Source organism: Musa acuminata, chromosome BXJ2-8 (assembly GCF_036884655.1).
Source record: "Musa acuminata AAA Group cultivar baxijiao chromosome BXJ2-8, Cavendish_Baxijiao_AAA, whole genome shotgun sequence".
In the NCBI taxonomy this organism is placed as follows: domain Eukaryota; kingdom Viridiplantae; phylum Streptophyta; class Magnoliopsida; order Zingiberales; family Musaceae; genus Musa; species Musa acuminata.
The window spans coordinates 1,827,178-1,965,148 of record NC_088345.1 but is presented as its reverse complement, the minus strand read 5'-3'; the positions used below and the strand labels follow the sequence as shown (position 1 = coordinate 1,965,148).

At 40.8% G+C, this 137,971-nt stretch overlaps 17 protein-coding genes, 1 long non-coding RNA gene and 2 pseudogenes across 51 annotated transcripts in view; 11 read left to right on the top strand and 9 right to left on the bottom strand.

Moving 5' to 3' along the window:
• Positions 1–1,970, top strand: part of LOC135618589 (uncharacterized) — a 10,087-nt gene extending 8,117 nt beyond the window's left edge. For 7 of the 19 annotated variants that reach the window (XM_065119598.1, XM_065119588.1, XM_065119590.1 and 4 more), the window contains 2 exons: positions 278–337; positions 556–1,970. In XM_065119598.1, coding sequence (XP_064975670.1) covers positions 278–337; positions 556–609 — 114 coding nt within the window. In that variant the 3' untranslated portion in view covers positions 610–1,970. The remainder of the gene's footprint in view (positions 1–277; positions 338–555) is intronic. The other 12 variants (XR_010489061.1, XR_010489060.1, XR_010489059.1 and 9 more) reach the window with 12 other exon arrangements.
• A 3,782-nt stretch (positions 1,971–5,752) lies between these two features.
• Positions 5,753–9,226, top strand: LOC103994023 (scarecrow-like protein 33). 3 transcript variants are annotated; one of them, XM_009414283.3, is made up of 3 exons: positions 5,753–5,885; positions 6,243–8,848; positions 8,958–9,226. In XM_009414283.3, the coding sequence occupies exon 2, from the start codon at positions 6,322–6,324 to the stop codon at positions 8,737–8,739; it is 2,418 nt and encodes an 805-aa protein (XP_009412558.2). In that variant the 5' UTR covers positions 5,753–5,885; positions 6,243–6,321; the 3' UTR covers positions 8,740–8,848; positions 8,958–9,226. The 3 variants fall into 3 exon arrangements, with proteins under 3 accessions (XP_009412558.2, XP_009412557.2, XP_064975658.1); XM_009414282.3 differs by having other exon boundaries at positions 5,777–5,885; positions 5,975–8,848; XM_065119586.1 differs by lacking the exon at positions 5,753–5,885 and having other exon boundaries at positions 5,898–8,848.
• Positions 9,227–11,799: 2,573 nt separating this feature from the next.
• Positions 11,800–14,479, bottom strand: LOC135619332 (L-type lectin-domain containing receptor kinase S.4-like). Its single transcript, XM_065121248.1, has one exon. The coding sequence runs from the start codon at positions 14,183–14,185 to the stop codon at positions 12,104–12,106; it is 2,082 nt and encodes a 693-aa protein (XP_064977320.1). The 5' UTR covers positions 14,186–14,479; the 3' UTR covers positions 11,800–12,103.
• A 1,847-nt stretch (positions 14,480–16,326) lies between these two features.
• LOC135619392 (transcriptional regulator SUPERMAN-like) lies at positions 16,327–16,851 on the bottom strand. The gene has a single exon (XM_065121354.1). It carries the CDS (start codon positions 16,849–16,851, stop codon positions 16,327–16,329), a length of 525 nt encoding a protein of 174 aa, XP_064977426.1.
• A 2,116-nt stretch (positions 16,852–18,967) lies between these two features.
• On the top strand, positions 18,968–22,136 carry LOC103994024 (probable mannose-1-phosphate guanylyltransferase 3). Its single transcript, XM_009414285.3, has 5 exons — positions 18,968–19,121; positions 20,020–20,154; positions 20,732–20,794; positions 20,886–21,125; positions 21,210–22,136. The coding sequence occupies exons 2-5, from the start codon at positions 20,044–20,046 to the stop codon at positions 21,876–21,878; spliced, it is 1,083 nt and encodes a 360-aa protein (XP_009412560.1). The 5' UTR covers positions 18,968–19,121; positions 20,020–20,043; the 3' UTR covers positions 21,879–22,136.
• A 799-nt stretch (positions 22,137–22,935) lies between these two features.
• On the bottom strand, positions 22,936–25,580 carry LOC135618588 (uncharacterized). Its single transcript, XR_010489055.1, has 4 exons — positions 25,238–25,580; positions 23,584–23,835; positions 23,399–23,470; positions 22,936–23,319 (listed from the first exon to the last, which is right to left on the bottom strand). It is a non-coding gene; the product is annotated as an uncharacterized LOC135618588 (long non-coding RNA).
• Positions 25,581–25,740: 160 nt separating this feature from the next.
• LOC103994027 (delta-1-pyrroline-5-carboxylate synthase) lies at positions 25,741–44,835 on the top strand. Of its 2 annotated transcripts, none has more exons than XM_009414287.3 (21): positions 25,741–25,938; positions 27,627–27,698; positions 27,825–27,928; positions 28,039–28,141; positions 28,243–28,404; positions 29,841–30,118; positions 31,063–31,213; positions 31,320–31,484; positions 31,693–31,770; positions 31,917–32,006; positions 35,257–35,343; positions 35,490–35,576; positions 35,678–35,774; positions 35,936–36,039; positions 36,910–36,985; positions 40,016–40,166; positions 40,343–40,411; positions 42,532–42,598; positions 42,681–42,751; positions 43,535–43,609; positions 44,543–44,835. In XM_009414287.3, coding segments are annotated over exons 1-21 (2,139 nt in total). In that variant the 5' UTR covers positions 25,741–25,887; the 3' UTR covers positions 44,544–44,835. The 2 variants fall into 2 exon arrangements, with proteins under 2 accessions (XP_009412562.1, XP_064975657.1); XM_065119585.1 differs by having other exon boundaries at positions 25,897–25,938; positions 27,874–27,928.
• Positions 44,836–49,364: 4,529 nt separating this feature from the next.
• LOC135618585 (putative receptor protein kinase ZmPK1) lies at positions 49,365–52,139 on the top strand. The gene has a single exon (XM_065119582.1). The coding sequence runs from the start codon at positions 49,522–49,524 to the stop codon at positions 51,976–51,978; it is 2,457 nt and encodes an 818-aa protein (XP_064975654.1). The 5' UTR covers positions 49,365–49,521; the 3' UTR covers positions 51,979–52,139.
• A 365-nt stretch (positions 52,140–52,504) lies between these two features.
• On the bottom strand, positions 52,505–58,692 carry LOC135618586 (uncharacterized). 2 transcript variants are annotated; one of them, XM_065119584.1, is made up of 8 exons: positions 58,296–58,692; positions 57,139–57,315; positions 56,908–57,057; positions 55,048–55,149; positions 54,893–54,963; positions 54,703–54,770; positions 52,985–53,122; positions 52,505–52,799 (listed from the first exon to the last, which is right to left on the bottom strand). In XM_065119584.1, the coding sequence occupies exons 1-8, from the start codon at positions 58,521–58,523 to the stop codon at positions 52,795–52,797; spliced, it is 939 nt and encodes a 312-aa protein (XP_064975656.1). In that variant the 5' UTR covers positions 58,524–58,692; the 3' UTR covers positions 52,505–52,794. The 2 variants fall into 2 exon arrangements, with proteins under 2 accessions (XP_064975656.1, XP_064975655.1); XM_065119583.1 differs by lacking the exon at positions 52,505–52,799 and having other exon boundaries at positions 52,841–53,122.
• Positions 58,693–65,256: 6,564 nt separating this feature from the next.
• On the top strand, positions 65,257–72,100 carry LOC103994380 (uncharacterized). Of its 7 annotated transcripts, none has more exons than XM_065119576.1 (10): positions 65,265–65,650; positions 65,875–65,971; positions 66,377–66,552; positions 66,637–66,706; positions 66,807–66,869; positions 68,893–68,940; positions 69,316–70,865; positions 70,933–71,170; positions 71,281–71,388; positions 71,457–71,667. In XM_065119576.1, exons 7-10 carry the CDS (start codon positions 70,614–70,616, stop codon positions 71,588–71,590), a joined length of 732 nt encoding a protein of 243 aa, XP_064975648.1. In that variant the 5' UTR covers positions 65,265–65,650; positions 65,875–65,971; positions 66,377–66,552; positions 66,637–66,706; positions 66,807–66,869; positions 68,893–68,940; positions 69,316–70,613; the 3' UTR covers positions 71,591–71,667. The 7 variants fall into 7 exon arrangements, with proteins under 7 accessions (XP_064975649.1, XP_064975648.1, XP_064975647.1 ...); XM_065119575.1 differs by lacking the exon at positions 66,807–66,869 and adding an exon at positions 71,682–72,100 and having other exon boundaries at positions 65,269–65,650; positions 71,457–71,603; XM_065119580.1 differs by lacking the exon at positions 66,807–66,869 and adding an exon at positions 71,682–72,100 and having other exon boundaries at positions 65,270–65,650; positions 71,489–71,603.
• Positions 72,101–73,190: 1,090 nt separating this feature from the next.
• LOC135584887 (serine/threonine-protein kinase BSK5-like) lies at positions 73,191–77,711 on the top strand. 2 transcript variants are annotated; one of them, XM_065119573.1, is made up of 11 exons: positions 73,191–73,209; positions 73,378–73,806; positions 73,882–74,096; positions 74,203–74,338; positions 74,816–74,949; positions 75,025–75,130; positions 75,640–75,725; positions 76,036–76,224; positions 76,377–76,541; positions 77,032–77,145; positions 77,261–77,711. In XM_065119573.1, exons 2-11 carry the CDS (start codon positions 73,725–73,727, stop codon positions 77,504–77,506), a joined length of 1,473 nt encoding a protein of 490 aa, XP_064975645.1. In that variant the 5' UTR covers positions 73,191–73,209; positions 73,378–73,724; the 3' UTR covers positions 77,507–77,711. The 2 variants fall into 2 exon arrangements, with proteins under 2 accessions (XP_064975645.1, XP_064975644.1); XM_065119572.1 differs by lacking the exon at positions 73,191–73,209 and having other exon boundaries at positions 73,282–73,806.
• A 327-nt stretch (positions 77,712–78,038) lies between these two features.
• Positions 78,039–78,899, bottom strand: LOC103994033 (17.3 kDa class I heat shock protein). The gene has a single exon (XM_009414296.3). It carries the CDS (start codon positions 78,832–78,834, stop codon positions 78,211–78,213), a length of 624 nt encoding a protein of 207 aa, XP_009412571.2. The 5' UTR covers positions 78,835–78,899; the 3' UTR covers positions 78,039–78,210.
• Positions 78,900–83,159: 4,260 nt separating this feature from the next.
• Positions 83,160–85,221, top strand: LOC108953673 (transcription factor DIVARICATA-like; annotated as a pseudogene).
• A 2,620-nt stretch (positions 85,222–87,841) lies between these two features.
• On the top strand, positions 87,842–89,059 carry LOC103994381 (transcription factor DIVARICATA). The gene is made up of 2 exons (XM_018830155.2): positions 87,842–88,401; positions 88,528–89,059. The coding sequence occupies exons 1-2, from the start codon at positions 88,028–88,030 to the stop codon at positions 88,727–88,729; spliced, it is 576 nt and encodes a 191-aa protein (XP_018685700.2). The 5' UTR covers positions 87,842–88,027; the 3' UTR covers positions 88,730–89,059.
• Positions 89,060–89,533: 474 nt separating this feature from the next.
• Positions 89,534–95,298, bottom strand: LOC135618582 (coronatine-insensitive protein homolog 1b-like; annotated as a pseudogene).
• A 150-nt stretch (positions 95,299–95,448) lies between these two features.
• LOC135618583 (large ribosomal subunit protein uL4c-like) lies at positions 95,449–98,360 on the bottom strand. Its single transcript, XM_065119571.1, has 2 exons — positions 97,417–98,360; positions 95,449–95,775 (listed from the first exon to the last, which is right to left on the bottom strand). Exons 1-2 carry the CDS (start codon positions 98,249–98,251, stop codon positions 95,765–95,767), a joined length of 846 nt encoding a protein of 281 aa, XP_064975643.1. The 5' UTR covers positions 98,252–98,360; the 3' UTR covers positions 95,449–95,764.
• A 3,422-nt stretch (positions 98,361–101,782) lies between these two features.
• Positions 101,783–110,976, bottom strand: LOC135618581 (uncharacterized). 2 transcript variants are annotated; one of them, XM_065119570.1, is made up of 5 exons: positions 110,426–110,975; positions 110,173–110,284; positions 104,684–104,798; positions 102,471–103,397; positions 101,783–102,332 (listed from the first exon to the last, which is right to left on the bottom strand). In XM_065119570.1, exons 1-5 carry the CDS (start codon positions 110,577–110,579, stop codon positions 102,072–102,074), a joined length of 1,569 nt encoding a protein of 522 aa, XP_064975642.1. In that variant the 5' UTR covers positions 110,580–110,975; the 3' UTR covers positions 101,783–102,071. The 2 variants fall into 2 exon arrangements, with proteins under 2 accessions (XP_064975642.1, XP_064975640.1); XM_065119568.1 differs by having other exon boundaries at positions 110,173–110,976.
• Positions 110,977–115,853: 4,877 nt separating this feature from the next.
• Positions 115,854–120,512, top strand: LOC135584750 (protein yippee-like). 2 transcript variants are annotated; one of them, XM_065119567.1, is made up of 6 exons: positions 115,854–116,209; positions 118,167–118,210; positions 119,528–119,636; positions 119,720–119,775; positions 119,947–120,072; positions 120,250–120,512. In XM_065119567.1, exons 1-5 carry the CDS (start codon positions 116,114–116,116, stop codon positions 120,029–120,031), a joined length of 390 nt encoding a protein of 129 aa, XP_064975639.1. In that variant the 5' UTR covers positions 115,854–116,113; the 3' UTR covers positions 120,032–120,072; positions 120,250–120,512. The 2 variants fall into 2 exon arrangements, with proteins under 2 accessions (XP_064975639.1, XP_064975638.1); XM_065119566.1 differs by lacking the exon at positions 120,250–120,512 and having other exon boundaries at positions 119,947–120,205.
• Positions 120,513–120,929: 417 nt separating this feature from the next.
• Positions 120,930–130,450, top strand: LOC135618579 (nuclear pore complex protein NUP62-like). The gene is made up of 9 exons (XM_065119562.1): positions 120,930–122,484; positions 124,113–124,203; positions 124,308–124,383; positions 124,643–124,765; positions 125,455–125,532; positions 125,724–125,827; positions 128,404–128,491; positions 128,569–128,667; positions 130,075–130,450. Exons 1-9 carry the CDS (start codon positions 120,993–120,995, stop codon positions 130,165–130,167), a joined length of 2,244 nt encoding a protein of 747 aa, XP_064975634.1. The 5' UTR covers positions 120,930–120,992; the 3' UTR covers positions 130,168–130,450.
• Positions 130,451–131,128: 678 nt separating this feature from the next.
• Positions 131,129–134,547, bottom strand: LOC135618580 (auxin transporter-like protein 4). 3 transcript variants are annotated; one of them, XM_065119564.1, is made up of 9 exons: positions 134,166–134,547; positions 133,900–134,053; positions 133,418–133,760; positions 133,151–133,336; positions 132,930–133,042; positions 132,661–132,844; positions 132,353–132,450; positions 131,722–132,187; positions 131,129–131,621 (listed from the first exon to the last, which is right to left on the bottom strand). In XM_065119564.1, exons 3-9 carry the CDS (start codon positions 133,607–133,609, stop codon positions 131,397–131,399), a joined length of 1,464 nt encoding a protein of 487 aa, XP_064975636.1. In that variant the 5' UTR covers positions 133,610–133,760; positions 133,900–134,053; positions 134,166–134,547; the 3' UTR covers positions 131,129–131,396. The 3 variants fall into 3 exon arrangements, with proteins under 3 accessions (XP_064975636.1, XP_064975635.1, XP_064975637.1); XM_065119563.1 differs by having other exon boundaries at positions 134,173–134,547; XM_065119565.1 differs by having other exon boundaries at positions 133,418–133,708; positions 134,173–134,547.
• Between the last annotated feature and the right edge of the window lie 3,424 nt (positions 134,548–137,971).

Below are 137,971 nucleotides of genomic sequence, written 5' to 3'. Positions count from 1 at the left end.
CTTTGTTAGGTGGCAACCAAGCATAAAGACAATCTATTTTGATTTGCCTCGGTCTAGAAATTCTGCTGTGTTATTCGAATGTTGGACCAAGTGCCAGCCTATAGTTCCCCAAAGACGATGATTGTTGCAGATTTTCTGTGAACCTGCAAACTCTAGATTATATTGCCTTATTTTTTGATAGCTTCTAATCGCAGTCAATTTATGCTGTTCCTTCAGGACTTTATTTTGTCAACTGTACAAACCTAATTTTCAGGGCCACCTTTCTTCTTATCTGCAGATAGCCCCGCCTGGAGATCTGATATTGCAGAGACTTGAGGAGGTTGGAAGTTCAATAAAGGTATGACTGGTATATTGTTGCTTATCTTCAGCAATCAAATGCTGATTGTTGCACCTCCACAAATGCTCACCCAATGCGGGGGGAAACATTTCCTCTCATCCTATCTGGTGAGAATTTTGGGGTAGGATCTTGAAGATAATTGAATATAACAGAAGTTAGTTTGTAATCCACTTATTTCCTAATTTGCCAATTAACTATTTATCTTGATTGTACTGCAGAAGGTGCAGACTTTAATTGAGAAGAAGCCCGAAGCATCAGAAATCATGGACTAACATCATCAAAGTCTGTGAGGTTCAAATCTTTTAGTTGCTCACTTATTTTGATCTTTCTGACAAATAAAAGCAAGTGTTGAGATTCTTGTATTTTCTTAATGTTAACCAGCTGTCCTGCTTATTCACGTGGCAATCTAGAAACTTGTTAATTGATATAGGTACATATTGAGCTTATTGTTTTCATAGATGAATAGCAGCTTCATTTACTTTCTTGGTTGTTCATGTTGTGCCTTCCATTATATTCAATTAAGTACGCTTTTGTGGTACTTTAATTTAGTTCTGTCAGGTTTTTCTGTATTTCCATACATGTATTATTAGGATTTAATTAGCATCTGTGCACATGTTAACTACTTGGTAGAAGAACTAATTCTTTCATGTTCTATTTTGTTATCTACAGCTTGGTCATCTCCTTTGGTTAAATCCATTTTTTGTTTAATGATCAAGTTTACTTTTATAATGACAAATTTACCATATGCTGGTCATCTCCTTTAAAAGATTTAGCACTTTATGATTGATCCAAGTCATCCATGGGTTGTAATACCTTTGGCTTAGTCAAAAAATATACTTTTAGCTGCTGATGACAAATGGCTCGACAATTTCTCGAGAACCCATAGTATGTTGTGACTTGTGATGGCCCTGAATGTTACAAAAACATTTCTTAGGAGTTTTTGCAAGTTGATTTTTTATAAGTTTAATCTGGTTATGATACAATATATTTACCTATCTAGTTGTAAGCTTATTAAGTCTCCTGCTTTTTGAACTTCATTTTCTAGTATTTTGTAAATTTGAAATTGTTATTTTTCTGCTTCAGGAAGATGCTTCTAAGGAGTGGTGTTTAATTGCATCAAATTGTTCGTTTGTCATTACCTTTTGAAGTTGTGCTATCTTTGTTCTCCTGAACATTTAGCATCTAAGTAGTTGTTCTCTGATGATTGAAGTCCCATAGGCCCATGATATCCTTCCCAAAGCTCCTGTTGGACATCCACTTCCTGGTGTCCTTTTCAATTGAGACAACATAGAAGATATCAACGTGTTTAGCTTTTCAAGTAGCCAGAACAGTAGATTCTTGATTTTAGGCATCACCACCCCTACGGAGCATGATGTTTTTCTCTTGTGCACTTACCGTCTTCCTTTTGGCCGTTACAGGATGATGATGGGTGTGCAATTGTGCTCTCCTGGTGCTGATGTATCCACTTCTGATCATAATAACCATCTTCACCACCCGAAGAGGTCAATCCTGCTTAACTCTTTACACTTGCATCTTGGTTGTGACCATCTTAGAATATTTTGTTCTTGCAAATGTAAGAACCTAGAAACATAAAAGATAATCCATGAAGCTATATAGAAGATATCTTTTGACTTGTTGCCCTGTTTCTTTCGAACTCCACTGTCTTGCTCTGTTAACATACTAATCAAATCCTAGCTTCCAGCTTTGGCATCTGTTGGCATCTTGAAGTTTACATGCTAACACAGTCACAAGTTTGTTGTTTCGGAATAAATCAGGTCGGGTTAGAATCTGAGAATTGGGAAATCAATATAATAGAAACATTAAATAAGTTCAATGTCTGAGTTATAGGAACAACTTGACTTGGGCTAAATAACGTGGCACATGTTCCATCCACAAGCGTTGGATGTCATGGTTCAAAGTAGAAAGAAATCTTGCAGAGGAAGTAATGGTACTGCAAGATGACGTTTTAATAGGTTGGTCTTAGACACAACATGGTTCTCAGATTTCTTGGTCAGCTATTAGGGTCATGATCAACAATACTCTTCGAGTGACTGGTGAATTCATAGTATATGAATGTGTCGCGATCTTCTTAATCCACCTTCCCAATACTTTGTTTTGAGACATGATTTTGTTTGTCTATCATTCTTTTAGATGACAAGCATTGTGGTCAGTCTACTTGAATAATCTATTCAGCGTAAGTAATTTTCTTGTCCAGCCAACCACTTTTGTTTCTTCATTGACAAGTCTTGTATGCATGACTCATTCTTTCATTTGAATAGAATCAATATACTTGACCTCATGTTTTGCTCAAGTAATCATCATCACATCATACATGTTTGAGATTTCAACTCTCGGCAACAACACGAGCTTGAATTCATATATGACATGTGACTAGGTTAAACATGCCTTTAGCCTAATCTGATTATTTTTAAACAATAGTGTGTCGTAATTGTTCATCGAGCACTTGACTAAGATGGATTATCTCGAGATAGGTGAGGTCTCTCTGATATTTAAGTTACCATTGTTAAGAAAAAGTATTGTGAGTATTCGTCTCGTACTAATGAGTGGGAGGTGATCTTTTTCATTACTCTGTTCGTTGTGTCGAAAGTATTTTTATATTTAGATTTAATGCTGAATGTGATAATTACGTTAATTGGTGTTGATGAGGTTTGGATCATTCCGAGGTGTCGTCGTGCCGTAGGGGCATGAAATGTTCCAACATATAATTTTGACTTCAATTCGAAGAGTCACATGTACCATCGTTTCGTTTCTTTTTATTTATGATGTGAATTAATCGTGATCATCGATTCTCCTTCGGCCACCACCTCAATCATTACGAGCCGTTCACGACTCCTCTCAATAGATGTCAATCATCTCCTTGACGCATTCAATTCTCTCCCACCAGCCATTTGTTTGCATCGTCCTATCAACCAGTGTTGTCTCTATCACTGCCCATGTTAGTACATTTCGCTGCCTTCCACCATCCTTCTTGACCGCATGCATGTCACATCACATCACATCCATTGATGAGCACAACCCAAAGGACACGAACGCTTCGCTTGCTGATTCCATTCACGGATGCTGCAAGTGACCAATCGATTTAGTTGCATTGTCTTACGGCAATGAACTACTGAGTTATATCAGTCATCGGTATACTTCGAAAGCTAGATTAAGATTTAAAACATCTTCGACGCGGATGTACGATGGGGACATTGGGAATCTCATGTTTGGACCAAGGAAACGCTGTCTCCTGTTCTTGGAACATAGCCAAGTTGGCGACTGGCTGCCATCCTGTCACATCTCCACGACGCCGACCACATGATTCAATCCCAGACAAAACAGGCATCCGTCGACCGACAGGATCCGCGCAAATTGATGAACGTAGATGGAAGCCAGAGTGACAAGGACATGTAAGATGCTCATCCGATACCTAAAGATCTCAAGCTCACATGCAATGCAATGCAATGCAATGCAGCTGTGTAGATTATTGTTATTGCTATCACTACTGATATTAGTAGGTATTATTTATTTTGTGGATCACGTCATCTAAGTGGACTAAACAAAATTAAATTAAATATAAAAAATGATAGAGAATATTCGGCGAGGTGAGAAATAGACATCAACAGATACAGACCGCAGTGATGATGCATACATAAGATAGGTAACTAAACCTAATTAGTGGTCCAAACCCTCCCACACCCAAACACAACATGAATACTCTTTTCCCCCATCATGTACTCTCCATCAATCATGTATCTTTTAGAAATGTTGTTGGTAAACTTGCTTTATCGTTCTTTCCTATTAGCCACAGGCCTTATGGCCTATGTTGCCGGAGTTCATGCCTCCCTCTCCCTCTCCCTCTCCCTCTCCCTCTCTCTCTCTCTCTCTCTAAGTATGGAGTTCATGTTACCCTAATAAAACGGTACTGTATACATGCATGACCTATCTTAGGATTCTGATCATCTATCTAGTCGAAGACAATTTGTTCATGTCGGGTTGGATGTTGATGTTGGAAAGAATAAAATATAAGAAGAATTATTGAATAAGCTTTATTTAAGAAGTGAAGAAGTTCTATTTAAGAAGAAGAAGCTTTTATTTGAATATATTAATATGTCCTTTTTCTATTTTTATAAATTATGAGGGAGGATTTTCCTCAACAGAGTAAGAGATTTTCTCATATAGTTGAAAAAATCTTCTATTATGCCCCCGTAAGATGGTGCTCCTGTCAAGGATACCAATCTTGATGCAAAGCAAACAGTTACGGCGACGACCTATAGTAGAGGAGAAAGCTGCAGCAATATAGAAAGCTATAACAATGCTATAACAGAGGAAGAAACCGCAGTATAGGAAGAAGTTGCAACAAAGGAGGAAGCTGCAGTAGAGGAAAAAGCTGCAGTGATGCTACAACAGTATCAAGGAGGTGAGAGGTGGGTGATTGTGGTGGCTTGAGTTTGTGCATGCAGCGACGATCCACATGGTGCTGTGCGTGGCATGATTGTACATATACACGAAGGAGAGCGCACTGGACCACCGAGTCTCGGCGTGTAGACTATTGAGAGCACATGCGTTCCCTTCGTTCTCCTCAAGTCCGTCGATTGTTGGTAGATCAATGAAGACTACCGCGGTGAGGAAGATGAGGATTGGCCGTGGAGCCTTTTAGGAATGTGGTTACAACGACGTTGGTTGTTGGCTAGAGGCAGGGGCGACTCCGAAGGTTTATTAAAGAAGAAGCTTTTACTTGAATACAATAACATGTCTCTTTTCTATTTATACAAATTCCGAGAAAGAATTTTCGGAGAAAATCTTATTTGCTATCGGTTGAACCATGCAATAGTTCGACATGTTATGTGATGATAAATATTTATTAGTGGTAACTAAGATTGAAGACATAATTGATGTGATATCGTCGAATTCGTTCATGATGGCTTGCGATCAAGTGAGGAGACATGTCGGAAATACCACCAATTAATAGCCAATTGCCACCTGGAAAACAATGCTTCGGGACACCTGAGTCGCGCCAAACACCCGAAGGCGTGAGGCCTTTAGGCGCACGACTGCCACCTGTCGCGGTCCCCACCTGCGCCGACGTGTCGACCAGCTACGCAGTCGGACCGAACAAAACCAGCCGTCGGATGGTTTTCGCCACGCGCGTAACACTCTCCGCCACGCGGTTACGGGCGATGACTTGAGGAGCAAGCTAACGAATGGGCGAGGAATTGGGTCGGACCCATCGGCCCAGAAACCGGCGGTTCAGCTGGCGCCGTCCTCGTCGCGCTCTGGCTAAACGGTGCACCCGGTGGCTGGGTGGGGGAGCCGTTTCCGCGAAGCTTCCAGTTAAGAAAGGGCGAGGGGGGCAAAGTTGAAATTTTATGCATTCCCTCTTATCCCCATAGAAACCTTCTTTTATTGTCGTCGTTAACTAATGTACATGGGGGCTTATACATTTAAAAGGGTGCGTGGCCGACCGAACCCGTCCCCGTCTCACAAGTGACGCTCGCTCTCTCTCTCTCTCTCGCGCGCGCGCGGAGCATTTGGTGCCTCGATCGAGGTAAGACCCTCCCCTTTCTTGTCGACATCCTGTCGTAGACTTCCTCTTTTGCTGATACCTGCTCTGTTGCTCTTTCCCTTGGATTCCAGCCTTCGAATTTTACGGATCTGATTGCGTGATTCGCTTGGTGTTTCCAAACACTCCTTCGTTTCAAGATTCATGGATGCTATTTCGTGTTTCTGTAGTTATACTGATCTCAACCTTTCTTTATTGTCCGTTCTTTGTACGAGACTTGTGATGGTTAATTTTCTTTCTCTTTGATCCATTGCTTTCTGCATCCTTTTGGTCGCAAGTCTTTCCTGCCTGGTCATTTGATTTGTATGTGTCTAGTGATTGTTATTTGGGGTGGTTTGGTAGTAACAAGGCTTGGAGTCGGTCAGATCGGTAGTGATTTCTGGTAGAGCCTGGTGCGTAGGGTGATGCGAGATCGGTAGCCATGGGCACTGGAATTGGGGATCTGCGGGGTGTGATCGGTGATCCGATCACTGCTGGTGGTTTCAAACTCAGAGGGCGGCCGCCGGCGATGGCCGCCTCACACCTAAATGGCGTCTTCGACGTCCAGGGCATTCCATTTCTTCATACCCCTTCCGATTCCAGTGATGCGAGTGCTCCGTCGTCGTCCGATACCGTCACGAACGGAGGATTTAGTCATGATCATCCATTCGCTGAGGAGAATGCCTTCGGCAGCTCACCGCTGGGAGGGCAACCACGCTTCTCGAATCAGAGTAGTTTGTTCGGTCTCCCGGATGTTGATCCTGGTTTTCCCCCCTCTGTTTCCACCCGAGACTCCAACCTTGCGCCATCGCTTGGCGCAGGCCCTGAGGTTGATGTCTTTGAAGACTCCGAGATCTTCTCTGATATCGTCCTCAACTATATTGACCAAATGCTCATGGAGGAGAACATTGATGAGAAATTCGATGTATACCCAGAAGACCCTGCTCTGATAGCTGCAGAGAAACCCTTCTATGAGATCTTAGGTGAGAAGTTCCCACCTTCGCCCGATCGGCCACCGTTGTGTTCCAGCCATTTTTCTGACAGCCCCGATGATAGCATCAGTAATCACCAAGGAAATTCCTGTATCAGCATTTCTGGCAGCACGGTCATCAGCAACTGCCGGCCGTATGACCCTGTCGAACATTCTTCTCGGCTGCAGACTCATCCTATACTGATCGACTGCTCTTCACATTGTTCATTCTCCTCCACAAATAGCTTTGGGAATATCACGGAAGGGGTGGAGGAGTCTCTTCTAAGCACACTTACACCTCTTGATTTACTTACTGAGAGCCAACCTGCATGGCAGTTCCAGAGGGGACTCGAGGAGGCACGCAAATTCCTTCCAAGTGAGGATAAGTTGGTGATCGACTTAGAGGCCAGTGGTTTTAACATACCTCAGGGGATGGTTGGGGTCAAACAAGAGGATGAGGACAGAGAACACCAAGTTCATCCATCAAGGGGTCGTAAAAACCCACATGACGAAGATTTAGATTTGGAGGAGGGAAGGAGTAATAAACAATCAGCGGTTTACACCGAGGAGACTATTCGCACAAAAATGTTTGATGAGGTTTTGCTATGTAACGGGGAAAATTGCTCAGAGAGTGTTGATAAACTCCGCCAGAAATTGCAGAATGAAGTAAGCAAACTTTCTCATAGTTGTCACTCTAAAGGTTCAAGTGGCGGGAAGGGTCGAGGAAAGAAGCAATCGAAGAGGGAGGTTGTGGATCTTAGAACACTCCTCATTCATTGTGCTCAAGCTGTGGCAACAGATGATCGCCGAAGTGCGAATGAATTGTTGAAACAGATCAGACAGCACTCTTCTCGTCATGGAGACGCAAATCAGAGGCTAGCCCATTGGTTTGCCGATGGCCTGCAGGCTCGCCTCGCTGGTACGGGGAGTCAGGTCTATCAATCCTTGGTGGCAAAACGAAGTCCTGTTACCGACATCCTAAAAGCTTACCAGCTTTATTTGGCTGCTTGTCCTTTCAAGAAGATCTCCCATTTCTTCTCTACCCAAACCATTCTAAATGTGGCAGAGAATGCAGCTAGTTTGCACATTATAGATTTCGGCATATACTATGGTTTCCAATGGCCATGTTTCATGCAACGGCTTTCTAATCGGCCTGGTGGGCCTCCGAAGCTTCGCATGACAGGTATAGATGTACCTGTGCATGGATTCCGCCCGACCGAACTGATTGATGAAACAGGGCATCGTCTAGCTGATTATGCATGCAGTTTCAACATCCCTTTCGAGTTTCATGCGATCGCAACCAAGTGGGAGACCATACGAGTCGAGGATCTTAACATTCGTGAAGATGAGGTGGTGGTGGTCAACTGTTTGTACCGGTTTAGGAATCTGATGGATGAGACAGTGGTGGTGGATAGTCCGAGGGATATGGTCTTGAACACTGTAAGAAAGATCAACCCAGATGTGTTCATTCATGGTGTTCTTAATGGCACGTACAATGCTCCATTCTTCGTCACACGCTTCCGAGAAGCTTTATTCCACTTCTCTTCCTTGTTTGATATGATCGGGACGAATGTGCCACATGAGGATGAACCGAGGCAGCTGATCGAAAAGGTTCTCTTTGGGCGCGAGGCTCTAAATGTCATCTCTTGTGAGGGTACAGAAAGGGTCGAGAGGCCAGAGACCTACAAGCAGTGGCACGTAAGGAACCTGAGGGCAGGGTTCACTCAGCTTCCGCTGAACCCTGATATCGTGAAGAAAGCAAAGGATAGAGTGAAGTCCTGCTACCACAAGGATTTTGATATGGATGAAGATAGCCAATGGCTGCTGCAGGGGTGGAAGGGCCGGATCATTTATGCGCTATCCACTTGGAAATCAAGTAGTTCTTGCTAGATTTGTTAATGGAAACCTAGATTGTGACTTTATATAGCATATGATGTAAGTGAAGACATTTTACACTCGACCTCTGATCCTAAAGCTGATGTTTGTGACTCATTATTAGGTGATTTTCCTGCTAGATCTGTAGTTCATCCTTCTCTATGTTCTTTATGTCACTAGAACTCCTTGTGCTAGTCGGCATATGTGTTAACCATGATTTGTTTCTTCTACAGGATCTTTATTATTCCAGTTGATCATGGCCTGACTTTAAAGCTTTACAATGGTCAAGCTCAACCACAGTTTAAGCTGGAGCAGCAGAAGCAGGTTGTAGGTATCTAATGGGTTATGGACCTCATAGTCGTCATAGATAGGTTCTCAGCTCGATTCTTATTTGGTGTATGTTTGAATGATGTAACTGGTCAGTAGCTTTGATTAGTGTAATCCTCATATGTGAATTGCCTCATTATTTTTGTTCCTTGCGAATGTAAATGTGTCATTCTTACGTTGGTGTATATCTCCAAATAATGCAGAACACGATTGACAAGCTTTGTTAGTCTTTTCACCAAACCAAAATGGCTCAATGGGATGGACGTACAATGGCTTCTTCTCTCACACATCTTTGCGGAATCCACGTCTGTTTCTCTGCAACATTTGATCAAAAGATTTGACTCCATCTTTGACATTATCTTGCTTCATCTACTCTGTACTAACACCATATCTGTACTACTCTCATTCCATTAGAAAAAGATGGGTTTCGGTGGATCGTCCACCAGAAAACAAAATGGCCGATGCAAGTGGCTGACCGAGAGACAAAGCTGCTTTACCGACGCCGACATCACGACGGCGAAAACAAAGCTGCAGAAACATGCAGTCGGACCACGAATGCCGATGCTTCAAGTCGCGTCAACGCACCTCCATCGTACACCTCATTTAACCGCGCCATTTCTGCAAAGAGTGCCGCAACATGCATTCGAGGAAGATAACAATAAACATGTCACCGTGCCCCTCGCGCAGCCATCCCACAAACCTACGCGCTTGGAATCTTGGTGTGTGTTCCGCGTTCACACGCCTCGGTTGGGTCCCACCCCTAATTTGTCTCATCTAGTCACTTACTTTTATTAATATTATTATAAGATCAATCTCATCACTTATCCTTTACTAACATATACACACATATATATATATATACAAATAATAATTTAAAATGATTATTGACTTATATATATATATATATATATATATTAGTTTTAGATATGGGTCATATGAAGGTATTGGTCATGTATGTGTGGTTTAATATTTACGTATAGGCATCAACATATATGACACATGTAAGAAATGAAAACTTGGACAGGATTATTATCCAAACAAATCGATCCAACTTGCATCTGAAACTATGCGTCACTCTTATCCGTCACACACACGATCCCAATAAATAAACCCAGTCGTATATTACGATCCAAACACTCGATAAACTTGCTCGAGTGGGCAATCGAACAGAAGTCAGCAGAGTTCTTAATCAACTTTCTGTATCCACCAGTAACCATCAGGCCTTCTTCTACTTAATCTTTAAGTTGAGAACCAGCTTACGTCTTCTTGTTCATAGCCTTATCGCTCACTCTCACCGTCGAGAAACCAAAGATTTGTCAGCATGCGTACTCAGGAGACACGTCCGACAAGGCATTCTAAGAACACTCGGGATGTTGCCATCTCTCTCTGTCATGTATTTTCCCTAAAACAACAAATCCCACGCTCATACTTGTTGACTTTTCATGGATTTTTACTGTCTCACATCGCCACGCATTGTTGTTTTCCTCGCGTGCACACTCTCTCAGCAAACTGCCACAACCATAGCCGGGCCGTGCTCTTGTTTCTACTTTCAGAGAAAGAACAGCGGCGACTATTCCTGCTCGTCACTAGCATTGTTCTCGCCTCGGTCCAGCGCCACCGAACGGGGTGGTGTTTACGGCATGTCAGCTGACGAACGGATGCCGATTCGACTTGCACGGGGAAGTCATCCAAAGCGAGATAAGATTCTACGAACCATGCGATGCAACGATGGGCTTTTGTCGAATAACGCGGTCTTTTCCCGTTGGGCTTATTCATTGGGTGGGTCATCACCAGGGCGATCTCTTCCCAGTTGGACCAACATCCAATCATTCTTCAAATCGATTCAATTTCATACCCCCTTAATTTTCATATATACATATACATATACATATACATATACATACATACATATATATATATATATATATATATATATATATATATATATATATATATATATATATATACATATATATATATATACATATGTATATATATATATACATATGTATATATACATATATACATATACATATGTATATATATATACATATACATATACATATATATATACATATATATATATATATATACATATATATATATATATATACATATATATATATATATATACATATATATATATATAGGAGAGTGCTTTTTGGGTCTTTTAAGAACAACTAAAAATGATGGATGGGTGGGTCATCACCAGGGCGATCTCTTCCCAGTTGGACCAACATCCAATCATTCTTCAAATCGATTCAATTTCATACCCCCTTAATTTTCATATATACATATACATATACATATACATATATATATATATATATATATATATATATATATATATATATATATACATATATACATATGTATATATACATATATACATATATACATATACATATGTATATATATATATATACATATACATATATATATATATACATATACATATACATATATATATATATACATATATATATATATATACATATATATATATATATATATATATATATATATATACATATATATATATATATATATATATATATATATATATATATATATATATATATATATATATATATATATATATATATATATATATATATATATATATATATATATATATATATATATATATATATATATATATATATATATATATATATATATATATATATATATAGGAGAGTGCTTTTTGGGTCTTTTAAGAACAACTAAAAATGATGGATGGGTGGTTCTAGCACGTGCTCCACGTGTGCTAAACAAGATGGCAATGAGATGCTTTCTTGGGAGGAGAGTTCGTCGTCACGCGGAAAAGCTCCGACTTTAGGAGGATGGAATCGTCTTATCGCCACCAAACAAACTGTAAAGGACCGCAAACACATGGAGAATAAACTGTCAGTAGCATTCCATGACAGAAAGATGTTGCCGTCGAAACATTCGATGATGACATGCAGAGTTTGGGAGCTGAAACCAATGACGAGAAATATTCTCTCATGTTCGCATCCCATGATGTCTTTCTCTCATCATCTTGATGATATTACGGAGGGCGGCAATGATCCAAACCTTGTTCTGGCATGGGATCATGCGAATGAAGGGAGAGAGATGAGTGGGCGGACCCCACTGCCTCTTCTCCGAGAGAAGTCGACCCCGTGGAGACCTTCTCGGCGGAGGAAGGGTAGAACGGTGCTAAGCCGTCGAGACCGCCGTTACTCTCCGGAGGTCTGGGCAACGGCGGCAACTCCGCCACGTCACCGCCGTCGAGGTACCGCACCACCTCCCTCATGCCCGGCCTCGCCGCCGCCGAGGGGTGGGAGCACCAAAGTCCCAACTTTATGGCCACCGCCGCTTCCTCGCGTTCGTACTCGCCGTCCAGCCGGGGATCCACCACGTCCGCCCACCGCCCCGCGCTCCACCGCTCCCTCACCCAGTCCAGCAGCACCAGCTCCTCCGGTGACGCCTTGGGCTCGATGGGCCGCCGCCCGCACACCACCTCGAGCACCAGAGCGCCGAAGGCGAACACGTCGGAGCTGGTGGAGGCCCTGCCGGTACGGGTGAGCTCGGGGGCGAGGTAACCCACGGTACCCACCAAGCGGGTGGTGCTCGGGTTGGTGCCGTGGTCGTGGAGCTTGGCCATCCCGAAGTCGCCGAGGCGGCCGTTGAACTCGGCGTCGAGGAGGACGTTGCTGGCCTTCACGTCCCGGTGGATCACCACCTGCTCCCACCCCTCGTGGAGGTAGAGGAGGGCGGAGGCGACGCCACGGAGGATTCTGAAGCGCTGCGGCCACGAAAGGAGCGGTGGCGGCTGGCCGCAGGGATCGTCGCAGAACAGGAGCTTGTCGAGGCTGCCGTTGGGCATGTAGTCGTATACCAAGAGGAGGTCTCCACGGCGGCGGCACCAGCCCTGGAGCTGGACCAGGTTCCGGTGGCGGAGCCGCCCAATGCTGGCGATCTCCGCCACAAATTCGCGGATCCCCTGCCTCGACTCGTGGGAGACCCGCTTCACCGCCACCTCCGCCCGAGAGCCCGGAAGGGTTCCCCTGTATACCTTGCCGAACCCGCCCAAGCCCAGCAGCTCTCTGTCTCGAAACCCGTGGGTGGCGCGCTTCAGCTCCTCGTAGGAGAAGCGATGGGGGCCGCAGCTGAACTCCCACTGCTCGATTACGTCGGCATTCTTGATCTTACAGAAGATGAAGGCGGCGGCGGCGATTGCGGTGATGAGCAGAACAAAGGCCGTGATAGAGGCGGCGATCGCCAAGGTGATATTTTTCTTCTTCGGCAGAGGAAGCGACGGCAGGGAGGAGAGATCCAGGGACCGAGAGACGCATTTCATCTTAAAGCTCCAGCCAAAGAGGTAATGGGAGCTCGCGAGCAGTCCAGTGGACGCGGAGAAGCCCACGAACATGTCGTCCAGGAGGACTGGGGACAAATCCACCCGAAACGACAGCAACGGCGTACTCGGCTTCGAGGAGAAAGGCGAAATGGTGACGTTGAGAACCTTCTCGCCTCCGTCGTAGTCGATCCAAGCCTGGATCGTGAACCCGCCCTTGAGATTGAGGTCCTTCTTGGCGCCGTCGCCGCCATAGTAGGCGGCGGAGGCGGACGAGTTGGAGACCAAGCCGTATATGTCGACACCGACGTGGTTGTCGTTGATATCGCCGAACTCGAAGTCCTGGACGGTGTCGAACTCCACGGCGAAGACGTGGTTGGTGGGGTTGCCGACGTCGGAGGCGTTCACGAGGCCGAGGTACTGGCTGGGCAGGGCCCCCGGCAGCTCCTTGGTGGGCGCAATGGTGAAGGCGAGACCGTGGCCGCCGAGCTTGGGGTACTCGGGAACGATGGCAAACGCGAAGGCGGTGGAGAAGGAGAAGGCGGCGCCGCTGGTGGCGTTCCGGAACCGGAGGGCCGCAGGGTAGAAGGCGTGGCCAATCAGCCGGCTCGTCTCGTTGGTCAGCCGCAGGATCCCGCTGTCGTCGACCTCCGCAACCCCATTCAAGCTGATGTTGCTTCCACCGCCATTTGCGCCGCCGGAGAAGCCTATGTAGGTGAACTCGTCTTGCTGGGCGGCGGAAGAGAGCGAGAGAGAGAAGAGGATGGTGAAAAGTATCGAACGTTTAGACATCGGAAGAACGAACGAGAGATCGAGTGCCGACCTCCACAGCTCCGTCGCGGCGCTTTTGTAGCGGCGGCGTTCTCTGGATCCGGAAACTTATCAACCGTTGGATCATCACAGGGCATAAAACAACGGCCGTGATCACAGGAAAACGAGGTTTACTACTTGCCTCACTTTCCATGGAGATAAGTCCGTAACAAAGTCAAAGTCAGAGCGACCGACAACGCCCGCCCAAGAACATCGAACCACACCAAAGAAGGAAACAAAAGACCTCTGGCGAAAGTCAATCATCCAAATATGGCTTGACTACACAGTGCGACCTTGTTAGGCCACACCATGTCGCCATGAATCCTCCCCATTCCAAACACTCGAGTCAACATCACATCCTCACAGTGCCGATAATAGTATTTGATAGGAACCGAACCCAAGCTTTCTCTTCTCAAGATTCCACCGACTTGTCCACAGATCCTTGGATCGCTACAATCTGTTCTTAAGCGAAGCGAACAAGAAGAAGAAGGTAAGCCAAGGTCAATATCCTGCATCCCATTTCATTCGGTAGCAATGGAAAAGAGGAAGCCTTGTCGCACACATAAGTCAGAAGTCTTGTTCAGATCATTCTGTCAAACAAAAAGCTTTTGGTATTACAAGAGGAAATTTCCCTAGAAATGACCCATGTCTGTCTCCCAAGAACAGTGGGGGATGGATGCATCTGTCTGCAATGCTGGCATGTTTCAGTTTCTCCATTAAAGGAAGAGAGAACAGTTAGCAAACATGTTTGGCAGTGATGTGAGGTCGACAAAGTGTGAACTTAGGTTTTTTCTGCAGCAAAAATTGGTGGATGTCATGCAGTTCGAACACACGACTGAGGGCAGCTGAGCTTGAGTTCTTCAATCAAACCTTGTCAAGAGACCAAGAACAGTTGATGGGTTTTGCATTTTGCTTAGAATCTACCAGCCGAAAGTAACCACATCAGATGAATAGGTTATTCGTTTTGGAATCAAGTCAAGAAAAGGGATGATGAACTGATGTAATGACTGGCATTGACAGACTGCTTTGATGAGTGAGTTTGTACAGATAAGAAACAAAAGAACATTTCTTTTCATGATATTTCTTTCGGTAAAGATTCAGTCTTTTCTCGTGAAACATAAACAATAACGAAACTCATCATTGTTTATCTGTCTTTCTATATATAGAATTTAAGATTTCAGAATACTTGTGATAGGACATATTTTGGTATTGTGCATGTGGATCCGGATAAACAGATATGACAATGCAGGCGTGGAACTTCAAGTATGATGTGGTGCATAATACATACGTGGCGGGCAATCGCTTGCCGTGCCCTCTGTACGAACGACATCACTACGGTACATCCATCCCCGAAAGCTTTGGGTGGTGCCGCGCGGCGCCGATCCGTGCTGGTCGGTCGACGCTTATACAGAAGTTAAAGTCAGTCACTCGAGGAGCCGGTCGTAGTTAATTGACCTTGTATGATCAATTCATCCTCGCATGTATAAAAGCTAACTTTCCTTAATCAGGAAGGAGGTGACTTCGAACACTCAACTCTATCTCATTTTACCAAAAGCTAACTTAAGCTTCGGAGGGGTTGAGTCGGAAAATCCCCCTCCCGACCTCAACCTATGTGCAGGAGTCTAACGGTGGAGAAGTAGGCCACTCGCCAAGAAAGAAGACTGCGCTCGAGGGACGAAGCTCGAACCCGACTCGACGCTCGTCCTCACCACCCGAGCATCCACTCGAGCAACCTTGTACATCCGGGACTGGACCAAATCGTGCTGACACCTTAGCTACGGTGTAAAGGTTCACTTACAACTTGCAATGAACATTGTGTATTTGTTACTTCATAAAACTGCTTAAAGCTTCTTTTGTCGATAGATTAATTGCATCACATAACATCTAAATTTCTTATAAGAATAAGATGCAAAGAGAAACTATGATAAAATAGATTGCAACTCTCTGCATCGGAAGTTCGCACTCTTAATCGTCAACCAATAGACCCCAACTATGTTCATGAAACTTCTCAGGTATCAACCGATTCATTTATCTTTTGGATATACTTCAGCTTCCAGTCGATCACGAAGAAACAACATGAAATACTAATGATTATGAGCTATCAAAATGCGAAAGAAAACTGTTCAGAGAATCCTCTCCGTGAAAGAAGCACCCTGCTGAGTCTTGTCCTCAGAACGTAAGTAGTTCACCGATCGACCCAGCCGGAGCTCCAGATCTATGTCTGCCTCGACCACGCCGTGCCTCATCTGATGCATCTCCACCACCTCGCCACTTCTCGATCCGTGACCATTTGCTCGAGATGACAAAGTCGACCGGCGAGCGGAATCCACGAGACTACCGAATCTGTAGCAGCTGTCGCCTTCTGCACCTGGGAGGCTCCATCGCCATGTGGAGATGCACGCGCTTTCATGGCTCGGAGGGGACGTGTAGCCACCGACGATCGGAAGAGACGAGGGCACGGCGTTCCTGGAAGGGAATGGATTACCGCAGCGAGAGGGATGCTTGAGCTTGGCCTTGTCCTTCCTGTGCATGTTCATGTGGCCTCCTAAAGCTTGGGCGTTAGAGAACCCTCTCTTACAGAAGCTACAATCAAAAGAGCGTGCGCCGGTAGCCCGATCGCCGTTCTCTTCAAGCTTGGTCGCTTCCATCGCCCGCTAGGGTTGCATGAACGGAACGGCAGGGCGAAGGAAAGGAGAACCAAACCTCAAAGCCAACCAAACCTTACTCATATAAAGTCTTCATCTAAAATCTATATATGTAGAGACTTTACACCTCCTTCCTTGTGTCAAAACACTGCCGAGTCAACACGAAGTTACGCAAGAAGAAGGAAGCATTCCTCTAGAAGCCCTTTCTCTACAAAATATTGTTGCATGACATTAAGCTCCATCGACCGAGAGTGATGTTTCCTCACCACCTAAACCCTTTCTCGAACTGAAACGGAACAGGAAAATAAGATGGAGCAATGCGAGAAGCCACTTGCTCTTCTTCTTCTTCCTCCTCGAGGCTACTACTGCTCTGCATGGAGTTAGCCTTCCGCTGCACAGCTTCAACAGTCGAACCCGACACCGAAGCCAATTGCAGAGTCCAGATACTCGTCTTCCATCTGGTCCTAATCGATGGGCAGCGGATACGCGTATTATAATCTTGAGACCGGGTCAGAGTGCCGGCCTTTGCTCATTATATTTTTCGCTCGACAATAAAGAAAATGGAGTGCCGGCCTTTGATCCTTATAATAAAAAAAAAAAGGCTTAAAATAAGAAGAAAAATAAAAAGAAAAAGCGTGCCGGCCTTTACAGTGTTCATCAGGATTATTAATCTAGGAAACTGATTCATCTCGGTCCATTGGATATATGCAGGCCCATGTAACGTATATCTATCTATCTATACATATTATTGTCATTGTCAGTTTCGGCTACCAACCAAAGGATGGAAAGTCGAACATAGTTTGGTCGATCTATGGCATTGTTGTGCTATGATGCCAACTTCAAACCAGGGAAGGGGATGGAAGCCAAGCACAAGAAAAAGGGTTTGGCGTGTGAATGCAAAAGAGAGTGACCAGCTTGATGACCTCTTGCGTTCCCAAGAGACTTGCGCTAAAAACGCTCGCATATCACATGGTATGCATGCCATGCACATGTTTTACGCACCGTCATGCAGTTTGTTCTTTCCGGCGAATTATTTGCGGATATGATGAGAAGAGTAGCGACACGAGCGTCATGAAATGCGTGCACAATTATTTCACTTGATAATGATAATAATTATAATGCGGCAGTTATTTCTACGGACAAGAGAGGCGTTAGGCGTCTCCATCAGAGGGGGACAGTCTGTGTTGGCTGGATCGCTTGGATCTGTCTCACTCCATTTGAAGCCACAATAATGGAGCAATGACATGCACGCAGCATAATTGCGTGATATTATACGTCTTGCATTTAAGCTGTTTCTTTAATGAATGTAATGTTTTAGTATTTGGCGCACGCACTACGGTGACGTGTATCGAAATACGATCTGGCTGGTATCCTATGATTACACGTGGATAAATTGCGAGGATGATGAGATCCAATGAAGCCCTGCGAAGTGGCAAAAATGTGAGATTCGGTGAAGATCGAGTCGGATCTGAAGGCCGCCAGCTAAGTCGATCTTGGGAATCAGCTATTTCAGATCTCGTGGATCTAACGATTTGATCACATTGCTTCATCTACATGTCAGGTAAGATGGGAGTCGACCTTTGGAAAGAATGACGGCTTTACGAGCCGCGGTGTGTTGGATCCCGAGCCACGGTTGACCGTATATTTTACATCGAAATTCGTGTTTGAATAGGCAGTATATCATGATTTGGTTCTTTTACGACGGTCAAAATCTGCGTGTTGGAACGAATATTTCCAACGTCAGCTCTCTTCTGCACATTAATTACGTGCGGCCAAATGACAGGCTAGCTTGAGGCAATCATATGCACTGCAGGTTTTCCTGTTAATTCATTTTGTACGGTGAATTCTGTGTTTTTTTAGTTCCATATATCTATCAAATTTACTGGTAGTATGATATGAAAATTAGGTCGATGTCAATTAGGGTTCTTATTGCTCATCTACCCAACCCATCAGGAGAAGACAGAGATAGGTGGGCGTACTCTTTATTACATGGGGTTCAAACACATGCAACACTTCACCTAAATAGTTGTCGTATTTATACGGAGAAGAAAAGGCTTAAAATGAAGGGATTTTTAATTTCTTTTTAGAAAAGGAATTAAGCGTGGATTTACGATCCGGCGGGGGCTATAAAAGGGGGGCAAAGGTGGTGAGCTTGCGGGAAGTCCATCGTCTTGCTTCTTTTCGTCGCGAGCAGGGAAGGAGAGAGGGATCGGCTCTTCGTCGCCTTGATTCGCGTCCTCCTGCCGGGATCCCGACCCAAGATCTCTATTTTGGTGAGATTCCGATTCCTCCTCCGTCCGGGTCTCGTTTGGTTTCCCCCCTTTTTGTTCGCAGCTAGTTATTCGCTCGGATCCCGCGGGTTCTCGATCTCTCGGTCGATGTGAGTCGGGAATCGAGACGCGCGGGAGCAGTAGGTTCGTCATCGCGTTTCTTTTCGAGGTGACGACGGGCTTATGATGTGATCTTCGTGCTCGTGCAGCTCGATTAGGGTCTTTTTCACGCTTGGTAGGGTGCTTATAGTGTTGAATTTGATGGTTTTGACTAATAACGTTCATTTTTGGGGGGAGATCAGATTCTCTGCCTTTTTCCCCTACGGTTTTTGGTCTTACTGATTTCATTTCCTTTTCTGACGAGGTACTAGGAAAGTTGTTCTTGTCGATTTGAAAGTCTTAGAGGCTTGATCTCATTGAATAATCTAGTTCTCTGATCAATTTTCCCCAGTATCTGCGAGATTCTTGGTCCAATCGCTCTCTTCTTTCTCTTGTAATCAGTAGGGAATTAAGTGCTGTTCATAAATAGAGAAAAAAAAGTTTGTGGAAAAGGAAATTACGTGTGCTTTACCTGGAATCCGTAGTTCTGAGCCAGCTAGAGCATAGCAACGATTAGATCCTCAAGCTCACCACTTTTTACGCCTCGAATGCCACCCGCATAACCTTCCGAGTTCTTTCCACATCTTTAATTCTTTTCGCTTTTTTCCATATCCTCGTGCATCATCTTTAGCATTTGAGGGTTTTTCTGCCATGTATTATCGACACCAGTCTGCAGTTTTAAGCTTATGAGTTCTTCATGCAAAACTGGTCATTCTTATTGTACAAATGTTGTAATAGAGTTGCATATAGGTAGGGATTCTTTTATTTGGCTTACTCTATGATCTTGATATCTTATCAACAGGGGAAAAAAAGGAAGGTATACACCATGAAGGCGCTCATTCTTGTTGGAGGATTTGGCACCCGCCTCCGACCTTTGACACTCAGTTTCCCAAAGCCACTCGTTGATTTCGCTAACAAACCGATGATCCTTCATCAGGTAAGTGCTCTCTGGATTTCTGCAATATTTACTACTTCAAAGAAATGAGGAAATATGAATATCATGTTTGAGTGGCTTGTTTTGATGATTGTTGGCTTCAGCACTTGATTAACTTTTGCACTCTGTTCTATGTTTGAAGATAAGTAAAGTGGTTACTTTGAAGAAGATAAGGGAAACTTTTGCACAAGATGACTACACCGGGAAACTTGTCTACTAAACTGATGCACTTTTGGCCCATTGCAACTATTTTACATTTGATTCTATTTTTTTGTTCATTTTAATAATTGCATTGTCCTTTTAAGATTGAGATTACATGAGATTTCATTTAAAAAAAAAGACATATACTTTGCAACCATTATAGTTGAAAAGAATCGAGTAAAATTGTTTATGTCTACCAATTATTGTAAATCCAGTAATACTCTTGTAGAGTGCTGCCTCTTTGCCAGAAATCCTTCTTGGAACTTTTTTGGGTTTTCTCTGTGTCAGGTTTAGTCTCAATATGCTGGTGGTAGGTCTCTTGTGCATGAGATTTTAATCAAGTTTATTTGTTTAACCTATAGTTTACTTTTTTGGCCAGATTGAAGCTCTGAAAGATGTTGGAGTGACTGAAGTTGTTTTGGCCATCAATTATCGACCAGAGGTACAATAAACAAAGATGTTCATACTTTAATGTTTTGACCATTTTTATTTCTGCTGCACATATTATTTATCTTGGTCACCTCTTTTTTCAGGTAATGCTTAATTTTCTGAAAGACTTTGAGGATAAGCTTGGCATCAAAATCACCTGCTCCCAAGAGACTGAGCCACTAGGAACAGCTGGTCCCCTGGCTTTGGCCAGAGACAGGCTCATGGATGGTTCCGGGGAGCCATTCTTTGTCCTTAACAGTGATGTCATAAGTGAATACCCATTTGCTGAACTGATACAGTTCCACAAATCCCATGGTGGGGAGGCGACAATAATGGTGACCAAGGTACAAAACTCTAGCTTTGCTCATCGATAGGTTAATAGAGTTTTTTACCTCGTACCTGGAACCCATCCTTTTTCTATTCGATAGGTCGATGAGCCATCCAAATATGGTGTCGTCGTCATGGATGAGAGTGGAAAGGTTGATAGATTTGTGGAGAAGCCGAAAGTGTTTGTAGGCAACAAGATCAATGCTGGGATTTACTTGTTGAATCCATCGGTCTTGGACCGTATCGAGCTGAGGCCAACTTCGATCGAGAAGGAAGTTTTCCCAAAGATTGCAGCAGACCAGAAACTCCATGCCATGGTCCTACCGGGTTTCTGGATGGACATTGGACAGCCGAAGGACTACATCACAGGCCTACGGCTCTATTTAGAGTCTCTGCGGAAGAAGGCCTCATCTAAACTAGCCACTGGCTCACACATCGTGGGGAATGTCTTGGTTCATGAGAATGCTGTGATAGGGGAGGGATGCCTCATCGGACCAGATGTTGCCATCGGTCCTGGATGTGTGATCGAGTCTGGAGTTAGGCTGTCAAGGTGCACAGTGATGCGAGGTGTCCGCATCAAGAAGCATGCGTGCATCTCCAGCAGCATCATCGGGTGGCACTCGACGGTGGGGCAGTGGGCACGGATTGAGAACATGACGATCCTGGGGGAGGACGTGCATGTTTCCGACGAAATATACAGCAACGGAGGTGTTGTTCTCCCGCATAAAGAGATCAAATCGAGCATCTTGAAGCCTGAGATAGTCATGTGAGCAGGCGAGACCTGCACGCCAGTGCTCTCGCAGCTATAGTTGTCAGTTTGTGTCGGTTGTATGTGAGAAATGTCAGCCTGCGATTCTTTTCGTTGTTGTGCCTGCAGATACAAGTTTGTCGGGGGTGCAAAGCAGGGACTAATGTTATTTTCTTTCCGGACAAACTTGTCAGATGTGTATTTGTCTTTTCACCTCTGCTTACCCGTGTAATAAAACATGCAAGGGATGATGAAATAAAGTGAATTTTCTCTTGCGGCATCAACTCTTTTACAGTATATTAAGCTATGGTTGTTTGTTCTTTGGTAGATCTTGAACCACAATCTTTTAAGTTACTGTAAGCACACCTATGGTTAGCAAAATCGCAACCACCACGGCTCATTTTCCGCCACAAATCAAGGATAGGTAGCAGTGACATGGTCAACAACATTTCCTGAATCCAGTCATCCCTATAGCTGACTCAACTGCAAGTTTCCTACACATGGCTGCCGTATGTTTCTGCTAAGAGCTTGAAGATTTGAATTAATATGCATTGTTTGTTGAATTAGGTTAAGTTGCTCTCTTGTAGCTTTCTACATGGGAATTGGATTCGGATGATTCTCTAGTTATTTCCTATGATCACTTGAGGAAGACCAATGAAACATGATTTAGCAAACGGGTTTACTACCCAAGAAAGTTTCATCAAAAGCAGCGAACTACCATGGCAGGGTTGTTTATCCATCCTATTCCTTTTGGGCTAAAATTGCCAAACTATTGTGTTCTAACTTAGTTTTGTTGTTGATGCAGATAAATAAATCAGTTATATAGTCAGCAAAGAAAACGAGAGTCAGTTAGTTACTTTGACCTATTCCTTTGGGGACGTCAGTTTATCCCTGGTTTTCCGGGGATCTATGAAGTACTATGTTAATGTTAAACGTAGATCGGAAGCTTTGTTCTATGACCACCACAATAAAAAAGAACTCCACAAGGATTTTAGATAAAGATTTTGTCAAGATTATTAGGAAGGGAAAGAGACAAAATCAAATTGATTTCTTCTACCACTAAAACCCTCAACCCATAATTCCTCCGTAACTAAGCATACAAAACTCTTAAAGAATACATGTCAAACAACCTACAGATATGGTAAATGTTTTCTACATATATTAATGCATACCAAAAGAAAAAAAAACATCAAGCATCTTCATAGTAGATTAGAGAGAGAAAAGATGATGAAATGCTAAAGAAACACGGAAGAGTTTTTGGCTACTCTACTTCCGGCAGTATCTCATTCTAAATAATATGCACAGAAGAGAATAGAACATCAAACTTTTGAAGAACTTACTCCTTATCGACCTCTGTGGTTGTAACACACTATAGTTGCGCCATATTGCACCAAGTTCCTCACATCATGTGTTAAGCCATGCCTTCAGGTTAGGCATTTGGAAGGTTGCGTTAAGTGTAGTTGCTACACAAAACAATCAGTCACCATAGGATGCCATCAAAATGACTATGCCTCATAGTACATAGTGTAAATAAAGTAGTACCAAGCAGTCCGTCGACGAGTGCCCAAAGCACAGCAACCAGATTGGAGGTGGTCAACCAGAGGATGCAACTAGCTGTAATGAGAATTAAGTCAATGAGTTTTTATAATGTTATCTATCAATAAAGGGTTTGTCGATCCTATATTACTAAGTTAACGGAGTTAGAAGCTGAGACTTTTAAGATTTACCAGCTGAGAAAATCAAGACAAACATCCATCAAGGCTGTCCACAAATACGGATTGCTCTTATTGTAGACGGTCGCCCACGAAGAACAGGTCTATGTATATATGTTCCATTAGCTAGTTGACACCCACAATACAGATAAATAGTGTCAAAGCCAGACTGAGAGCTCCCGCTATTGGTGGCCTCAACTTTGCAGCTAATGAGGAGAAAAGCGTTTGACAGTCCTTTTCATTTTCTCATCAAAAGTAACTGCAAAGCTGTGTAAATCACACATCAGAATCTGTAACATGGCAGAATACTTTAGATCACTATAATTAAATACATTAAATCTGTAAATAATACTAAAGAAATGATGGCTACATCCAAGAATGACACATTTTTCATGAAAATGCAACAACATTTGACCATTTCATTAAACTACTAACACAAACTCCCTTCTAAATCAATCATTTTTGCTGTCACCATTTTGTCTCAGTAGTTAGATCTAATATCTAAGATTTTGATTCCTATTTAACTTTCTAAAGTTTGCACCAATTTTGCAACCTGAGATAGACGCACTGTGCATGGATGTGAAGTAGAAGCAATACACATGCCATGTTCAACAATATCTTCTGCATGTTCTGCGTCTTTATCGGTCTTGGGCTCCTGCTTGTCATAAACCTATTGCTCTAAATAGCTAGATGCATGAGATGCTATCATCCGCTCTACGCCTACAACTAACTCTAAATCAGCATATGAGCCACCTTTTTCTTTTCCTTTTCTTAAGGAATGTGTTTGTGTGGGGATGTATGAGAAAATATAATGTCAAAAACCTACGGTCTCTTAGCAGTTAAAACATCATCAGAGACTTGCCAAACATTCAGGAATGGGATAGCACAAGGATCTAAAGAAAACCCACTGCTGCATTAAAGTTGAAAGGATAAAAGTGTTCCTGCACCAAGATAAACCAAAATCAGGAATATAGCAGAAACTATAGTCTTAGTTGTTTTCTTACGGAGGATGAATGTGATCAGAATGAAATAATTTGTCCTGTAGCTGCAGAAAACTCTCATGGAAGAGAGAATTCAGTATGGTATCCTTCAAAATTGACAAGAGACTCCAGGAATCCAAAATATCATAAATCAGATAAGTCGAAACCATAAATTAATTCTGAAATATAAGGCCACCAAAAGCCTATACCGACTATAGTCTTAGTTGTTTTCTTACGGAGGATGAATGTGATCAGAATGAAATAATTTGTCCTGTAGCTGCAGAAAACTCGCATGGAAGAGAGAATTCAGTAGGGTATCCATCAAAGTTGACAAGAGACTCCAGGCATTGAAAATATTATGAATCAGATGCGTCGAAACCATAAATTAATTCTGAAATATAAGGCCACCAAAAGCCTATACCGACATGAAATGCTAAATCCTACCAAAGAAATGGTTCTTTTTGCAAATACCACATACATCAAAGTGATGTAACCAATACTTCCACAAAGATCCACTGGGAAAAACCATCTTTTACGAGATAACTCTGGGAATTTACTTCATTAACACATGAATTGTCGCTGCATTATATCCAGGAACTTATGAACGACAAAATCTTCACAGGAATTCACCACAAAATAGCAGAAATAATAATAATAAAAGAAAATTAAGTCGGGTCCAGTTATCTTACTAGTAGAGATTGCACTTGATTGGGCTGCTCCATTTGGCGTAAGATCTGGGGAAGGTGAATCGGGAGAAGAATTCCGAATGGGGCGCGGGGAAGAGTACGGGTCCACTTCCCTGAGGGCGTCGATCGGGTCCTCCACCTTCACGTCGCCCCCAATCCATGCCGGTCTCCTCTGATCCCACTAGTCGAAGCCCTAGAAACCGGGCCGGAACCTGAAATCAATTAGTCGAAGGCGACGAGGGGAAGAATCGGGGAAATAAAGAAGGAAATGAGAGGCGGAAGAGAAAGGACAGGGGTTGTTTTTGTTGCGGAACGGGATTTTTTCTTTTGTTGTTGCCGCTGTGGAAGGAAGTGTTTCTGTTTTACTTTTATGAGAAGATGGATGGAATGGATCACGCAATTACTTAATAACCCCTGGCCTTGTCAGATATTTGCTTGTTCGTCCTCGTTCTGTTATCCATTTTATCTTATTTAATTTAGGCAAAGAGAATCGATGAAAAATCTTATCCTAGAGGAGGGCACAAAGGTGATGACCGAGGCCGATGGGTCGATATAAAGCGTAGCAACAGCATTAACAAGAGGAGGTTGTCACGTACATCTCGTCTCCGACTCCAGTGCTAGCCGACCTGGTCTACTCGCCGCACGCAGCCGCCATGGATCCAACTCGAGATTTCATCAAGGGAGTGAAGCGCCTCGTCATAAAGGTGCTTCTCTTTCCTGCTTCTGTATCTCCTTCGATCTCTTCTTCCTCCTTCCTTGCGCGTCGCGGTCTGGAGCTCTTACGTTCCTGGGTTTAGCAAAACCCTAGCTCGGAATGGGTTCTTTAGTGTTGTGTGAATTGGTCCTATTTATCTCAGTATGACAGCAAATGGGGAATCGTTTTTGCCTAAAATAATCTGGTGCATATGGGGATAGAATCTACTGGTGGATCTCGGTCTTCGATTTGATAGATCCCATTTTCGGAGCTTCTGCTCTTGGGTGTAGTCAATCTCTAGTCGGTTGTCTAAATCGGTTCTTGATGTGTTCTCTGATCATTTTTATCTCAATGGAACAGTAAATGGGGTATCGGTTTTGCCTCTGAAGTGGTACGTGGGGATGAGTGGTTCATTTGATAGATCCCCTCTTCATCCTTCTCCGGTCTGGGGGCTCTTCCATTCTTGGGTTTGGTAAAACCGTATTCCGGTCTCGAAATCGGTTCTTATATGTGATTTGATTCTTTCTTCTCAAGAAAATGGCAGACAGAATATCACTTTTGTTTATTAAGTACGGCATATATAGGGATTGAATATATTTAACATTATCTTGGTGTTTGATCCGGTAGGTCCCCTCACTAGGGTCTAGTAAAACTCTTGTCTAATCTTGAAATGGATTCTTTACTTGTGATTTGATTTTTCTCATGATAAAATGATAATTTATAATTGTTTTTTGTTTTGACATGTGATGTACGTGGGGATAGAATCTATTGGGTGCACTTTGGTCTTTAATTTCGTAGATCCCCTTCTTGTCCTTGCGTGCTTTGATCCTTTTCCCAAAAGCTTGAATCATTTGTCTCCAAAATGTGGTGTATATGGTGATAGAATCTAGTAATATTTTGATTTGTCAATTTTGTGGGAATTAACTGGTGTTGCCCTTTTGTTTCTAAAAGCGATCACGTCTAAATCATCTTAAGAAAAGGCTCAAGATTTTTGTTTATACTCTCTCTATGTTACTTGTTCTTGTAGGGGGAAGGTTCCAATATGGTGCCTGCAAAATGGCATATTCTTTATTTTCTTCTTTGGATAACTATGATTTTCAATCATCCAGAAAAGTGTGCTGATATCTGCTACACTTAAAGAAAGCTGATAATTATAAAAAAAATAGCACTATAAAAGAGAGAAAAATTGAATTACTCAACACATACAGATCGTAATATATAAATTTACGCCAACAACAAACCAATGAGCAAGCAACTCCAAACTGAATCCCATTTTTTGACACAATATTACACTGATATAGCCTTTTACAAGACCTGGGAAAGGTGTAGTATCTTGAACAGACTGATATCCCCTTCTTGTACTTCTGTCCTTCTATATGTAATTATGAAGGCTGACCAAGCTATTCAGAGTGTAACATGCATGAAAAGTATGACATATAAGGTATCTTAAACAATCCGACAGTAGCCTTCTTCTATTTCTCTCCATCCATATGTGTTGTATGAAGGCTGACCAAACTATTCAGATGATGACATGCGTAAAAGATGTCATATATGGAAGCTTTAGTCCAACAAAACTCTGAATACAAATGTCAAATATTTCATCAAATGCCACGAGTCTGAGGACATAGCTCCAAATATCTTTAGAGTAGCTGCCTGGAAAAGTTGGATGCGTGCTTACTTTCTTTTTATATATGTTAGGTGGGGACTGCAGTTGTCACAAGGACAGAAGGGAGATTGGCTCTTGGAAGACTGGGGGCCCTTTGTGAGCAGGTGTTGATATACTGAAACTTTTTTGTTTTCATTTACAAGAGTGCTTCATCAATCGTATTACATTATATTTGCATATAAGAATTTAAACATTATGCCTTCTTACCAATTGAAATGAGATATGTGCAGATTAAAGAACTTAATTCTAGTGGTTTTGAAGTAATCATGGTCACTTCAGGTGCAGTTGGTGTTGGCCGGCAAAGGCTTAGATACAGGAAACTGGTCAATAGCAGGTACAAGATTATTCTGGTTTTCATCAAAACCATCTTATTTAGAGAACTGATGCGTCAACATATAAATCCTGGTTATTATTATCCCAATCATATTAACTCCATTTTTGCAGCTTTGCTGATCTCCAGAAACCACAAGTAGAGCTAGATGGGAAAGCCTGTGCTTCTGTTGGTCAAAGTGGCCTAATGGCTTTATATGATACCTTATTTAGTCAGGCATGGTTTCTGGCTTGTTTCTTGCTGCACATACTTCTAGTTGATTCATTAGACAGTAAAACCTGTATTATTTTATCACAGTAATATAATTTGTAATGCAGCTGGATGTGACATCATCTCAGCTTCTTGTCACTGATAGTGATTTTAAAGACCCAGATTTCCGGATGCAACTCTCTCAGACAGTGAATACATTGTTAGCTTTAAGAGTTATCCCTGTTTTCAATGAAAATGATGCAATAAGTACGAGGAAAGCTCCGTATGAGGTATGTCAAATGTGATAATTATTATTAGCTAAACATGTCATTTTGTAATTGGATCTATCTTGTTTGGTGGCTGCCACTACGAGAAGTTGCCATTCTCTATCAGGTTCTGCTGCCTGATGCCATGCCATACTTAAACTTGAAGATAATTGTTGGTACCTTATCATCTTTTGACTTCTATTCTAGTTGTAACAAGCATGGTGTAGTATCTCAGATACTAGACCTATACCAGTTACTAGTTGGATTGGTATGGGTCTAGTTCATATTGGTGTATTGACATGCAGTACGTTGTATGTTGTCATGGTAATGATGAAGAGATGGAGGCAGGGAGGAAGAGGAGAAGAAGAAAAGGAGAGGAGGAGGAGAAGGATAAGAAAGTGAAGACAAAGGAGGAGGAGGAAGAGGAGGAGGATCTGGGTCAGTGACGATTGGCGACGATGAGCATCACAAGGGGTCACAAAGGATAGATGATCCAAATCGAACTTCTCTGAAACCCCAACATTTTGTCCCATGAAGTTTGACTACATAACTGTTTTAAGTATTTATGGAATTTTAGCATACCAACATAATATTAAATCTTTTGCTATTTCCTATTAGGATAAGGAGAAATTAGATTTTAGTTATTTTCAATGAGAACATAAACTTTTTTAGGTTTTGATTTAGATATATTAGCAACAGCTCGAACAGAGCAGCCAATTTCTTCAATTTTTGCTTCTAATAACGACTTCTTAAACTTCTTGAAATTTATAATGTTTACTTAGGAGTATCTGATGCCAGAAGGCCCAGAACCATTTTCTTTTATATAATTTTTTTACAAATTTCTATATCATAATTTATGTAGAAAATGACATGCAATTCATCACAACAAATTGGGTTTTAATGTACAGGGGAAATTAGATTTTTGTTATTTGCAATGACAATTTTTTTAGGTTTGATGTGTATATATTAACAACAGCTGGAACAAATTCCAGCCAAGTTCTTCAACTTTTGCTTCTTCTACCAATGACTTCTTAAGCTTCTTGAATTTAGAATGTTTACTTTAGAGTATGTGATGCCAGACATTTCATTTTATTTAATTTACAAACTTCTATATCATATTTTGTGTGTAAAATGACATGTGATTCATCACAAACAAATTGGGTTTTATGTGTATAAAACATCTCTTCTTGGCTTTTGCTATTGATTATCATATTATTGAAAGTTTGATGTATGCCCATTTATATATTTGCCACTTTGTCTATGATCCTTTTGTAGCTAAAGTTTTTCACTGAACCAAATATAACAGGATTTTTCTACTGTTTAAAAATCTCAAAATTAACTTGTTATATTGTTGTGAGCCTAATTATTATAAATTGATGATCTGTTTAGTTCTTCTTGTTTTGTTCAGACCATGTCATTCATTATTTGGCTCTTATCCTAATAGTTAATAATATTTGCAGGACTCTTTTGGCATCTTTTGGGACAATGACAGTCTAGCAGCTTTGTTGGCTTTGGAATTAAAAGCTGATCTTCTTGTTCTGCTAAGTGATGTTGAAGGTCTATATAGTGGTCCCCCTGGAGAACCACATTCAAAATTAATACATACATATGTGAAAGAGAGGCATCAGAGCGAGATAACTTTTGGAGACAAGTCCAGGGTAGGAAGAGGAGGTATGACTGCTAAAGTGAAGGCTGCAGTCTATGCTGCTTATGCAGGCATCCCTGTTGTGATCACCAGGTATTCATTGTCTTGCTGCCTTCTTTTTCTAATGTCAAGCCCTGAATAATCAATGCTGCAACAATGTGCAGTTTCTTTTTGAACTTTTGTTATTATCTGCAACTGAGTTGTCTGATTACACATCAGTCCTCTAAAGTTTGATACAGGAAGACAATTTATTTGGGTTTCACATGTTTGTTTCTTATCTGTTGCAATTAATTCTAAAGCATCCTTGCATGTCAGCCATCCTTGTATGACTTGAATAGAGTTTAAAAGAGCTGCTCCATGATCCTGTTCACATGGCCAATCTGATTTTCATAAGAACTTTATCAGGATTTGGTGTTGTGGAGTCCAATGGATGTGGATGAAGGCCTAGGTTTCAATAGCTTCTGTGGCATGCCTTGACCTTTCTATGGTTATTTATGATGCTTTTAGCAAGTTCATGAAATCTTATGCACCATATATTTTAGTTTATAGGTGGACTATCTTCATGCTTCTTCCAGTGGAGTTTGCTGACATGCAGATACTTGTCTAAAGTCCTTGCTGAGGAGGATGAGTCCACTGGTACTTCTCAATTGCTCAAACCCTTGATGTCCTAATACTTAAAAGGGTCTTAACTGGTGTGGGCTTTAAATCAAAACTTGAGACTTTAGACTAGGTGAGTCAGTTAAAAACTGCACCTATTTGATCTTGAAAACTCGGGGCAAGATAAAAAAGGTTCTGATCCTGTAACAGAACTTATAAGGCAGAACCCTGGTAGCAAGTGAAGGTGGAAGCATTGCCTGCCATTATGCAGGCAGTTGAACATTGTTGTTTTGTTGATTCATGTGGCTGTTTAAGAGATTCAATCTTTACAAGAAGTTGATTCTTCTTTTTATCCAACTAGCTTCATCCAAAAGTTTGGTGACATACATATATATATTTATATATATTAAATTCTGATACTCTTTTTTTTGTCTTTGAAGTGGTTTCACTACTGATAGCATTACAAAGGTACTTAAAGGTGAGAGAGTTGGTACCCTCTTTCATCAGGATGCAAGTAAGTGGATGCTGCTTGGAGAAGATGGTGCACACAACATGGCAGTTTCAGCAAGGGAATGTTCCAGGCGACTTCAGGTAATGTACATGATAGGGATACCGTAGAAAGAATACATGAATTGCTGGTCCTTTTTTGTACCATTTTAATAAATTTCAACTCATTCCTATTTGGGTTTATCACCAGACTGTCTCATCAGAGGCCCGCAAGAAGATTTTGTTGGACATTGCCGATGCTTTAGAGGCAAATGAGGAATTAATTAGAACTGAAAATGAGGCTGATGTTGCAGCTGCGCAACAGGCTGAATATGAAAAATCATTGATTTCTAGATTGACTCTGAAGCCAGGCAAGGCAAGGAATTACAAGTTTATGTTATTTTCCTTGTTGCAAGATTATATTTATGAATTATAGCCTTACATTGATTTCTAGCTCGAGGTACTATTTGTTTTGTATTCAAATTCTTATTATGTACTATGAAATGTAGTAGCATTATGTTATATTAATGTTTTCCTTGTGGTCACTCATCTTATTTGCATTAGACATATTCACTTTTTGACAGATATCTAGCCTTGCAAATTCCATTCGTATACTTGCAGATATGGAAGATCCAATATATCGTGTCTTGAAAAGAACAGAGGTAAGTACTTGCAGATATCATGTATCCTGCATGTTTATGATGGTAGTTAGAATTTGGTGCAAATGCAATGCCTGCAAGTAAAATTATTCATCGTGGTGGTAAATTGTTTCAGAATTCTGAAAATCTGATGTATACTATTTATTCAGCTTGCAGAAGGAATAATCTTGGAAAAGACATCTTGCCCCTTGGGCGTTCTCCTCATTGTGTTTGAGTCCAGGCCTGATGCCTTAGTTCAGGTATACCATAACACTTAAAGATATAGCCCTTTTCTCTTGTGGCTTATGAGCAAGTTAGGCCACTGGCCACTGGATTTTTGACACCATGATGTTTACCTACTTTATGCTTCACAAATTAGCTTTTGCCAATCAGCAACACACATTTGTGCAGCTTATTTTAGTAACGAAAACATAACACCTTTCTGATAATCAACCATTATGTATATGGTGTTATTTTCTGAGGCTACAATGATATGGCATCTTTTATCTCCATGGTAATATGCCTCATCTCATTCGTTAAAGCTTAATCAATTAAATAATCAATTCTGGACACTTCAGTCTAAGAAATATGAAGAAATAGCATATTATTAGAGATAATTCTTGGGGAAAGTTTGGTTTTCAGCTTTTCAATAATTAAAAAACTATAATTAAGCAAGTGCTATTAAAGTAGCAAAAGGTTATATTGTGGCTTTTATTATGACATTATGCCTTTTCCATACTCTTCGTCTTATGTGATAGCTGTTCTCTGGACAAATATTTGAGGTGATTCTTTATGAGAATCTGTTGACAATGTAGAGTAAGGATTTGGTTATCATATGGCTTGTTTTCAAGTGTTGTTGGGTTGCAAAAAACACTATGGAATCATTGGTGCAGGTGATCTAGAAGTAGAAAATGGCATGTTTGATCTTTGCAAATGTAATGATTATACATCCAACTGATTGAATGCTCATAACAATGTAGATTATAACTAATAGACCTTTATTTGTGTAGAATAATAGCTACTTATTTGAAAATTGTCTCTGAATTGATCCGAGATTTTGGATTTTCATTGTCAAGATTTCTCTCCCCCTCTTAGTCTGTAGCCAAGTTCTTGAGCTTATCTCTGCTAAGGTCATGGATAGACAGAAGTATCAGCTTTAGTTGCTTGTTTGGTAGTTCTTTAACCTCTGGTTACTCAGGTATCTACAGACTAATTGTTTCTTTCCTGTTCATGACTAAACAAACTGAATATTTCAGAAACAGTTATCTTGAGGCATGTATTTATATGAAAATAATGATATTTATTGCATTTTGGTCTTATTTGAATGTGCACATTGAGCTTTTTCTATGACATGTTACATCAAGTTAATTTATACATGTTATATGTTTATTCTGCTTTGTGTTTATATTCTGAACTTTTCTTATGGCATGTCAGTCAAGTTAATATATAGACATTATGAATGATTGATTGGCTTGGGTAAGCTTTTAATGCCACTTTGTTTATATTCTGAGCCTATCTTCTGATCTTGTTTAGCTTGCTTGTTGTATGGTTGTCATGCCTCTCAGTCATTTATTATTTGTTTAATTCTTGTTCTTGTTTTCATATTTATTCAATCAGTGATAATAGCAAGGGACATATTTACTTGCTAAAAAAGTTCCAATTTTCCAAAAAGAATTTCAAGAATACAAAAAAAAACATTTTCTTTGATTAAAGATGGAAACCAATTTTCCTGGAAAACTGGTTTTTCAGTTTTCTGACTCTGTATAGACCTCAGAAAATTAGAAGTTTCTGAACTCTATAAGACTCTTCTGTACTAAATTAATTGGATCATTGTTGCTGCCACATTAGACACCATTCCCATCAAGCCATCATTGGCAGTTTGTCACTATCATCGTTAGCACCATTACCCCAATGCTGTCACCTCCACTATCATTGCTATCATCACATTTACTACTGTGGCCACCATCACTATGGCACACACTGCCATTGTCCCTGCTGCCACAATCATTGTTATGCATGGTATAACTCACCGTTCTATTGCCACCAACATTACTACTATCATCACCACCATCACCATTACTACCATTGCCATTGTTATTGTCATTTACATTAATATAGCAACACTACCCACCACCACCACTCCAACCATTTCAGCATCACTACTAGAAATTAAAAGATGAAAAGAGGGAAAAAGATGAGAGAAAATTTTGAAATCTGACTAGGTAAGTGTGAATCCTTTATTTTTATAGATTGATTGGAAAATAGGGATGAAAAATGGAGATGATACCTGGATACTTGTTTTTGAATGTTGGCATGCCCTTAAGTCTTCTTTTTTCTTTATTATGTCTGGTTACAATCAAGCAACAAAATTGGCATGGATAGGAGCAAAAGAGCTTTATGTTATGATTAAGACAAATATCTTAATGAAAGTAACATAATAGATAACTTCAAAGATAAGAGGGAGATGTATATTTCTTAGTATCCCTTTGTTTTCAGTCACCATCATTTTTCCTTTATTACAGCTTCATTGACCACCCATTCAAACTTTGAAAATTTAATAGTTTGCCTCTTCAATCCCCTGATATTCATACCAAACATTTAAAATATACAATAAGGATCATGGTTGGGATTTTTTTAGCTAAATTATGTGTTTGTATACCTTCACCAAACAATAAATGGTTTGGGGATGATTGAAAACGTGAGGATTAAAAAGGCCAACATTTTCTTTTTTTATGTTCTCTAATTTGGAGGCAGTGACACTTTGATGAAGAAAGAGGTAGTTGAGACTTTAAACATTTCATTCTCTTTATGGAGTATCTTCAGAATGTTTTTTTCTTCTATAGTTGCACTAAGGTTTCTAGGAATAATGTACAGATAAGAAAGCTTGAACGACTACCTTGCAAATTCAGATTTTAAGGAATAGAAAATAATAATAATAATAATAATAATAATAATAATAATAGTACGCGTGCTGACATTTATGTATGGATGTACCTAAGTATGCAAATCTTTATAACTTTTCTTCATAAAAGGTAAGTTGTGAAGCGGTAAACTGTCTACCACCTCAGCCATAAGCCAGCCACTACGAAGATGCCATCTCAGCATGCCTCGTGGATCCACACAGACAATGTTCAGCTATGCGTACCAGAATAGTTTACTCCTGTCCCCATTAACCACATCACAGCGTTCTCGCTTGGATTCTGCACACAAAATATTGGGCTTGTCATTTTACTGAACATCTACATTCTTTTGCTAGGGATTTTGTTTGAAAAGATTTGTTACTAAAAAGTTGGGAACTTTTGTCCTTCAATCGTGATACACTTAACCAATATGTATATAAGTATGGTTGTATTTCCTGTTTATGTGTTTAGTGTCCTCTTATATTTCAGGACATTCAAGCTTTCAAAGTGCTTCATTATATCATGCATTTTACTTGAAATTAGTACTATTTGTGATATAAAAACATGTTTTATGTCCCTTCTTTTTATGATGGTGATTCTTCTTTTGTAGATTGCTTCTTTAGCTATTCGAAGTGGGAATGGCCTTCTTCTGAAAGGGGGCAAAGAAGCCATGAGATCTAATGCAATCTTGCATAAGGTTTGTTTCTTTATGCAAATTCTGCTTCAAGAATGTGCATCCTACAAACAGTTGTTTCATCTATATATATACACACAAATTTGATGTTAAATAGTTCTTTTCCATTAGGTACAAAATCACTTTTCGAAGCTTTCATATTTTGTTAGGTCATTACGGGAGCAATTCCAGATTTTATAGGCCAAAAGCTTATTGGGCTTGTTACATCTAGAGATGAGATTCCAGATTTGCTAAAGGTGAGCTTGCATTAGAGTAATAATCTTCCGATTTTTAACTTTCTTGAGGATACATTACTCATGAGATCCATAATTGTCACTCCTTATGACAACCTTTCCAGCTTGATGATGTAATTGATCTTGTTATCCCAAGAGGTAGTAATAAACTCGTTGATCAAATCAAGGAATCCACCAAGATTCCAGTTCTAGGTCATGCAGGTATTGCAAACAATAGTGCTATATTTACTTGTTGATTATTTTCTTTTAAAATTATGGTCATATTTATGATGCATTATTCTCTACATCTGTCATGGTAGAGACTTATGAGGTCTCAATGTTTACGAAGTCCTATTTATGAGGTCTCAATGTTTACCTTCCAGATGGCATCTGTCATGTATATGTTGACAAATCTGCTGACATGGAAATGGCAAAGCATATCGTGTTAGATGCTAAGATTGACTATCCAGCAGCTTGTAATGCTATGGTATTTCTTCATCTTATTGAAATCAATTCTATTATGATTATGTCATTGGTTTTGTATCTATCATAAGTATTGAAACATTTGAGAGTGGTTGTATCTATCGCCAGTACAGATTCTACTATGTTAGAGATTGGTTTTGTATCTATTACTGGTACAGATTCACATTTGCAACACAATATAGATCAATACTGCTTGGACCAGAGAGAGTAGGAGAGAAGTGGATAGGACACAATTTGGTATCGGTCTGCTTACATGATATGTTCACCACTCGAAGCATGTAAACAACCCGGCAAGTCCGTTGCTGTGAGCTTACCGGGTTATACAGCTCATACTAAACTGAATTGAAAATAGCCGTCTGCATCTTTGTTGGCTGTTGAAGTGATGTTATAAACTTTGCTTGTTACTTAGTTTGTGCTTTCGTCTTTTGCCATTGAATAAAAGGAGTATCATCTTTGCCACATTGGTCCTTTTTTGGGCTCATGTCTTCAATAGTTTTGAACTAAATAAGCATTGGTACCTTTGACCCTTCTGGACTTCATTGGCTGGAGTCTAGTGCATTAGTCTGTTTTTTTGCACTTCTACCCAAGTTGTGTGTTGACGATCGAAAAAAATTCAAGTGCTTGATACTTCATCCAAGATGTTGTTCTATTAATTTTCTTAATCAAATCAAGAGAAACATCAAGAAATCACTATTGACTCTGCTGTTTTTCTACTACTGAAAAATTATCCTCTAGGGATTCCTATGCAATTCCATTTTCCTTCAAATTAAACATACATTATCTAGTCAAATGTATCTGTTATTAATCACTTCGTTGTCTCTAAACTATGTGATGATAATTTATTTAATTTAAAATTGATCTCTGTTTCTTGCAGGAAACACTTCTTATACACAAGGATCTCTTGAAGACTGAGGGGCTTAATGATTTAATAGTGGAGCTCAAAAGTGAAGGTCTGATCATTATCATCAAGTTACAGACTTTTCTTCAGCTAAAGTGTAACCATTGTGCAAATTTGGTTGATTGCAGAATTATATAGTGCAAAGCTTATTAGGAGCACTAATGCATTCAAGTAAAGAAAAAGTTCATGTCTCATTATTATTTTTTGTTAAACTTTGCTATAACAACGTATAAAATTTCTTGTTGCTGCATGCAGTTTGCATTATAAGCATTTTGTTGATGAAAAAGAGTCATGAATATGTGCATTGCAGAAACCCAAACAACTCTGTTGCAATGGTAAATATTCATAAGCTGTGTAGCCTGAGAACAAGCACGTGAAAGTTCAATTGAGTTGTTGAAAGGACAGTTGTTCCTGCAGAACATAAGCAAGAAATCAACATTGTATTCCTCATGTTTTATGCTTTTTCCAGGGTTATTTTCTGATGATTCCATTTCTTTTAGGTTCTACTAGATTCTATCTGAGTCCTTGCTATGTGCTTATGTGATGCAAGAGCTACTTTATTTTATTTTAATCCACATAATATTTTATAGGGATTTTTTGTATAATATCACAACATAATCCTTTAAACTTCCAAAATTATCAAAGAAGAAGAAACATTAAATCAAAATGTAAAAAGTATGTAATTGAAGATCCTATTCAAGAAAGTTTATTTTAGTTGAGATTCATGTAAATAAGGAATATTATTCTTAAACAAATTTTGAAGTAGATGTACTTTGGAAATAAAGGTTGGGTGTGAGATTGGCCTTGACTCCAGAACATAGAATTTTCTAAAATGTTCTGAAGCTTTTCTTTTTCTTCTTGCACTAGAGGATTCTATTAAAAGTGGAGGGTGGTAAGTATTAAATGATTATTTTGTTGAAGTTTAGATGATTAAAAAGAATGTTCTTTCTCAATAGGGTAATTTCGACATTCACATGTGAGATGTAAATCTAAATTCTTCCTTCTATGATTGAATAAGTCTGTTTGGTGTTTATATGTTTCTTTAATTGCTCTTTAGGTCAGCTTTTTATTTTTCTTTTCATACTAGTCCCAGTCGAGTCATATCTTTCTAACACAATCAAATTTAAGTACTTTTTTTATTCCCAAGGCAGATAAATGTTTTAATCTTCTTTGGCTTCTGTTCTATGTCTCTGTCTTGCATCTCTAGTTCTTTGTATTAGAAAATATGACATGGTTAATTGTGGCATACTATTCTTTCTTTCCATGGATTCCATTTTCCAGGTAGAACTATTTTAATGCTAGTACACGTCCCTGTTCCTCTCAGCATGTACCATGTCTGGTTTTCTGGTTTGCTGCTGCTAGGCAAAAACTTCATTTGAGGATGCATAAGATTTTGAGCTTCTTAGGGATGTAAGAATCATGATGGTGATTTTGATTGGAGAGAAGATTAATGTGGTTTAGCACAAGAATGATATATCGAGTGGTCTTAAGCTACTTCTCTAAAGGTGGACATGATTAGGATTATCAAGTCATGGCCAAGTGGTATTACACTATTACAATTGATTGAGCATTGAAAGTCTTATTATGATAGAGAGCAGTTTAGGATAGGAAATACCAAGGTATACAGTTTCGAATAATATACGTACTGGTCCGACAGTATACCGGTACGCGGACCGCCTGCTACCGGGCGGAACGTTTAACATCGCCCCGTATCGGATGACACAGGGTTATATCGGGCAGTAACGGTTGAAAGTTTGACCGTTATCGGCCAGCACAACTTGGTAACGGTCGATTTCGACTGTTACCGCTCGGTAACAGTGCTCCAATGATCAGCCCTTTCTCATAGGTTTTAAAACTCTTCTTTTCCCCTATTTCACTCCATTTCATTCTTATTCTTTCTTAAACTATCTCAAACTCTTTTTTTTTCTCATATTTGTGCTCTCCTAAACTTTACAAAACAACGATTTGTGAATTGAATCGAGGCTAATTTGGGAAGATTAAGAGGAAGAATTTTCTAATCAAGAAGTATGTTTTCTCTTTCTTTAATTAGAGGTATGTATTCTTTTTTTTTTTCCAGGTATTTTCGGATGATTTTACACCTAAATTAGGTGTACCGCTCAGTACATGATACCATACCATATTGAGCCAAGCTTGAAACAGCGATATGGTACGGTATTTCAATCCTTGAAAAATACTATAAATAGACTATAAGACTTGCCATTAAGTCCATCCAATCTTTCCTTAGTGTGGGTGTTTGAAGGTGCTGTGAATCAATATTTACTATCATGTAATGTACAATCAAGGTTGGGCATCCGTAGCCTTGAAATTTTTTTGTCAGTTTTATTGAATGCATGATGTGTGTTCTTATAATCTGGGAGGTAGGCTAAGTTTTATGGTGTACAAAGAATTATTGCAGCAGAAGATTTGGCCAGTCGGCAAAAGGCTGGCAGGTCAACATTGATGATTGTTAACCAGGTTCATTTGTTTGCAGTAGTCTTGTGATTCAACAAGGTTGATTTCCATCTTATAAATGATTTCCAGATATAATATGATTACTTCCCACTGACAGTTAATTTCCTCAGCTGTATAGGTTTACAATAGAAGCTACAGCTTAAGATATTGTGTTGCAGGTAGGGCTAGTCACAATGGTTCACATGGCATGACAAAAGACACTGGTGAAATGAAGTCTTTGTGTTCTTTTGATTACTGACATTGAAAATATAGGCTTGCATTTGTACATTTGATGATTGACTCCTCGATTCTTGGTCTTAAGCATTTTAAGCTATATGGCAAGGCTCATATATATAAAGTTTTTTAAGATCGCAGATTACTTGGATCATTACTTTTTTGGTGGTCCTAATGTCATTCTAAGTTATAAGGATCATTGTTAAAATCTCATTAGTGTGCTTTGGTTAGTGCTAATTTAGTGGAATATTGGTGCAATTAATGTGCAAAAAACCTATAAAATGAATCTTCACAAAATTAAGCATCTCATTTGTCCTGTTGAAGTTCTTTCTATTTTCTATACATTAATGGTTGTTTTAAAATGCCAACAGAATTTTATTTCCATTTTCAATCACAGGAGTTGCCTTATTTGGTGGACCTAGAGCAAGTCTTGAGTTTGACATTCCTGAAGCACCGTTGCTTCATCATGAATACAACTCAATGGCTTGTACAGTTGAAGTTGTTGATGATATACATGCTGCTATTGACCACATACATCATCATGGAAGGTATATTTTAGTTTCTACTGACCTTGAATTTTCCAATTTAAGTTTTATTGGCTGGCACCTATCATCATGGCTGCTATTTTTAGTTTCTCTGTTATCAATGAGAAAGAATGCCATCGTTGAGAAAGAATGGTTAAAATTAACTTTATTAAAAGTGAATGTTTGCTTTCGTTTTTCAGTGCGCATACTGACTGCATTATTGCCAAGGATCTTGAAGCTGCAGAGATCTTCCTCCATCAAGTTGACAGGTATCTGTCTGCTGTTTTAAATGGTGTAATATGTACAAGGCAGGCTGCCTCTTTGTTCTTGTTTGTTGTGTTGTGTGCATCATGCATTTTTTTGTTTCTGTAATTAGTATTATTTATTATAATATTCTTGCAGCTATTTTACAAAGTTGCACTTAGTTAATAGGAACAAAATTTTCTATTACTGCAAACTTTGATCGCTCTCTTGGTTCTTTTGATTTGTCGTCAAGGATCACATTTAAAAGTAAAGCAACTTTAAAATGAGACATTAATTTGTTAGAATAAGCTTCAAGATTTAAGTTTTATGTTAAGGTCAGATTAAGGTGATGAAAGATAACATCTTACATTAGTTTCAAAATGTTACTATAATGGTTTTTTGATTTTACATTAGTTCTCCACTTTCTGCTGATTTTGATTAGTACTTGCATGATAAAATTCAAATAACATGATAAAATTGCAATAAAAATTATTATTCAACATCATGCAAATGTAAGGAAAATCAAATAATAATAATTCAATAACCTAAAATAATTCACTTTAACATCAAGCATGTATTTTTTTTCTTTTATATATAATTCAAAACTTTTAAATCAATAAAGATCATGAATCATGACATTGAAATCTGAAAATAATCTGACTACAGATCTGAAAATATGTATGGAGTGGATATTTGAATTACATAGGAGCACATGATGATGCTGAAATTTGATGTTTCCTTGTCAAATAACGGGAAGTAGGTCTGGGCCTTTCTTGTGAATTACTGAGATGTGACAAAGATAATAATCGTCATTGAATAGTTAAGCAAAGAAAGAAACAATTGTTTGTATAGCCGGTTTATATGGATTTTAACTGTTCTATTGCAGTTCTAAACTTGTTGCCAACTGACCATGTTTCATAGTTCATACTTCATAGTTCATATCATGGTATGCAATTTCGAATGATACCGCCCGGTATGAACGGTATGTACCGGTCCGACGGCATACTGGTACGCGGACTGCTCGCTATCGGATGGACCGTGCTATAGTGCTACAGTAATACACTGTAGCTATGCTACAGTAATACACTGTAGCTACGCTATAGTGCTACAGTAAGAGGAAATTGCTCGGTAAGCCCTGGTGTACCGCTCGATACACCGGTACCATACCGTACTGAGCCAACCTCGAAACACCGGTATGGTACGGTATTGCATACCTTGGTTCATACTACTTCCAAGCTTGATGAAAGACTCATTTGAAGTTTGTAATTTTGTATGATCCATTTTTGGATCACTTTGCTGGACTTGGTGTTTATTGCTGGCACAGGCCTGAGGCTTAGGCAAGTTTTCATAGCATGGATAAAGTAAATTGCCTAAGCCTCAGGGAATCAAGGTATACAGTTTCGAATAATAACGCCCGGTACATACCGGTCCGACAGTAAACTGGTATGCGGACTGCTTGCTACCGAGCGGTATTTTTTTATTTATAAATAAATAATAAATAAATTATATATATATAAAGGCGACGTCGCACATTTTTTAAAAACTTTTATATATAAATATAAATATATATATATATATATATATTTATATATATAGAGGCGACATCGTCGAAATTTTTTTTTTACTTATATATATATATATGTATGTATATATATATATATGTATATATATATATGTATATATATATATATATATATACCGAGCGGTATACAGTACCATACCGTACCGAGAGAATATCGAAACTTCGGTACGGTACAATATATCAATCCTTGTGGGGAATATCTATGCATATTGAGGATCAAATAATCAACCCCTTGATTTGTGTTGAACGAACCTTCTAGTTGAAATAAAGTCGGTTAGTTGCTCTACAAGATAATGTTTCTCTAACTAACTTGTTTATAAGGTTGCATGTTTGCTATTTTAGCTAGATTAAGTCAATAAATTTTTTGTTGGTTCTGTTGAATTATATATCAAAATCTCATGTGTAAGTTTGCTTGTTCAGATAACTATGTACCAAAACAGTAATGTTTTGTTGTGTACTGCAGTTGTTCTGTACTTTCCTATAGTCATCTTTCTTAGATAGCTCAATTATATGTGTACATTGAATATCGGAAGACAAGAGCTTGATGTTTTTTTCCTTATTTAGTGCTGCAGTGTTTTACAATGCAAGCACACGCTTTTGTGATGGAGCCCGTTTTGGACTTGGTGCAGAGGTAATTCTTCTAAAATTATTTTTATTTTGATATATTATTATTGTCAAATTTTTTTGGCATAATTTGTTTATGGCTTGAGAAGGTGGGTATAAGTACAAGTAGGATTCATGCTCGGGGACCTGTTGGTGTCGAAGGATTACTAACCACCCGATGGTAAGTTTCACATTAAATTACTTTGCCTAGTCCTGCTAATGTTTATTTCCCTGTTTATTGGTTTTTTAGTTTCTTGAAACACTTGAAAATTTGGTGTTTATCAAGCTATCATTACACTATTGATCACAAACAGCAAGTTTTTATGCAAAAGTAAACTGAATGTTTTTTGCAGGAACAAACTTTACATGGTTATATACTTAAAAGTAGCCAGGATCCCTTTCATGATAATAATTATTACAGTATGAAAGTAATGGTAACTCCAGAAAAAATATAATGATGATTATATATGCATGTACTTTATCATCATCATCATCATCAACATCTTTGATATGTTCGGTATTCATGAATAGTTTATACAGTTAGAAAGGTGATGCAACAGTTCTAAGGATTCAAAGTTCGAAATGAGCCTGAATAGACCAAATATCAACTTTTGATATTTCCAAAAATGAAGAAAATCAATGCAAAGCAAAGCCAAGACTTGACCGAACGGTATTCACACCTTGCTTTCAATATCACAAAGATTTCCTAAAGCTAGCAAAAACATACCCATTGATCACAAAGCATCATTTATTTCTCATTGATGTGCAAGAATGCAATATTCATATATTGTGCTATTACTTCTATAACTTATCGTTCACTAGAGCACTGCACTTTCATTCATTTGATTGTGAAGCTTTGCCTATCATGACTCCTTGCATGTAATACCTGTATAAATTGTTTCTGTTCATCAAGTATATGAAATCCTTGTGTATTGTGTGATTTTTTTTTGTGTGTTTCATCTAGGATTTTGAAAGGTAATGGACAAATTGTCGATGGTGATAAAGGGGTAGTGTACACCCACCGGAATCTTCCAGTGTAGTAAGTTTCAGAATTTAGCGCTGATCTTCTCTTCTTATCTGTGTAAAGTGTAATATGTTGATTGTTGAGATTTAACTATTTCTACGTAAGATTTTATTGACTTTACACCACATCTGAACTTAGAAGCTGGAGAAGGTGAAGATGAATACCGTAAGACACTAGGAGTGAGCTTAGGGCAAGGGTAAGAGAAGTGTATGAGTTTGATTGCTGTAGGGGTTTGGTCCTGCCGATCTGTCAATTCGAGTGGTCCGGCCAGCTAATATAACTTGTTTGGTTGTGTTGCTTTTTTGAATCCAGATCGAACTATTCATCTAATTCCCACTGGTCAATTCTGTCTCTTTCTGTATTAATAATCTATAACATGATAATGGTGAAATTATCCTGACTCTCATTATCTACCAGTGCACTATCATCAGTTACCTTTTAAGACTCCTTCAGTTCAGTACCATTGAGTCAACCATCAAAGTTTTCTGGAGATAAAACTATAGGAAGTCCATTAGTTGTATTTTTTACCAGGTTGGCATTTTATAGTGGAGCTTATAACTTTGATCAAATTCTGCCTACCTTCCATATAAAAGGTCAAATTAGATGTAGAAGGCTAATTGAGCTTAAAATGAACTGCAGGCTTAATTTTTAGTTCATTTAAACTTGACTCATAGATAAACGATATCCGACCTGGCTTCCTTCTTGTTGAAGCAATGTCAGCTTCAAGCTTGAGATTTGGGACCTTGGACCTGCTCTAGGTATGGAAAATTTTCAACCCTAAATACAGTCGAAACTTTCTAGTATCCTGTAAACTGCATGAATTTTATGCACTAGAAGGGTTTTCATGAATACTTGGTTTTGGTCTTCCGGAAAAGAACTTACTAGTGTTTCTATCTATTGCGTCTTGTAGCTGTTTACAAACTTTTCCCTCTTGAATTTTCGTTACAGGCAAATGAATATATCCAGCCACGAAGTAATGAGGATTTGGTTATTAGTTGATGCAAGAGTCAGTTCTAGCTAGTACTTGCAAAGGATTTGCATTTTCTTCTTCAGTGTAGGACTTGTTGTTTTAGGTTTGTAGGAACAGTTGATCCTCGTAAGCAAGCTCGTTGCTGAATAAGGTCATTTCTCCACTGTAAGTGGTTGATGATGTATCAAATGTTGGTTGCATCGTCTATTCATTATTTTAAATACTGTGCAATCTTTGCTAGAGCGTTCAAATGATATTTTCTTTGCTACAACTTTCAAAAGATATTTTCTGGTTGTGTAAATGTCAAGTGCCATGCATCATTTCATAATTTCTGGTTGTCCCCGTCTTACCCTGTAGTCAGCTGCTGATATGAGGTGCGTCACCTGCATATTGCCATGATTTAGATTGCGAATCATCAAATTTACAGTCTGGTGAAGCTCTAGTTTTCTTTGGGAAAGTGCTTCAGTAGAGAGAATTATCGTCTGGTTCTTTTATCTCTCTCTCTCTCTCTCTCCCTCTCCTTGTTTCCTTCTTAAAAAGCTTTGCCAAGCGTCAACCCTTCCAATTATTTCCAGTATTTACCACTGTTAGTCCACAGTGCCGACAGATGTCATGAAGGGGGAGGATGGGAACGGTGTTTCCCTCTCCGACGAGTGCGGTTTTTCTTGGAATTGTTCGTTAAGAGATCATGATATTTCCTTTCCCTTTCCCTCTCCGACGATTGCGGTGTTTCCCTTTCCCTCTCCGACAAATGTCCTTCGAGGCCAAATGCGTGATATTTCCTTTCTTAGCTAACCTGATCGAAGAATCGATATTTTTCGTTTGCATCATTCTATAGAATTCGCAATTGCTCGTTCCTCGCTGCTGCTTTTCTTGTGATTTGAATTTCTTTTCCTGCATCCATCATGCCACAACAAAAGGAGACAATGGTGAACGATTATCGTGAATTTAGGGTGTAAAAGATTTTGTAGGTATTATCGATAAGCGATGATTTTGAGCACATTTCTTTTCTTTTCCCTCGCTAGGGCATAACATCCCTTCTTTTCTTTTATCTTTCTTATTCTTTCATTCAACACCCTTCTCTGCTCAAAGTACCAAAATTATGTCACCTTAAATAAAATACCAAAATTATGTCACCTTAAATAAAGTACCAAAATTATGTCACCTAATCAATATATATCCGCTAATTTCTATTAAACCTTTTAATAAGTATAATATTGATGACTCAATACCCCCCCTACTCCTAACAGCTTGTCTATTTCATCACTGCTTGTTTGTGGATAATTTATTAGGCTTTTGTTTTGTGCCTCGAGAGAAACGATTAAGTAATGCTAGGCTATATTTGGATCAATTTTTTTGTATATCTCTTGGTGACCATAAGAACACCTTAGTGTTCCACATAAGGAAGTTGATGAGCTGCACTTGTTCCTCCCCGGACAATATCGTTTCGACCTTAACAACTTGATCGGGACCGGGCTTGTCAAGGGGTGTTTTTTTTTTTTTTTTTTTTGGTATGGAGACTATCGTAAGGTAACACTAGCACGACTCCCTCAAGTTGCTTCTCAACTCTCTAATGTCAGTTTTCGTTAGAAACTTCATTAATATGTGGTAGGTCGACATCACTGATCTTAGTTTATTCAGTATGGGCCATCATATGATTATGTTGTATGCTAAGGGGATATCATCCACGATGAATCTGGTCAACACCATTTTAGAGGATGGCTCATCCCTAAAGATAATGTGCAGTTTCATGATCCCAAGAGAAGAGATTGAGTTGCTAGTGAACCTTATCAATGAAAAAGTCATAGGGGTGAGGCTATTAATCGAGAGTCTGAGTTTTTGGAAAGCATCAAAATAAAGGATATCAACAGAGCTACATATATCGATTATGACCCTCTTCACTTAAGCATTGATCATACTTAACAGAGACTACCAAGGCATTATCATGGTTCGAGTCAAGATACTTCATCTCTTCCTCCTTGAAGGTTATCTTTAAGTTGTCTCCCGTCTTCAAGCACTTTTTGATAGTAACTCAGGTATAAGCTTTACGACCCGATGAGCTATCTCCTCCTACGATGGGTCCACCAATGATGATGTTAATTTGTCTCTCTATCAACCGCTAAGGTCGAGGTGAAGATTCTTAGTGCCTTTGGATGAATCACCCAAGGTGTCCCCGACGTAGGAGCTCTTCAATATGCTCTTTCAAGTCACAACAATCCTTCATGTCATAGTTGTAATCATAGTGGAAGTTTAATATTTGGATCTATTTCTTTTCGCTAACATGGTCTTTTATTTGTAAAAAAACTTCAATTCTAGTCATATTCAGATATGTTAGCTCAAACCTTGGGTGAGGCAACTCGGGTTGTTCATTTCTCCTTCACTATGGTGATCTTAAGGTCGGGACGACTTCTAGTCGCTCTTGTCTCATCCTTTTGCATGACACCTCATACTTATCTGAGACTATTATCTCGATGGTGATGTATTGATTGACCCTCTAAACTATCTCTAATAGCATCGTTGGTGGCCTCTCTACCGATGACTAGAAAAGATAAGAAGTTAAATCACATCATGAAGGCCTATTTTACGAGCGATGGATGGGCATCTTCCATGTCTTGGATTTTGTTAGTGAACCGAGCGATAAAGTCTGAGAGCATTACCTCCTCCCCTTGTCTAAGTCTGAGGAGCATTACCATTGATAGCCTCGGGCACATATTCCTAAGGAAGTGAAGCTCAAACTCTCTTATGTGTTGTACAAAAGAATTGATAGAGAGCAACTTTAGACAAGTGTCTCAATTCTCGTATCGTGTCTCTTAACGTGGTTAGGAAGACGCAACACATTAGGGCGTTTAAAGTGTTGTACAATGACATTTGAGTGCGAAAAGTGACAATATGCTCCATCAGGTTGGTACTTCCATCAAATACCTCCAACGACGGGAGGCAAAATTTCATCATGATTGGTTTCTCTTAAATTTTCTAGGTGAATGAGGACCGACCTAAGGTGGGGTTGATTAGTGCTTCCCTTTTGGATTGTTAAAACTCTCATCTTATCTCCTCCAAGTATCGATATATCTATCATAGTTAGATTCGAAGGGAATCATCCATCGAATCTGCCCAATTGTGCCTTGGATTCAAGTAAGGTAGAGTGGTGGTGTGGTCTACTAAACTCCATGGTTGAGAGTGAAGTGTCTCTTTTGGCTGGTGGTTTGGTGGGTCTTGAGCATTATTAGGATGTCAACACTATGTCAGGTGTGGGAACCTTGATGGGCACCCATGCCGACGGTGGTTGAGCTGTTGACTACAATTAAACTAGTGGCATTGCCTATTGGATTAGCTAGGTCAAAAGTAGAGTGATGGCTTGTATTGTGCTCGTTAGCGTATGCACTTGTTAGATGAGGTTTAAGAATAGTTCAATAGGGATGAATAGGTGGCTCGGGGTCGTCCATAAGAGTGAGAAACCTAGGTTATTAAATAGGTGCTAGTATTACATCGATATTTACATCGAGGTGGATGCGTCCATATAAGTCAAGGGTGGCTATTGCCTCCTTGAGTGAAAGTACATGGGTCGGGGGCAGAGCCTCCTCACTTGAACGTTCGTTGAGAAGGTTGGCGGACGATCATTCCTACGACACTGAGCCCTCCTTCTAATGCCAAAATAATGAGGGAAGAAGTTGTTGACATCTTGGTCAGCTCGACGTAGTCCGAACCTATATGCGTAGGGTTGTCTGAGGTGCCTCTAAAGTGAAAACGTCGAGCTCCCAATGTGCCACCTATACGAAGACCGAGGTTGAGAGAAGTTTCCTGACTCGATCTCTATGACGCCCAAGTAAGTAATCCGATATGTTTTAGTATGGACACGAGTAGTTCAAAGAAGTCTATTCCTCGTTATCGTAACGAAGATGAGCTTTTATAGCTAATCCCAACGGGATAGACTATTTCATAAAATATTTTATAGGAAGATTATTTTTAATCGTTCCAATAGTTCTTTTTTGGTCTCTTATCTACGTGGATAATAAGAGTGCCTTGAACTACTTGTCCTGAAATTGCTTTTGGACTCTTATCTACATGTGCATGCGAGTAAAAAGTGACTTGAACTTTTACTCCTATCGAGGACTTTACGTAGCGATTACGTCGGATGATGATTAACTGACATGAATTATAAAACTTGGATTAGGTTTATTGATTAGACCAAAGAAACCACATCATTTGCTTTGTCGATTGAAGATAATTTCTGAGTGAATGTGTTGTTCTTCTTCCAGCGAATCAAACTTTAGCAGCTTGTGAATCTTAAATCGAATGACGGCTGTTATTCTATGGTGGCTCCAACTTACGAATAGAGAATTTTAAATTGAGAGACAATTCTGAACTAAACTTGTCATCATTTAGTTATGGATCGATTCAATATCTGTGACAATACGAGACTAAATCATCTTTTCCTATCCTTATTTTATACATGAACATCTTCTTAACATTTCTTTTTTCTTTTACAGTCAATAACTCTCCCCTTCCTTATTCTTGTGAGGCTCATCTCCCTTTTATTAGTAATAAATGATCATAAGATCTATTATTATCACTTAGACTTGATCTGATATCAATCTGATATGTTGGAAGTCGGTCTTATAAACCTTCACAACGGGGGATTGATTATTCTTAGCCCCCATTTTGGACCTCATATATTTTATCGGCTGACGTGCAAGTCGGCAATACTAGCAAAGGGTCAAGTCCAAGTCAACTCACGTTCTGCAGTCTTTATGGCTGACGTTTAGTGCTCATCGATCGTCATCTAAACTTGATGTTTTCCAAACGATCGTCGGTTTATCACATCAGAAGACGACGTATATGATGAGACTCGAATCTAATCAATCCGAGCGTCTCAACATACACCATAAAAGAAACTCTTGATGGAAGGGAGGAAAACGAAAGGGAAACTTAGGGAAGGCAAATCTTCGACTTGTGCAGTATGAAGAGACTCTCTCGTCCCTGCATCCTCGCTGCTCTTTTGGTCGTCGTCTCCACGCTTCCTCCCTTTTGTTCGGCCCTTCGCCGGGATTCTCTCACCAGAGGATCATCGCTCTCCGTGGAGGACGACACCGACATCCTCGTCTCGCAGGACGAGTCCTTCGCCTGCGGCTTCTACAAGGCTGGCTCCAACGCCTACGCCTTCTCCATCTGGTTCGCCAACTCCGCCAACGCCACCGTCGCCTGGACTGCGAACCGCGACCAGCTCGTGAACGGGCGCGGCTCGAGGATCACGTTGCGCAGGAGCGGGCGCCTGGCGCTGACGGACTTCGACGGCACGCTGGTGTGGAGCAGCAACACCAGCTCCGGCTCCGCTGACCGAGCGCTGCTGCTGAACACCGGCAATCTTGTGGTGGTCGATGCCGACAACACAACTCTGTGGCAAAGCTTTGATTCCCCCACCGACACTCTCCTCCCCATGCAACCCATCACCAAGAGCACGCCGCTGGTCTCCGCGTCCGCTTCGGGTTTGCTTTCGTCTGGCTACTACAGGTTCTACTTCGACACGGACAACGTCCTCCGCCTCATCTACGACGGGCCCGACATTTCCAGCATCTACTGGCCTAATCCCTTCAATAAGGTGTGGGAGAACGGTCGAACCAGCTACAACAGCACCAGGAATGGTGTTCTTGATGAGATGGGGTATTTCTACGCCAGCGATCAACTGGAGTTCATTGCCTCTGACTACGGCCATGGGATCACAAGGAGGCTAACTCTGGACTACGACGGCAACCTTCGACTCTACAGCCTAAGCAAGCAAACCAGGACTTGGTCGGTGTCATGGCAGGCGGTTCTGCAGCCCTGCGACGTGCACGGCACCTGCGGCCGAAACGGGCTCTGCGTCTACTCCGCCAGGGTGGGATGTACCTGCCCACCCGGTTTCGAGGTGAACGACCCAAGCGACTGGAGCAAAGGTTGCAAGCGCAAGCACAACATCAGTTGCCATCCTCACCAGAATCGGTTCTTGAGGCTTCCCTATACGGATTTCTGGGGGTTCGATCTCAACTACACCAGGGGTCTTTCGTTCGAAGAGTGCAGGAAGATCTGCAGCGAGGACTGCTCATGTGAAGCTTTCGGGTATAGGCAGGGATCAGGACAGTGCTATCCCAAGACCACCCTCTTCAATGGCAGATCATCTCAGAGTACCAATAACACCATCTACATGAAATTCCCGAGAAACGTAGGAGAACACTCGCAATACCCAGTGATACCAGCGGCGGCTGAGGAACTTGTTTGCAATGACGCCAAGGTGCAACCTTTGGCGGGTCAATCCGAGTTGCGTCGTAAAGCAGGAGGAAAGACCAAGTGGGAGTACTTCTACGGGTTCGTCACGGCGTTCTTCGCGGTAGAGGCTCTCTTCATCGCATCTGGTTGGTGGTTCATCTTCAGGAGGGAGAAGAAGCGGAGCTCGACGGACGAGGGATACCAGGCGATATCGAGCCAGTTCCGGAGGTTCACGTACGCAGAGCTGAAAAGAGCCACGAGGGACTTCAAGGATGTTGTCGGAAGGGGAGGTTCCGGAGCCGTCTACAAGGCGGCCTTGGACGACGAGCGGGTGGTAGCGGTGAAGAAGTTGGAGAACGTGATTGAAGGAGAGGAGGAGTTCAATGCCGAGCTGAATCTGATCGGGAGGATATACCACAAGAACTTGGTCAGGATGTTCGGCTTCTGCTCCGAACGCTCGCACAGGCTCTTGGTCTCCGAGTTCGTCGAGAATGGTTCCCTGGACAAGGCTTTGTTCGGCGGTGGCGCCGCCGGTAGACTACTACGGTGGAGCGAGAGGTACCAGATCGGAGTGGGCGTGGCCAAAGGATTGGCGTATCTGCACCACGAGTGCCTCGAGTGGGTCATCCACTGCGACGTGAAGCCGGAGAACATCCTGTTGGACCAGGACTGGGAACCAAAGATCGCAGACTTCGGGCTGGCGAAGCTGTTGAACAGAGGCGGAGCAGGTTCCAACCCATCGAGGATTCGAGGGACGAGGGGGTACATCGCGCCGGAGTGGGCGTCGAGCCTTCCGATCAACGGGAAGGTGGATGTGTACAGCTACGGGGTGGTGCTCCTGGAGCTGGTGAAGGGGGAGAGAGTCTCCGAGTGGGTGGCGGACGGGGTGGAAGAGGTGGGCATGGTGCTGCGGAGGACAGTAATGATGCTCAAGGCGGCGCTGGAGAGCGGAGAAGAGGCATGGATCGGTGAGTTCGTAGATCACAGACTGGAGGGGGAGGTAAATTGGAGGCAGGCCATGGTGACGATGGAAATCGCGTTCGCTTGCTTGGAAGAGGAGAGGAATCGAAGGCCAACCATGGATTCGGTGGTGCGGATGCTTCTCTCATGTGATGATGAGATCCCGGCAGGTGGCCGAGACAAGAAGCAAGTCATAATCAGTAACGGACCTTAAAACGAGTCCCTAAATAGATGATAGATGATGATGATGATGATTATTATTATTATTATTATTATTATGTAGGTTTAAGAGCATCGAAAACACATGTATGCTGGTATGAAGAGCTGCTGCTAATACGAGCTACCTTAGGAAGAAAGAATGTTTGAATCCCTTAATCTAGAGAATGTACGTTTGAACTAGAAATATTTATTAGCAAACAAATATCATGGAACTAGAAATATTTATTATCAAACAAACAATCATGGCACTCGCTATCAGACTGCTCCGAGGAGAGAGATCAAAGAACCGTGGGCCACTAACACCGACGACCCTCCTGCTTACGACGAAAGCATTCACCTCCGTTTCACGAAGCAACCCACAGCGACAGGCCAACAAATAGAAACCATTATGGCGACAAGCCATCCCCGTCTTTGTCTACCGCCGTGGCCGGCGGGGTTTGTGATGGTGACTGACTCGACTCCATTGAAACGTCACATTCGAGATTCCACTCCACAATAAATGACCCAATGAGAACTGAATACCGATTTAAAGTTTGCCCCCGGATTCCTTCACCAATAAACATTACTAGATCTGCTATCCATCGTTAGCAAACAAACAACAGGGGTAAAAAAAAATAATCTCAAAGCCTTAAATGATGATGGTCAAAGCAAACTCTCACCAATATCAAAATGATGGCTGATGAATTAGTCTAAACGAGTAACCAGTTGCATCCACAAAAAGCCTTTTCATCTATACAAAAATTAAAGAATTTTCATGGCAGCAACAGCAAAACTCGCCACCATGGGGGAGTCCTGAAAGATGCATACTTTTCTAACCTGTATCATCAAACAAAGTCAAAAAATGTGCCCATGGCAGATGTCAAAGACCGAGGAATGCTAATAATGGAGTTGTGAGCATTAATCATCTGCTGATATGCTTGAAAAGATTGATTTTAGAGTCTCGTAGGTCATGAAAACAATGCCCACACTGGGGACAACTTTGAGGTATTCAGGCAAGATACCTCGGTATAAGCCTCGAAATCCTTCGGTCCTAATTATATGCTTAAACGTCCCAAAGACGCCTGACTTATAGACACAAGCCCTTCCAGCTGCCCCTTCCAACTGCATTCTTCGCCTCACGAGATCCAACGGGAATGTCACTGCAAAATCATACTGCAGATGTAAGCAATATAGATTCCTATACAGTGGACCAAAAAAGACACTCAAGTATGACTAACATAGGAAAGTTGCAGTTCCTCAAAAATTCATCCTGCATGCTAGTCTATACAAAAGTCAGTCCACAAAAAGTACTTTCAAGTTTAGAACTATATTAAGATCTTAATCTATGCAAAAGTCAGTCCTAGGATGGAAAAAAAAAAAGAAAAAGATATTTATTGATTTTTTTATTAATAAATGTTAGTTCTTTCAATCCAACATCTATTTTTTTTTCCCCCATATGCTCCTCTCTCTCCTACCTATCTTGTGAATTATACTTGATTTTACTTATTGCAGGTAACCATTACTAAAAGACATCTGCCATAATCAGGAAACTAATAGATCCCATTTGATTTCGTTTGATTCCACAGCTATCTTCATGAAACAGCAATGCTGTCGTCTTGTCATTTTCAGCAGCATCATTCTGGCTACTTCTGACATAAGCCTTCTGTTCTGACAGCACACCCTTCTGTTTATAACAAAGCTTCTCTCTGCCAACAATTCAGCCATGACCGGAAGGAAAGTGTACCCAAATTCAACCATGCATAAATGCATATTCCGATTTGATCAACCCAGTTACTATATCACATTTGACTAGACATATCTTTATAAAGACTTTTTTTTCCTGCATCAACTATAGGCACATCTAAGATTTGCTATTCGTTAAATAGGCCCTCAGAAATAACCAAATACAACGCAAAATCCGAAGAATATGAATCTGAATTAAATGATGATGGGACCTGTCATATGGATGAACCAACAAATTTTCTAGATTAAAAGGTCATTATCTTCTGCCGACAACAGATAAGTAACATGAATGGCATACCTACCATATATGAACTTCATTTGGCATGCTTTATCACTTATACCATGACTCCAACAGCAAATTCAATTTATTACATTTGACATTTATACTTAGCTATAAGTTAAACATGGTCTAGAGAATGACAAGTGATTAGTCATACCGTATAACCATATGAATTAGTCATACCGTATAACCATATGAATTAGCCATTATGTAACACAAGTGGATAGAATACACCCGAAGCTAAGTTTGCAAGGCCATAAATGAAAAATGTGCATATTTGAATCTCAATAAGAACAAGCATGACAAGCATTCCCAGCTTTACAAGGTGGATTAAAACAATTAGTAAGAAACTTCATCCTTACAAGGTAGATTAAAACAACTAATAAGAAACTTCATCCAAAAATACATTCTTATGTATGAATCAACAATAAAATATGCTTGAAGTCATAAACTTCCACAATGTAATAATCTCATTTGATCTTAATGGAAACTTGAGATGCATCGTAACTTAATATGCAGACCTAGCTTCAATTTGTTTCAAATGCTAATATGCCCAAATAGACCACACAACTGTAGTTTTCTAAGTTTTCAGACTTGTGCATCTAGGTTCTAGCTTTTCACATTCAGGCATCAATTGGTTTTTCATTCATATGAATAACAGCTTAAAATGATGTGATCTAACCTCTACTGTACATTATAAGTTTGTTGGCAATGTACCTGTTGATGATGAAATACCAGAAAGACTTCCACAAGCCAAACTAACCAATACAGGAGAATCATATGGCCTAGTATCAAAAAAAGAAAAAAAAAGTCAAAAAATCACATGTTATACTTATCATTGGATGGAAAGAAACCTCCAACTCAGATTAAAGTTTGCAGCTTATCAATAGGACAGAAATCCAATCACCTCTCAACTTGCCAACGAGATCTCAAAGTTTCATACACAGAAAAGCTGATTGCTATGCTGGGTCCAACACCCTGCAGTTTAACAATGGTCAACACCAACTAAAAACAATTAAAGACCATCACCAGAATCAAAATTAGTTCAATGATTAAGTTTACCATCAATGTTGGTCCAAGTCCCTTGTATAATCCTCTCATACCCTCATCTCTGCAGATAGCATACACAGCATGTGAAATGCCCCTGTAATACATAGTATTCGTCTGCACATTTAAGAGATGAAATAGTCATACATTTGAAGATACTGCAACCCACAAGTCTAAAACTCATATTGTAGCAACCAGAAGGCATTGAATGGGCCGTGAAGGAAGGTAACACCAAGTTGGTGATCGAGTAAAATGCAGAGCTGGTGGTCAACAGTTTATTAACCTTTCTGAATACCCTATCATGCATGTTTATATAGTGGGGAACAAATGTGCCTATTGGTTGGCCAATTTTGCAAAGGTTAAAAGGATTTCTTGTTTTTGGAAGAGGAAGTGACCGGTTGGTTTGGAATTCTTGCTACTTTTTTATCAGCATGGTGCTGGTCATTATCGCTTTTTGAAATATATATATATATATATATATATATATATATAAGTAATCAGAATATTCATGACTTCAAATCAGTTCAAGTACTACTATGGTAAATGACTAGATTGCCAATAGACCCACTGACCAAAACCTAAAAGGAGATTAGAGATATACTATATTAGTGCCACAGCAAAATTTGAAAATACTGAGGACTGTAACCCCATTATTGGTAAATCATGAACTAAGATGATATTTATTATTAACTTTTGCATAAGTGAGTGTTAACTTAAAAATGATACACATGTTTCATTCTCATCCACAAAGTGCAGGTAATCAATTTTATATGCATTGATGAAGGACACAATTGACTTACTTTTTAAACTCAACAAACCTTTAATTTCAAAAATTATCAAGTCCAAACATTAAAATTAATGGGTTGAGCATTATCAAACAAAATAAACGGTAAATTTTCAAAACAAAAGCAAGGAGTATGTTATACATGAATGAAAAAGAATAACAAACAGAAAGGAAAAAAGCAACCATGTGATTGCTTTGCTCATTGGCAAATGAAAAAACCACAACAAATAATAAGACTTGTGCTACTCAAAGCAAAAGCTCTTTTATGTTAATACCCAGCAGCCAACATCTCATAAAAAAGCAGAAATAAGATAAAGCAGTAGGAGAGCTGATAATTATTGCAATCAAACTAGCGCTCTCAGGTGCAAAGTGACTTCTTTTGTTGACATAGGGAATCATGTCGCTACATGTTGAACCTGAAAAAGTCCAAATTAAATTCCACTGAGGCTGGCCAGCTCATCCGCAACATCAGCAATAAATCTAGATGGTGAATATTCTCTCAACTGTCTGGATAAGGGGAATCTTCTACAACTATAAAGTAGTCTAAGCACTATAAAAAGAGGGCTCCTGCAGGTACAGACAGGAGCTATCTTGCCACAGAGAATAAACAATTTCCTCACTAACTTGTCATAGCTTGAACATGAGCATTAGAGGAGCTGGGACAGCACAACTTCAGGACATCCACCTCGGAACTAGCTGCTTCAGCCGGACCTCACTGTGGCCCCACAATCTACTTCAACCCATATTACTTGAGAAAAGTGGGTTAGGTCATTCACACTTAGCACTTCAGGTTGAAGATATGACCTTATGTTGTAACTAGAAAATAAAAATTATACCCACATACAAAACAAAACCATAGAAACAGAAACAAATTATAAATGCACATTCAAGTGAAATAACACTTGAGCTTCTGCATACCACAACCATTATCAATTTGCCAAAAGATTAAATCAAATAAATGTGTTTGATATGGATTCCAGAAAGGCAAATATGGCAAGAACTTTTTGTTGGATCAAAAAGTATGAGATTCACTATTAATGTAAGACTAACAGACTGAATCCGGCTAATTGACAGACAAAGGAAGCAACTACCTGAGCTGCAAGACGTGTTCTAACAAGATCCAGCGGATATGTGACAGATGCAGCTGTAATTCCAGCCAGACCTCCACCAAACAACCGCACGCAGACATCTGCACTCACACTATCTCTATGCTTATCTAGCCCAGGAATCAATTGCAGTAGCTGCATTAGATTATAAATTTAAAACAGAAATCAGTGGTGTTGTCAAACATAAGATTTATTTCAGTACTGAACTTCACTTACATTCTTGTATCGCTCATAAGCATAAAAACTTATAGAAGAATAAGGTAAGCGATGAGCAATTGTCACCAAATTTCCTTTCCAAAATGCTCTAAAACCTTCTTCATGTACAATACGAGAAGCTTCATGCCATATGCTAGCTTTCCTTAGAGTTGCAACATCAGAGTGCATTCCTTGCACCTAAATTTGGGATGCCATAAAATACAACCATGAGACTCATATATGAAAAGGACAAATAATGAATCTTTGACTACCTGGAATAAAAAGGTTGAATACTGGACACAAAAATAGCTTAAAACCTACAGGAAACTAGATAAAGAATTGAAAGACGAAATCCTTTGATAGCACCATAAAAACAAGAAAAGATTTTAGCCCTATAACAGATTTTCTTCAAGGGATATTGTAGACAATAAAATGTTCAATGAATTTTAAGCAGATTTAGCAATCATGAGAAGATGGGAATTAAAACCATTTGAGTCACTTAGAGCCTTAAAAAACTGTATGAGAAATGAAATCAAAGAAGTCTGATGAGTCCTTAATAGACGCCACATTTTATGTTTTTAAGCCTCATAGTTGTATATTCATTTATAAGGCCATCAACTCTGGTGAAAGCATGACTAGCTTCCCTTCATTAGCAATCTTCATAGCATTATTGTATGATGTCCAACATCATAACTTACACAACCAGCATACAGCAAAATGCAACAACTACGTGTCGGGGACAAGCTACCATTTCATGCCATGAGATTGCCTAAGGGTGGAAGCCCAAAGAAATCTTAATCCAAACTAGGATGCTGAGTTTTTTAACATCTGATATCCGTCGTAACTGTACTGATCTACAAGTGCAGAAATGATAAGGCTTGGGCTCCATTTGTGCCAAACCATTTAGAGATTATCTGGAAGCCATAGGCCAAGAAAAAGTCCATGATACGAAATACTGTGACTATTGAATCAGCAAATCAACGAGAGTGCGGCCAAGAACGCTCAGCTCGCCTTTTCCTCAAACATAATTTAGGTGCAACAAGATGTAGCCAGAAATAATATTCAAATAAAATCGAGGTATATGTATATACTTGTAGATTTATGGAGCACAAGAACACAGGGAAGAGCAAAAAGTTCGTCTTCCCGGTCGCCAAAGAGAAGGAAGAGCGAGAAGTTACCTGGAAGAGGATGGTAAGGCGAGCAAGAGGAGCCGTGCACGTCTTGCTGACCGCCCCGGCGACTCCTCCGGCAATAAGGTGCGCAACCGTCCCGATCTGCGGCTGATGTTGCAACTGCTGACGCTGCTGCTGGTCGTGCGCGGAGTACCTCCTTGCCCCGCCGTCTACAGCGCCTCCGCCATTGCCGTGGCCAGAGGAAAGAGCTCCCACCCGCGCCTCCGTCTGCATCTCCGGCCGCTGCTTCTCCTCCTCCTCCGCTCACCCCTAATCGCTTCACGCAGAACCTAGATTGGTGCCGGAGCAGCTCCGGCGTTCATCTGCAGCCTCGCCCGAATCGAACCGAAACCCTAGAAAAGAAACCCTCGCTGATAGCCTGCCCTTTGTCTCTTGGGAGAGCAAATTGGGTAATATTTCCTTTTAATTCTTCGGTTTTAAAATTGGGCCACACCCACCGACCCAGATAATGTGTGGACCAGGTGAGATTCAGCTGCGGGGCCTCCCGTTTCTGCCAATACGAACGTCGGTAACAAATCGAACAGGTGAGATTATTTATTCGTTTTTTCTAGAACACGAAATAATCGCGATGTGGTGGAATCGGACGGTCAGGATGCGTCCGACAGGTTAAATCAGAAGCAACCGACCTTGGGAAGATAATGGCACGTGAGAGAATATGCTGTGGTGCCAAAGCACTAACTCCAGTTGGGGGATTCTTGGAATATCCCCCGTGTTGCTTCGATCCTACGCGACGAGCATACATACATACTTCCGTATAAAAATCTGATGCAGTATGTTATCCCTGTAATGGACTCCATCAAAATGATCCAACACGAGGCTTGTTGTGCAGGCAGTGCTTTGAGATCAGGTCACGTGTGATTAGGTTCGAGTTAGTTTGTGGACTGTGTCAATTTTGTATAAGGTTTGATCGAATCCAACCCAACCTGAAGGGTTCGATTCAAATGGTCAAGCCCATTAAGGCCCATAAAGTGGTGCCCGATTGTTACGTTAGTGTGGCCCACGTGACTCGCCGTCCGGCTCGGCTATATTACTTTGTGTTGGCTGTCTTTACTATTAAGGCGATTACTCTTAAGGAATGAGCCAAATTATTATTAAGGCGATCCATGGAATGAGCCAAATCAGTATTAAGGCGATTGCCATGAAAAAGCTCCTTTTCTATTTTTTTTTTTTTTCCGGAAGGCATATCTGTTTTCTTTTTTTTTTTCCTATGATATCTCTATTTCTTATAAATAATAAATGTCTCTTATTGTCATCTATCATCTACTATCTTCACCTCATTATTGCCTTTAGTCACGATAGTAGTTGAGCCCTTTCATGCATCGTGATCATCGACCTCGATAAAAGATAGCTAGTCACGATGAGACTTTCCCTCTATCCTCTTTCGTATGGTCCATTTTGCTAGGTGTCATTCATGTGAACCCACTTATCACTTCACTACCTTAAGCGCTAGCATCTCTCTCCCATGGTTGTCACAAGTGTGACTCTTGTTTTTTATGGATCCTACCTTCGTCGTCACTCGAAGACCCATCTACTTAGCCCATCCAATGTCTTGTAACACCCCTCTTGTTGATCCCTCACCTCGCGACTTCTCGCTCAACCCTATACCCTTGCTTGCAACACCATGCTTCCCTCATCCTCGTACTTACCACCAACTTTCTTGGTAAGGATGTATCAGGCTACTCCTCCTATGCGTTGTTTATGTCCAAGTATGCTAAGGTCAATCGTGAGTAAACGAATGTCCATAGAGTCTAAGAAGAAGAAGATCATCATCATCTCCCTCGCTGATCGACAACTAATTCACAATCCCATATCATAACATCATTTCAAAATTACGAACCCTGTTTTCAGAATGTATATAAGATAATGATTTCTTTCATTTGGATTTAGCAGTCACTTCTGGTTCCTGAAATCCTAATTCCATGGCGTGTTCAGGTGATGCAATAAGCCCTGCTGCAACCCAGCTTAACAATGAGAGATGTCGAGTTGTTCTACAAGTTGCACCGATGCTAGTTTCAATTGTCAGCATATATATCTCGATTCTTCACACTTGGTAGCATGATCGAGTGCAGATGGATTTTGCTTGCACATCAAGTAGATACCTTTCGGTTCATGCATGGTTTCTTTATACCTGATCGAAGTTGCATTACACAAAATACAAGCTTTTGGTTGATAAGATTAATTATAATAATTAGTATTAGGTGAAACAAAATATAATGATTTAGATTAAGATAAATAGATAAGGATAAGAGGATTTATTGGGGTATGATTGATTTTTTGATTATTTAAAAAGATTGATAATCTATTTTTTGTAGTTTTTGGATAATGGATATAGTGATTATATGAGAGAGAATAAAATTTTATTTCAAATGCTTGATGATTCAATCAGGTCTATAATTCATATGGCAAATGACAATAAGGTTAAAATAGAAGAGAAAATAACAATTGCTATAAACACTAAATTTGGTAAAAAAAAATATTAATGATATGATATTTATTATTAGTTTAAAATAAAATCTCAAATATGGCTCACTATCATGAGATTGTGACCCTTTATCCCGACCATTGTAGTAGGTGCTTTTCATGAGAAAAGACCAATTGAAGGGGAGGGTTTCTTCAAAGATAAATTCACGAGCAAGTGGTATCTTTTTACGATCAACTCTAGCATCGAGAAATTTGTTAAGATATTATACTATTTTTTATGATGAAAAATTTTGATTTATGATAAAAAAAAATTTAAATTGATAGCAACTATGAGAATGATAAAAACAAAAAAAATTATTTTTAATTTTTTTCTTACATTATTGATAAATCAACATTATGATATAAAAGATATGATCATATGAATTATGATACATTAGAATTATTAAATCAAAGAATATAATAGTTGGTTTGTCTAACATTAAGAATAAAGATACTATTGATGAATCTTATATTTTTTAAAAATAATATAAAAATTCCTTACAAACATGTTATTCTTAGAGAGCCAAACAAATATTTAGCTTTATGTAAACTATCTCACATGGTGAAAGTAAATATTTTTTTATTATTTATATATGTATGCACAAAGATGATGTGAGTATATTTTCTAAAAGAAAAAACTGAAATCTTCTCTATTTTCAAAAATCTGAAACCGTATGTTGTAGTGTTTGAGTTTCACATACTTTGAATTATAACTAGTATGCCGATAGAAACATAAATAATTTGTATATGTTACCCATATTTAGTAACATGATTTATGATGTCTATGTTTTATAAAAATAATAAATGATATGCTCATGTTTTTGACTTTTAAAATTGAAGTATAAGCTTTCTAAAAATATTATTTTCAGTGTTATACGAAATATTAGTTAAGCATGCATAAGTATTAATGTTTACGTTAAATATAGCATAACGATTAAAAGTGACAGTTGAATTTTAATCGACCTTGAGTGACTATCAATGCCTGAATAAGTTTGACCATGATTAATGTAAGGAAGTTTGAGTTTTAAACAATATATATTTAGAAGATCATAGGCATGAGTGGAATAATAAAAAATTAAATAGAGATGCAAATCAAAGATGAATGTTTACTAAATATTGAGATATATAAGTAAGACTGAAAGATAAGTTTAGATAAAAAAAATATCATCTTTGTCAAGTCAAATTAAACTCAATTGAAGTTGCTAACAATATTATAATTATTTTAGTAAAATAAAAAATAAAAAATTAAATAGTGAAGTAAATAAAAAAGGAGTGTTATACTAAATATTAAGATACATAAGTGAGATTGAATGATGCACATTCAGATAAAAAAATATCATCTTTGTCAAACCAAATTAAACTCAATTGAAATTACTATAATATTAAAATTATATTAGTAAAAAATAAAAATAAAAATAAAATAAAAATAAAAATAAAAATAAAAATAAAATATTTAAATGAGGCCTAATGGGATTAAACCCTATACCTCAAGGTAACATCTTAAGCACTTTTATCTTATTTTGACCTTATATTCTTTACCAACTTAATAACCCATGATCCTTTTCTCTTTTTTTTAATCATTTTCTCATGAAAGCTAGGAAACCCTAGCTCTAAGAAATATCAAGGTAAGAAAAACCTAATTTTTCTTTTGCTATACCTAAGGTTTCAATTTTATATATTATAAGCTAATTTTTTTTAGCTACTTTTATATAATTTAGACTTTAGATTTATCTTTAATTTTTGGATATATTTTGAATGATTCTCTTACTATTCTAAAGCCTCCAACCTTAATTTTGAATTTCTTTTTTTTTTCTGGGAAAGGGTTCTATTTAAGCTGAATTAGCCCTCTTAGGAATATGATTAGATTTTATCCTTTTGACATATTTTAAAAGGTTCCCATAAGGTTATGTGAGATTTATAATTGAGTGAATACTAACTTTGTATACCATGATATGAGGTATATAAATTCATGTAATCCCAACCCAGTTTCAACATAATAGAGTAGGCATTGATAGTTGAGTTATGAGAATAATTTAGCTTCCAAATGATTCTATTTTAAGCTAAAATTTGGTGTATATTTAGTTCTACATATTTCATAGTCTTCTATAAAATTTCATGCTAATTCAAGATCTTTTGGTTAGCTAGAATAATGAAGCAAAATATTTTCATAAAATTATGCTATGGTTTGATTTATACTAATTAGTTCATTTATTTATAGAGTAAATTTTAAAAAAAATGATGGTGAAATTTAGATGAATTTTTAGGTTGAGTATAATCTATTTTATAAAGGATTTTATTAATTTTTTCTATGAATTATTTAAAAGGGTTTCATATGACAACTCGTAAGTTAGTGAATACTCCAATTAATACCAATGATAAACTTATGTTAAATAATAGAGTTAAAAAAAGATAAAAAAAAAATAATATAGAAGTTTAATTAGATAGTTAATCTATCTCATACATTCAAAGTCCGACATTATATTTATAATTAGTTTGTCATTCAAATTCATGCATAGCCCTAACGAGCATCACTTTGGAGCAACTAAAAGAGTTCTTAGATATGCAGAAGGAACTCTTAATTATAGCATCTGTTATGAGCATGCAAAAAGATTTTAAGTTGTATTCTTATACTAATAGTGATTAGCTAGATGATAGAAAAAATATTTTAGGATTTGTATTCAATCTTGGCTCAAGAGTGATTTCATTGATAACAAAAAAGTAAGAATGTATTACTCTCTTCTGAGGTAGAATATGTTGCGACTACAAGTATGATAAGTCAAACAATATTACTTTGAAGAATTCTAGTACGATGAAAAATCCAATCTTTTACGAATGCACCAGATACATCAAAGTTCGACATCATTTCATTCGTGAACTGATTAATAAAAGAAAATTTCAAATTGACTATTGCAATAGTAAAGACTAGCTTGTCGACACCTTTACAAAAGCTTTGGCAAAAAAAAATTTTATTTTTATTTTCAAGATAAATTTAAGTTATAATTATTTTTTAAAATTAAGGGGATATGATAACATTAATTCAAATAGCTAGGATTAAGCATAACAAAAAATAAGAATTTAAATTAAGATAAATAGATGATGATGAAGAAATTTATTAAACTATGATTGATTTCCTCATGATTTAAAAAAACTTATACACTATTTTTAACTAATACAAATAAATATTTTTGAATAAATTCAGAGTACCACAGAAACATATCTTTTCTCTCTTATACTTGGGAGTTCTGCAGAAAGCCAACCTTCTGCCCTGCACAAGTCTTCTTGTCTTGTGGGGTGTACAGGCTATTCGACTGCCTTTAATTGTCGTAATGCCTGTGTTTCCGAGCTTACAAGTATTAAGTTGCACTCGTGTGGACGCCGACCGACGATGATTGATCGCAACTTCTTGTTACCAGATGCACGTAGCAAGAAAGGACGTTTACCATATCCTACAGCATCATCTCGGTACTAGGTTTGAATCTTTCTTCTCGGGCATCTCCTCCTTTCCCACCACCATGGCATCCAATGAGCAGTTCGAAGATAAGAAAGGCACCACTCCTCCTCCTCCATGGCTGGGCTGGACTGGTTTCGAGCAATCGAGAATATCCACATTCCCAGGAGACGACACGTGAAGCGCCACCGAAGGATTCGAGGGCTGCACAGGTGTCGTTCGACGTACAGTCACCCACCCCCCAGCCCCATCGACCATCCTTGATCGCTTTGCCTCTCCAATCCAATCCATCATCTCCTCGTGTCTTCTAGTGCCAAACATTATCATATCCTTGCAGTCCCACGTCTCGATGCTTTGATTCCTTTTGGCCCCCCATGGCCGATGTGGACGAGACGATAAGGATGATGGCGAGCTTGCAGAATGATTCTTTTGTTGTGGAGTCCCACAACAATTGAGCCCTTAGGAATCGCCATCACTGGAAGTGGCTTCTTGCAGATAGAGGGGGTCACTGCTTCCAACAGAAAAGAAGGAACGACTCGTTATAACAGAGATTTATCGTATGCTTTCTCATTGATTTGAAGTCATTGGACATCATCATTGGAGGCTCATCGTCACCGTGTTTCAAGTTTAGTCCTCTTCATCTGATGGTGACGGAGACGGCAGAGAGGGCGGTGCTTCCTACTTGGTTCACCAATGGTGGCGAAACGGCGTGGCTTCTGCTGTCATCTAGCGACGACTCGTACTAATTATCCCACGTAACATCAAAGGTGTGTGACCGGGACTCGATGCGGAGAGGCACGTGGCCGCTCGCTTCTTATCCGGTTGCACGTGTGGGACCCACGTTCACTCGTACGAATAAGATGGGCTATCGTTTACGCTCTTATCCACTCATAACATAAATAATAATGCAGTTTATATTTAATATATTTCTTATTTACGTATTTTTTAAATAATATTTAATTTGTCTAAAATAGAGAATAGACTCGTAACGATGATACCAAACAGCGAGCGAGGTGTTTCATGGGAGCACATGGAGTGAACTCGGGGACGACACGACACGTCACATGAGCAGTGGCGTCGCCGACTGTGCTCGCTTTATGCCTTGTCGCCTGTCACGTGTCACTCCCCCTACTTCCTCTCGCCCTATTTATACCTCCTCTTCTGGGGCGATGAGCCATAGAACAACGCAAAGTGGTCGTGGTGAGTGGTAGTGTTGTCTGCAGTGAGAGAGAGAGAGAGACAGAGAGAGAGAGAGAGGGGGGGGAAGGGTCGAATGGAAGGAGAAAAGAAGCCATCGTCATCTTCGATTGCCGATGAACTGTTAGACATCAGGAAGAGTGCGGGGACGCCCGCCGATTCCTCCTTTTCCTCTTCTTCTTCTTCAGCCTTGTCGCCCGGCTACTTCAGCAGTGTCTTCCCCACTGATTCCACGGTATGCACGGTTGGCTCTTCTCAATGGGTGATCGATGATGGGTTTCACGACTTGTAGTGGAATTCGTCTGTGGATTATTTGTTTGAAGGACTAGGATTATAGTAGGGTTTCGGATTTTAAGGCAAATTGATTACTGCCTAATTGTTTTGGCATCTCCTCTTAATTTACTACGTAATGATTAGAACCGGTCCTAAATGAATGTGTTCTGTTCTACGACGTTGTAGGAGATGTCTAAGGATTCAGCAGAGAGTGACTTGTTCTGGACCTCCAGCGAGCGAAGGACAGATGATCTGATCGGGAACGCTCAGGCCGCTGCAGCAGGTCCTTGATCATGAACCAACTCATGGTTGATTTCGACTAGGTTTTCTATTCATTGTTTCTGCTAAATTAGGCCGTCCCCCATTTTTACTTTCTTGCAGTTTAATCAAGTTCTTATAATCCATTAGATACATGTAGTCCTCAATAAAGTAAACCATGAACATCATAAGCACCCACCGAGTGTCCATTGTTTCTTTTGCTATGCAACAACAAGAAGAAGAAGCTGAAGCTGCAATGTCACAACTATTTGGGTCTGGGTATATGGAGATCTTCTCCCACTATTGAGTTTTAAGTGTTCTATTTTGATGTAAAATCTCGAAGCAATGCTGTTAGGTTTTCTTGTTCTTGTTTTTGTCTTTTGTTTAAACAATTAGAAGTTGACCAGAAGGGCTAAATCTCCCTGCGCAGATGGGAAATCTCAGGGAAGTCCCAGCAGAAGGCAAACTACGTGGACCAAGGATGGTAAACCAGTCGATCCCAATCAATCAGAAGAATCGACCTACTTGTGCTCATCTGTGCACTATGGTGGTCGAGATTTCTATGTCAGCTCTCCTTCCAACCAAGTCTCTGGAGCTCCAAAAAGTGTAAGGGAATCAAAAAATTACATAACTAAAAGGAAACCAACATGTCCCACTGTTGTAACCAACCTTACTTTCTAATGCTACCAGGATAAAAAAGCTGATGAAGGGGATGATTCAGGTGACGCTAACATTGCTAACAGAGGTGAATGGTGGCAAGGTATGGCATAGGTCTATGTGCTTTATCTAAATACCTTGAGTTCAAGAGTAGCAATTCAATAAATTTATTTGTTTGTTTCCCTAATTTATTAATTAATCAGGTTCCCTGTACTACTGAAGACACTGATTAGATCAGTATGTTCTTCTTTTAATAGAGGAGGAAGGTAGTTTGAAGCCTTGGGCTCTATTTTCACATATTTCCATTGCGTAAATTTTACTGATATTTGTTTTATTGTTTCAAGCTATTCCTTAATTAGTATTCTTTCACTTCATGAGACTAGTGATCTTATTAAGTTCCTACACATGATAGATGCTCAAGTAAGTTTGTCCTGATGTTTCATGATGTTACAACTTTTGAACCTAGAAGTGCTTGCCTCTTATCTGTGTCCGGGTTTAGCATATTCTTTGATAGGTCATGAAGTTATGTATGGCTTTGGTAGATTCTTTAACAATAGAACATTACCATCATAATGGAACTTTCTTGTTCAAAATATTCATTTATTGCTGTTTTGGGTCATTTCTTTTCTTACACCTATGCAAACATCCGTTTGGACTGTGTTATCTACTATAGGCTTTATTGGATGTCCAATTATTTTTGTATACTGAAATATAAAAAGCATGTCATTTCCTCAAATCGACACCATTTTGAAGCATTGTGCCGCTTTTTGGCCGTAACAAATTGTTAGTATATGGCAGATGAACATTTATTTAAGAAAGATTGTCAAAATTATGAAAATCATGGTTGGCCTGTATTTATTACTTCTCAAGTAATTGGATGGCCTTTGATGACCTATTCTTATTGCATCATCCTAAAGAGTCAATAGGATTGCAAATTTTTGGATGAAGCTTCAGCAGATGACTGGCGCTAAGAATGTTTAGGTTGCTGCTGCTTTTCAGTCAAGTAACCTTTGAAGATTTAACATACTTTGGAGTATGTCGCCTTCTGTTACCCCTCCCAAATCGTGTTTTACTGTACAGTATTTTAAAAACCATTTGGTGCGATGGAATGTTCCTTCATGTCTATTTTTTTATGACCATATTTCACAAGGTCAATTCAGTTCCTAAATTTGCTCAAACAATCTTTTGTTTGGCCTCTCTAACCATAATAGCTAGTGAGCTGCTTGCATATACAAGCTTAACCCACCACTCAGCATGACTTGTATCTTTCGTGAGCTCCTCAAATTGCAAATTGATTAGATCTTTACTCGAATACTCTTCTTCTCTCAACTGACCCCTTTTAGAGTGGTAGGTTCTCTGACTGATATGGCATAATTGCTTAAACATCTACCTTTGGTTTTATTAGAACAATGATAGATAGATTATCTGAATGTGCTTGATTTAAGTGAATATATAGTCATATATGGTGCTCAGTCATGGGAGAAGATTCATGTAGTCGCCCCTCAACTGTGAGGGTTGTTGTTGTTGAATTTGAAAGGTTGGTTTGTCATGCATCCAATTGTGACTCTTTCATCGATGATCTTTCCTTCTTAAACTGACTCGCGTACTTATGTGCATCGACCCTAACAGTGTTTTGAAATGCTATATTGCAACCGTCAACATTGCTTTGCACCACTCTGCTTGACCCAAATGGCCTGCTTTGCGCCACTCGCTCTGTGCACTTTTCACTCACTTCTCTTACACTTAAACACTTGGGTGACTAGTTGAAGTTGACCTGGATCTTTTTTCCAGGTCTGCATATTTTGCGTATTTTGCAGAGCAGGCAGGACTTGTCTTTATTTTTTGTCAGCTGGCTCGAGCTCGGTTTCCTATAGCTCTTGATAGAGAAGCTCGTTTTGTCAATTTTGTAGATTATTTCCAGCTTCCTCTTCTCATTACATAAAACTCGGAATTTTTTTTCTCTTCAGTGTGTGTATTAGTTTTGGATGGAGTGGAGAGGAGAAATAGCAAAGCTCTGTTGGCCCATAAGCTTCGGTCTAATTTGGAGCACTAAATTTTACATGTGGAGCACCAGCATTATGCATTTCTTTTTTTGTCCATAGCATTGACCATAGTTTGACTAAAATTAATAATGAGAGGGTTATTAGTGTCTTTTAGCTCAATGTTAATGATTTCTTATTCTTTTATCTTCCATAGCATTGACCATAGTTTGACTAAAATTAGTAATGAGAAGGTTATTATTGTCTTTTAGCTCAATGTTAATAATTTCTTCTTTTTTTTTAATCTCAGATGTTATTATTGAAGTGATGAACAGGGGAGGCAACATGAGATTAAAAGGTAATATGCCTTTAGAGATTGATTAATTGATTGAAAGTAAGCGACATGAGATTGATTACCTTTATTTAGCATAATTCAAAAAGCTAATAATGCCATTTGAAGAAGTCACCTTTTCTTGATATAGTATCTCCTAAGAATTGGGTTTTGATTTACGCAGAAGAACAAAAATAACTCATATTCCCATTATTTACTAATCCGAGGACCACACCATATTCTAATGGTAATCTGTGACAGCAGCACATGCTGTTCTGGTCTCACTGGTTTAATCTTTTGTGTATTTGTATCTTCACGGTATCAGAATTCTTTAGTGTGATACTCTTCTTTCAAAAGCTTTACTTCTTCAGCTAATCTAATGTTCACTGTTTGGATTCCTAGTTGGTGTTTAGAGAGCTACTGCTGTCTCGGTGTGCTAGCTACTTACAGGAGTCAGCATAACCACCATATGAAGTGTCACTTCCCAGTTCTTTCTCGGGGTCTTCGATTCGCACGTCGTAAGATACTACTGTCTATGTACGAAGTAATTGTCTTTGTACGTAATTTCAGGTTTGGGCAGCAGAGAAGCTGTTTCGAGTCGTCGCCTCCAGTTTTTACCGCAGTGTGGCTGTCAGGTTGCTCACAAATGTATATTTTAATGCACATGATAAGCTTTTATTAGTGGTTTGTTTGGATGAGGAGCTTCCAAAAATGAGTGGGCAGTGGAAACAATCTCCACCGACTCCCCCATATAAGAATTATCTTTGAGTTATACTTAAATCAATATGATTATGGGCCACAATGATCCCTTTTTTTTATTAAAACAAAAATGTAACACGTTAACTCCAAAATATCTACTAAACTCCATGGGATTTGCTTATCCCATCTAATCAGTTTCTCACTTTTTCTAAAATATCATATTGTAATCAATAAATTCTGAAAGCATTCCTCCTCGACACGTTTAGAGCATAAAAAATATTATTTTTATTTCTAATAATACACCCTAGAGATGAAAGAGAGGATATAGGGTGAAATGGGTCATCACGTTCAAGCGAGGGGGGCTTAAATGTTAAGCAAGACAAAGTGGCGGGTTGGTCGGGTGGGTGCACGACAACTAATGAGTCCAATGTAAACTAGGGTTTCCTCTTCACCTCGTCGTCCGTCCTCCAGTTTACTAATCCCACAAAAGGAAACCCTATATTCCACGCCCTCTACGTCTCCACTTTCCTCTTCCAACCATGTTCTGATAAAGCCATCTCTTCCATAAGAGAAGAGAAAGGGCAGGCCAAAACCTAAACCCACCCTTCTCCTCCTTGATCGCTCAGTCTCCCTCCTCCTTTTAACTACCCGCTTCCGAGGAAGCGCTCGTCGAGTTGCTTGTTTGGTTGTTGGCCATTATTGTTGTGGTTGTGTTTGATGGCGAACGCGTGCGAGGACGGAGCGCTTTGGCCGCCTTCGGAGTTCCTCCGCGGCGACTGCATCCGCCAGGGAGGAGCCAACGCGGGCTTCGCAGGGTCTCGCTTTCCCTGTGAGTCCCGCGTAGGTTGTGATCCCGTTACAGAGAGCGACTACATGGCCAGGCTCTCCCATCAGATGGCTCGCTGCTTTCCCCAGGACGACGATGACGTAAAGAAGCCGTAACTTCTCATTAGCGACGAAGCCATGAGGGGCCTCGAGTCCGCTGACATGGGTGGTAGGGCATGGGGCGCTTGCTGCAGTCCGCGCTCTGCCTGCGGTCCGCGTCGACCAAGAGGAGCCCCGATAGCCCCTCGTTGGTCTCGTCGTCTCCGCTGGAGCAGCGGCACAAGGACGAGCCCTGCGACCTGCTCCGCGATCTCGGTCGCTGCCAGAGCCTTTACGACCACGGGATGCTTGGCCAGCCGAAGAGCACCACCGGAGGATACTACGCCTCAGGCCCGGTTCTCACCCGTCATCGACTACAAGCAGCTTATGTGAGCGTCTGATTCTTCGTACCGCGTTATCCACCTCCGATCTTTGACCTCTGGTGTTCTTTGCTAGTTCTATCACCTGAAGCGGCAGCAAATGATGAAACAGCAGCTCTGCGCGGCCTGGGAAAGGCAGAGCAAACCCGGGTGGCCACTGGACCTATCTTCCTCCGCGTGGCCGCCTTCGCTGCCGGCCTCTGGGATGCATGCCGTCTTCCTCAACAACTCCAGGGCCCGGAAAGAGTCCGCCGGCACCGGCGTCTTCCTGCCCCGGACTGCCGACAACATGCTCGAGCGACGGAAAAGGGCCGGTAAGCGTGCCACATAGTGCGGAATCTAGCAGATTCTCTTGTCGTCCAGACTAGTTTGTCTTGTTTCTCTTTGTTCTCGGTGGCTTCCCATGTCTTCCTCCATGGTATAGCCTGTTCGACCGTTCTGGTTCCTGATCGAGTGGTGCAAGCATTGAACCTGAGGCTGGATGAGTTCGCAGCGCAGCAACGCTTCCCCGGTGGCTTCGTTCTGAGTCGTGGTAAGTAGACGCGTTTGTTTCAGCTCCGCGGGTGCTGTCTTCCTAAGCCAAGGAAATGTGTTCGACAGAGGCTCTCATCGGTCGAAGTGGGGTGGTGCAGGCACAGTCACATCAGAGAAAGAAACATCACCTCACCCCGCCCAGCGGACTCCCGCAGCAGCCAGCACATGAGATGGGGCTCCCCCAGCAGTGGACATACTGACATCACCTTCCTCGTATGTCGATGATGTGAAGGAGCTGTTGGAAAATACTTGTCTTAATGTAATCAGCATTAACTCCCTCGTTCTCTTTAGCGTGTCGTTTGTAGCCCATCACGCGAGAGGGCACGTCGCGATGTGAGCTTTGCCTCAGCTCTGGTGATGCTGGGCGTGTGATGGGTTGCCATGAATGCGCTGTGTACGCACGGAGGAGGCGGGCGCATCGGACGGCATTGGTTCGGTGCGTGCCAGCGCAAATGTCGAGGCTACAAGGGCCTTTGCCCACCCACGTTGTCCGAGCCACTCGGTGCGGGAGTGTTGGACCAACAGCCACGGTCTTTTAGCATTACGATCGTGATTATGATATCACGTCGACTCCATTGCTGCCTTCACAAGTGTATTCGGACTGCAATGCTTTGATGATCGTATAAGTAGATACTTATTGGGTCAGATTGTATACGGATGAACTCATCAAAAAAATTAAAATAATATTCTGAAGTGAAGAAAGATTAAGATCGATTATTATTATTAATTTTAATTTTAATATTTTGAATATTGAGCTTATCCGAATTAACGAGTGTAGTGTATTGGCCTGGGGAGATATCAAATTGCATCATTAGGATATAACGTGTCATGACATCTCACTCATGATATGCTAACAACATGTATGCATTAAGCAAAATTTCACTATTGGAAACCATAAAGCCTCACTCCAAAGCATGCTTTTTAGTACACTCGACAACCAGACATGCAGTATGGGCCGGCCTGGCGCCGAAGAAGCCACGCGCACCGATGCAGGCCATTCATGGCGTACGCATAGAGACTCCTCGTCGCATTGCATTGATGCAATTGCATTTGGCATTCCTACTGGCTTCCTGTGCAGTCGTTACCATTCGTATTCATCTTGATGCCGGTGCAGGAAAAGAATCATGTTGCTGGTTCACCCATGTCTACTTGTCCCACGGCCATAAGCCGCAGGGCCATGAGGTTTGGCCTCATCCACCACCGCCTGCGTGATAGCATATGATCGAGCAGTCCCTTTTCTGGACCTTTTGATGGCAATGCATGTTATGCTGCATCATGGACTCAGCAGCTGCCATCATTCCTGTCACAAGGAGAGGGCATTGCATGTCTGCTGCGCCCAAAAGGCTTTACACACCATGTGTTGCAGAATCTGCTCCATCTCACCCTTTCTTCTCGTAGTAAATCCAGTGGGAGGAGGTTGTATTCGCCTGGGACAAAGCTCAGCATTTGGTCCCTCCCTGCTTTGCTGGGGCGAGCCACGGCGGTCTCCTCTCTCTCCTGCACCAATCTAAAGCAAAAGAAGAGAGGCTCTTCGGTGTCTATCATGACACCATGCAGGCTTACACGATGGTCCCTCGCATTCATGTCCTTTTGGGAGGAAAGATTGCTCTGTTCCAGGCTGTGAGGTGGGAAGGGGATATGTTATTTCCGCTACCGGACGTGATGCCGATCGACTCGAAGGCCCTGCAACAAAGAGATTTCACAGCTCATCGCTGTTGCTTGCCTCCCGATTCTTCTCGATCATCACATAAATTAAGTAAATTGCCCACATCCGAGAGTCCATGAGGGAGAAAGGAAGGGCCACAGCAAAAGCATGGAGGTAATAAAGCCACAGCATCCATGCAGTGCAGCTTCGTATTGAATGATGCATACATCGCACCACTGGCTGTTTCCTGTGACTTGCCTTTATGAACCTCACGAGGAGTTTGCACGTACATGTATCGGACACTAACCACTGTGCCTTCTTGGTCTTCATTACCTACTGCAGCACTCTGTAACAACGACGCTGCGGCACGGGATGGCTGGGAGACTTGGGAGGCAGCAGGAGGAATGAACGAGGTACGAATCAAACATATATATTAAGAGCATCAGCGGATGCGAGGAAGGCTTTGTCGCAAACATCGCTGGTAGATACAGTACTACAGAAGCGCATTGCAGAGAGACAAGTTTGGTGGGCTTGGACGTCAACAAGAATGACACCGAATCCATCCTGAGATCCACTTCCCAAGTTTACTGTTCCCTTGCTGCTGTTTCTTTTGCCGCCGCCTCCTTTATGCTGGGGTTCGTAGTGTAGCGGAAGCAAGAGCTTAGCTTTTCTGAGAGAGTGGCGCAAGAATGGGAGTTCGATGCTCCACATTGTCCCTGTGCTGGTGGCCGACCCACTTCAAGTCCTCTGTGCTCGAGCCGGATGATCTCGGTACCGTGTAGGAGTAGGACTGCTTTCCACTTTGGTTTATGTGATGGTCCTTGATTTGGTGTTGATGGAGTGCAGAGAACGGGGGAGGCGACGGCGACGGCATGTTCACGGAGTACAGCTTGGAGGAGCTGCGGGCCGCCACGGACGGCTTCTCGCCCGAACACATCGTCTCGGAGCACGGGCAGAAGGCCCCCAATGTCGTCTACAGGGGCCGCCTCTTCCCCGGCGACCGCGCCGTCGCCATCAAGCGCTTCAACAAGTTCGCTTGGCCCGACGCCCGCCAATTCCTCGTCGGTCACATCCGCCCCTCGCTTGCTCTTCGTCCTCTTCTCCCTCTCCCCCCCACCCCCTTCTCTTTTGGCGATCTCTGATCTGGGGATGGTTGTGGTGGCGCAGGAGGAGGCGAGGGCGGTGGGGCAGCTCCGAAGCGAGCGGCTGGCCAATCTCATCGGTTGCTGCTGCGAGGGCGACGAGCGGCTGCTGGTGGCGGAGTTCATGCCCCATGAGACCCTGGCCAAGCACCTCTTCCACTGTATGTGAACAAGCAAAACCCTCACTTTGGCTAATTTATGGAATCATTTGGGGAAGAAAAACATATGATATTACTACTTCTCACTTCAACCATCATTTATCCAACCAAATACATTTTTCTTGATCACAGTAAACCCTATCTTTTCCCCTTCTCTTTCCAAGACCAATGTCTGTCTCTCCCAGTCATCTATTCCATCACGGATGATGCAATGGACGGAACCAATTTGGTAGATTCTAGGGTTCTGATCATGAATGGATGAGTAGTAGATATTGTTCTTGAATCCCATTTCTAGCTGAAGTGCCTATGATGTTTTCTGGATCGACCATCTTGAATGGTGGTAATTGTTATGCTTCATTTTCATGTTTCTCTTGATCTATATCTTTTAGAATTGATGATTATGAGAGAGGAACTTCTTGCCAATTGTATATAGCTATGAATTACCATATGATGGCCAAGTTCCATAACTCAATATGGCAGGGGATACACAGCCTTTGAGTTGGACGATGAGGATAAGGGTGGCATTGTACCTTGCACAGGCATTAGAATACTGCAGCAGCAGAGGGCGTGCACTGTATCATGATCTCAACGCGTATAGAGTTCTCTTCGATCAGGTGATATTATTTCTTTCTGCCAGCTTCGTTAGGTGCTCACATTGCAATCACTCGCTAAACATTGACATATGACAGGATGGTAATCCCAGGCTGTCCTGTTTCGGACTCATGAAGAATAGTAGAGATGGGAAGAGCTACAGCACAAACTTGGCCTTCACACCTCCAGAGTACCTCAGGACAGGTATACGATTCTAAAAGAGAGCTTTGGATTTGGATGTTCCTGATTTGGCTTCCTGATAACTTGGACTTGCTTGAATCCGGTTGTGTATGCTGTGGCTGCAGAATACCCTTTTTTTCTCAGATTTGTAATAGCATAATTCCATAGAGATCTTGTGTGTTTGTAGAAGATGATTTCCAAATGCATCACCGCAAAACATTGGCAAATAAATTTTGTTGGCATGTCCATCCTATGAATTACATATGCAAGTCGATTAAATCCTTGGTATATTGTCGATAGTTGACAGATTTTTTTAAGATTAGATGCAGAATGCTCTACTTATTTTGTTGGTCTACCTCAGATCTTTCGATAAAATACTAGATTCTACCTGAATCTTATTTCACCTATCTTTCCCTTTTAAAATTTATCTCTTGAACATTATATACCACTTAATTAACAATGTAAGGAAGGCTTTCATTTTCTTCTTTGATTGTGACAAGTACTACAATTTTCTTCTTTGATTGCTTTGGCAGGGAGAGTGATACCAGAGAGTGTAGTGTACAGCTTCGGAACACTTCTGCTCGACCTTCTTAGCGGAAAGCATATTCCTCCAAGTCATGTAGGTTCTTTCCTTCCCATGCTTCTCATAATTCAAACGACATACAATATCCATATACTCCTTATATGCTTTCATAAAGAAAACATCTTTTTTTTTTTTATATAATCGAGATTCTAGCTTTTGTCTTTTTGGTCGATTTAACTCCATAGAATCTGTTGCTAAATCTTGATGGTTTTCTTAATAGCAATCGAGGTATCATTGCATTTCCTTGTTTTTTATCTTGCTTTCTTCTATACGGGGATTCAACTATGCAATTGCACTACTGCTTTTCCTTCTTTCAATAATTTTAGATTTGAAATTATGTTCCCAGGCACTTGACCTGATCCGAAGTAAGAACTTCCGGACACTGATGGACTCTTGTTTGGAGGGGCATTTCTCAAATGCTGATGGGACTGAGTTGGTTCGATTAGCTTCTCGTTGTTTGCAATATGAACCTCGCGAGAGGCCAAATGTAAAATCACTAGTTACTTCTTTGGGATCGCTTGAAAAGGATGCAGAGGTAAGGCATTCGATACACATTCTTTCTTGGAACTGAGGTCTCATTGCTGAAAAGCTGATTGTGAAAAAGGCAATTTCTTTAATTGATTAGAGAGGTTTCTAAAGTTTACTTCCAACATTCCTGATCCAAATATAAGAAACTCAATGTCGCAGGTGCCTTCATACACACTGATGGGCATTCTGAATGGTCCTGTGACTTCGAAGCAAATGATTAAACTATCACCACTTGGCGAAGCTTGTGCAAGATTGGACTTGGTAGGTATATATGAAATACTAGAGAAGGTTGGATACAAGGACGAGGAGGGCTTAGCGAATGACGTAAGCAAACAATTATCGTTTGCCTTTCTTCTTTTCAAAGATCTTTTTTTCTGTTAACATAGAACCTGTTGTTGGTCTTTCAGTTAAAGCTGTCCATTGTTCTGCATGCATGTCATGAATCTTAATGATAAATTATCCATGTTTTTTTCATTGTATCGTTAAAGTTGGGTTAAAAATTATGTTCTTGCATGTCAGATATCTGCTTGTTGTTTAAAGTCGTACAAAGAAATCATTATAATTGCTCAACTGAGCACTTTTTTTTTTTTTTCTCGCGAAACCAAGTATAAGTCATATGAAAGTTCTACTAACTGGTTGTGATTTCCCTATCATAATCATGATGATAGTTTCTTTACAAAGTTGTGTGGTTTTTTTTATCTGTTTAATGTGAAATGGCACTACCTTTTTCCAGTTTGCCATTTAACTGATCATTTGCCAGTTGTTTCTCTGATAAATTCTTTTCTGATACATGTGACTACTTCTCCTTCTGCAGCTGTCTTTCCAAGCCTGGACCAGCCAAATCCAGGAGACTTTGAACTTTAAGAAGCATGGGGACAATGCTTTTCTAGCTAAAGATTTTGAAACCGCAATCGATTGTTACACACAGGTAGCAGTCAACGAGTTTAACTATTACACTATTTTGCGGAAGGATTCTTCTATGGTTTATATTTCCTCCTTCAGTTAGATATTACAAATTTCAACGTTGTTTCGGGATTTTGTAGTTCATTGACGGCGGAACAATGACTTCCCCGACCGTGTTGGCACGTCGATGCGTATCGTACCTCATGAACAATATGCTGCAAGAAGCTCTGGGAGATGCTATGCAAGCACAGGAAGCATCACCAGAGTGGCCTACCGCTTACTATCTTCAAGCTGCTGTCCTTCTCAGCCTTGGAATGGACAGCGATGCCGAAGAAACGATCAAACATGGTGCCAAGCTTGAAGCCAAGCGGAAAACCAGAACCTGATATATAAATTATCATGTGATTTATTGTCATATCTTTTTTCTCAATTTTTTTTTACAATTAGGTATGTTTGTCTACTTTTTCTCGCTTGTCGGGATGTGAAAGCTGATTTTCTTTGTATTATGTTCGGAAAATCGAGTTGTATTTAAGAAATAGAGTTGCTGCCATTGATGTGTTTGTTCAAGAGAAAAGAGCTAAATATCGATAATTAGCAGGTAATTAACTATTATAATATGCCACAAGAGTAAACAATATAGATTTATTATAGTACACTTAATTAAAAAAATATATAATATTCAGTTGATGTTCATATGGTCCAATTGATTGTGCTTCCACATATAAGTAATTATCATGAATGAATATTTTCCTATCAGCTACAAGAGATTGAGTTGTAGTTAGTTAAAATTATTAAGTAATTATCATCACCCCTATATTATCATAGAGACAAAGAAAGAAAACGACCACAGCAACATGTATGTGGAAGAACAAAAGTCAACGCTAGCAATATGTACGTGGAAGAACAACGCTAGCAATGTCTGTGGAAGAACAAAAGTCAACGCTAGTCCATATTTTATTCACACAATATCATAGTCCATTCTCGAAACAAAACGCATGACAACCTGCGATCGCACGACACGATAGTCAAAGTCGCGATTGGAGGGACACACACTCACGACCCCTTATTCACGCTAACACACAGCAAACATTCAACCGGAGATCTCGATGGACTTGACATTGGGCTTCTTGACCCCCTCCTTGGGCACGGTGACGGTGAGCACGCCGTCCTCCATGGCCGCCTTCACCTGCTCCACCTTGGCGTTCTCGGGGAGCCGGAACCTCCGGAGGAACCTGCCGCTGCTCCGCTCGACGCGGTGCCAGGTGTCGGTCTTCTCCTCGTGCTCGCGGCTCCGCTCGCCGCTGATCTGGAGGACGCGGCCGTCCTCCACCTCCACCTTGACCTCCTCTTTCCTCAGCCCCGGAAGGTCGGCCTTGAACACGTGCGCCTCCGGAGTCTCCTTCCAGTCGATGCGAGTGTCAGCGGCGAAAGCCGAGGCTGCGCCGGCGTAGGAGGAGGTGGGGAAGGGGATCCGGGGGAACGAGAGGTTGGAATCGAAGGGGAAGCCTTCGAAGGGGTCCCAGAGGTCGAGGGAAAAGGGATCGAAGATGTTGCTCTGCCGAGGGCCGAATCCGAAGGGGGTGAGCGACATCTTTGGTCCGATCGATCGCAAGAAGAAGGCCGGTGAATGGGGACAGGGACTACCGATGGCGGAATTCTGAAGCTTCTGGGTGGGATTGAAAGGGGCGGCGGACGCAGGGTTAAACGTGAGCATGAGAATGGCTTCTGGAGAATTCCTCGGCCTTCTGGTGAGTTGGCCCAGTCGTCGGAGCGACACTGGACGAGGAACCCTCGACAGGAATCCAGATTGTTCCTCTTGCGCACCGCTTGATGGGCTGGGCCGTCATATTGACCCAAATCAGGCCCACATCAAATGGACGTCACAATTGGTGAGATTTAAACTCTCTTTAAGTCGAACAAATTAAATGACATTTTTGGTGCTTCATTTGTTCCTCGGATGTCCTCTTCCTTTTATTATCATTTCCTTTATATTTACTGTACTAATATTAGCATCCATTTATCTTTCTACTGTGTTCCATTCCATCTTCGTTCGAGTCTCTCTTCCATCTTTCTATCAGTTCCCTTATACTTCTCTTCTGAGACTTTTGCTGACTCTTAACATTTTGTCTGTTCTCAGAGCCAGGAGAGAATATCTTCGTATTAATCAAATGCTGACATATTAATATCTACTTGCTTGAGGAAGGAGCTCAATATCTTCCAAACTGGTACGATGAATAATTTAGGTGGGACCATCTCAATATAGCTATGTTAGCTTGAACTACAATATGCATTCTACTTGAAACGAGACATACATAAATAGGGAAGCTATGACACCTTAGAAAAATATTCTTACTTATCTCATTTATATTTAAAGTTTAACTAAATAATAAAAAGGATATTGTCAATTCAACATTATCTGACATGGCGTTCAAACTGAAAAAAGAAAACAAAAGCTATCCCTCAAACAAAGGATATGGGCATGGGTCCAAAACAGATAGTTATGGGTTTTATTTGTTCTTGTCATCTATGTAGATGATTAAAAATTATAATCCAAAAATATTTCACATAATATATTATCTTTTCACTATTAAGTATAAGAGCTCACTTTTAACATAGTCAAGAGGTCACTTTTTTATCATTAGTGATCATATACATCTACCTCAAATTACTAACTTGATCGTCGAAAGAATTAATTTTTTTTTTCTAACCTCGATCTTTATGTAGGTGACACATAAGACAATCCCTCGGGAGCTTCGCGTTTCTACTTTGGAGGTATCTTGAATAATCTTCTCAAGAGCTCAACATTTTCATCTCGAATGTATTTCAAATAATCCTACACACATAGGTTTGAACCATGTCGAGCTGACCCGACCGTCAATGATAGATTTTCCAACTCGACCCCTCCAAAGCTCAAGCCAAGAGTAGAGTAGAATAAAGAAGAGTTTCATGGAATCCAAGCGAGTTCCTTGGCGTCGACTAGGTGGTGGGCTTTATACCTGCACATGGGGGTCGATCGTACTTGATTCATTAATGGTCGTCGATCCCTTAAGCAGCCAACCCATATCTTCTATGTGGACGTCGGTCGACTCGTATGGAACGACGCCGAGCAACGCCATCCTGAGCTTTCTAGGGTGGTTTCATATCCGACGATACCATCCCGAGTTTTTCGGGGCAGCTTCATACCCGACAACGTCGATAATTTTTCGAGACGACTTCGTACCCGATAACGTACCTTGCATTGTCCCCGCACGGGAGGATGGCTGAGTTCGAGGCGTTGTGTCGACGTGGTCTATCACATCGACTTTTAAATTCCACGTCGGTGCTGTCGTGGCTGTGGACTACTGCCAAAGGGCGTATTACCAAAATGTGCTCTATCATGTATGATTAGCAATTTTCGTCTCAACAAGGACTCCACACACATGAATTGCTGTCGCAATTGGGGTATAGATCATGATACTATTGCACCTCGGCAAAAATCGAGCTTTTATCTATCGTGTTCATCCCCTCAACATATGAATAAACCACTATGCTAGTTTAGTATATGGTGACAAAAGAAATTAATTCTCTCATTGTAGGTTCACTCTGTCATCACAATCAACTAAATAGAAATAATATACTTTATATCATAGTAGGAGACATCCTCTAGCAGATGATATTCTTTAATAGCATACTATTACTCATTCTTTGTATAGCAAATTATAGTAAGAAAGGGGACTAAGACTCTCATCTACTGGACCGGACATGAAAGAAAAAAAAATATTTGGAGCTATTTCTAATCCTTTCTTCTTTGTTCTTTGTTCTTTGTTCTTACTTAATAGAGTTCGAAAAGTTCTATCCTATGTAATCAAACGATTTCTGACTATAAAATTTTGATGTTTGGGTGTTCTAGGCTATGCAATATGTATTCTAATCCAAATGAGCTATCGGTAAATCACCTTGGTAAAATCCGAGTTCAATCTCCATACGTAGATAAATCACTATACTAATTTGGTATATGATAATTAAATAATAATAATATTTTAGTAATAGTGATAAGATCATTTAGTCCCATATTAGTTGAGGAGTATGAGAATCAATGACTCATAAGTCTGTTACGTCTCTTTTAAAGCTTACATGCTTCAAAAGGATAAAATCGTATAAATTGATGTTAGGAGAGCCATTTAGTCCATTAATTGAAGAGTATGGGAATGTCCTCCGATGACATTGTGTTCAACTAAGACTCTCGAGAAACACTTAGAACACTTTCTCTACCCTAGTACAATAGGGAACGTCACATAAGATATAGATGATATTTTTTAGCAGCAAACTATAATTCTTCATCATGACAATAAAAGAAATAAAAATGATTCTTTAGTCGTAGATTTACTTCACTAAAGTGAAATAATATGCTTTATATTATAGAAGATACAGATAATATCATTTAATAGCAAACTATTATTCTTCTCGCTTTATGAAGATTTGTGTCTATATAAGTGAGAGAAGACGGAAAGAAAAAGACTTGTTTCAATCACATGTGATTTGACTTATTGGGATAAGCTACTCGATGTTGTCGTCGACGGAGACGTCTCATAGTGCAGATTCCATAACTCTTGCCGGAGGAGAACAATAAGTGGATGGGTTCCTCCTCACTGTTGCCTACTGAGAAGTGTAGGAAGTTCGATCACAAACGAACCAGCTTTTAATTATTATTATTATTATTATTATTATTATTATTATTATTATTATTATTATTATGTTTGAACAAGCATTATTTATCTATAAGGTTGATTGAATATAGCATGCCATGAAAATTTTAAATAAATAAATAAAACCTTCTTTAGTAGTGCAAAATAAAAATATTTCTTAATCTGTATAGATTTATTTTGAATTAATATTAAGAATATACTAATATCAGATCTTTCTGTTTCATTTCAAATGAGATGTGTGATACGAAGAATTAATTCTTATATTAAAATAAATTATAAAAGTTTTTATTTATTCAAGAAATATATATTTTTATCGAACTATATTAGAAGTACATGTAGATCTATCCATCCATAAAATATAGAATACTTGTTATGATATCGTTTAGGTGTTGGATAATTCAATTCGAATAATTTTCTATCTGACTTGAGCCGATCGATCGATCGAAAATTATCCTAATTTTTATTCAGGACTCACATCGGAGAAGAGAAAAAAAAGACAAATAAGATGAGAATGTGCTCTTTATTATTCATGTTGGGATGGATGCTAAAAGTTGACATCTATTTTGATACACGTCTAATGTATGTAAAGGATATTATGTGACGATTGGAATGTTTGTGAGTTCCGTATCATACTAATTTTAATGTTGTTAACGAACAAATGTACGATGAGTCAGCACGGCTTGGTTCACGGGTCGATGTCGGGAGTCTTCTGTTTGCTGAGCTGGATGCCGAGGTCGATCGAGCCTCGCGACGGGATGCTAATCAGCGTTCCTTGGTGTGCTAATCTGGGCGCTGTGTATGCCGAGCTGCGTCTCTCCTTCTCCGAGGTGGTTGACAGCTCGTCTTCATAAGGTGGCTGAGTTTTTCTACGAAAATGATCCTCGTCGGGATCACCCAACGAGGCCCCTTCGACGAGCAAGTCAGTCGAGTGATCGATTTATTTTTTTCCTCCTCTTCTGGCCAGATGCTGGCCATGGGTCTTTATATTACTGTACGTGGGTCAATCGTATGCAGGTTGGCATGGTGGACATGCCGAGCAGTGCCTTAGTATGGATTCTGACTTGGGGTGTCTTGGGGACAACGCTGTCTCGGGGCTCCCGAGGCCGAGCAATGCCTTAGTACATATTCTTACTTAGCGTGTCTTGGGGGCGGCGCTGTCTCGGGGCTTCCCAGGCCGAATAATATCTTAGTACGGATTCTGAGCTGATATGTCTTGGGGGGTAAAATATATCATATCAAATATAATTTTTTTTTAGACAAAAAAAGGAAGAAAGAATATTATTGACGATGTCATAAATAGCTTTAATATATATTCTCCTCGTTTTGTTTATAAAGGAATGGGGGGAAAAGGGAGAGCGGCCACAGACTCCACCAACAGCCTATCACAGCCCCCCGACGTGTCTTCTCTTCTTTACTTCGCATTTAGATCTCACCACCATTGGCAACGGAATATATCGGAGGAGAAGGAGACGAAGGAGCCAATCGGCTTGTAGATCCACTACTTCCTCTTTCTCTTCTCTTCTTTCTTTCTTTCCTCGGTCCGTATACGCATCCCAACAGAGGGCTTCCGAGTTCAGCCAACGAGAAGAAAGGTCACGTCTTTGCGTCTCCTTCTTCTTCTTTGTGTGTCTTGTGGGTACTCGTGATCTTTCGAGCTGCTTCAATTTTTCTCTTGTTTTGCTCCTTTGGATTCTCTGTGTTGGCCTCCTCTTGCTCAGTTTCTTACTCGATTGACCTGCAGAACAACGTTCCAAGGGCCTTGGAAAACCTCACCTCGAATTCTCTTGAACCCTCTGTCCATCTATTTGCGGTTTGTTTTCTTCAATTTCAAGTTGTCAAGACCTTTTCTTTTTCCTCTTATTCAAATAGTTTGGGCTTCTTGGTGTGTGGTCTCGACTCCGTTTCTCTTGAATTTGCCTCCGGTTGCTTCTTTCTGCAGTGGAATCTAAGCTCGAGTTTCAATCTTGAGCTCGGGGGAAAGGAGGGCAACATCTGCGACATGACGACAAGGTCGTGGATGGAAGTCCTTCCTCCGGCGACGGTGCCGTGTTACCCCAGCTCAAGTTGGTTCATTGGCGAGAAAATGAGTGGGGGCGGCATCGGAGCCGGAAACTGGACCCCGGAAGAGAATAAGCGATTCGAGTATGCCCTGGCGAAGTTCGACAAGGACACCCCTGACCGCTGGGAACAGGTGGCGGCGTCTATCCCCGGTAAGACCGCGTGGGACGTGGAGAGCCACTACCGGGATTTGTTGGACGATGTGAGCGATATAGAAGCCGGGCGGATCCCATGTCCTGGCTACGACTCTTCGTCTTTTACACTGGACTGGGAGACCAATTACGGCTTCGAAGCGTCCACGCAACCTTACTGCATTGGTGGGAAGAGGTCAGCAGCGCGAGCATCGGATCAAGAGAGGAAGAAAGGAGTTCCCTGGACCGAAGATGAGCACAAGTAAGTCGCTCATAATCTATTCGATCTAATGCTCCTTTTGCCAACTTTGTCTTATGATGCCTGATTTATCCTGCTATATAGTTTTGATACTGGTGGTGCTCCTACCGTACCTTAGCCTGTTCTTTGAGATTGTAGAAGGTGTCAGGTAACGATTGTGTTGCTTTTGCAGGCGCTTTCTGTTTGGTCTCAAGAAATATGGAAAAGGGGATTGGAGAAATATATCTCGGAATTTTGTGATCACTAGAACCCCTACCCAAGTCGCTAGTCATGCACAAAAGTACTTCCTCAGACTTAATTCAGGTGGCAAAGATAAGAGGAGGTCCAGCATACATGACATTACTACTGCCAATTTGCCTGATAACAGACCTCCTTCTCCATCTCAGTCATCTGATCCTGCCACTCAGACAAGCTTGGCTTCTACACCGATACCGTCAGCCCCATTCTCATCGATCCTTGATTCGAGTCATCCCAATGAAGCAACTACAATTTTAACTTCTTCGGTGCAGGGGAGTACAATTCGTGCAACCAAATTATGGAGCGACACCTTATGGTCTGCAACTAGAAGATCATGCACCTCGGAGTGGCACACTCGATGCTATCGTGGTTCAGGACCATGATTTGCTATTTGAGATGCGATCGATCGAGTCATCGTCGCTGCCATGGATGATTAGTTATAGTCCAACTATCCGCTAAACAAATCATCTATGGATGTTTGTTGAGAAGAAAGGATGTGATAAACAATCCTACAGAGAATCACAAGATTCAGAGAAAAATCTGAAATGCATCCAGGCTCGGAGAAGGTGAATGAGGGTTGGTGATCCTACTGTCCGAAGAGAGTTCAAGGATACAAAATTGGAGCTCATTCCTTGTTTTCTTCTTCTTCTTCTTTTCTTTCTATAGTATGTATCATGGTTATTATACACTACAGAAATAATACTTGTACCTGCATCAAGGCAGTATCCTCACTCTTACTGTTTGTGATGTGCTTTAATTTTATAAGCTCTGCGCAGCAAGAAGCAAACGTGAATCCTTTCTTCCTATTCCCTGCTTAAATTTCAAATTTGACCATCAAAAAATCGAATCGAAGATCTGCACTACACCTTCAAGTTGATTGGCCATCGCATGTTCTGAACTGTCACACTGAAGCTCTTACCAGGGAATGACTGAATGCATGTTTTCTTTGTAGCTGGAGGTTTCCTGGTCACTGTGTGCTTCCTTTTATCAAATCAGACATGAGCTTGTATGAGAACTGATTCTGTTGGTTCAGTCTGTGTATCATGCAAAGCCAATGCCAAAGATTCAACCATACATCTCTCAATAGAGTGTGGCTGAGTCACACTGCACTTCTTTTAACATTGCAACTTTGCTGATGGCCATGAATGGTGATACTGATTCTGTAGCCATTTTCTTTAACTTATTGAAAGTCCCCTATTGCTTTGTTTGTCTCATCTTTACCACTTGACTAAGGTTGGGGCTAAGTCTGGACTCCACTAGCTTGGCATCTCATGCTTCCCATCCATATCCTCTTCTTTTCTTGAGGTTCTATTCCTTTTCCTTTTGAACGTTTCCTGGCGTATATAGTCTTAACTGTGGATCCCTGAGTACTGCAGGTTGGTAAGTGGGTGCTGATTAGCAGATGCAGCCAAAGTTGTCTTTGTCATCACATGCTAATTTTTCTGGGAAGCTTGAGATAATCTGAGGAACTCTCCTCAATTTGAAGTTGATATTTCCAGCATCAACCTAAACACCCAATGCATGCACATCAGAAAGTTCTCAGCATTTCTGAATACTTATGCTTCTGCTAGAATTCAAGTTCTATTTTCATGATACCAGTTTGCACTCTCAATTTCTTCTTCCCAAATGAGAAGTCACTGAGAGTTACTGGTCAGCTGGTGCTTGAGAAGCTACATGACTGTTCCACACAAAAAAGTATCCGAGGTACCTACCCCAAGCAACAGGGATTCAGGATGCATATTTTTGAAGTTATCGATGAGTATCTCTGCCACAGGCTTGACATTGTTCTCATGGAACAAGCACAACCCAGCAGCACTACTATGTGGTCTGGAATCCTCCATTGGACATGTTCCACTTCTTTATGGAGGTGGAGTTCATCTGAAGATTCCAAGATAACCTAACTCGACATGTAAAAGAAGCATGTAGAACAGGGATGGTTGGCCCACAGAACAGGGATTTCTCTGACCAGAAATCCAACATTACACCACCGAGTCTACTATTAATCAGTAGATCCGAGTCATGTACCTGTTGTAGCTGCCACTGCTGCTGTGGCTGAAACCCTGCAACCATGGGCGACGAAGTTGTCGTCTGCGCGCAAGTCACCTGCAGTGGCTCAGACGATACGAGGCATTGGCACTCCACTTTGTATCGACAGGATGCTGCCGACCTTTGCCTGCAACTTGTATTTTAGTGTTTGATGTGCGTGCCCGTAGGTTGATGGTGACCGCCATGCATGCATGAGCTTTATGCTTGTGTACATCTTGTCCTTTCCGTATCTATAAAGGAATTTTCCATTGGTAATCTATTTTATAACCTTTAATATTCCTAACTTAATTTATCATTTAATTCTAATAAAAAACTTTGGATATTTTTTTTTATTTATTTCTTTTCCTTTTTTCTCTTTGAATATGTTTGGCACTATGTCAACAACTAAGATTCCAAAAATAATTGAAGGATACATATATAGTTAAGGTTTTTTTGTCGACGCAAATAATAGTAATCGAGGGGGTATAAGAAAATAATGATATGATCGATAATTGAGATATTATATTTAATAAATTATATGAAGTAAATTATTGCCAATAGCAATCTCTATTATAAATAAAAAAATATTATTGATATTATAAATAAGGTTATAAATAAATGGGGGACGATAGAGTTGATAGAAGATAAGGAAACATGTTAATATATTCAAGCTAAAGCTATTTCATTTCTACAATAAAGCTTCTTCAATTATTATTCTTATCTTCTATTATTTCTATCATGGTATTAGAACAGTGAGAAAAGCGAAGCTTCGCTCTTGCCTTTGGCCAGCGACCAACGCCGCTGAGAAAAGTGAAGCTTCGCCCTTGCCTTCGGCCAGCTACGTTGGTCGCTGTAGTCACATTCCTGAGAGACCAACGCCGCTGAGAAAAGTGAAGCTTCGCCCTTGCCTTCGACCAGTGACCAACGTCGCTATAGTCACGTTCCTGAGAGGCTCCTCATCTTCCTCACCGCGGTAGTCTTCGTTGATCTACCAACAGTCGGCGGACTTAAGGAGAACGAAGGGTGGACGTAAGGAGAATGAAGGGAACGCTTGTGCCCTTACAGCAACAGCAATCGCAGCAACAACAACGATATGCTCTTGCCCTACTCACGAAGCCTCTCGCTTTAAACCATTCTTTGCATCAATCTAAGATTGATATTCTTATCAGGAGCACAATCTTACGGGGGCATGATAGAAGATAAGGGAACATGTTAATATATTCAAGCTAAAGCTATTTCATTTCTACAGTAAAGCTTCTTCAATTATTATTCTTATATGCTATTATTTCTATCAAGAGTGGCCACAGCAGAAGCCACCGAGGACCGATCACAGCCCACCTTAGTTGGTTTCTTACGTTGCCTTCACATCTCACGACGGTGGAAACGCACTATATCAGATAGAGGAACAGAGATCGAAGTACAGCCCATCCAGACCGAAGGTGTCATCATTCTTGCTTCTTTCTCAGCTAGAATCTAGCTCGAGTTTCGATCTTTAGCTCGGGGGAGAGAGAGATGGGCAACATCTGCGGGATGATGGCGAGTTGGTTCCTGGGCGAGAAAGGGGGCGCGGACGGCATCGGAACCGGGAACTGGACCCAAGAAGAGAACAAGCTATTCGAGCATGCCGTGGCGAAAAGGAGGTTCGACAAGGACACCCCTGACCGCTGGGAAAAGGTGGCGGCGTATATCCCCGGGAAGGCCGTGAGGGACGTCGTGAGCCATTACCGGGACTCGTTGGACTACGTGAGCGAGATAGAAGCCGGTTGGGTCCCGTGTCCTGGCCACGACTCTTCTTTGTCGATGCAGCCTCCATGCGTCGGCGGGAAAAGAGCAGCATCGGATCAAGAGAGGAAGAAAAGAGTTCCCTGGACGCACGAGGAGCACTGGTAAGGCACTCGTAATGTGTTTGAGTTAATGCTGCTCATATTGCTGGTGCTTGAAGTGTATCAGAGTTTGTTCTTTGGGATGGTGGAAGGTATCGGGTAACAATTGAAACTGTGTTGCCTTCGCAGGCGATTTCTGCTTGGTCTCAAAAAATATGGGAAGGGGGATTGGAGAAATATTTCTCGGAATTTTGTGACCAGCAGAACCCCTACTCAGGTGGCTTCTCATGCCCAAAAGTACTTCAGCAGACTGGAAGATAAGAGGAGCTCCGGCATACATGACAGTAGTACTGCCAAATTGCTGGATAACAGGCCTCCTTCTCCATCATAATCATCTAGCTAAGTTCATCGGCGCAGGGGAGGCAATTCGTGCAACCAAATGATGGAGTGACACCTTATGGTATGATGCTGGAAGATCATGCACGTCAGAGTGGCACTTCTCCTTTATATTTGAGATGCAATAGAGTCATCATTCCCACCATGGATGAGATACTATTTCTCGCTGGCCTCTAAATAACTCACCTTGTGCTATCTATATCATGGCATTGTACGCTATAGAAATAAAAGTTGTACCTGCATCAAGACAATATCGTCAGCCTTGCTGTGTCTGATGTGCTTTAAATTTATAAGATGCACACAGCACAGATGAGTCCTTTCTTCAGTTGCACTGCTTAAATTTCAAGTTAATGACAATCAAAATATCGCAAAGGTTATTTAAACATATGGAGATCCAAACTATACATGTTCTCAATTTCGATATATATCATTCGGTACGAGTGTTACATATCAATATGAGAGGATATCGGTATGTGGATCGTCCTCTACTATCAGTGTTTTGATTCGTATTGGATGATATAGGATCTATACTAAGTGGTAATGAGCAAAATCTAATTGTTACTGAGGTATACTAATCGGTACATCCTGAATTTCGATCATTACCCAGGTATATTGGTCGATACACCTTGAATTTTGATCATTATTGAGACGTTCTAGTCGGTATATCTTGATATTTTTAAACAGTTACCTTCACACATCATTAGAGATTTTTTAGCTTTTTTTTCTATGTACTATCAGTATATTTTGGTATATAATTCGATACATATCATACCGAGTAGGACTCGATATATCGATATGAATTGAAATTGAAAACCTTGCTATATCTTTGTACAAGTAGTAGCAATATATCCTCCATTGGATAAATTCCCCTTCTTTATGGATATGGAGTTGATCTGAAGAATCTAAGATAACCAATTTAACACGCAGAAGAAGCATGTAGAACAGGGATGGCTGGCCCACAGGATTAAGTGTTTTACCAAGTCCATCCCCTCTGACCAGAAATCCAACATTACACCACAGAGTCTACTCTTCAAAGCTCAGCATATTAGATCGCAAAGTCATGTACGTGCTGTAGATGACACTGTTGCTGTTCTTCAAACCGATGGTGATGCTTTGGCCGCAAGCCTGCAACCATAGGCGAGAGATTCGTTTGAAGAAGTCAGCTGTAGTGGCTTATATATATATATATACACCCACAGACGACATGCAGCCTTGCTCGTCACTCTGGAACTCATATAAACTATCAATCCGAATACAGAGGCATCACCGACTGTGGGCAATCTGTTCTTCTGCCAGCGAGGGAGTCGTAAGCAAGTACTGAGCCTGACATTCGACATTGCACCTGTCTTCAGTTTCATTGTCAGCAACATCCTGTCTTGGAGGAACAAATTCTATGTTCCAGAACGGACGGGCCATTGCCAAAAGGTCACTATCACCTGGGGTTGCCCTATGCCCCTGCACCCACAAGTATCTCAAAGATGGTAGCTGCCGTAGCCAACGCACGCTCACTAAAACAATAACTCAGCTCAAGCTTTTGCAGCGGCGGGCAACCTCTTGAAAACACCAGAATTCCAGCATCAGATTCCCCAACATTACCCCATCAGTATCCACCGGACATTGCAACCATACTCACCGATGTAACCAAGACCTACATCTGAAAGACCTCCTAGCCTCAGATAAAGTGCAAACCTCCTAAGCTTTGTGCAACCTCTCAGCAGAGCACGAAGACCATTGTCAAGGGATAATTCTGTTATCCTCTCTTCTCGGTCAAGCAAAACAAGCCGGAAATCACAGAGGATTTTGCGGAAATTGCCAAGAGATTCCAAAGCCACATTTGATATATCTGAGGCATATACTGCCAAGTATTCTAGTTCTGGACATCCCTGAGCTAGAGTCAATAACCCTACTTGTGTAACTCGACCTTGTTCATCCCCCAGGCCTTGGTCTTCATCCCCTCGCTCTATTCTGAGCCTTTGCAGTTTCTTGCATGTCTGAGCAACAACCTCTAGTCCTCTGTCTCCAATCACATTCGTCACCTGACAAGAATTAAGAGCTGGAATCAAGCTTCTCCAAAGTAAATACTTACATGATGAACTGTAACAAAATTTGATACTTAAAATAAAAAAAAATTGATGCTTAGGAGAACCTCTAGATTTGGACACCATCGGAGCAGCTGACAGTGATCCTCGGTGCTGAGAAACATGTATTGCAAGTCCAACTTCTTGAGTGAAGCAGCAAGTGGAAATAACAAGTGCATCTCGTTTGTACCCAAATAGATGAGGCCAACACAGCATAGCCTCTGAGGAAACTGAACTGTGTTGTACCTGTTGACCTCTCCAACCTGATCATTAAATGAGCCCCCACCAAACTCTTCCAGCGAAGTTACTCACTGAGAAAACCCAACTAGATCAGAGATGTCATCTTCAGCGAAACCAAGGATTTGCAGTTCCTGGCAAGTAGCTCAAGATCCTGTGGTGTGACTTTAAGCTCTGTCATGTAGAAATTCAACATCTCCAACACAGAATTGTTGACAGCAATCTCATGAACCCATCCATCGTCATTCTCAGCAATTGAGCTTTCTTCCAAGAACAGTGTTGTGAGGTTTCTGCAAATCAGAACTGAAAATCAGTAACATTTGGACATGTATGCTCAAAGAGTAGATATTATGATAGGATATTAAGAAAAGCAGTGATCAATTGGGAAGATGCTGAGTAAAGCAAAATGCCAAATGATCAGTCACAAAAAAATATAAATTTTCATTTATGACTTTGATACAATTGTTATTAGGTCTCAGGTTGGCGTAATAAATGAATGAAAAATTAACAAAAGTCATCCATCTTCCAAAATTTTGCATTTTCAGTTTCCTCCATCATTACTTCCTCATGGTCCACAGCTATACATTTTTCAGATCCAGAAGTTTCCAGTCCACTGAGAAGGATCTTTTGTCTCCTAGCTGACACTGCATGTCTCCAGAAAGCCCCGCTGGTCCTCTTGTCACATCTGTTCTATCCTGTAGAAGACTAAAAGGAAGCAACCTTGCCAGAGGTTTATGAATGTATGGATAAAGGAACCTAAGTTTTCAAGTATCGATCTTCGACCAGACCTTAAGTTAGTGCTCCTCCAAGAGACTCGAATTTTCTCATGTTCATTGCACATATTCTATTATTTTATACAAATTATGCTTCCTTAAATCTTTTCATGTTTTTTGACATTTCTTTTAAATATCCATGAAAGTTGTCAATTGTATCCAACAGAAAGCCATGTATGCACTCCATCCACCTTGCTTAATGCCTAGAGAGTAACTACTAGACATACAATCTCCTAACTGGTACAGTTGTAAATGTACTTCACATATCATCATAAATCATGGAAACAATAGATTTTTTTTGCAAAAAGCTATTCATATAACAAATATGGCATGGCACTCTAATGCAACAGAGAAGTGCTAATAGAAAATAACCAGCTGACTACAAAATTTCAAACTGATCGTGATGTCTTGACGATAGACAAGTCCATATGGGAGCTTGAGAATTGCAGCTGGCACATCACAGAAGAAAAACATATCACAACCTGAACTATTCCTTTTTAAAACTGAAACCTAAGCTACAATGCCTTTGTGGACATCAACAGGAAATGATCATTCAGGACGATATAACTTCGTGAATAAAGATATTTACTAGGCAGTTCAGCTTATTTATCTGAAGATTGTGTACATTTCTTTCAGAATTCATCTTGGTAAAGAATCAACATGAAGTTTAACTAGTGAGACGCCACCAACAGCACCTAGATTACCCAGCCTAGTGATAAGTCAAAGTGGCTCCCAAACAAAAAAAAAGTAGTAGATAGATAAAATTACTTCTCACTTATATGGTGCTTCTGTCCAAGTTTTTTCCTTGGCATTGCTGCCCTTTTCAGGGTCTTCCAACTTTAATCGGCTAAAGTTACCAAATCATATAGCTGGTAAAGATGGGAGTACTTAATGTACCCAAACCACATTGACTATAGTAATAAAAGCCTCAATTCTCAAAGTGGGATACATTAAAATGAATTTGTGTTACCAAAGTGGAACCGCTTGCAACTGCAGAAGGTTCAGCACAAAAGAATTGTTAATTTGTTTAGTTATCTTTAAAGAATAGAGCATGATTTTGCACATGTCAAGCAGATAAGATCAGCTTAATCAACTTCAGCTTGTTCATTTAAATAATCAAAACCAACAGGCACATCAAGACAAATTGACTTTTCAAGTGCATCACAGATAAACAAGCAATCAACTTATCAAGGGCCTTGAACTGCGAATGTGGATACGCAAGGTATTTGTACACATATCCTCCAGTATAATGACAAATTAAGGATATAAGAAAAATCAAAGGAGCTTCTGGCTAATCATTCAAGTATTCGGTAGAAGATAAGTTGATTATTTGGTGAGAAGATGTTGCAGCAGCCATTAAGATACAGGACAATGATAATGGACAAGCTTTATGAAACAATTTGAACGTTGTATATAGTTTTCCTTAACAACAAGAAAAGAAAACTATTTCGGTGTGACGAAGAACAATCAAGCATCAAAATCAACATTAATATACAATTCATCATGATATAACAAGTCAAAAGCCAAATTCTTGCTGATCACTCCCACACTTTAAAAGGACTTGCCATTCCAGTTGCTTATATTTATCTACACTAGTTGATTTAACTCTAAATGATTGGATTCAACAGTCCCTAATCACATCACACTTGAGAGCAACATATATAGAAAGATAGGCCTTAGATACAAACCACATTGACAGGTGAGCTATCACCAAGTTTTGTTACCAATTTAGGATATCAAACATCAAATTAAGCAATAAAAAGATTAAACAAGTATGCAATCAAGAACTAAAGAGCACTAGATTTTCTGCTGGGCACAAGAGTTCAAATCTGGAGGTTAGCCAAGACCCAAAATGCTGTCTACAAGAATCAGGTGAGTGTACAAGCAATCTCCCGCTACAAGGGCGAGAATATACAATCCATTGCATTCCACAGGGCACAAGATAAGGCATAAATGACGGCACCATGCACTATTAACGTGATAAATAAGACAGAGATTAAATGAAATGAGAAGATAAGGCAATAACAAACGTGATGTCATAAGCCAAGAAAGACCAGAAGGTTAAAGAAGCAAACAAGAATAGTTCGTTCCAACGGAGGGCGTACTTACTTGCAAGAACGGGCGACCAGTTAGAGACTATCCATGGAGAACTCGGAGCACTTGTCGAGCTTAAGCGACTTGAGCTTGTCGCCCCTGGCCCTAACGAGCACGCCAATGTCGTCGTCCCTAACAATCATGCGGCGGAAGTAGATGGTCTTGAGGCAACTGAGGGCCTCAGCGATTCCGTGGACCCAGGGGCCGGCGTAGCCACCCCAGTCCTCGAGGGGATGAGGTTGAACATGGAGGCACGGGGCTTGCCGTTGAGCTTGAGGGACTCCAGGTTGGGAAACCTGCGGCGGACCCGGTCGGGGCTTGTGGAGTAGCAGATGGTGATGGTGACGTGCTTCCGCGAGAGGGCGTCGACGTGGTACCACCTTCGGCACACCAGCGAGATGGCCTCCCGGTCGCGAGGGTCCTCTATGTACCCCATCACCCGCTCCAACGCCGTGTCCGGTATCACGAAGCTCCCCACCTTGCTCCGCTGCTCCATCCTTCTTCCCCACGCCCGTCAACCCACACAACCCAGCACCCAACCAACAAAGGATTCACCGACCAGATCCGCTGCGAAAATGCAAGTATCTACGAAGGAGGCGGCAGACTCCAGCACCAGATTCCCGTTCAAACCTCTCCGATCTCTACGACAGCAGCAGACGACGGCAATGAGAAACAAACAACTAAACAGAAGCTAGTAATCCAACCACGAATCCTAGCTCGATCACGAGGCAAACCAAGCGAATCCGGGCGAGAGGCAGCGGCGGCAGCATCCGACGATCGCGACGGGGCGACCTCGTCATCGAGCCCTAAATTTCAGGGCATTTCACCCTCTTTTTTCCTCCTCACATTGGATGAACGAAACGAAAGAAGCAGAGGAGAGGAGGGAGGAAACAAGAAAACAAGCAGTGGAAAGAGGAGATGAGATTATTATGATGACCCCTTTTGCTTCTTCATCATCGTCACCAATAATGTAGTCGTGGGAAACATAGTTTATTATGATCACTCTCGAGCTCACACGCGCATTGCACGCGTGGTGTGTAGTGGCGGCAGACTAAAATTATATGTAAATAAGAAAATTAGATATTGATCTCCGTAGTGTCACAGCTCACAGTGCAGTGCAGGTAATCCCCTGCCATTCCGCCACGCAAACGCTTGCAGAGAATTTTACGTCATCTCCGTTTTCGATCGTCGACTCAGCGTGTGTTTTGTGGGTGGACTTCATAAATAGGAAGGACGAGATTAGAAGATTCTTGTGGGTGGACTTCAGCTAATCAATTTTGAAGAAAGACATGAAGAACAAGAAACCAATAAGCACTTGAAGAAAAGAACAATAGATCTTCACTATAACTCAAACAGTGTGTTTTGATGGGGGATCTGCTACCTGAGATCGACATGATAATATCTATGTTATCATGCATTATCAGAGGGATAAGGTTGAGAAAAGAGTTCTAATAATAAATCGATTGGCAACTAGAAATTAATGACAAGTTAAGATCGCACCTTGTTAAGCCAACAGCAAGCAAACCTCAGGATTCGACACAAACTAGATACCAATTAACTCGTAATGTTCAAAATACACAAGATATTAACATGTCTGCGAGAAACCAATTGGACAATAAATTTCCATGGAGTTAAAAACCTCATGAGAATGTGAAGCTGGAAACAATGAAACCTACATCAGTTACAGCTTATAACTATGACAAACTGCAAGAAGCAACCATCCAACCTGCTTCATGATGATGTGAGATTCTGATGCCCCCTAAAACAAGCTGAAAACTTGATTTGTATCAAAATAGGACAAAAGTCTTTGGACTCCGGCACATGATAATGAACGTGATTTGTATGATCTTAGTTGTCTCCTGAAAGCCAACAAAGAAAGAGTTCCCATCAGATCGACATTGCGCAATCAAATACTATATTCTAAGATCAATGTTTGGTATAAAGATTCAATGGGGATTTTCTTCAACCAAACATCCTCCTATCCACCCCTGGAATTGGACAGCTTAGAAATTCCAATTAACTGTCTGAACCATGGGGATTCGAATTCCTAAGGCAACACCCCAGGGACAGAGCTTGGTAGTTCCGAGATAAACATAAAATCCCCCAATCAAACACAAAAGAAAAACAGGTTGGAATTAAAAAGATATAGCCAAACATGAAAAGATGTTTCTAACAAAACTTGGATCAACACTTGCATTATTTAAAGAAATCCTAGAGTGTCTAGCCCCCGTAACAAATAGGGCCTAAGGGCTTATATATATATTAGCACTTCTGTATACCAGAACTGAAACTCCTATAGACCATGCATCACGTAGTTATGTTGCTATGATTTTATTTGCGATATTTATACGGTTTAACTGAAAGGGAAAAAAAAAAAACATTCCAGGGAAAACATGTAGAAAAAGAAAGAAAGAAAGCGAACTAGCCTATGAGTTCAATATAAACCTGCAACTCTAGTACTCTAATTCTAAATGATGGCATTATGTGATGAGTTTGGGGATATTAAATAATCATGTATTGAAAACTAGAGTATATCCGACTAACATGCAGCCATGACAAGAAGGATCCAAGGAAAAGAAATAATCGACTCTATCAATTTATTTTATGGTTAGGTCTAAGCAAACATCATATCACCAAAAGGAACTTCAATATTATAATGAAGATTATTTGACAATTTCAAAATGTATGTTTAGAAAGATAACTGACTTATAAATAAGAATATCATATCTATTTTCTGATAGGCTTGTCGGAAAGTTGGTTTTCATCTGGACCATTCAAACCGTATCGCAAGTTGCTACCTTTCTAGTTTTTCTATTAACATAGCTTCAATTAATCCTAGACAAGTATTTAATATAGTTCGACAATAAAGCTATAGAATGCAAACTAGACTACTAGTTCAACACAATTATGTGCTGAAGGCATTAAGAAACTGCAATTCTAATGTCCAATGATGGTTACATATATCATGAGTATTTAAACATCAAGTAGTCATATATTCGATCAGAAAATTTCTAACCATGTCCAAGTGCATCCTAGTGAGTAAAATGTATATCTAATTAGCACCTATCCACGACTAAAGGATTAGAAGAAAATAAAATTTCACTTATCACTGTGTTGCTATGTCTAAATGCCACCATTTATAAACATCTTACTTCCAAAGGGAAGATTCCATGTTATACTTAAAGAGACCATTTGACAAGCTGAAGAGAAGAATTTAGAAAGATCATCCTACTGTCTATGTTGTTTCCTTGTCCGATCAAAAGTGATGATAAGGGCTTATTCTGTCTTGTAAAACAAATAACTTTCAGATAGTTGCTGTTTCGGTAAACTTCTTCCACAATTCATTTGAAGATCCCTGCTCTGTTAGCTATATAAAGCTTTAAATTTCATTTAAGAGAAAAGAAGGGTTCATAACTCGCATTAACAATCTAGAGCCAAAAATATGATTCACTGAACTAGTAGAGACAAAACGATTAGAGGTTCTGATGTACTAAACTAACCTGCAAGAACAATCTCTTCCTCCTCTTCTTCTCCATCCCCCTCCTCTTCCGCATTTTCCCCATACATTGAATTGAGATACTCCACAGCCGATTTGGTGAATACCAATTTCTCTGAGTCGAGAATGTCAAACAGGTTGAGCGTTCTGGGGGTTAGCAGCTTGATGGTCCCAATGTTCCTGCAGGAGAGCAGGACGTTATCCGACACCTCCGTCAACAGGAACATGGCCTTCCGCTTGGGGTCGAGCCCCCACCTCCGCATGGCCGCCACGAACTCCTTGGTCTTGGGCCCGGCCTCGAACTCCTCGCCGAAGTCCTCCACCACAAGGGCGTCGGCGGCCGCGGCGGCGCTGGCGAGGGCAGTGGACAGAGCGAGGCGCTTCTCCTTGCGGTTGATCTTGACGCTCCAGTCGCGCGGCTTGGGGCCGAAGACGACGCCACCGCCGGGGCGAAGCGGGGTGCGCTGGGATCCGCGGCGGGCGCCGCCGGTCTTCTTCTGGGGGTAGGGCTTCTTCCCTCCACCGCGGACCTCGCCGCGGGTGAGGGTGGAAGCGGTGCCGCGGCGCTGGTTCTGCTGCTCGGCGACAAGGCCGCGGTGGACGACGGCACGGGCAGTGTCGGAGGGGGCGGACTTGAGGTCGAGGGGGACGTCACCCACCTTCTCCCCGGAGAAGGAGATCACGGGGATGGCGGCGAGCTCGCAGCGGACACGGAGGCGGACGGCCGACGGGGCCTTGGCGAGGGACACGTTAGCAAAAGAATGGGAATTGGGTGCGAAGAGCGGAGAAGCGACGAAGGAGGAGGAGAGGGAAGGAGTTGTCGCACAAGAGATCCGCATCTTTGCCCTACCCTTTCTCCTCTTATCTTTGCTTCGCTTCGACCTGGCTTCGCTACTGGGTTGTGGCGGAAGAAGGCTATCCCTTTATCCAACCCATTCCAATACCTTCGTCGTAATTACCCGGAAATTTTCGCATATATAGATAATAGATAATATTAACACGAATTTTTATAGCACGTGAACGACACGTGCGTAGGTACACGTACCGTAGATATACGCACGGCCTTTTCTATAATAATGGATTTCTTTTCTTTTTTCATCTTGCATTCAGTACACATCATATATAAATATGCAACATAAATGTTTCATAGAAAAAAATAGAAAACAGCCATGTATTGTGATCATCATTCTACAATTAAAAAGTTAAAATTAAGAGTTTGATAGAGATTACATCTTCAATCAATTATCATCCGACATGTGACCAATCACATGACTTATCTACCCACGTGGCGAATGATCTAAGGTGAGCAATTATACGTTAACCCCTTATTGTCCGGATGAATAAAAGGTCAATGGAGATTGTTGATGACGATTAGAGATTACCTTTCTAAAATATTTCATATAATATTGTGTCTCTTAATGATCAAGTATAAAAACTTATCTTTAATACAATAAAAGAGTGATCGTCTTTTTGACCACTCATGTATACTTATATATCTTACGTTATTAACTTGGGTATCGAATGGATCAAATTGGGAAACCTCTTTTGACATTGGTCTTCGTGTAGGTGATACCTTGGGAGCTCGATATTTTCACCTCAAACGCACATCGGACAATCCTATACATACATATATAGACCACATCAGGCTGACCAGGGTGTCAACCCTCTTAATGAACGCTCGAGCGATGAGGCTTTGCCCTCGACCTAGAGTATTTTCACCCAAGGGGGTAGTACCCACCCTTTCTACATATTGACGCATCCACATCAATGCAAACGTTGATGTAATACTAGCATCTATTCAACGACATAGATTTCTCACCTCTAGGGATGACCCTGACCCACTTACTCATCCCAGCCAAGTTATTCTTGAATCTCACTCAACAAATGCAAATATTAACGGACATGATATATGTCATCGCTCCACTTTTACCCTAGTTAGCCCAACAAGCAATACCACCAGCTCAATCACGATCAACGGCTCAACCTCCACCAGCATCAACGCCCATCAAGGTTCACCCATCCAACGTGGTGCCAACATCCCAAGAGCGTCGAAGACCCGTCGAACCACTAGTTGAGGGGGCACTTTAGTCTCAAATCGTATAATTTAATGGATCGTACCACCACTCTACCCTAGTTGAATCCGAGACACAATCGATGGATCTGACGAAGGATTCCTTATAGATCCAACTACGACAGATGGACTAACGTTTAGAAGAGATGCGATAAGAGTTCCAACAATCAAAATGAGAAGTTCTAGCCCAAAGTCGACAAGCATAGCCAACCTGCATGGACGCTATTCATGGATGGTTTTGCCACCTCAGATGGAGGCAATACCATACTCATCCTAAAAGGTATGAGCAAGCTCTTTGGTTTGGGTTCAAAATCTCCAACAATGAAGACGAGTATGAAACACTTCTCTCGGGGCTTCAGCTCGCCCGAAAGCTTCAAGTCTAGGACCTGACAATGTTCAACAACTCATAGCTAATCATGAACCAAGTGAAAAAGAACTAGAAGGCTCGAGCTGTAAACATGGCAAAGTACCTTGTCAAGGTGCAGAAATTAACCCACAGTTTCTCCCAGCTTAATGTGTTATGGGTCCTTGGAGAAAAAAATGCACACGCTAATGCACTTGCTATATTAGGATTGATTTGAGCACCGAAGGATAGTTGGTCATTGGTCGAGCATTGCCAGCCCAAACCATTAAGAAGCACGACGTGACTATAGAAGAGCCAAGCTTGACGGATAAGATATTGCAGTACAAAAAAGACGAAACATTCCCGACAAACCCCACATCGGTTAGAAGAGTCAAGTATCATCAAGCATAGTATTGTATAATTAATGATTCCCTATATCGTAGGTCTTTTTGTCGATCATTCCTCGTTTACCTAACACCCCAAAAGGTCGAGAGGGATCCAAAGTACAACATCTAGTTCATTCGGCACGTCAAACTTATATCTCTTCAATCCATTGCCGATTTGGTGCCATGTCGTTCAACATGTCTAGTTCATCATGCTCGAGTGTTGCTAGTGGCAATCCATCGTCGACATGCTGCTCATATCGTTAATGGATCCACCTTAGTCAGATAGGGTTAGGTTTCCCGACCTCCTCGTCTCTTCCCAATCTGGTCAGGTTTGTTGATTGCTACAACTCGAGTAGAGAAGGGGGTCAAGTTTCCCGACCTCCCCGCTCAAGCGAAGGCAGGGGTTGGGTTTCCCGACCTCCACACCTCAAGCATAGGCGACGGTCAGGTTTCCTGATCTCCACGCCTCGACGATGACTACAAGCGAAGGGGGAGGTGTTCAGTCATCGCTAAGGCATAGAGGTCAAAAAACCCAATCCCCACCTTCGCCCGAGGGACTTCAAGGACGTCGGAAAACTTGATCCTCACCTTCATTGAGGCGGGGAGGTTGGGAAACCCAACCCCCACCTTTGCCCAAGGCATAAAGATCAGGAAACCCTACCCCCTCCTCTGCCTAAGCCATGGCAGTCAACTAACTCGACCAAGTCGGGAAGATACGAGGAGGTTAGGAAACCCAATCTCGTCCGACCAAGGTGCATCCCTCGATGATATGAGGGGCTCAAGCACAATGAACTAGACATGTCGAACAAACTAGATGTGCTACCAAATCGACGATGGATCAAAAATTTATAAACTTGACGTGTCAAATGAACTAGATGCCACATTTTGGATCCCTTTCGCGAGAGCTCCGAAGCAAGCTTTGGGGAAGGGGACCAATGATAAGGAGTACGTTGTTATGGAAGGAGAAAATGAAATTGTTATGGAAGGAGAAAATGAAATCCATCCTCCACCTATCTGCTCACATAGGCAAGGAAGATCCGTAGTTATGGGTTGCCCCTCCCTTGTTGCCCACATGGATAAAAGATCAAAGGAGACTGTTGGTGGCGATTAAAAACTTCCTTCCGACTATGTATAAAAACTCATTTTCAATACAATGAAAAAGAGGATCCGACTATATATAAAAACTCATTTTCAATACAATGAAAAAGAGGATCATCATCTTTTTTGACTACTGTCATCCATGCTCACATATCTCCGGTTACTAATTTAAGTATCAAAGACATACTCACATATCTCCGATTACTAATTTAAGTATCAAAGAAATCAAATTAAGAAACTTCTCTCGTGCTCAGTTGATTAAATTTGAAGTTGGATGATAGCCAAAAGAAAAAGCACGTCCAAATCCAAAGACTTCCACCTTATTATATTGTACCTAATCTTACCTTTGTTTGACACAAAGGTTTAACCCAATGTCAATATTACACTCCCATCTGTCATCAGGGTGTTCCTACTGTAAATATACTCAGTATTACCTAAAATATACATTATCAGCTTTGCAAAATGGCAGAGCTAATAGGAAGCTTAGCAATCTGCATTGGTCTTGGAAATGTGTGGTAACAGATCATACAATTCATTGAATACCTACTTCCACATGTAGAAGAGACTCAGATGATTAATACATTTGTACCATAATGCCACCAACAAGCAATCCGGACAGATCAAATTGGAAGTACTAATATTATCAGGTCGGGCCAAAAAATAGGCATTCCTCGGCTACTCCAGTAACAATTCATAGGAGAGACTAAAAGCACTCACCTTAGATTCCACATAATTAGTCAGAATGTAACTTTTCCGTTTAGTCATCTGGTGTTGGGGACAGCAGGAGGGCACCTGCCCCTTTTATCACTAGTAATCTCATCTTCGATTTCACTTCCATCGAGACCAAGCATGTTATTATTGACACTTTGTTCAGAACTGACTGTGCTGCTTGTGGCCAGAGGAGAGTCCGAAACACTGACTGTTCTGCTTCTGGTGGCTCCTGACCTCACACTATAGACGGATGATGCTGGAATGTTTGCCATCAATGGCCTCAAACTGTTAGGAACACTCCGCCTGATATCCTGAGTTTGCAAAGATATCCAGTCAAGGTTGCATCATAATTCAGAAATTTGACCATTAAAGATGGATAACAATCTTGGAAAAGCAGGATGTTGTGGCTAAGTGTAGAGCAAAAGATATGAAAGATGATATATAAATACCATGTGCCTCAACGCCATGTCCAGTGATTTCTTTGACAGAGTCCTCCCAAAACCAGCACCATCTGGTGAAAGAGAAGACTTGCCAGAGAAGTTATTATGGCTTGATCGTTGTTCATCTTGCTTCGGAGGTGCAAGTCTTCTCATGTTCACTATGCGTTCAACCATCTTATTTCCAATTATAACAGGGTTCACATTGTCACTGCCACTTGCTTGTGGTCTGCTTGATGGTGGAATGGAACTGCCTTTATGAACATTACCGTTGGGAACCCTCCCTCTGGATGGAGAGCAAGACTGTCTCCTTGGACGGATGTTTGGCCCAGGCTCAACAGAAGATGATCGACTGCTGGGAGCTCCAGGTCTACCCCGAGAAGCTGAGGAGGGTCTCTCAGGCAATGTTGTCCTTAAATTTGGGGGTGCATCCAGAGAAAAACCAGGGATGTCTGTGGGTTTCAATGGTCTAGGTTTTATGGTTGGAGAGCTTCCATGTGGCGGCACTGAACTTTTAGATATTGTTGGACCTGACTTCGTGACAGAAGATGATCTACTTGATGGAGCAGAACTGGATGATACAGTAGATGGCACAGAAGGTCGTCTTGTAGGGGTAGCTGACCTTGATGAAGGCTTGCTGACTACCGGCACTGATGGCCTAGATGTCGGCGTGGAAGATCTAACAGGTGTTGACGATCGTGGTGGAGCCAATGACTTTGACGGCAAAGTAGTTCGAGAAGGGGGAGTGGAAGGTCTTGTTGGTTTTGAAGCAGCAGGTAACGTTGGACGTCCGGTTGGAGTTGCAGGTCTAGATGAACTATGAGTAGGACCACCAGATGATGATGGTCTGCGGGTTCCAATCGCAGAGTTCAAGCCAGATGATGATGCTGGTTGCCTTGGTGCCAGTGTGCTCCTTGAAGGATCTGGAGAATTTGCTAACTGAAAACACAACATTATAGTGCATAGAAGTAACATCAGAATAAAGCAATGCACCAAAGAATTCATTGTAGAAATGTATTTGCATAAAGATTTGCATACATAAACATTGTTTCCATAATCAAAATTGTCCAACTGTGATGGAAGAATAATTCCACCGGCAAATTGGTTGGATATGACAAGCAAAAATGGACAACTTGTTTGGAGTGAATAAAGAAATTTTGACCATAACTATAATTCAGCACTTAAAACAAATTGACATGTATGGCCAACAAAGAAATTCTCTAATCATGGCATTTAATGTCAAAATGTTAGTGAAACTGATTTTCAGTCAGATCAACAGGGAGTTTGAGGAAAGAAACATTAGATAAAAGCCAGTTCTGTAAGCTATTTGTTTATCAAAATGGAATGCAAAGAGAGAGAGAGAGAGAGAGAGAGAGAGAGAGAGAGGGATGTGATTATCAAGATTTGTAAATCTTTTTAAGATATAATTAACCATGAAGCTATAGGAGTACTGGTTAGGAACATCCTGATTGATCTTTATATGGTTAGATGACTTCCAAGGCCTCAGGTATAAGCTAAGAGAACAATTTAGTTAGTGAATTAAGCAAGAACTTGGATATGCAACAGATGATTCTTGCACAGCCCTTGCTTCTGATTGAATGTGTAGACACTGGATTACCTAGAATTTGTACAGATGATTTCATGAATTCATGGCACATCCAAAATTGAGAAGCCTGATAAATAATAGTTATATAAGTAGAGTTAGCAGTTTCTAGGACATGGAGGAATCGTAAAGAAATGTTCAATGCTCTATCATGAAAGCTGTAGAAGGAACTATGCGAAAATGGACAATGATTTAGATCTCTTCCACCCATAACCTACCAAGTTCACACATTGATGCAACTGCTTGAGGATTGAGTCCTAGATTTTAATTACCTAACCTTTTAGGTTTTAATGGAGAAGCAGTTTTCTTCTAACTTTAAATGAAAGTTAAAAGTTATACTGACAAGATACTAATTATTGAAGTGGGGCTCAATTATTTTTCTTTGCCATTCTTTTCCATAGAGTTGAGCACCTCAACCCAGCATAAACAAAGAGAGAAATTGTAGATGGTTTACTGGTGCAACATATATCCAGAAAGCCTATTGTAGTTATACAAATGTAAAAGTAATACTAGAATATGCATCAAACAAATCCATGGTTTCTTGTGGGTCCAAATTCACATTAACATAGGCATGGAATCTGCTATGTGCAAGCTTAAGGAGATACATAGTTAGACAGCTCACCCTAGATTTCAGCACCGTGGGGCGAGCTTTTGGAGTCCCAGTGCTGCCAACAGGAGATCTTTTAGATTCAGTATCTAGAGATGGAAAAAGTGGAGTACCTGGTGGCGTAAGAAGCCTACAAAAAGAAAAAAAAAATCACATCATAAAAGTTAAACAAGTAGTAACTACCCAATTAGATTATTCTGAACTTGGCTACTTCTTCATTGTATTGTATTCTCATCATTTTGTGTTTATCAAATTTGCATATTAAGAAGATCATGCTATCATATAAAATCATAAAATCTGACATCAGAAGTTAACAATGTCATAGTGCATTCAAGCTTACAAAGCAAATAAAAATTTGTTCAGGGCAAAAAATATATTAATTTCAGTATTGTGCAATACTAAACATGAAATTAATATACACCTACATATCTACAATATATGACCAATGTACAAATTCTTATAAATAACATTAACTGATATTTTGATAACTATCTTCATCATTAACTTAATATAACTCCATACAAGCAAACTATTATCTTCCATCCATTCATCTGAATAGGCTGCCAACAGGACTGGACACATACCTATATCAGAAGCATGGATCTTCAGGGTTATGGGTTAACAAGTCATATGTAGATTGGGAATCGAGGTCAGGTTCTAATTTCAGGCCTGCGATACTTTACTAATTATTAGTGACTCGCCATGTTAGAATATAAATGATATTTATCTATTAGCTTAAGGTGGTAATATGCTATTGGACCAGGAAGTCCTCAGTCTTAAGCTTTTAGATCAGTTGGTACTCAGTTAAAAATCTAAAATGACACTTAAGCTACTTTGCTTTCTCAGATGCGTGGGGAAGTATTAGAAGATAAATGACAAAGATCTATATCATCAAGCAGGTAAGCTTTTAGATGTGTTGGCAATGGTTAAAGCTTTGACACGCATGCTTTTGTGTCAATCCTCCAGCCCAACTTTTAACATGGAATTGGTGGTGGTTTGAAGTTTAGGGGAAGATATGAAAACAGTCGCTATGGTTCAAATATTTAATTGCTTATCATGAAGATACATATACAACACAGAAGAGACATGAAGTGCAAATATAATTTACAAATAAATAAGCCTCAAAATTAGTTTAGGTTAACAACATATATATATTAAGAAATTAGTTCTTCAGAATAATAATTTAGGATACACAACGTTGTATCGTCATGGACTTAACTGGTTTTGCCTAAATCGTGCGGCACCCTTCTATCGAACTTTTGAAATGCAAAAAGTTTTGCCCTAAAAAATTAAAATTTCGTCCTGACTTAGAGCAAGTCTTCAATAGTTTTGGTCACCTTTGGGATTGTACCATCTTCCCTATCATTTTTGTCGCCTACTCCTCTGAGTAGAAAAGGTACAGCATCGCATATTGCCTACTCCGTTCCTTAGTCGAGTACTTTTACAATGACCCGAAGTCCCTCACTTTCGGCTATCTTGATGAGAAGCCCGTCGACACGGGTCTTCCAAAGTTTCCTGGCCTCTGCCTTTGATCTTGTCTCGATACTTGGAGTTTGTCTCTGCATTCTTCACCTCCTCAGCCCCTTTCAGGACCAAGCACTCTCCCTTCATGAGAGCAAGGGATCAATGACTCCATAAAAGTCCTACTTAGACGGTACCATGGCATTGCCATGCCCATGGCCCTACTATCTATCGTCTCGCATCTACATCCCTTTCTTCGCGATCGGTTGATCCACCTCGGTATCACTATGGCACACCTTTGAGTCCACCTCCATTTTTACCAACGCTTGGTTTTAGATAACTAAGTCCCTCTGGGCTCTTCATCGCTTCCTCGCCCCTTTCAACCATTTACTTTAATACCTTTGTGTTCTCCGAGCAATTCCTTTTGGTCGATGGACAAACAGACTACAACTCCTATGAATGGCCTCCGCCATCATGTTACAGGGCTCGCGCCAATTCTATTCTCCTTTGCGTCCTTGGTAGCAACTTTTACTCACTCGGCCTTGTCTTTCGACTTGTCGGGCTCCCTTAAGCGAATATAAACTTTAGAGCAATCACTCTGATTATACCTCTATATGATCAAGTCTCTCTCATGGGACTCATTGGTACTTGCACTCGAAATTCTCCCTTGACAGTACATAACACCCGTATACTAATGATCATGACTTTTATCTTATGCAAAATTCGATGCACGCATGAAAGACCTATCTTTGCGATATCATGGCATTTACTCCTTAAATTCATAGCTCTTCTAGTTGTTGTGTTATTCACCGAAGTGGAGCTCCCAATAGCTCCTGATCATGCCTCTGTATGATCAAGTCCCTCATGAGACTTCTCTCGTGTGTGTCACATTGCTTCGAATTGTTCCACCATGATCCGCTACATCATGTCGTCTTCTAGTGGCATCTTCATTACATTTTGATCTTTATGTGATAAACTCGAACTACAATCTCTACCTGTGTGGCCTTTGCCAACACATCGTAGGGCCTCTATCACCTCCAATTGTGTTTGCTCATTTGGCAATCGACCTTCGTCCACTCGCTTTCGGGTCACACCCGGACGAAGCACAGCTCTAGGACAATCCGTCACCTACTAGCTCTCGAAGTCTACCAACTTCACTGAAATTAGTGCATTATTGTCTAAATTCTGGGCTCCTACCCCCAGCACAATCTCCACTGTGTACCGCTTCCTTTGTGGCAATTTAAATGGCAGCACTACAATATATTCTTCAAGAGTATCTGCTTACGCATCCTCTTGCCCCGTATCAAAGCCTTCTAACCCCATCTTTGCCTCTGTAAGTTGAGTCGTCTTAGTTTCTTCGTTAAATGCTTCGCCAAGATAAGGTGCATATGCCTCGAAACTCCCTTTGACTTTGGCACTATACAAGATGAGTCCGCTCCATTAGAACAAGGGACCCATGGAATGACATGATCTCGCTCTTGTCTCTGCAAGAGTTCATGTCCTTGACCTCTGTCCAAGAAGAGCTTTGTGTCTTCTCTCCATGTTCCGTCTTCTATGTCGACTCCCTTCATGCGGCTTAGGCACTTCACCAAGTTCCACCCAAGTTACTCTGCTCCTTAGTTTGTTTTGAGTTAATGGTGGCCCTCGCACCCATCATTTCACGGCTAAGTCCTGCATTGAGTTCAATCTCCACATCGACTCTAAGTGTGCATTCGTTTGATGTTATCTTGGGTCGATACCCCACTTAGATCTTGCAATGCGTCCACCAATGCATTACCTTGTGTAAGATCATGCGATGACTCCTCATCGTTCACTCGGTCTGTTAAGCTTTTTGAAGTTGTTGTCTTGAGTCTGCTCTCCACCTTGACTCTAAGTGTATCTTCATTTGGTGTTACCTTGGGTTGATACCCCAGTTGATCTCATAATGCATCCACCAACGCATTACCTCGTGTGACATCATGCGACGACTCCACACTGTTCGCTTGGTCCGTTGAGCTTTTTGGAGCTATTAGCTTAAGGTATCCCTTCTCAACATGAGCAATCAATCCATTACATATTATTCTCCCTTTGGAGAACCAAAACTTATCCCTCTTGGATATGTCCCGTTGGAGTAACTTTTCTCTTCGCATCCTTCCCTCTAGAAGTTTTGGATACCACCATCCCTTTGGACTATTCCGCCTTGTTGAACAAACTATGCACTATTCCACCTCCCAAATGCTCTTGCCAGATTGCGACTCTTCACTAATACAGCCCTCGCTGCACCCCTAAAGGCCTAACAACATGCTGAACTTATTGCACACTTCAACCTTCTACGAATGTATTCTTCCCATGCTGGAGAGAAAGTTTCAATGCTTCATGGCGTCAAGTTTCGATCGCCTCAGGATGGACACAGATAGCCCATCATCCGCATACAAGCCCTTGCACGAGAACTGAATCCTTCGAGTTAACAATTCTCCTCACCTCTGTGAGCTTTGCACAACTCTTTTGGTCACTGAGCAACCCATCCCTCCTTGTACGATCTCATCCCTTGCCAAGCACCCTGCTTGCCTTAAGCACTATCGAGTTTGGTTGCCAACATCAAGTCGTAGCTAGAACTCAGGCATCCCAACCTTTGTCCACTACGTATTCTTCTCAGCTCGCTTGTCCTCGTTGTGTCTCTCGCGCGAAGAGTTAGTCATTCCTCTGAATGGCAATCTCGGATGTCTGCTCCTCTGAGTGGCTCTTTTCCCTACATCTCAACACCTATTTCCCTCAAACAATCGTGCGAGCTAGCTGCCCTCAACACAGCCTCGCTAAGTCCCCCACGTCTACATACCAAGCGTTTTTAAATGTGCTTGTCTCACTCTAATACTATATGTCACGGACTTAACTGGTTTTGCTTAAGTCGTGCAGCACCTTTGCATGTCCGTCCGCAAAGAATCGACCTTCCCTAAACCTCTTATAGTCCCTTAAGGACCTAGAAAAGAGAAGACGGGTTAAAGAAAACATTTAACTCGGGATCACACAACCAGTCATTTAAGCAAACACTTGATAGATAATACAAATTACAAACATAGATTTCGCAAGCTCTGAACGGCCACGCGACAAATTGTTCAAGGTGGTCTGCCACGGCCAAAAGTCTCCATAAGTGCCAACATGGCACTATTGCGGAACAAGGCAGCGAACCAACCCTAGGCACTACTCCAAAGGCCTATTCAACCGTGTCCAACTCAGGTAGCTCCTTGGTGTTGTGCTAGCTGACAGTCCACACCACTCAACAGAGCTAGAAAACCCTCAAAATGATTAGTTTGTTTCTGGGTTGTTTTGTCTCTACGTGACGATTACACACAACCTGTGTTTATAAGCCTGAAACGGCTACAAAAGCCAACCAAAATAAGGTTGTCAAGCCTACTACAAGTCCTTTACATGCTATACAAAGCATCAACAAAACCAAAAGATATGAACATATACATGCATTACATTGAACACCGTATTTACAATTTTGTCTATGACAATATGATACTAAACAATTTGAATCTTTGAAATTGTTATTGAGTAGTCGGCTAGCACAAGGAACTAAGAATCGTGGAATGAACACTAAATGGTGAGAAGAACCACATTTATTGGAGTATCCTAGAGTTCCTTGAGCTGAGTAACAAAATGCAAACAAAGGTTTTCCGTTTTTGGATTCTAAGATTCATAAATCTAAACCAACATTGGTCACATTTAAACGAACCCACCACTGGCATGTTTTGACAATGTCCAAAAGGCGCCACTGTTTTTAATACCGTATATGCCACAATCGAGCTTCCAGATCGTTTCCTTCAAACATATTAGTATGCAGACATAAAAATTATGGTCATCCAAAACTTTTAAGACAAAAGCATTTTGCCTCCTTTACAAGACGTGCCTTATGAAGAAAGCATTTCACAATATATTAGCATAGTGATCCTAACACCTCAAGATTAATAGTGATGGCATTGGCAAAAGGAAAACATTTCACGGAGAACACGATGAATAGCCAGAGAAAGGTGCGAACAGAAAGAAAAATATTGCGAGGGTACCAGTCATAGTCATTCTTTTCACTGTCCGAATTCAGAAAGTCATCGATTCCAGCCTTGCGCGCCGGTGCTGATGAGGCGATCTTGAATATGGGAGCAGTCCCAGGTTTAGCCCCTACAATGCAGGAAACATAGAAAAGAGCGGCCAAAGTAAACGTATTGCTAGCAAGGAATCTGCAGCTGACGGCCGAGAGAGGGTAAAAGGAACAAAAACTGGTCATTTCTTCAAGAAAGGAAAACCTAATGACGACATTACCCAGAGGCGGATCGAGCTCGCCGGCGCCGTGCAGGAGAAGGTTGTTCCGCTCCTTCTCCAGCTTGCGCATCTCGAGAAAGAGGGCGAGCTCCTCGTCCGCCTCTTTCGTCACCGTTCTCCCTGTCGCTGCTCCTGCCCTAAAGCTCCGATTCATTTTTCCTCCCACCAGGAAGCAACCTCGTCCAAGGTGGAATCGCCAAACTTAGAAAGAAGAGGGCAGATCGCCACACCAAGCTCGCAAATGGGAAGAATGCAAACGGTGGACACGGAGCAGCACAAGAATGCGACGACGGGAGCAGCAAAGAAGAGAAAAGGGACGCAGTGACTGCGGAAACCTAGCTCCCTTGACCGCGCCCCCGCAATGGTGAGGACGCCATAGGACTAGGGGTCGAGGTCGGCGAGCTAGCTCGGATCTGGCAGATGGTGACGGAGAGGAGGAGGCGCAGGGGGCACAGCGTCGCTGCGTTGTCCGAGTGAGGAGAGGGGCTAGACGAGGGTGTGCTTTCAGCTCGGGAGTCGGGAGGCGGCCCGTCTAACTTTTATGTTGGTTTGGAGTGTCTCATCTCGTGCTTTGTTTCGAGCCGAGACGATGTGGTTTCAGTTGTGGTCGTGATACGCGGGCGAACCACACCCCACCACGCCACCCACCCGGTGGCCGTCGCAGCTCGCCGTCTCGTTAAGACTACGCTTCGCTTGCTGGACCACGTGGACACTTCAACTCCCCCTTCCCCATTTCGTCTCGAACACGTAGGCGTCTCCTCGAACTTACCTACTCGTCTACCTCTGTTTTGAAACCGTGCGGGCTCCACGATTTTATTCAATCACAAAGCAGGTAACGCTAAGTGTTTTTTCATCTTCTTAACGTTGTATATCATACGTGTCTTGCTTACCTTCATCGTGATTGGGAGGGACACTGGCCCCACAGTACGTGGGAGATGTTCTTCGATGGGTGGTAATCGCGCTTGATGTTTTCTTATATTAATTTTTTAGCAAATTACTCCAGAAAAAAAAAAACTTTCATTTTTTTTTACTTTATTTTCACAAAACCTTCTTAATTTCTAAAAAAAATTATAAACTTTCGTCTCTATCTCACCTCACACGTACGCCCTTCTCCTACTCACCTTCTTATAGGGCATGAGTGTAAAGCTGACATTAGGAACAAAAGACGAAAGAGTCGTAATAGGGTATTCGAGCATGTACTTTATAACGAGAGGTCTTACGAATGAGAAGAGATAATGACAAGATATGACAGGGGCAAAGATGACGAGAATTAGATAAGGAAGTACTTTAAGAGGGGGGGGGTAGCGAGACTCGTGCCCGAGGCATGAGGATAACAACAAGAATCTTATAGCATCAAAGGTGACTCGTAGCATAGCACAATAAGATAAAGACGATGAATAATGACAAGAGGTGAAGGCAATCACGATTATGTAAATGCGATGACCGTTGGGGTGAAGCCGATGATAATCTTACTTTTTTAAAACTAAAAAGTACTATACGAGAAAAAAATAAAAAGTAACCATCATAAACAAAAACTAAAAATTGAAAGACTTTTTTTAAAAGAATTTACCCTATAATAAATATATTTTGGATCGAACACGCTCAAAATGTTACTTGATCCAACCAAAGATGAAGATGATACTCGCATGGGAATTGGATGACGCTATCTGAAACTATATTTAGAGAGGATCCACAACTTCCGATTTTGGGATGGGTGGAGCCTACTTACTAAAAGCGAACTGAACTGATCGATCTATAATGAATTTTAGTAAACTGACATTAGCTTTTAATTTCACATGTTGATAGTTCTTTGGGATGGATTTATTTCCCCACATTCAAAATCAGCACTGAGATGATTTCACTATTCGTACCTTTTTTCATTATGAATATTAATAATATCATATTGATTAACTAATAATTAAAAACTTAATAAAAAGCTTTCTCTTTTCGTCGATCTTTAAAGAACAAAATCATATTGATAGGACATATGCTTATATCACCTCCGCAATAACAATTAACTAACATGGAGCTTTAGGGATGACATGGTGTACTACATTAATGCGACATCTCGGACTCGGATAGGATAATCGCCTACTCTCATGTTGTTCGAGGTCATACGAGATCAAGCCGCATAGTACAAAGTTGCTATGGAAAAGCTTAGGACGGCATCGTATGGTGCGAATACGTATAAGTCAATCGATGCTTGCACAGAAGGTACAAATTGATCGTTCGAGGAGCTAACAATCATTAACAGACCATGTACAAACGATCTTCGTTCATAGTTATAAAAGTCAATCTCCTAACTAGCATTGAGGATCGAACTTCGAATACTCAAACTTCCTAACATCGCCTAATATTTACTTAAGTTTCGGACAGATTAAGTCGGAAAATCTTCGATCGATACTTTTAGCCTATCCTAAAAGACCAAAATCATATAAAATTCATCGTATAATTCCTAGTGATTAAAGAGAGCCAAAATAATGATTTACTCGTTATAACGAAGCTGAAGAGACATCGACGCTCTCGTATACACTAATAATGACTAACATGAAATTTATTATATGGTTAAATAATTATAATAATAATGATAATTTTTTTGTTAGGGATGGCAATTATACTGTACTGCTAATAATAATAATAATGATGATGATGAAAATAAAATAGTATATAAAATTCTGAATGTAATATTAAAGCCTTTACAATAAACTATAAAAAATAAACAAATCAAACAGTATAGCTTATCAAGAAAATAGTTCTCGTATTTAAACAAAAAAGTATCGATACTCAAATCATAGAAAAATATTAACTTGACACTAGTTTCCATTATCTTATTTTTCTCCCTCATAATCTTTACCACATTTTATATATTTCATGATCCTTGATGGTCTTATCGAGACAGACTCAAAGTTATTCGGCTATAAAAAACATGTACCCACTTGTTTTAGTTGTACAATGATGGACGAAATAAATAGTGTTAGTGAATAAAAGTACTATGGCTGATGAGTCAGCACAGTTAGGTCTGCGAGCTGATATCAGAAACTTCTGGTGGATTGAATAGGATGATGAGGTGGTTGCGTGTCTTGAACGTCTCAAGAGAGAGTTGAACCAGCGGGGTCGGTTGGGCCCTCGCAAGTGGATGTGGGTCGCATCTTTCCGTTCCTGGGGTGGTTGACAGCTCGTCTTCACGACGTGGCCGCGTCCTCGGGAAGGGGTGCTAGTTGGCATTGGCCGGGATCCGGGACAACGGGCTGCCCTCCTTCTACGCACCAAATAGCAATTCCCAGGTGGAGACACTCGCTGCTTGGGGGTGACCACTTCCCTACAAAATGGCCTTTGTCGGGTGCTTCCCGACTTTGGCCTCTCCGACAAGTAAGTCAGTCGAGTGTTATTTTTTTCCTCTCTTTTCTCACCCTTTGGCCGAGTGTCGGACATGGGTTTTTATACCATCGTGCGAGGATTGGTTCTGCCTTCATTCGGCGTGGCCGTTGACTTTTGTAGGGGTGGAGCGACTTCTCTGACGAGTTGGAGTTTTTAGGGGTGCCTGAGCGGCGTCAGACGGCACCACCCCAAGCTCTCAGGGTAATCATGTCGTACGATGTATCGGTACGGAACCCGACGTGGCGTGCATCTCGGGGTTCTAGTGTCGTATGGCATCGGATTTGTGGCTGGTCGCATATGGCGTCGATGGTGATTCATCCAGAGCTATGCGCTATCAAATAGTAACCAAAATTAGAAAATATCTTTTGTGTTACCCTCTAAAATCCACTGTTAGAAAAATATGTAATGACAAATAATATATTTAGGATTTTGTAACATTCATTTCACAAATAAAACACCTATTTAGAAACGTCTGCTATTCACGTTACTCATATCGGGAAGGGTTATGATGCATCATCACGTTCTTTCTCATCGTTAAGTTTAACCACGAGAAAGATAGATAGCATATGATGCTAAAAAAAAGGTAACATTTCATTATCATTCGTAAACATGCTCTCTCTCATAATGACTTTAGAGAATCGAGTTGATATGACCCACACAGAGTCGAGAGATGTTACGTGTATCGCAAGAGACAAATCATCTTCTCTGATGGCACGTCGTTGTCATCTCTGCAGTATAAATATTTATCCATGCATGATGATAAAGAGAAAGACATGGACATGCATATACACAGGAGAAGTACGTAATCACAGGAACAGCTTGCCGTCCGTCGTCGTCCTCCTCCTCTAACACGAGTATATGAGGAGAGCATCCCTTTGGATAGAACCAAGTAATCGCTTAAACAAGTGTTTACAAGTGGATCTTGTAAAGTCCGATATGGTTATCTCAACCAGAGATGGATGATCAAATTTTAGATTTCTTTTTCATGTAATATATAGTAAAATAATTATATTTTTCATTAAATTAATTTTTTATTTTCTCTTTCGACCATAAAATGTTATGGCTAGCAAAAAGAATAAAAAAATAACTATTTATGTGCATATTTTAAGGTCGAAAATGATGATATGATTAAATATCATTTGGATGACACATAGTCAATACATCGATAGTCCACTTTCCTCAACACGTGATCAATATGCTAGCGATAATTTAACACAACACGTAGTTGATATCTAAATATCGTGAATAGATCGAAATAACCATGATGGATTCGACACATCATAATATAATAATTATAATTTTCTATTCATAATCGTTAACAATCTCAGGAGTAATGATCTTTAGAGCTCACCCATCGTCACGTCCCATATTGACATCACAAATAAACTTAAGAATAATATATAATCACTCTTATAATTATTAATAATCTCAAAAGTAATCATCATAACAAAATGATTATCTAGATTCGAGATTCTTATTATTATTATTTTTTGAATCATTCGAACATCTAACTTAGGAATCAAAAGAAATTTTATTGGAAATACTTTCGATGTAGTTTTTTTAGGTTCAATGTTTTCAGAATCGGATGAATTTACATAAGTTAAAGGAAAATTAATTGACTCTGAATAGGCTTCCAACTCAAATAACTAAGATCCAAATTATCCGTACGTGTATATGACTGGATGCATGAATGATGATAAGATACGAGAGACGCATCTGATGTATCCATGTATGTGTGTGTCATCCATGCATGCACATGCATGAATGGGTGGGATTGGCTCTAATCAAAATCTGAATTATTCACCGATGCGTCTATAATTATCCATATGTCTGCATGCATGAGTGATATTGGTGTATGTGCAGGGACACGGATGACATTTGACCTTTTTGTCTTGGGGGAACACGGAACACCGCTCGACTTCGATGGCGAGAAAGCCATTGCCGAGCGTGCCTTGACACGCCACCTGTCCTGACTCCATCGTGGGTTCCTTGCGTACCGTGTTTGCCGTTTCCTACACGCTTTCCTTAGCTTCTTGCTCTTGTTGCGAGGTGATCGATCGATGGGGTATATCCTCTCTCTTCTTCGCCTGCCTTCTCCACTTCCCGACCTTCCGCCCTCGACTACCCATCTTCCTCTCTCCTAATCCTTGCGGCGATCGGCCCACCGATCTCTCTTCGCGCAGAGGGAAGAGTGTGCGACGGGCGTTCTCCGTCGTCATCGGCATTATTGGGGCCGACGAGGTGGAATTGGAGGAGCTTAGCGATCGGTGCTGACGAGGAGGGACGTCATCGGAGGTGGGAAAGAGAGAGATGGGGCGGTTGTTTCTGGTTAGCCTCGAAGGCAAGATCTATAGCTGCAAGCACTGTCAGGCTCATCTCGCCCTCGTCGACGACATCGTCTCCAGGGTTCGTTAAATCTCCCATCCCGTGTCGCCCTTCTGACTCCGACGCTTACTTTCGTGATTCTTTCTGTTTGGCTGGGTGATCTGTCGAGGGATTTCGTTCCCGATCGTCCTTTTGTGTTCGATCTTTTGATCTGGAACATCACTATGGTTCCATTCACAATCGCAAGATGAGATGGACCACGAGATATTGCGATCATAGCGTTTCCTATGATCGGGTTCGCCGATATTCAACAATTGTTCGAGGTTGAGAAGGTTAGGATCTAAAAAGGTCTCGATTGAAGATAACGAGTCAACCATAGGTTCCTTGGTCCAAGAGCAACATAACAGATAATTTAAGGGCTTATTTGCTGTATTGGCCCTACAAAGCTCATGGTGACGAGGCTTCCAATTTTCAGTGACTGAACCAAGTTTATTAAATATTTCCTCTTGAAAAATAATTTTCCCAATTTTCTTCTTCTTTAATGGATTAGACGAGGTTAAAGTTGTTTCTAACTAGAGTAGTAATGACAATTAATGGATTAGAGTGACTTAGGGCATTGAAATAGGTAATCATCTTCAAAAAGTGAGAAAATTTCCCCAATCCATGTGTTGGAGAAGGAATGGGTGCATTGGCATAGGTTATCATCTTTGAAGAGGGAGGATTCTTCCCTAATCCATGTGTTCTCGATCTTCAGAAGTCTGTTGGGTTTCCAAGCATTCTTCAATCAGCATCATTTTTCGCCACCCACTTGTCTCTCATAGTCACTCTTGTACACCTTTTGATCAGCTCACATACATACTTGTTCATCAATGAGTGAACATTTTGTTGTATCAATCAAGTATTTTCTATAGTAGGTGAGTTTTTTTATTCCTTTTGGTTCCTCTCATGTTTTCATGACAATCCAATGAGAGAACTAACTCATTAACTTATTATCAATAAGTTTAAGCCAAGTTAATGGTAGTTGATCCATCTAGCTCTATATACAATCACATCATTCTCCCATTTGTTATGTGGGATGAAGGTGGGATCTCATGTACATATGCAGTCAGCTAAGGCCATTTTAGCAGCCATTCTTCTCTTAGTTATATAAGATGATCTTGAGGTCCTTGAGCACAGCATCATTCTTTCTTTATGTGTAAATGATATAACATTTTGATTATTGCTTTAGCAAGCAAAGCAACATGCACGATACATGGACAATTAACTGGAGATTAGTAATGGATGGATGGTCTGGTGGCTAAAGGCAGCTGAGCCACTAGGCAAGGGTCATAGGAGACCATCATTGTTAAAGATGGGAAGAGAAATGGAAAGGGGAAGGGTGAGAGAGAGTTGGACAAAAGGGGGAGGGGAATTGTGGTCATGAATTCTCTGGGGGAAAAAAGCATCTCCAACCATGCCATGTTTTGGTCTGTGCTTTGCAGTTGGATGCAAAACCGCCATCCTGAAACTGGACTTTGCTAATTGTTCATTTCATTGTTACCTTGATGCATCCTGTGCTAGCTCCTGATGAATTTGTCCAACAACCGAAAGAGGGTATTGTGATGATGTAACAAATATATTCATGCGAAAATTGCTTTAAAAAACCACTTTTATGCTCAAGAAATAGCAGTTTTTTCTATTTTTTATTCCTCTATTTAACGGAATAAGGTTGGTTGTATATTTAAAATAAATATTGCTTGAGCTATGGATATATATTGTCATTTTTGTTGACTCATGTAATTGTATCTTAATATCATCCTGTCCATCAACAATTGCTCCTTGGCTGCCACTAGATTCAAGTAAAACCCAAGAAAAGTAAAACCCAAGACATTTAGCTTGGAGTTGCTAAATAAAGAAGGGAAGAATGCGTGAAATTTTACAGATTTATTTCTTGACCTTTCCCTCCATGTACATAGTTTTCTTGATAGAGTGATAGTATGTAGCATCCAAAAAGTAGTTCACCTTGTTGATGACTATTTTTTTCTCCTTTTGCGTACAGTCCTTCCATTGCAGGCACGGGAAAGCTTATCTCTTCAATAAGGTGTAAGTAGCATGGTTATTTAGTCATTGTTCAAGCTTCCAATTTCAATTCTTAAATAATATTTATCCTATTAAGGAAAGTCAATTACTTCTGTTCTATTATTATCCGACTCATTTGCCATGTTTCTTTCACACTTGCTTTCTCTTTCGATCACCCACTAACATTTAGTAAACAATGTTATGGTCTGAACTATCTATTGTTTTGCATGTTCTTATTTTTATTAACATGAATTCATTTCTTTTGTAAGTACTTGATTGAATACTTCCTTTTTCTTTTTGAGAAGGGAGGTTATGAGTTGAATCTTGAAGGTGAAGTTAGACTTTTGATTGCACATCAAATATTTGTAGGAAGAGCTGGGTGGTAATGTTTTTAACAGGTGTTTTCTTGTGTCAGGCTTCTCAGCCAATGTACTTTTCACTTTAAGTACTATTGTTCATGATATGCACCAATTGAATCTAAAAGCAAATATAAAGTTAGTCAGGTCTAACCGTATGTCTTACTTAAAACATAAAAGCCCTTTGAATCACACCTATCCTGCCCGTTACTGCAAGCATTGCTTTGCCAACAATCATAAGGCGGTGAATATTAGTTCTCACCAGACATAGACATGATAGCTATTTACCAAAACAATAGCCAAAATGGATTGTATTTAAGAAGCTCAAAGCACCCCATGGACAGTGGTGGTTGAGCAAACAACGAACAAGCTTGTTTGTTTCCATTGTGCTGGCAGCAACCCGTTTGGGGTATTCTTCACCAAAATGGTGTTACCTTGTTCTCATTAAATATCATAGGTTGCGTAATAAAGTGGTGGCATATGAGTGATGTCTGTTTTGAGAACATGATAAGAAAAACGGTTACATATGACTAAATATTAATCTCGGACCTTGGTGCTTTGATACACATGATTGCTATTATACATGTCTGTTCTTCAGAGATTGGACTATCTCATGCGCCTTGTATGCTGTTCCAGAAGTTCCAGTCTGTCCAAACGCTAATAAGCAAACTTAGTTAATCAGGAAAACATTAGAAAACTTTTGAACTTTGTTCTGTTTTATACATTGTGATACAGAAGCCTAACATCTGATCTCACATTGACCTAAACTGATGTCCCATGTCCCAAGCTTGTCGAAGTTTGTGAAAAGGCTCTCTGGTGCTTCGGGACGCTTCAATGTAGACTGAATTGCATGCCCAGTTTAATTCATATAGAACTCAGAGTTCAATAAAAAAATAATAATAATGATTATTATTGGAAACATCAAATACTCTGTGCTTTTCCATCAGCTAATTGGATGCTATTTATTCATTTTTCTTTGTTGTAGTGTGAATGTGACGGCTGGAATTAAAGAGGATCGGATGATGATGACAGGGTTGCATACTGTTTCTGATATTTTCTGTGTTGGTTGTGGGGCAATTGTTGGATGGAAATATGTAAGAATAATTTCAAGCTTTCTTTTGGGCTAATCGTTCTATATGCATGTCAACTACTGTTGATCCAAAACTTTTTATTTCAGGAGGCTGCTCATGAAAAGGCCCAGAAGTACAAGGAAGGAAAAATTGTTCTTGAAAGGTGCTGCTAAGCTGTTTTATATTCATTAGTTACCTCCGAGTAAATAGAAATATTCAACAATATTTAACACCATAAACAACAGATGACAGTAGTAAGCTACAGTTAATGACGTAGTGTAATATCCTTGCTGGGATCTTCAACTTACTAAGTTCAACTCTTTTCTTGGGACAGGTTTAAGTTGACAGGGCCTGATGGAAGTCGGTACTGGGTAACCCATGATGCTCATATGGGTGGCAGTGATGCTGACGACGCATGATTTGTATCTAAACTTGAAGGGAAGCACGAAGTCATCTGAATGTAAATTCTTCTTCCCATCATTGTTCTCGTTTTAGACTCATGTGGATTCGAGCAATTATTGCTGTCTCCATGATCTTTGGCAGCTGAACTGATGCCAAATAATATAGTTCTCGTGCTTCCTCGTTTGCCATTAGCTTTGTTGATCACATTCGATTAGCCTAATTTGTTCCATCGCAGGCAGCGGTCTCTGCATGCAATCTCGCTTCTGTTAATAACAGAGGCTACTACAACAAGTGATAATGAATGTTAAGAGGTCTTCGTGCCACAGCCACAATGGCATGGAGCCGTCGTACCCATGGGTCTCGCTCATCATTTGAACTCGTGCTGAGCGGGGGTTACGTCACTAGTAAAAATGGACATGGGAATAATTACTAGCCAAATTTAGAGCTTTGGGCCGTTTCTAATTTTGTGTATCTAGTAAAATTTTCCTAGTTATATCATATCATCTTGTTGCAGTGCTAATTGGCTCTCAATTGGTGTATCCACGCATCTGCGTTGGCTAATGCCCCATACATTATTTGCCAGTAGAAATCCATCTCTGCATCGAGTCCGCAGCCTTAATTGACGTAGTTATTCTTTGGTGTCGACGATGAAAAAAGTAGAAGTTTGATCCAAGAATTAAGTTACCTTTTTAGCGAATGCCTTCTCAGCTTATCTGAATAATTTTTTTTATTTAGTTGAATTAGGAATCAAATATTAATAATGTTATATAATCCAGAACCAAAGAAGGAAAACTCGAGTCCAATTTCAAGTTCAATTATCCACAGGCCGTTGTTAATGGACCGGCTTATGGGCTTAGGCTTTCGGAGTTCGGTTCGTTGCAAACGTTCCGATCTGAAGTGAAAACCCCTAACTATACTTGAACAGAAACGCGGAGGCAGCCTTGGCTGGCCGGGGGACAGGAGCGGCGGTCGAAAACCATGGCCTTCTCCTTCAACCCTCCTTCCTCCTCCTCCTCCTCCTCGTCCTCCTCCTCGCCGTCGTTTTCCTTCCCTTCTGCCACTCCTTCGCAATCCCAAGGCTTTTCTTTCCAGTCCCAAACCCCTTCAGCGTCCTCCACATCTCCGTTCTCCTTCTCTTTCTCCACAACCCCTTCCCTTTTATTCTCTTCCTCCTCCTCCACCACCACCGCCGCCTCCTCCTCCCCCGCCTTCTCTGGCTTCGGCTTCACTTCCGCCGCCTCATCGCCTGCAACCGGTTTCTCTCTTGGAACCCCTTCTTCCTCCGCCTCCTCCCCGTCTCTATTCGGCTTCTCAACCCTTGGCTCCTCAGCGGCTTCATCTGCCGCGACCACGGCTAACCTTTTCTCAGCATCAACCTCCGCTGCCTCCTCTTCCTCGTCGTCCGCCGCGCCTCCCTCTTCCCCGAGCCCTCTTTTCGCTTCAGATTTCGGCACCTCGACCTTGTCCTCCGCGACGTTTTCTTCTTCCTCAGCAGCTTCTCCTTTTTCCACTGCGAGCCCTAGTTTCGGTTTCGGATCCGGTACATCGTCTCCTCTATTCGGCTTCGGGTCTTCTTCTTCCGCGTCCTCCCCGCTACATGGAACCTCGTCTTCTGCTTCTTCTGCCGCAGCCTTGTCGTTCTCCTCCGCTTCGCCAGTGCTCGCTTCTTCAGTGGCTACTCTCGGAACTAGCGCTGCCCCTTCTTTCGCTTCCTTTGCCTCATCCTCGACCCCTTTGACTGCAGGAGTGGCCGCGACGGCGACGGTGACGACGACATCAACTCCATCCTTCTCATCCTTGTTCTCCTCCTCGTCCTCTGCATCTCCCCTGTCTTCATCGTCTTCTTCGTTTACTACTGCTTCGACTGTTGCGTTCTCTTTTGGAACCGGTGGATCCTTACCTCATAACTCCTTCATTGCTTCGTCATCAGCTGCTGGTACCTCTTTATCACTGCCTGTTGCGGCCACAACCTCCCCGTCATCTTCCTCAGCATCTGGCTTTTCATTTGGGTCTGCAAAATCGGCTGCTTCCCAGCCTTCCTTCGGGTTCGGCAATGCAGTTTCGCCAGCTGCTGCAACTGCCTCTGCGGCACCTGTCTTCGCCGGTGCTGCAGCTGCTGCGAAGCCTCTCACCCTGTCATTTGGGTCTTCCACACCACCCATATCAACCATGGCACCGGCATTGACAACTGCAAGCACTATAACTTCTGTGCCAGCTATAACACCCCCTGCTACAGCTTCCTCTTTGTTTGCCTCGGCAGCTGCATCTTCTCTGTCGTTTTCAGTTTCTTCATCAACGTCAGCAGCTGCAGCATCCACCACTGCATCATCTTCTTTGACATCAACAACTACTGCTGCAGCTACTGGTGCTTTCCCAAGCTTTGGCATGTCAGCGTCTTCAGCAACCTCCGCAACACCATCAACAATGTCATCATCTCCACTTCAATCCACACCAGCAGTTTTGTTGTTTGGTACTCCTTTTGTTCTAAATGAATCCAGGCTTGTTTTTATCTCTTAAATTTTTGGTATCTGGTATAATGCTTTTACACAGTGATATATTATATTTTCTGTCACTGCATCTGTTTGTGTAGACTTGGTCTAGATTTCTTTGATAGTGATAATCAAGGAGAGTTGTTCTTATGCTTCTAGTTGGGTATTTCCCTTATTTGATTGGATGATCAGTGATTTGTATTTAAGAGAATAGTTAGTGGTATCTTATCACAAAGATGTCATGTAAAGGTTGAAAAATAAAATGTAGTACACCTACAACACTTATTTCTTTATACAAGTGTAGTCCTTCGAGATTCTGATCCATGTACATTTTGTACTACATATGCTCCATTTTCTGTATATGCATCATTTGATGTATTTGATAGTTCAAAGCTTAAGGTAGTAAAGAATAAGAAAATAATGATAACATAAATGCATGTTCTTGTTGACTGATTGTTACTTTTGGTCTCCTTTATTATTTATAAAAAAAGTCTGCTTTATTACAGATTAGGACTCTTTGCATCAACTTATATAGATGTTATGCATCTTATTAGCATACGTTTCAGGCTTTCAAATAAGGAAATAGTAGGTAGAAAAAAGTGTGGTCCGGTGCATGAGACTCCTGTCTTGCAGTGTCAGAAGAGAGTGAATGTATATAGTCAGTTTTCATAATGAGAAGCCCAATCATCCGAGTGACTAAGTGACTTCACCTTAGAGCCAAAGCTCATCCCGAACTATGAAAAGAATGAACAACTAAGATGCAATGAAAAAGGATGACCATATCTTCCCTGAGATTGCTTGGAAGCTTTTATCTCTGTTCTTTTCATATTTTATTATCATATTCTAGATGTTGTCTTCCAACTGTTACCTGATGAAGCTGGCTGCACTTGTTGGATATGCCACCTGATTAATGACCAATGTATGCCTGCTTCTTCACATCAAGCTCTAAAATGGCTTGCTTACAGTGGTACTTGATGACCCGTATGCTTCTTGCTTTAGAATCAAGCTCCGAAATGTGGTGCTTTTGGGTCCTCATTGATGAGCAACATTTGTCCATCTAACTTTTAGTAGACAAATTGTGGTCTTGTTCATCTCTGCTTCTCTTGTTGCTTACATACCCATTTAAGTGCAATAGATGCCAACAAAGCTATTTACTCAATGTTCAGATTTTGGTAGAAAAATGGATCAGATTTCTGGTTATCATTGATTTGTGGGAAGACTAGGCTGTCAGACACTTATGTTTATCTTGTTAAACATGTTCATCTTTTGTAATTGTTTTTAGCTTGGAAATCTACAAGATGTCAGATGTTTGTAACCTCCTGGCTGCATGAGGTTTCTGTGGTTAAAATAGTCTTTTGTTTGGTAGCCACATGCTGTGCTCTGCGTACTCTGCAGAATATATCTCATTCCTTTTTTTTTAAGAAAACCAATTTGAACCTTCTGTTCCTTATGTTCTGGATTTTGTTACCTTGGTTCAGTAGCTAAATATGCGAACTTCTCTTCATTCTTTTTTGCTTGCTTGAACATGAAAAAAACCAGTTTTTCATTTTGGCATAATCAGTGGAACATTGTATTAGATACCAATCTAAGAAAAGAAGTTCCTCCTCAGGTTCCTCTACTTCAGCATCTGCTAGTGTGGCAAGTTCCAGTGCTGCCACAAGTCAACCTTTAACGCCATCAGTTCAAGCTAGTAGTGGCGGGTTTGTGTACTTTCTTGTGTTTGTTTTTTGTATTCTAAGAGATGACTACATTTATATGATCTATTGTTTTATATTTTCATGCTCTCTTTTTCTTTACGATATAGACTTATTACAACCACTTCAGCCACAACCCAGGCACCAAAATTACCTTCAGAAATTGTTGGGAAAACTGTTGAGGAGGTATTGTTCTTTGATTTGCTTCTGACCTTCTGTGTAATGGAACATTCAGATATTACTCTAAGAGCAACCTGCTGAAATCTTGCATATATAAGAGCTACATGGAAATGTTTATCTGTTGTTTTATTATGCCAGAATAACAGCAGAAGTGACACAAATATTCGTGATGGTTATATTTTGTCTTCCATATGCTGATAAAGAGTATCTAGGTATTTCTGTCACCATTCTTTTTCTAGTTAACTAGTTGGCCTTATCTAACCAGATAATTAAGGACTGGAATGCTGAGCTACAGGAGCGTACTTCAAAGTTCCGAAAGCAGGCTACAGCAATAGCTGAATGGGACAGGAGGATTCTACAAAACCGAAATATTCTCATTAGGCTGGAGGTATGCAATGGATGCAGTACATTGTTGTTCATCAGTTAGCTGTTCCTTTAAGCATTTTGTGTGCTTTACTAAATTCAGTGGTTCTGAATTCTTTTGTTATTTATCCATATGAAGTGGATTTTATCTCTTTATCTCATGTCATGTTGGGTAGTGAAAAACTTCTGAATTGTTTTGCCTGGCTGGTGGGAAAAGATCGATGTTGATCAAATGTTATATGCTGTTGTTTTATGTTATGATCTAAAAAAGGAAAAGCAGTTGATAAAATATAGAAATTTTATTAAAGCATTTGTAACAAATATCTTTATGATCATGATGAGTGTGTAGTGTTTAATCTTTCATTGTATGACTTTATGATACAAACCATCTTCCAGAATGACTGCTAAATATGTCAATTATCTCATATTTTGCTCATTCCCAAAAAATGCTCTTCTGCTCTTGGTCACCTCACTTAACTATTCCTGGAGAACATGCAAGTTGATGTAATCCTGGTTATCAGTTCTCTGAAAAGTTACCTGTTTCTGTGTTTCCACTAATCTTAGATGATTTCTATTTTTCAATTACAGTAAGGCAGGTTTCATTTTTATGCAACATTCTTATGTTATAGTCAATTTAAACTGAATTATAAAATTGTAAATTTCCATCTCAGTAGCCTAACTGCCTAATTACTAGTATTTTTGGTTGATTTGTAGGCTGAAGTGGCAAAAGTTGTGGAGACTCAAACTAACTTAGTACGACAACTTGAATTAATTGAAACTCATCAACAAGAGGTTTGTTGCAACTAATTCCTTGATTTATACTAAATTTGACTTGCTTTTGGTGTTTCTGGTCATGCTCCTATCTTTTCTGGTCCACTTCTGCTCCTTTACTAATACTTGTTCCTATATTGTGCATTCTCCACTTCTAATTAGTTTCATTATACTGCAATAATAATTTTTTTCCCCTCTCTTTGGGTTTCAAGATTGATAAGGCTCTGGAGAGCATGGAAGAAGAAGCTGAGCGTATATATAAGGATGAACGGGCATTGCTTTTGGAAGATGAGGCCACTTCTGTGAGAGATTCAATGTTAGTTGTTATCTAACCTTTTCTCCTGCTTTAATATTGTTTAGTCTCTGAATGCTGATTGAAGCATGTTAAAACATATTCTTTATATTATTATAGTTACAGATAATAATTATTTAACTGATGTGACATTGAAATAAAATTTAGTACAACAGATAGGACTATGATCTGTTTTTCTGAAACATGATTGTAAATTACTTAATTTTCTAACATTAACTCTTTACTGAAACTTAAACTTTGAGAATGCTGTTTGTCCTTAGTACTGTAACAAATTTATAATTTCGGATGGTCAGCCACTGATCATGGCATTTGCATAGAATTTGAAGCTGAAATCAAGCAAACCTTGATGGCTCAATTAGGATGGGCCTGTGGGTTATGTAAAATATGAGCAAAGATGCTGATATGTTTTCGAAATCAAGAATCGGACTTCAACTCATTTTTTCCTTATTTTTTGAAAACATTTCTACTGCCATTGGTCTTTCCAACTTTCCTGACAGATTTTTTTAAGAGATTTGGTGTGGCCTCCTGAAGTCCTAGATATAGCGTCAAAATTTGGCAACATGAAGTGCTTCTTAGAAACCTTCACCTCCAGTTTGCTATCTTTATGTGGCATGGATAGTGCTCTGTTATCCCTTTACGGTTAGGCTTCTTTTATTCTTGAGAAAAGTGTCATGCTAGTATTGATTGTTTTCTGGACCAACATACCCCTGAATCCTTGTTTCTTTTGCTCTGAATCCTCTTAGGGGTCAATGAGGATTGGTGCTCCATAGAACGATGGCCAACCCTTCCACAATGTGAATAAGGTTGGCTCAGCACTCTGGGCTGGGCTGTGGGGCCCTTATTTTGAAAATCCCAGTTTTCTACACATTTGTACGGGGCTGATAAAGCTTTCTTTTCCCTCTCCTAGTGGCATTGAGCAGCCATAAGTAAGTTTTTTCAAGTTGGGCTTGAGGTGCTCCAAAGTAGGCCAACTTGCTGGCTTTTTCTTGTAGCCTTATTTGATTCCCTGATTTTGATTTGAATAATTACTTCGAAGCTGTCCAAACTCTTCGACATAATACCCTGGTCAATACGAGGTCTCTTAAGCTATGAAGGGTCAATCTACAGGGCACCTTGGTCTTCCAAGTGGCCAGCCAGCCATGCTGGAGATAGGGTGACTAGTTTGGTGTGGTTTCCTTGTACTGATGGGCCCACTAGGGTCACTCACCTGGTTAAGGCTAATACTGACCACCATTGAACATGTCTTGCTGCATTGATGCCCATTTCAGGTCCATGAGAAGCATCATAAAACATTTTTCGTTCCTATATTTTTTGAAAACCATTTTAGTGTTGGGTACAATGTCCACTGCTGTTTTACTGATGGGAGATCTAGCAGTACGATGCTTTCATTAGTGTGCAATATAGAGTTGGACAGACAATGATGCATGATTACGAGTATTAAGAAATGTAGCTTTATGCTGGCATGCCAGTTTATGTAAGTTATAGCTGGATACGTTTTTCTGGTGTCCTTTTCTGTTTTCCATCTTACTCTGTTTGGAAGATGACATGCTAAGTGAGTTATCTTTTGGTTTATTGTAGCTTTCAAAAATTACATTAGAAAATTTCAGGAAAGCTATTAAGGTTATTTACTGTTTATGGATCCTGAGTATAATGACAAGTTAATAAGAAACCAATTATAGTTTTAAGAGAAACCTACTTCTTGACGAGTTTCTTGCCGTTTGAATGTTGGCTTTGGGTACAAATGGTCTTCTCTTTCTTTGAATGCAGAGATACTGGTGATTATTAGTCTTTTTGTAAAATCATAATTCTTTCTTCATAATACAATGGTTTTTATTTAAGGAGTTGATAATTGGCTATGAACAAAAGCTAGGTATTAATATTATGCAGATTTCAGTTTTTCATCCACAGTACAACTACATCTGGCTAATTTTTTTATGTTATTAGTTGGTAATAGTGATTATTGATCCTTAGGAGTGATATTTGCTGAAACAAACTTAGTTTGTTACACCTTTTAAGTGAAAAAGTGCGTCGATGAAGTTACTTTGAGGATATAATTGAAAGATTTAGAAGTCAGCAGAACATTAATGTCTTTGAAAGCATTAAATAATTTCTTACAAAATGTCCCTTTTCTATCGATAACTGTCTTTGTTGAGTAAATAGCTTTATCAGTTCTGGTGGCATTAAATAATTTACCCAATTAACTGTTTTTGTTAATTGAGTAAATGTCTTTGAAGTACAAAACTACAAATCACTTCTGATGATCTATGTAAAAGAAAACCTATATGTGGCTAAAACTGGGGCTCAACTATGTGAATCAGGTTCTGGTCAAGTTTTATATGATACTCGTATGTGCTAGGTATTTTGAGTTTGTACTGAAAATAGCATCACCATAAACAAATTGATACTTTTATGTGCTATATTCAGTTTCTAATCAGCATCCAATATGAGTGTCTTGTTTAGAATTCTTATGCCCTGAAATTCTTCAGATATTTTAAATACTAATTGATGATTAAAATGTGTTGCTACTCCAAACTTAAGCATTTTATTAGCATCTTTCTAATTTGTCTGTTAAATGTCAGGTATGAACAAGCTGAGTTTATTGAAAGAGAAATGCAAAAGATGGCTGAACAAGTAAAATCAGTAATTCAAACAGTGAATTCTTCTCAGGTAAAATCCTGCAAGAGTTTTGCCTCAGACAGTTATCCTTCTAGCTGACAGTATTAACTACATATAATTCTTTCTAGGGTGGTGATATGGATATGGTTGATGGTATGACTCCACTTGATGTTGTTGTCCGAATACTTAACAATCAGCTGAGCACTCTAATGTGGATTGATGAAAAGGTTAGCTGGAAGAAATTTTTGAGTAATTATATTTTTTAGGTTCTTGATGTTGTGTTTCAAGTTAGGATTTCAAGTAATGCATTTTTCCTACCATGATGTTATGCTTTTAATAACTGTTCTGTTATTTTTATCGTTGTTTTAGTGTCCAAATGACCCTCTGCCCAATGGGTGGTCTAAAGAGCCAAGGAAATCTGAATGCTATTCTGAATTTACCTGACTTTATTTCCTGGTTTACTAAGACATTCCCCCTTGCGGGCATGTTAGGGATTAGATCTTTCTGAATGCAGATGGCACTGTCCTCTGACCAAGTGATGGCCTTAAGCTGAAAATTCCCCTACTGTTGCAATGTTTATATTTCTAAAAATGCACAGTACCTCAATTTGCAAAGCCAACAAATCTTTTGCTGTTAATGAACCTTTACAATTTTCACATTTTTCATTGATGAGTAAGCGATATCATCCAAATGGTTTAATATCACTGAAGTTGAATCAGACAATGGATGAGAATATTTTTGACTCATGAATGGATGGCCCTTGTGATCAAAATTTTGCCATGTGTTATGGTAAATAACTTTTTTAGCCGTGACCTCGGGGTCGACGCGGCTGGTTCAGGGGTCCGAATGGCAGGGATCTTGCGTGGCGTGCCTCGGGTCCTTCTGGTGGCCGACCGCGGTGATCTGGATGTCCCGTCAGGGGGAGAAAGCTCTGTCGCAGCGTCGGGAAGAGTGGTTCGGGTCGGGAGGTCGGGTCGGCAGCTCGGGTCGGTAGGTCGGGTCGGGAGGAAACTCCGCCGCAGCATCGGGAAGGGGCGATCCCGTCCTTCGCACCTGCACACAGGTCGGGCCGGGAGCTCGGCCCGACCCCTCCGACGATCAAGTCAGCGATGTGGAGAGGATTGTGGATGAGGCAGAAGAAGAGCCTCTGAGTGTTTTTGTGTCTGAGTGAGTTCCTCCCCTACTTCTAATGAACGAGAGGGTTTTTATAGGGAAGCATTCTGCTTCCTGAGCTGCCCGCTTGCAGGGGGCAAGCTGGTACTCCTGACAGTAGCGATGGCGTAGCGTGTTGGACTTGGCTTTTGCAGGATATTAATGTGCCTCGATCAGCGTTCTGATCAATTCCGAGGTGCGTGACGTCATCTGGAGCAGCTGACGTTGTCCTGAGACTGTTTGCCATTTTTACCCTTATCACCATGTTAGCCATGAAACCTGTATCTAGTATTCTGTTTGAAAGATTTAATATAGCAATAGCTTCCTGGAGGTATCTTTATCAGCAGTTTAATTAGAATATTGTCATATTCTTCTTAACTTTTGGAATTTGAATAAGATGTTAGAAATCAACTTGGTTTTTATCTCAAACCGTGCCAGTTCTTGTAAACCTTTTGAACTTAGCTTCTAAGTTTCGTTTGCAGGCAAATGAATTCTCAGATCAGATTCAAAAGGTGGCCAACAGTGGGGCTGCAGCTGAACGTGGTTCAACAGCTCCAAGATTCTGGTTGAGTTAACCTCTACCGCCTTAACAGTAAAAGAGTTGTATGTTAACTTGCATGTGCTAAGGTAGAGAAGTTGTCTGATTACCTTCATTTTCGAGGACGAAGCTTATCATTGGGGTGAGACGTCTGATACTGAAACTTATCATTTGCTGCCATACTAATTTCTGTGAATTCAGAATCCTGTCAAGCACTTTGTAAGATTCTTAAAACTGAGAACATATCATCATGTAGTTGCGAAAATTGTCTTTGGAGATTACGGAAAGGATGATAAGATGAAATTGTAGGTTGCATCGTTTCTCCTGCATTTATCTGATATCTAATCATTTATTATGGTTATTGACGTCGAGAAATCACAACATCAAGCAGATATGGTGCTTATCATCGTATTGAGTTTTCCCGAGGGACTCTTGTCCGAATGAAACAATACGAGTACGTTGATGACATCAAGCGAGTGCAATGCTATTTACTCCTATTATTTGTAAGTATTTTCTTTGCCTACGTCCAATATTAAACAATCTTCGACTTCATCGTCTGTATCGCGTGTGCTTATGGTAAGCAGTAATACCTAATATTCTTCTGTGTGCGTTAACAGTGCTGATGAACACCGAATCTGCAGTGGCAACATGCGGTTTCGCTCATCATATCCTATAGCGAAACACAAGCCTCAAGAGAAATCGTAAATGCCATGTTTACATCTTATGCTCAGTTTCATGTGGTTAAAATGGAAACTTAGCAGGCTGCCGAAGCAGCACGAAGCGTGGAGATCAGGTAGAGAGAGAGAGAGAGAGAGAGAGAGAGAGAGACCCCGCAACAGTAATCCCCCCCCCCCCATGGCTTGGCATTTGCTTAGACACAGGGACCATTTTTTGCAACTACAGACAAGCATACATTAATTGCGCTCACATTGGCCTGTCTCTTGTAAGTGTCTATATCCGTGTTATGTCAAAGCAAGAGTTCTCTCGGCCACCGATGGTTAACATGGAATTGCACTGTGTTTTGACAAAAGACTAGCATTCATAGGCACAAGTTACAGTATGACATGGTAAACGATGCGACTGAGAGTCGAAGAATAGAAACCTGTAACAGATCAGCCAACACCACCGGGCGATGGCAGGAGGGCCAGCCCACAATGAACCATTCACCTTTTCTTTGTATGTGACAGTTTTAACTGATATCCAAAGGTCGACTAACAACTTTGTTCTATGGAGCAGGTTTCAAGGTGTGTGTGAGAGGCAGGTGGTTCAGTGATGCTGCTGTGGTGCGGGCGCAGGGGGTGGCTGTGTCTTAGGGCACTGGTAGCACTTGGCGAAGAGCCCGAAGGTGTCGACCTGGTTGATGAAGTTGGTCATGCTGGCCCACCCGCCGATCCCGAAGCCGACCACGAGCACCCACCCCACCACGAAGGCGTTCACCGCGTACATCGCCGCCCAGCTTGGCAAGAACAAGGGCGGCTTCTCGGCGGCATTCTGCAACCACAGCCAAGACGCAGGACGATGTTGAACGCTGTAGCAGTACTCGCTTACTAACTAACCATCGAGACCAGATGTGAAAGCAGATGGATGGTACCTGTCGTGCAGACTGCGTCCGGTAGGTGAGCATGTGAGCCAGAGCAGGAATGATGTAGACGGTGAAGCTGACGAGGAGCGCGCCCACCGCGGAGTTGATGGGCCCGAAGAAGGGGAAGACGATGGCCAGGAACCAGATGGGGATGACGACGGGGAGGCGAGCCAAGGCTCGCAGGCAAATACTCCGGGTGTCGTGCACTCCGATCACCTTCTCCCACACGAAGTAGAGCGGGGTGCAGGCGAAGCCGAAGGTGATGAACTGGTGGATGAGCATGAGGATGACGGCGGCGTCCCTCCACCCGGACCTTGGCAGCAGCGAGAAGGCGTTGGAGTGCGTCAGCAGCTGGTCCCCGAAGGCCCAGTACACGGCAGCCGCCGACGGCAGCGTCAGCGTGAACACGTACAGCGTCGCCAGTAGGTAGATGTACTTGAACTTTTGCGGCCTCCACATGGCGTGCATTATCTCCCTGTGGACACGAACAAGTGAGCGCAGCAGTAAAAATTTCCCCGCCAGGTCACCATGCGGGCGGGCCCCCCTCGCCCAACCCATGGGCATCCCTGGCTCGTAGTACACAGGTGACTCACGCGTCTCCCTGACACGTACACCTGAGACTCAAGTGTGGAGCACTCACACGGTGACCGCGTGGCCGCCGAAGGTGTAGAGTATGTTGGTGGCTCCGGTGAAGTACAGCACCAGCTTCGTCGGACCCGAGTGCGCCACGCCTTCCGCCTGCATCAGCCACCCAAAGAAGAGCATCATTGTCATGATTCCTTCCCCTCTTCCACACAGCAGCGATACTATTCGGGGCCGAAGTGGGGACGAGAAGAAGGTCATCGACCAACAAACCAGATTCCAAGCTGAGTTCATCTGATCCTCCACGCAACATGTTTCTATTACCGTTTACTTTCACTACTCTTGTTGTGGATGATGCTATGTTACCTGGCCGTGGACGACGGCGGCGATGGTGAGGTACCAGGCGGTGTAGGTGGTCATGCCGAGGCCGAGGAAGGACCATAACCTGTAGTTGTGGAAGGAGGGTATGAACACGGTGGTGGCGCAGCAGGCGCCAAAGATGTACGTCCATGTCCTCTTATCCAGCCGATCATTGATGTAGTATATGTTGCTGCTCCATCATCAGACCACAACAAGCAGAACTTCCATGTATCAACGAGCAGTTAAGATCCAAAAAATTGGAGGAAAGAACGAACCTGGCACAGGCGATGAGCTGGATGACTGAGCCGAAGAGGAGGAAGGTACAGTTGAAGGCGAGGCCGGCGGCCTTCCAGTACCGCCCCAGCAGTCCATCAAGCACCTCGTACCACTGCACGTAGGTAGAGGAGGAAGATCAAGGAAACATAAAGGAACAGGGGAAAAGTAGGAGCAGAGGAAAGAGAGAGCTCGTGAAGGATGCAAGAAAGCAGGATCTGACCTGGATAACGTGGTTGCTGAAGCTGACGTTTTCCTTCTCCTTCCGAGTCCGGTACTCGACGTAGAGAACGCTGATGAGGTACGCCGTCCAGCTGCCCATGATGCCATAGAACAGCTGCAGGATCACCCCGGACAGCATCCCCAGCTGCGAGAACGAGTACGGCAGCGTCAGCAGCACCTGCGCCACCTGCAGATTTGCCACCTCTTTAGAGGAGAAGGCACACAAACTGGATTCTTGGTTAATATGTGATCGGCCGGCATGGAGTACTTGATTGGAGGAGCAGCTGAACCAGGCATCCCAGGTGGAGCCGCCGTGCCAGAGGAGGCTCTTCATGGTGAACGCGGAGTCCCTCCCTCCGTCCGCTTCCTTGCCGCCGCTCCCCTGCTCCATCTCACTGTTGAAGGCAGCGATGCCGCTGGCCACGATGGCAGCCTCCTCGGCTTGCGTCTGCGGCGGCATCTTTCCTTCCTCTGCTGAAGCCTCACCACGGGCCTCCCTTCACCGGTCTCCTCGTCCTCCCAACAGCAACAGCAACAGCGCCAAGGAAGCCGATCCGATCTACCCACGCGTTTCGAGATATGGATAATAGAGAGAAACACGACAAGGATCACTGTAGACGCGAGTAGGACGTCAAAAGACACCACAGTCAAGAGAAGAGCGATAAGATAGGGGGAGAAAAGGGGAACAGCGAAGACACCCGGAGATTTAGTTCTGGTGAGTGACCGAATCAACATGAAGCAGCTGCTTACCTCTTATTACTGGGCAAGAAGAGAATTCAACCCAGGAAGAGAGCAACTCCGAGCAGATAAACGCACCAGCCGACGCTGACGCTGCTTAGAGCTTATGCGTTAGAAGGTGAGGAGCAGAGTAACGCGCGTCCTCGCTTCCCTCTCCGTAACAACACTGCAAGGTGGCATTCGGCAAGCGTGACGGCGTGCGCAGGTTGTGCAGCCAAAAGGGAAGTGGCAGAAACAGAAGAAAAGAGACTCGAGGACGGAAGCGAGATGAGACGTACTCCTAACCTTTGCTTCCGTCGCACTTCTCGTTCGAACACTGACCGAGCCGTCCTTCCTTTTACTGTTCGAACCACACACGCTCTCTCTACGCCGAAGAACCGCAGTAAATACACGCGCTTCGAGCTAGAAGCACGAGAAGAGATGGGAGTGTTGGTGGCAGCCTTTTAGCCGAGATGCTCTTCGTCGCAACAGCAGCAGCAGCAGCAGCAGCAGCTTGAGATACAGAGGTTGGATTCGTGGAGATGAGTCGATCTCTGGATTTTGATTGGCAGTCTCCCAATGGTCAGCGGTAGGAGTGGCTGCAACCTCTTGACTTCGCTCGGTAACTTTCTGCCCTTTACCAAAGGTTTCTTAAGCTGCAACCATCTCTCTCTCTCTCTCTCTCTCGCTCTCTCTCTCTCCCACACACGCACAGTCATCAATCGTCCAGCATTATTACATACACAGATCATTCTTAGCTAACGCACTTGCATTTATCTCACGGCATTTAATGCCTTTTAAAACGGTGAGGGCGACTGCCGCATCCATCAATCCCCTTTCTTCCTTCTTTTTGACCCAATTATGTCTCATCATTCTTCCTTCTTTTATTTCCTTTTGCCTTTTCCACCCCATACTCGCTTGATCTCTTTTTCTTCTGTTTCCAACACACCCATTAGCTGCTTCTTTTTATTCAACTGTTTTTCCAACACCTCTCTCACCCAAATCTGTGGTAATAGAAAACGCCAAAGAGGCCAAACCATAGGAGTAGGAAACTATCAGTCATGTCTATCCTTATACACTTCGAAAATATTATTTTTATTTTTATTTTTTATACAAAATAAGCGACGAAGACCTCATTAAAATTGAAAAAATATATATATGATAATTTATCGAAGTATTTACCAATTAAATTAATTAATATCTTTAAAAAAGTAATTTAAGAGTGATACTACTATCAAACACTCAGCTAGCTAGCTAGCTAAGTCTTTTCTGCTTATTTTTAATCTTATATATATATATATATATATATATATATATATATATATATATATATTCCATCCTCCCTATACAATTTTCTCATTAATGTCAGTTAATTATTATTTATTTTTATTATATTTCAGTAGTATCATATGATACAAAATAGTGAATTATCATCTAATTGAATTTTGAATACTAATTCTCTTATAAAAGAAAAAATAGTGAAGACGAGATTTAAGTCCTATATATATATATATGTGTGTGTGAAAGAAAACTGAACAAGAATATATGAGAAACCTGAACAAAAACACATGAAAAAAATATATATATGATAAAACTAAATAAAAATATATAAGAAATCTGAACAAGAACATATGAGAAATATATATCTGAATAAGAATATATGAGAAATCTGAACAAGAACGCATGAGAAAAAATTCGACCAGCTTAATGTGATAATGACTAATTATTTGCTTTTGGACGCAACGTCATGTGCTTCATGTACCTCGGAATCTTGCACAGCATTGTTAGGAACTAAGACCATCAACAACATCTTTAGATAGTGAGAGTCATAATTTACATTTGACCTAAATCCTCCCCCACCCAAATTATATAGTAATGCTTCTCGACGGGACGGGAAAGCATGACTCGTTAGTAGGAATGGTCAAAAGGCCTTTGATTAGGGTTGCCAATTGGGTTTGGTATGTCCCATGTTTCCATGGAAAGAAATCTTTTCGAAGTAGCTTTATGTGGCGTCAATTCGGAATTTGGAGAACTCTTTTCTACATTTAATCCTAAACAATTGGGACATTGTACTTTTGTTTTTTCTTTAATGTTGTTGTAGTGACGCTTTGTGAATGATGCAAGATAAGAAGGAAGTAAGAAGATGCAAGATATATCTATTGAACGGAAGACGAGGAGGAAGCCAATAACATCTAATCTGTAGATTTAACGATGCACCTTAAAATCGTCGACGTTATGCCATCTTCATCTCCTCTGTTCGATCGTCCATCTACACAAACAAGTATGTCGATGGGAGAGTTAAAGATGTCTATTTGGAGAAGGGTAAGTAGAGAGATCCCTCCTCTCTACTTATCTGGCTGTGGCTTATTTGGAAGTCATCTAATGAAGACTTTTTTTATCTGAAGACAGTGATAAGATAGATCAAGTCCTCGTTACTTACTTGGGATCCTCCATTGGAGGCTGATGTAAGCTTAACTACAATGATTACTGGGATTAAGGAGACGATGGGATACGTAAATCTGATATTTCCGTGGATGTAGAAATTTGTCCGTAGGATATATTATTATAATCACTGATGATTTTTTTTTTCTCCCTTAACATAAGTCAAATAATAATAAATAATATATATATTTTTAATTTAATTTATTAATTTTATAGTTTGTGCAGCAAATAATTAATTTACTTCTTAATCATGTCAACAAATTAGAAGTTGTATCAATCAATTAAATTATTAATTGATTTATTTCTTATTAAATAATATAATTTTTAGAAAGTAAATAATTTAAATTCTATTTTCACATGTGAATCATAAGAAATAAATATTATAATTATACCTTTGTGTGTGTGTGAAAGTAAAATAAAAAAATTAAAAATAAAAATTAAATTAATGTTTATCTTTTGAGGAGAGCTCATTCCTTATCGAGCTCGGTAGTGAGAGACTTGAGTAAAGGATTTCAAAGAGAGGTAAGATCATCTATTCTTTTAGGATTTTAAATTCCAAATCAGTTTTATAAGGATTTTAGATTGATTCCATTAGGTGTTAATTAAATTAAATTTGATTTAAATTAATTGAATTATTTGAATTAGGGTTATGGTTGATCAACGAGAACTATTGAGAACTATTGAGATATTGATGTCTTATGTCTTTATGATTTGATGAATTTAAAATGTTAATATGAAGATATCATTTAAAAATAATTAATAATTATTTTCTTCTAATTTTTAGATTAAATTAATAATATTGATGTGACTATGTTGAGTAATCTATATTAGAAGTATAACCTATGAAAAAAAAGGTATGGATCCATTACAATGTGAGGGCCATAAATGGATATAGTCCGGTAGATTATAATATTTTCTCATACTACTTCTTGAATATATACATGAATAAATAAATAAATAAATATAAATAAGTAACAATGATTAATATATATCATTGCCTAACTTTAACATAAGAAAATATCTTCTCGGGAGGCATACTCGATATAGGTCTCGTTACAAGAGAAGAGACAATACAACATGGTTCGATTCTACAGTGAAGTTCAAACCTTTGGGCATCAATAATTATATTGGGAAGATTTCATATGAATTATTAATACACGTTGGAGATTGGACCTCAAGGGCAGCCACGAGCACGAATGATCTTTTTATATCATATAGTTTATACATGATATAAACTACAGTGTTCCCAATCTATATTGTTCGTTTATGATATGTCGATTTTGAGATACCAATATAAGAGCATCGGTTTGACCACATAAGAGCATCAGTAGCTTAAACTCTTACACCAGTATTAATGTTGGTTTTGAACAATGTCATCACTAACTTTGGTCAAGCATCTATATATACATCATGAAACATCACATGCTTTGTTGCACATAGAGAATGCCTGCACCTTTCAGCTTCTGCAGCTCAACCAGGATAAGAAACCACTTTTCCCCTCCTGTCTCGTTCCATCTGTATGCATGCACAGCGTCTATCCATTTCACTGTCCCTTACCAGCAGTACATGATGATGATGTATGCCCAAGCTTATGTATACTTAATGTGGACAAAATCGAGTGAACAAGGCACCAGAGAGCAAAGGAAAGGGTCTCTTTCTCTCT

What these genes read in the sequence shown, in the direction of transcription:
- LOC103994023 (XM_009414283.3), top strand. Translation starts at nt 6,322, where the DNA reads ATGGGCACTGGAATTGGGGATCTGCGGGGTGTGATCGGTGATCCGATC.
- LOC135619332 (XM_065121248.1), bottom strand. Translation starts at nt 14,185, where the DNA reads ATGTCTAAACGTTCGATACTTTTCACCATCCTCTTCTCTCTCTCGCTC.
- LOC135619392 (XM_065121354.1), bottom strand. Translation starts at nt 16,851, where the DNA reads ATGGAAGCGACCAAGCTTGAAGAGAACGGCGATCGGGCTACCGGCGCA.
- LOC103994024 (XM_009414285.3), top strand. Translation starts at nt 20,044, where the DNA reads ATGAAGGCGCTCATTCTTGTTGGAGGATTTGGCACCCGCCTCCGACCT. An exon ending in AACCGATGATCCTTCATCAG is followed by an intron (nt 20,155 to 20,731) that starts GTAAGTGCTCTC and finishes TTTTTTGGCCAG; the next exon opens with ATTGAAGCTCTGAAAGATGT. An exon ending in CGACAATAATGGTGACCAAG is followed by an intron (nt 21,126 to 21,209) that starts GTACAAAACTCT and finishes TCTATTCGATAG; the next exon opens with GTCGATGAGCCATCCAAATA.
- LOC103994027 (XM_009414287.3), top strand. Translation starts at nt 25,888, where the DNA reads ATGGATCCAACTCGAGATTTCATCAAGGGAGTGAAGCGCCTCGTCATA. An exon ending in TCCAGTTCTAGGTCATGCAG is followed by an intron (nt 35,775 to 35,935) that starts GTATTGCAAACA and finishes TTTACCTTCCAG; the next exon opens with ATGGCATCTGTCATGTATAT. An exon ending in GTTTTGGACTTGGTGCAGAG is followed by an intron (nt 42,599 to 42,680) that starts GTAATTCTTCTA and finishes TGGCTTGAGAAG; the next exon opens with GTGGGTATAAGTACAAGTAG.
- LOC135618585 (XM_065119582.1), top strand. Translation starts at nt 49,522, where the DNA reads ATGAAGAGACTCTCTCGTCCCTGCATCCTCGCTGCTCTTTTGGTCGTC.
- LOC135618586 (XM_065119583.1), bottom strand. Translation starts at nt 58,523, where the DNA reads ATGCAGACGGAGGCGCGGGTGGGAGCTCTTTCCTCTGGCCACGGCAAT. An exon ending in GCCTTACCATCCTCTTCCAG is followed by an intron (nt 57,316 to 58,295) that starts GTAACTTCTCGC and finishes TCCCAAATTTAG; the next exon opens with GTGCAAGGAATGCACTCTGA. An exon ending in GACTTGGACCAACATTGATG is followed by an intron (nt 54,964 to 55,047) that starts GTAAACTTAATC and finishes GTTAAACTGCAG; the next exon opens with GGTGTTGGACCCAGCATAGC.
- LOC103994380 (XM_065119575.1), top strand. Translation starts at nt 70,614, where the DNA reads ATGGGGCGCTTGCTGCAGTCCGCGCTCTGCCTGCGGTCCGCGTCGACC. An exon ending in CGAGCGACGGAAAAGGGCCG is followed by an intron (nt 71,171 to 71,280) that starts GTAAGCGTGCCA and finishes TCCATGGTATAG; the next exon opens with CCTGTTCGACCGTTCTGGTT. An exon ending in TGGCTTCGTTCTGAGTCGTG is followed by an intron (nt 71,389 to 71,456) that starts GTAAGTAGACGC and finishes TGTGTTCGACAG; the next exon opens with AGGCTCTCATCGGTCGAAGT.
- LOC135584887 (XM_065119573.1), top strand. Translation starts at nt 73,725, where the DNA reads ATGGGAGTTCGATGCTCCACATTGTCCCTGTGCTGGTGGCCGACCCAC. An exon ending in GCTCGAGCCGGATGATCTCG is followed by an intron (nt 73,807 to 73,881) that starts GTACCGTGTAGG and finishes GATGGAGTGCAG; the next exon opens with AGAACGGGGGAGGCGACGGC. An exon ending in GGCCAAGCACCTCTTCCACT is followed by an intron (nt 74,339 to 74,815) that starts GTATGTGAACAA and finishes TCAATATGGCAG; the next exon opens with GGGATACACAGCCTTTGAGT.
- LOC103994033 (XM_009414296.3), bottom strand. Translation starts at nt 78,834, where the DNA reads ATGCTCACGTTTAACCCTGCGTCCGCCGCCCCTTTCAATCCCACCCAG.
- LOC103994381 (XM_018830155.2), top strand. Translation starts at nt 88,028, where the DNA reads ATGGGCAACATCTGCGGGATGATGGCGAGTTGGTTCCTGGGCGAGAAA. An exon ending in TGGACGCACGAGGAGCACTG is followed by an intron (nt 88,402 to 88,527) that starts GTAAGGCACTCG and finishes TTGCCTTCGCAG; the next exon opens with GCGATTTCTGCTTGGTCTCA.
- LOC135618583 (XM_065119571.1), bottom strand. Translation starts at nt 98,251, where the DNA reads ATGCGGATCTCTTGTGCGACAACTCCTTCCCTCTCCTCCTCCTTCGTC.
- LOC135618581 (XM_065119568.1), bottom strand. Translation starts at nt 110,579, where the DNA reads ATGAATCGGAGCTTTAGGGCAGGAGCAGCGACAGGGAGAACGGTGACG. An exon ending in GAAAAGAATGACTATGACTG is followed by an intron (nt 104,799 to 110,172) that starts GTACCCTCGCAA and finishes TTCTTTTTGTAG; the next exon opens with GCTTCTTACGCCACCAGGTA. An exon ending in CCACGGTGCTGAAATCTAGG is followed by an intron (nt 103,398 to 104,683) that starts GTGAGCTGTCTA and finishes TTGTGTTTTCAG; the next exon opens with TTAGCAAATTCTCCAGATCC.
- LOC135584750 (XM_065119567.1), top strand. Translation starts at nt 116,114, where the DNA reads ATGGGGCGGTTGTTTCTGGTTAGCCTCGAAGGCAAGATCTATAGCTGC. An exon ending in GCTTATCTCTTCAATAAGGT is followed by an intron (nt 118,211 to 119,527) that starts GTAAGTAGCATG and finishes TCTTTGTTGTAG; the next exon opens with TGTGAATGTGACGGCTGGAA. An exon ending in GGAAAAATTGTTCTTGAAAG is followed by an intron (nt 119,776 to 119,946) that starts GTGCTGCTAAGC and finishes TTCTTGGGACAG; the next exon opens with GTTTAAGTTGACAGGGCCTG.
- LOC135618579 (XM_065119562.1), top strand. Translation starts at nt 120,993, where the DNA reads ATGGCCTTCTCCTTCAACCCTCCTTCCTCCTCCTCCTCCTCCTCGTCC. An exon ending in TTGGGAAAACTGTTGAGGAG is followed by an intron (nt 124,384 to 124,642) that starts GTATTGTTCTTT and finishes TTATCTAACCAG; the next exon opens with ATAATTAAGGACTGGAATGC. An exon ending in ACTTCTGTGAGAGATTCAAT is followed by an intron (nt 125,828 to 128,403) that starts GTTAGTTGTTAT and finishes GTTAAATGTCAG; the next exon opens with GTATGAACAAGCTGAGTTTA.
- LOC135618580 (XM_065119564.1), bottom strand. Translation starts at nt 133,609, where the DNA reads ATGCCGCCGCAGACGCAAGCCGAGGAGGCTGCCATCGTGGCCAGCGGC. An exon ending in TCAGCTGCTCCTCCAATCAA is followed by an intron (nt 133,337 to 133,417) that starts GTACTCCATGCC and finishes GCAAATCTGCAG; the next exon opens with GTGGCGCAGGTGCTGCTGAC. An exon ending in CCGCCGTCGTCCACGGCCAG is followed by an intron (nt 132,451 to 132,660) that starts GTAACATAGCAT and finishes TGGCTGATGCAG; the next exon opens with GCGGAAGGCGTGGCGCACTC.